Source organism: Staurois parvus, unplaced genomic scaffold (assembly GCF_062004578.1).
Source record: "Staurois parvus isolate SC_StPar_1 unplaced genomic scaffold, SC_StPar_1.0 ptg000133l, whole genome shotgun sequence".
In the NCBI taxonomy this organism is placed as follows: domain Eukaryota; kingdom Metazoa; phylum Chordata; class Amphibia; order Anura; family Ranidae; genus Staurois; species Staurois parvus.
This window is the reverse complement of record NW_028317929.1, coordinates 1,592,684-1,736,862: the sequence shown is the minus strand read 5'-3', so window position 1 is coordinate 1,736,862 and position 144,179 is coordinate 1,592,684. Positions and strand designations below refer to the sequence as shown.

The window sequence follows — 144,179 nt, the reverse complement described above, 5'->3', positions numbered from 1 at the left end:
TCTGTGTCTGTGCGAGTAACAATTCTGTGTCTGTGCAAGTAACAATTTTGTGTCTGTGCGAGTAACAAATCTCTGGCACTCAGTAACAATTCTGTCTGTCCCTGAGTAACAATTCTCTGGCACTCAGTAACAATTCTGTCTGTCCCTGAGTAACAATTCTCTGGCACTCAGTAACAATTCTGTCTGTCCCTGAGTATGAATTCTGTGGCCCTGAGTAACAATTCTGTGTCTGTGCGAGTAACAATTCTGTGTCTGTGCAAGTAACAATTTTGTGTCTGTGCGAGTAACAATTCTCTGGCACTCAGTAACAATTCTGTCTGTCCCTGAGTAACAATTCTCTGGCACTCAGTAACAATTCTGTCTGTCCCTGAGTATGAATTCTGTGGCCCTGAGTAACAATTCTGTGTCTGTGCGAGTAACAATTCTGTGTCTGTGCAAGTAACAATTTTGTGTCTGTGCGAGTAACAATTCTCTGGCACTCAGTAACAATTCTGTCTGTCCCTGAGTAACAATTCTCTGGCACTCAGTAACAATTCTGTCTGTCCCTGAGTAACAATTCTCTGGCACTCAGTAACAATTCTGTCTATCCCTGAGTATGAATTCTGTGGCCCTGAGTAACAATTCTGTGTCTGTGCGAGTAACAATTCTGTGTCTGTGCAAGTAACAATTTTGTGTCTGTGCGAGTAACAATTCTCTGGCACTCAGTAACAATTCTGTCTGTCCCTGAGTAACAATTCTCTGGCACTCAGTAACAATTCTGTCTGTCCCTGAGTAACAATTCTCTGGCACTCAGTAACAATTCTGTCTGTCCCTGAGTATGAATTCTGTGGCCCTGAGTAACAATTCTGTGTCTGTGCGAGTAACAATTCTGTGTCTGTGCAAGTAACAATTTTGTGTCTGTGCGAGTAACAATTCTCTGGCACTCAGTAACAATTCTGTCTGTCCCTGAGTAACAATTCTCTGGCACTCAGTAACAATTCTGTCTGTCCCTGAGTAACAATTCTCTGGCACTCAGTAACAATTCTGTCTGTCCCTGAGTAACAATTCTCTGGCACTCAGTAACAATTCTGTCTGTCCCTGAGTAACAATTCTCTGGCACTCAGTAACAATTCTGTCTGTCCCTGAGTATGAATTCTGTGGCCCTGAGTAACAATTCTGTGTCTGTGCGAGTAACAATTCTGTGTCTGTGCAAGTAACAATTTTGTGTCTGTGCGAGTAACAAATCTCTGGCACTCAGTAACAATTCTGTCTGTCCCTGAGTAACAATTCTCTGGCACTCAGTAACAATTCTGTCTGTCCCTGAGTAACAATTCTCTGGCACTCAGTAACAATTCTGTCTGTCCCTGAGTATGAATTCTGTGGCCCTGAGTAACAATTCTGTGTCTGTGCGAGTAACAATTCTGTGTCTGTGCAAGTAACAATTTTGTGTCTGTGCGAGTAACAATTCTCTGGCACTCAGTAACAATTCTGTCTGTCCCTGAGTAACAATTCTCTGGCACTCAGTAACAATTCTGTCTGTCCCTGAGTAACAATTCTCTGGCACTCAGTAACAATTCTGTCTGTCCCTGAGTAACAATTCTCTGGCACTCAGTAACAATTCTGTCTGTCCCTGAGTAACAATTCTCTGGCACTCAGTAACAATTCTGTCTGTCCCTGAGTATGAATTCTGTGGCCCTGAGTAACAATTCTGTGTCTGTGCGAGTAACAATTCTGTGTCTGTGCAAGTAACAATTTTGTGTCTGTGCGAGTAACAATTCTCTGGCACTCAGTAACAATTCTGTCTGTCCCTGAGTAACAATTCTCTGGCACTCAGTAACAATTCTGTCTGTCCCTGAGTAACAATTCTCTGGCACTCAGTAACAATTCTGTCTGTCCCTGAGTATGAATTCTGTGGCCCTGAGTAACAATTCTGTGTCTGTGCGAGTAACAATTCTGTGTCTGTGCAAGTAACAATTTTGTGTCTGTGCGAGTAACAATTCTCTGGCACTCAGTAACAATTCTGTCTGTCCCTGAGTAACAATTCTCTGGCACTCAGTAACAATTCTGTCTGTCCCTGAGTAACAATTCTCTGGCACTCAGTAACAATTCTGTCTATCCCTGAGTATGAATTCTGTGGCCCTGAGTAACAATTCTGTGTCTGTGCGAGTAACAATTCTGTGTCTGTGCAAGTAACAATTTTGTGTCTGTGCGAGTAACAATTCTCTGGCACTCAGTAACAATTCTGTCTGTCCCTGAGTAACAATTCTCTGGCACTCAGTAACAATTCTGTCTGTCCCTGAGTAACAATTCTCTGGCACTCAGTAACAATTCTGTCTGTCCCTGAGTAACAATTCTCTGGCACTCAGTAACAATTCTGTCTGTCCCTGAGTAACAATTCTCTGGCACTCAGTAACAATTCTGTCTGTCCCTGAGTAACAATTCTGTCTGTCCCTGAGAATGAATTCTGTGGCCCTAAGAATTCTCTGGCACTCAGTAACAATTCTGTCTGTCCCTGAGTAACAATTCTCTGGCACTCAGTAACAATTCTGTCTGTCCCTGAGTAAAAATTCTGTGGCCCTAATAACGTTTCTGTGGCCCTAAGTAACAATTCTCTGGCACTGAGTAACAATTCTGTCTGTCCCTGAGTATGAATTCTGTGGCCCTAGCTAGCGTTTCTTTGTCCCTAAATAACGATTCTGTGGCCCTCATTAACAAGTCTGTGTCCCTGAGTAATGGTTCTCTGTCCCTAAGTAACTTCTCTCTGTCCCCAATTCTCGTTTCTGTGGCCCTAACTCTGTCCCTGTCCCTAGTACAGAGCGGTCTGCCTCTGTTCAATGACTGCAGGCAAATGAAGATTTCCAAAATGGCCGCTATATATACCTCGACCATTACACAGTGCTGGCTGGCTGGCTGCTGATTGGCTGATGCGATCACATGTCGTTGAGGAATGCATTATGGGGCAGCGCGCCTTGTCTGCGCGCCTTCCCCGACATCCCCGCTCCGTCGCCGCACATGTCAGCCGCCATTTTCGGAAAAATTTCGATTCGCGCGTCCGAATTAGGCTGTTTTTCGGATTCGGCACGAATCGAAATTTTTCCGATATTCGACTCGAATTCCACTTCGGATGCTTCGATTCGCTCATCTCTAGTTATTATGTTCTTATATTTTCATCTCGATGTTAGTGATTACGACAATTGCCTAGGGAAACTGCATTAGCCGCAAAATATACTGAAAATTTATGGCTAAAAGCGCAGCACTGTCGTCATGGTTTGTACACAATAAGAAACCCTGGCTTTAAGACTGTCTCACGTAACATTTATTTTTAACTGAAATATATGACTACCTTTGACAGCACACTTGCTCATGTTTGACTACACTCTCTTAACAAATGTATTCTTCATAACAAAATATATTATTTGAAAGGAATTAAAGTGAACTCAAAATTTATTTTTCAGTATGTTTGGCATCACATCTCACTGTACACAGTAATCAGTAAATAGTTTTTTGTGAATCTATTTAGTTTTCTACCTGGAAATCCTGCCAGTAACAGCGCTTCCTCTCCTGTTGCAGGCAGACAACATTTAGCTGGCCATACATTGACTGAACAAGAGAATTTATTTATTCCCCATCAATGTTAAACAGCGTGGATGGAAGAATCTCCATTGCCAGCTACTGTATTCTGGCAGCCAGCACCAGCAGTTGTCAGAATACCAAAACAGTGGCTGCGTCTGATTGGATGCAGCAGCTGTTCATCTGACAATTTTCCTCCTAACATCTTTGATTTTCAGATCAAATGCCTGACAGGGCCACCCATGGCTCGCATTTCATTCATTCATTTCATTTATGGCTAGTTTAGGAAATTGTCATAACATTAGAAGCATTGTCAGTCTGTTAGGTATCAGACAGCTCGGCTAAAAGAATATACATGGCAGTGAGTAAAAATTATGATTCAGAGAATCCATTTTACTTTTGTTATATATGTAGGGTTCTCCCTTAAAAATTTCTTTGTTTCAGCTACTCCCTCATGGGGAAAATTCAGATAATATTCAGAACTTCTAGGTGCACAGCCAGCTCTAACCTTGGTTGCTAGACATACACTTGTATTTAGTCTTAGCCAATTGAAACATAATCTAACCTTATCTCTTAACACCACAAAAGCCTTTGTAAGATACTGAAGAGAACTCTCTCACAAATCATTTGGTCTGTGTGTTTTCCTTTTCCTGTATACGCAGTATGGGCTTTTTATATTTTTTTTAAACAGTCTTACTATAACAGCAGGCTGTTCCTAACTGAAGGCAGTGTCTTAGTGTTGTCTGCCAGCAACAGAAGTACTGTTACTGGCAGGGTCACCAAGTAAAAAAACATCTTTAATGTTATGTTGTTAAAGAGCATGACATATACAATACAAGGTGGTTTACCTAAAAGATATTTAAAGGATAAATTCACCTTCGGGAACATGTTACATGTTCCACCAGTGGTGTATTAAGGTTTTGTGCTACCCTAGGCAACACAAATATCGTCTGCCCCCACGGGCACCGACCAACACAACCCCCTTTTCCCCTCCCATGGAGAGAGAATGACATTGACCAACAACACCCCTGCCGCCCCACCAAGGAGAGCCTTCCACTATCCCCCCAGCAATAGAGAGACACTCATTTTCACAGCTCCGTACATCCCTGGGAGCAAGAGCCAAGCTCTACATACACCATCAAGCAGCCTACAATCTCTCTCAGATCCCACCTGGTTCCCATGGTGCACATGTCCCTTCTTTCATCCCTTAATCTGGGGGGGAGGTGCTGCCCCCCCCTGAAAAATGCCACCTTAGGCAAGTGCCTTGTTTTCCTTGTGGTAAATACGCCCCTGTGTTCCACACGTTTTCAGGTATGTGACAGCAGGATGGGGAGAAGTTCCTTGTACCAGCTGTCACTTTTTCAAAAGAATGTAGCCGTGCAGGACTCCACCCACATGGCCACATAATTCATTCACAGACTTTGCGGATGTCGACTTGTACCTCTCAATGAACTACCATGGTGCTGTTGAGTGATCTGGTAATTCATTGATTCTTCCTGTCAGTGTGAAACTGCCTACCCGTACAATGTATGGGCAGACAGCTTACACTGGCGGTCTACAGGAGTCCTCCATGGCACCAGCTGATTGCTGATTACTTGTGCAATGCTTTCAGGCTCCTAAAAGAAAAAGTAAATGCATATTTTTTCTCTTGCAAATAAAAGTGCATTTGTTGTTTTTCCTTTTAACGGTGAACATATCCTTTAAAGTGCTTGTAAACTTTTGACATTAAATATGAACAAAAGCATATCCTTCTATAGTGTGTATTTGTCTCAATCCAGCGCACTGGCATTTCTATTTACTGCCTAATTCCTCCTGCTATCTGCATCTTAGTCACTTTTGAGAAGTGTTGCAGACACTGAGAGGTAAAAATGTGAGGGGGGCTTCATTGGGTTTATGGAAGGGTTTGCAATCATTTTAAATATTTAGAGCCTGACTCACAAAAAGCTTTAAATACGGTTCAAATGTTTCTTTGTCCCATTTCAGAGTTTTATTATTTTTCCCAAGAAGATAAAAAAACAAAAGCACAGTTATGACATGTCACTTGAATATTAGGGAGTCATCCATAGTTTAGTTCATTTTCCTGTCTTCATTAATGCGTTGCTCCAATTGAGTCTTCCAGGATCTGAAGCAGTGGGAAGGGTGGCAGGAAGTGTTTAAAGATTAAAATTGTTGGCGGCACAGTGAATACAAAAATGTGACACAGACATATTCTCTCAGACGTTTTCACTCTTTGGGTCCCAACTCCTTACCTTGGAATGAGCAGTGGGTTTAGTCATTTATTCTCTGCAGCAACCATCCCCGAGCACTATCCCAGGCCAGGATTCAAGATACTTACTATTTCTGTCATTATCTTAAATGTTATTTACAGATCAAAGACCATTACTTGTCTAATATGGCAGCGATTCTCTGATGTAACAATTTATTAAAGGAGTCTATGACAATACTGTGGTCCGCTGAACTCCAAATTAGGCAAAGAAATGAGGGAATAATGAGCACAGGGACATCCTTATTTTCTCCAAACTGTACAATACAATCAGATTTCATTATATTATTGTAGTGGCCATGCAGAGAATATTGAATATAGCCCCCACTACATCAATTGGCTTAAACAGCTCCAGTTGAATAAATATTACTTAACAGGGCTTGCAACGTCTCATAATACGTAAAAATTATTTATATATTATTAAATATATTAGGGGGCCATAAACCCCTATTACGCTAGGGCCTGCTAAGCAGATAGTTAGGGGCCTAAACATTTCAGTCTGGTGTTTGTGTAGTTACCAAAACCCAAATCTACACAAAGGACCAATATTATTTTTTCCCCAGATGACTTTGAAGCTTTCACAAAGACCCTTGGCATCACCAAGATCAAACAGAAGCCTTGAACAAACCCTCCTAAACCAGCACTAATCAAGCTCATGTTTCTGGAACAATGGTAAGATGGTCCCCTCCACATGGAAACCATTTACAGAGCCTGCCTCCCTTCCCCAACTGCCATAGTCTCCTTGATCTCATGACAGGTTACAACCAGTTCCCCACCAGATGAGTAGCTGTTCTGTTCTCACAACATGTTGCCATGTAGCTTGACACACAGCTAAAGCCTCCTATCTTTCAATAAACCACACTACGTGCAATCCTTGGAGCTGTATTGAAAGAACAGGCAGGGGGGAAACTAAGAACAAAATAGAAATACAAACATTTAAAAAACCTAACTTTTAAACAATATACAGTGCTTTTTAATTGCTAAAATATGTATCAGGTGCTTTCCATAAATTAAAGACTATATACTCACCAGTGATGCTACTACAGGAGTTCTTCAGACTGAAGTGCTCAAGATGGTGCTTGGCTTCTTCTGCCTGATGCCTTCTCCTCATATTGAAGATTTACGGAATGCAGGGAGACAAAGTAGGGCCAAAAAAGTACTAAAACAAGTTGATGAACTAATATGCAATTTGGCCTCTGGGTGAAACCCAACACAAGTTTCAACAGCAACAAAACACATTATGAAGTCTTTTGCTGTACCTGATACATCAACTGTGTACCACATGTTCCTACCTGCCAAATCAATCAGAACTCCATTATGTCTGTGATATGCTGCTCCCTCACTAACTTTTCAATAGATATCTCGCTGTACTACAAACCCTTCTCAGACTTGTTATTTTAACAATCACATGCCCACGGACATTAGCTCCAACATTTCCAACTCTGAGACTACTACCAGACTCTGAGAGTCCCAACAATTTGAAACACTATATATGCATTTTTCTGTGCCTGCGCCTTTTAGTTCTCTTACTGTACTGGATCCTTCTTTAGGCACAGACTTCACTCGTTCACACTTTATTGGCAACCAGGAGTGAGATCTCAATCTAATGTTCAGACCTCCTTCATGCTAAAACCTAAAATATTTATAGCCAGCTCAGTACAATCCTGACTCAATGATACAGATGTCCAAGCTTCCCACATGGAAGAAAAATATATTTGAAATATATATTAAAAATATTCTTCCCAAATATATTGCCAAATATTTGAAATGCTACAATTTTGGCGATATTCAATATATTTCAAAATATATTTTTAGATAGATAGATATACTGCATGTTGAAATGTGTTTTTATTACAAAATATATTAAAAAAAAAAAAAATTTCCAAATATACTGTATGTCTTTAAAAATACAAATCTACATTTTTAGAATGCATTTACAAATATGTGTAAAAATATATGTTAAAACTACTTTTTTATATGCAAAAAAAATCTGAAGAATATATTTAAAAAAAAAACATATTTTTACATACATTTGTAAAAGCGTTCCAAAAATGTAGATTTGTATTTTTAAAGACATACATAATATTTGAAATGTATTTTTAAAAATATTTTTCATACATTTTGTAATAAAAACGCTTTTCAACATGCAGTATATATATATATATATATATATATATATATATATATATACACACATACACATACATATACACATACACACACAGTTGTGTTCAAAATAATAGCAGTGTGTTGAAAAAAAGTGAATAAAGCTCAAAATCCTTCTAATAGCTTTTATTTCCATACACACAAATGCATTGGGAACAATACACATTCTATTCCAAATCAAAATATGAAGAGAAATATATCAAACTTGTGTTGTTCCTCTAAAAAAATTGAAGAAAAGTGAATATTAGACTGTTCAAAAAAATAGCAGTGTTTGTATTCTTCTTTACAAACTCAAACATTCACTATATAAACTGAAAAATGTTTGAAGATTTTGCTTTCCTTTGAATCACTTAATTAATATTTAGTTGTATAAGCACTGTTTCTGAGAACTGCTGTACATCTGTGTTGCATGGAGTCAACCAACTTCTGGCACCTGTGAACAGGTATTCCAGCCCAGGATGATTGGACTACATTCCACAGTTCTTCTCTATTTCTTGGTTTTGCCTCAGAAACTGCATTTTTGATGTCACCCCACAAGTTTTCTATTGGATTAAGATCCGGGGATTGGGCTGGCCACTCCATAACGTCAATCTTGTTGGTCTGGAACCAAGATGTTGCACATTTACTGATGTGTTTGGGGTCGTTGTCTTGTTGGAACACCCATTTCAAGGGCATTTCCTCTTCAGCATAAGGCAGCATGACCTCTTCAAGTATTCTGATGTATTCAAACTGATCCATGATCCCTGGTATGCGATAAATAGGCCCAACACCGTAGTATGAGAAACATCCCCATATCATGATGCTTGCACCACCATGCTTCACTGTCTTCACAGTGTACTGTGGCTTGAATTCAGTGTTTGGGGGTCGTCTGACAAACTGTCTCCGGCCACTAGACCCAAAAAGAACAATCTTACTTTCATCAGTCCACAAAATGTTGCGGCATTTCTCTTTAGGCCAGTCAATGTGCTCTTTGGCAAATTGTAACCTCTTCAGCACATGTCTTTTTTTTAACAGTGGGACTTCGCGGGGGCTTCTTGCAGATAGCTTGGCTTCACATAGGGGTCTTCTAATTGTAACAGTACTCACAGGGAACTTTAGACCTTCTTTGATCTTCCTGGAGCTGATTGTTGGCTGAGTCCTTGCCATTTTGGCTATTCTTCTATCCATTCGAATGGTAATTTTTCGCTTTCTTCCACGTCTTTCAGGTTTTGGTTGCCATTTTAAAGCATTTGCGATCATTTTAGCTGAGCAGCCTATCATTCTTTGCACCTCTTTATATGTTTTCCCCTCTCCAATCAATTTTTTAATCAAGGTACGCTGTTCTTCTGAACAATGTCTGGAACGAACCCTTTTCCTCAGAATTTCAGAGAGAAATGCACTGTAACCAGCATGTACAACATTTGCTGCCTTCCTTCCTTAAATAAGGGCAATAATTGTCACCTGTTATTCAAAGAATGAATGACTTCAATAATAGAACTCCACACTGCTATTATTTTGAACATGCCCCTTTCAATTAGTGATTCAATTACACAGAATCAGCAGCATGCATGTCATGACTGTTGGATTTCTATTACTCTACTACACCTGCTAGTAAATTATTTGCCATGTAGAAATATCATTTCTACCAAAAACAGTGATTGATCAGGTTAGTAATGTCTGACTGCTATTATTTTGAACACAACTGTATATATACAGTGGGGATCGAAAGTTTGGGCACCCCTGCTAAAAATTTGTATTAATGTGCATAAAGAAGCCAAGGAAAGTTGGAAAAATCTCCAAAAGGCATCAAATTACAGATTAGACATTCTTATAATATGTCAACAAAAGTTAGATTTTATTTCCATCATTTACACTTTCAAAATAACAGAAAACAAAAAAATGGCGTCTGCAAAAGTTTGGGCACCCTGCAGAGTTAATATCTTGTACTGCCCCCTTTGGCAAGTATCACAGCTTGTAAACGCTTTTTGTAGCCAGCCAAGAGTCTTTCAATTCTTGTTTGAGGTATCTTTGCCCATTCTTCCTTACAAAAGTCTTCCAGTTCTTTGAGATTTCTGGGCTGTCTGTCACGCACTGCTCTTTTAAGGTCTATCCATAGATTTTCAATTATGTTGAGGTCAGGAGATTGTGAAGGCCATGGCAAAACCTTCAGTTTACGCCTCTTGATGTAATCCCCCGTGGATTTCGAGGTGTGTTTAGGATCATTATCCATTTTAGAAGCCATCCTCTCTTTAACTTCAGCTTTTTCACAGATCAAGGCATCAAGTTACCATCCAAAATTTGCTGAAATTTTATTGAATCCATTTTTCCTTCTACTCGTGAGATGTTCCCTGTGCCACTGGCTGCAACACAACCCCAAAGCATGATTGATCCAACCCCATGCTTAACAGTTGGACAGAGGTTCTTTTCATTAAATTCTGTGCCCCTTCTTCTCCAAACGTACCTTTGCTCATTCCGGCCAAAAAGTTCAATTTTATCCTCATCGGTCCACAGAACTTGTTTCCAAAATGCATCAGGCTTGTCTATATGTTCATTTGCAAAGTTCAAACGATGATTTTTGTGGTGAGGACATAGAAGAGGTTTTCTTCTGATGACTCTTCCATGAAGACCATATTTGTACAAGTATCTCTTTATAGTGGAATAGTGTACCACAACTCCAGTGTCTGCCAGATCTTTCTGGAGGGATCGTGCAGTCAAACGTGGGTTTTGAATTGTTTTTCTCACAATCCTGCGAGCTGTTCTGTCTGATATTTTGCTTGGTCTTCCAGATCTTTCTTTAACTTCCACTGTTCCTGATGACTGCCATTTCTTAATTACATTCTGAACAGAGGATATTGACATCTGAAAACGCTTTGCCATCTTCTTATAGCCTTCTCCAGCTTTGTGAGCATCAACTATTTTCAGTTTCAGTTTTCTAGACAACTGCTTAGAAGAACCCATGGTGCTGATTGTTGGGGCAAGGTCAGATGAGTCTGGGCATTTAAAACCTTTGAGATTGACATCACCTGGTCTTCCCAGACGATGATTGAGAACAATCCATGACACTGGCAGGTCTCAGCTTGGCATAGGGGGCAGTGCATGCTATAAATTCTGCAGGGTGCCCAAACTTTTGCAGACGCCATTTTTTTGTTTTCTGTTATTTTGAAAGTGTAAATGATGGAAATAAAATCTAACTTTTGTTGACATATTATAAGAATGTCTAATCTGTAATTTGATGCCTTTTGGAGATTTTTCCATCTTTCCTTGGCTTCTTTATGCACATTAATACAAATTTGTAGCTGGGGTGCCCAAACTTTCGATCCCCACTGTATACTGTATATTGAAATATATTGAATAGGGCCAAAATTGTAGTATTTCAAATATATGGCAATATATTTGGGAAGAATATTTTTAAAATATATTTCAAATGTATTTTTCTTCCATGTGGGTTACTTCATAGAATAGAACACCAACATGCTGGAACTGCGTTAACATTAAGTCTATGCATCACATTTGGTGGACAGATAAGGAGAACAGGAGGGCATGATCTGAGTGAAGTAGATTACATATGTAGTGGGTAAAAGACAATTGGCAGCTCACATGTGACAGCTAATAAAAACACCGGCTCTTCAACATAGTAGGCGTTCTGGGGGATAACCTCAGCACAGCAGGGTAGCACAGTTCAAACAGAAATACAATGGGTTGGTCAGCTGGATAAACCTAAAGGCCAGAGAAGACACCAAAGGGCACAAAACTAAGTGCAATAGTAGACAGTAATAATAAGTTCTATAATAACTTAGAAATACTGACAGCTCATGTTCAAGATTTGTAGCTGTAGACGACATGGATCATGATAATTTTTGCAGCCTGTAAGCCACAAACCCATGTGCAGCTGGATTTGACTTGCCTTTTAGTTTTGGCTGACCTATTTACCGCTCTGTGGCCACCTCGGGGATTGCTACATGATGCATCCCACCCAGTTTCTCACCCCCACCTTTTCTGTTCCTTTTCTTCTATTTCTGCCTCTCAAGCTACTTTTTTTTTCTCCTATCCTCTCAGATGCTTTACATTGAACCGTCTCTGATATCTGCATCCTAATGCAAGAACTCATTAATCCTGGTAAGGACCTAACCAAGCTATTCGGGTCACAACACCAACACCTCACACCTTTTTCGGCTAGGATCAGATATGTGCGGGTGGTGCCGCTGCAGATCCGCATGAAAATCCTGCAGCTGCAACAGCCGCACAGAGGAATGTGGATCCGTGAGTGGGTGCCATAAGTTCTAATGGCATGCCGCCCGCACTGGAAAACGCAACCGTACTGGGAACCGAGGTTCCCGTGCGGGCTGCGTTTTCAGAAGTGCAGGGACTTCTTCCCTGCGTGTCACGGGGCACGGGAGTCCATTCAAATGAATAGGCTTTCGTGCCCGTGCAAACGCGGGCCACAAGGCCGCATATATGTGAACCAGGGTGTAAGAACCCCTGTGCTTTCTCCCTCTGATACCACTTAATTATTCCACCTACAGTACCTCAGAGTACTACATTGTTCAGTATGCTTGTTGGCCTGAATTTTACCTGATCATTACTTCAGTAACTATGTATTTATGTCAATTATGGCAGCCTCCATATATTTTCATGATAGGTTACCTTTTAAATGTGGTTACCTTTTACATGTGATAGTACTAAGACTCTCACGACTGGGTTTTGCTTTTCAATAATAGATTTGGCAGATTTACTACCAGGGATAAACACCCAAGTTTTGTTCGAAATAACAAAAAAAATATTTCTACATCCACAAATGTTAAAGTGGTTGTAAACCTCAGACATAAAATATGAACAAAGCCTATACCTCTAGAGTGTGTACTTGTTTCAGTTAAGAGCACTACGTGTAATTTTGCTTTGCTGATTTGTTCCTTTGCTATCAGCATGCATCACTTCTGACAAGTTTTCCTGACACCAAGAGAAAAAAGGTGACAGGGGAAGGATCGCCCGCAGATTGACAGCCTTAGCTCTGTTCCTGTGTGCTGTATGGAAGGGGGTGTGTCTCTTCCCTCCAATCAACTCTAAGAGCTCTCTTCACTGAGCGCTGCAATGTGTAACTTCAGCTCTATGGTGGAACATATGTGATAATTATGGTGGAGCATGCTGTGATATTTATGCTGGAGTATACTGTGATATTTATGGCGGAGTATACTGTGATATTTATGGTGGAGCATCTGTGATATTTATGGTGGAACATACTGTGATATTTATGGTGGAACATACTGTGATATTTATGGTGGAACATACTGTGATATTTATGGTGGAACATACTGTGATATTTATGGTGGAGCATCTGTGATATTTATGGTGGAGCATACTGTACTCTGACCATCCCTTGTGCCATGTTTGCAGTCTGACCATCTTCTGTACTACTGTAGTCTCTGACACTCCCCTGTACTAACGGCAGTAACCAATCAGTGAGAGGTAATGTACTGTAACCTCTAGCAATCAATCGCTGAGTGTGGACCAGTTCTTTATGTTTATATTATTAAAGTTTTTAGGTTTTTTTTAGAAAAGTCTATGTGTGTGTTTATTTGTTTTTTGGGATGTTGGGGTGGAAAGCAAATTGTATGGGGGAGCCCAAGAAAATCTCAGACTCTATTTAAGCACTCCCCCTTTAAGCCACTCCCAACATTTAGAGTAATTTAAGCCACACCCACTTTTTGGCACACCACTTTATGGCACGCCACCATAGTTTTTATGTCCAAGCCACACCCACAATTGATGCCCCACACCTAATTTACATATCACACCACCTATGCTGGCTTTCTGGACATACAATAAAAACTATTTTTTGGGAATAAGGCAACTATGCACATGATCCACACACTAGGGAGGCAATGCATGAGCTTTGTGTGGGACAGACATGTCCCTATGAATGGAAACCGGTAACAGTGGAGGAGTTCAAGATCTTTTTGGACCACACGTTAAATATGGGACTGACAGAAAAAAATGAAGTCTACTCCTATTGGTCAACCCACCCCCTCCACCACATGCCTATTTACTCATAAGGTATGCGAAGAACACGATACCTGATGATTATGCGGTTCCTTAATGTTAGTGGTAACACCCAGTGCCCACCACAAAATGACCCTGCATATGATAAGCTGTATAAAATTTGGCTCCTTCTCAATTTTTTTGCTGAAAAATTTGCCCAAATAAATATATCCCAGACAAAAACATCGGTGTGGATGAATCACTTTTTCACTATACTGGCAGGCTGAGCTTCAAGCAGTTCATCCCCAGCAAAAGGGCCCAATATGGGTTGAAACTGCAAGTTGTATGAGAGAGCCACGGGGTACGTGTATTCATTCCATGTGTATGAAGGAAAGGACACCCAGCTGCATCCCCCTTAATGCCCAGATTATACTGGAACCAGTGGGAAAATCGTTTGGAAACGTGAATTCCCCCTCTTCAATAAAGGTTACCATCTGTATGTGGATAACTATTATACCAGCTTGCCCCTTTTCTGCAACCTCTACTGGAATCAAACACTAGCTTGTGGCACCATGAGAGCTAGTAGGAAGGGCTTTCCACAAAGGCTGGTGAATACAAGATTGCAAAGAGGGGAGTCAGTGTGTTTGTGGAGTGAGGAAGTATTGGCTATGAAGTGGAGGGACAAACGTGATGTATAGTTACTTTCCTCAATTCACAATACCACCTTTGTGCAAATTGACAGAAGGAATGGTCCAGTCCAGAAGCCCAAATGCGTACATGAGTACAATATGTTCATGGGGGGAGTTGATCTTAACGACCAGATGATCCAGCACTACCTTGCAACAAGAAAAACCCACCATTGGTACAAAAAAGTCTCAATTTATCTTTTAAATGTGGCTGTTTATAATTCTTATGTTTTTTACCGTAAGTCCACTGAAACACCTGAAACCTTTCTGAAATACCAAGAGGATATTCTCACTGCCCTTTTGTACCCAGAATGCCCACCAGAAAGCATTCACTCAGATGCAGTAGCAGACTCCATGAGCGCCATTTTCCCGATAAATTCCCTTCGAGACAAACATGCCAAAAACATCAAAAAAGATGTCAGGTGTGCTCCAGAGCAGGAGTTAGACGAGACACCATTTATTATTGTCCTCAGTGTCCTTCCCAACCAGGCTTCTGCATAGGAGAATGTTTCTGACGTTACCATACTTGTCTGCAATATTAGAAAATTCCTGCCTTTTCCCATCTGACCATTTGCCTTCACACTCATCATGCCACTGCCTGCTCCTGAACTAACACTGGCCTGTTATTTGACCACGCCTCTGCCTGCCACCCAAACTGACCATACATCTGCCTGCTTTGGAAATGACCCTAGCCTGTTATTTGACCATGCCTCTGCCTGCTGCCTAAACTGACCATACATCTACCTGCTTTGTAACTGACCTTGGCCTGTTTATTGACGATGTCTCTGCTTGCCGCCTGAACTATCAACCATGATTCTGCCTTCCACCTGAACTGGCCTGTAATTGACCACTCTTTTGCCTGCCACTTGGACTGATCTTTTGCCCTGCTACTGTAGTAGTGGGATTCAAGATAATACAGGGGTCTCACATATGTGAGCAGAGAAAACTACGTTTTTGGTTTTCTCCGGGTTATGTAATTCTTGGATTAGGGTCTGCAGACCAGAGGCTTTGAAGGGATTTGGGTAAGAAGAAGCCTCTACCCCTGTGCCCAGGTCTTACCTTACCAGGGCCTTAAGCCTCATATTTCTGCCAGCTGTAAACTAACCCTGGCCTGCTAATTGATCATGCCTCTGCTTGAACTGACCACACTTCTGCCTGCTACCTGTACTGACTATGGACCATGTTCCTGCCTACTACCAGTACCAATACTTTGGGTGTACTGACTATTTCTCTGGATGCTGCCTGGACAATTTGTTTGGCTGTTTATGACCACACATCTGCCTTCTGACTGGACCAATGCTTTGACTGTACTGTCAATATCTCCACCTGCTGTCTGTACTGACTATGGAAAGTATTCCTGCCTGCTGCCTGGACAACTGCACTAAAACACAGTTAACCTTTTGTTTACCCTTTGCTCAGCTGAATGTGGTCATTTTGTGGGTTCTGGTGCTCCACGGCCTTCAAAAATGTGATAGGCAGTCAGGAAATTAGATGTGTATTTTCTGTCCCTTTTATGCACCTAGAATGCCCGATGGTGCTACTTGGATGCTGGGCCCCTCTATGTGGCCAGGCTGTAGAAAAGTCTCACACATGTGGTATCACCATACTCAGGAGGAGTAGCAGAATGTATTTTGGGATGTAATCCTTGGTAAGAAAATCCTGTGTGTTAGAAATATCTTATAAATTGACAACTTTGTGTGGAAAAAAAAAATATGTTTTCATTTTCTTTCCACATTTTCCATAAACTTTTGAAAAAAAAATGTTCAAATTACTTATTATGCCTCCTAGAATATATATTGGGGTGTTTGCTTTCTAAAATGTGGTCGTTTTGTGGCAATTATAATGTTCTGGTGCTTCAGGCCCTCAAAAATGTGATAGGTAGTCAGGAAATTAGATGTGTAATTTATGCCCATTTATATGTCCCTAGAACACCTGATGGTGCTACGTGGATGTTGGGCCCCTCTATGTGGCCAGGATGTGGAAAAGTCTCTGACATGTGGTATCGCCATACTCAGAAGGAGTAGCAGAATGTATTATGGGGTGCAATTGCAAGTATGCCTATGCCATGAGTTAGAAATAACTTGTTATTATGAAAATTGTGTGTAAAAAAAAAAATTTCTTCATTTTCCAAAGAATTGTGGGAAAAAATTACAACTTAAAAAAACTCATCATATCTCATACTAAATACCTTGGACTGCCTAATTTCCAAAAATGCATAATTTGGGGAGTATTTGTAATTTCCTGGAATGTTAACCACAGAAATACGTAGAAATAAGAACCAGTAGAAATATGTTGGCAGGCGGCACGGCTGGGCAAAACCACGTTTTAAACCGTGTGTTTTCAAAACAGGTGGGGGTGCGCAAGGTGCGCCACCACCCTGCCTGTCCTGCTGATCACGGCTGCGGATGTCAGTCGCTGGGTCACAGCCGGTCGTTACAGGCTGTGTCCCGGCGATTAGCGGCAATCACTGACAGAGAGCAGGGCTGCAGTAGCTCTGCTCTCTGTCAGTTCCCTGACAGCTCCTGACAGGCTGATCGGGAGAGAAGAGTTTATCTCTCCCGATCAGCATTTCCCTGTGCAGTATACACCCCCGCCCCCTAGTAAAACACTCCCCTCACACAGTTAACCCTTTTACTGAATAATAAAGTTAACCCCTTCCTCCCCAGTGCCATTAGTACAGTGTCTTTTTTTTTGCACTGATCACTGTATTGGTGTCACTGGGGATGTCAGTGACCCCAAGTCATTCCCAGAATGTCCGCCGCAGTCCCGCAGTCCCGCCATCAGTCACTGATCGCCGCCATAAGTCACTGATCGCTGCCATAAGTCGCTGATTGCCGCCATTATTAGTATAAAAAAAAATTAAAAATCCCAGTATCTTTCCCGCCATTTGTAAACCAATTCATTTACACGTATTGGGGTTTTTGTTTAGCAAGGATGTGGCAGAATGCATTTTGGCAGAAATTTATGACTAAATTTGATTTTTACATTTTTTTTTACTGGACATGTTTTATAGCAAAAAGTCCAAAATATTGTTTTTTTTTCTCAAAATTGTCAGACTTTTTTTATAGCGCAAAAAATAAAAAAACGCACAGGCGATCAAATACCACCGAAAGAAAGCTCAATTTGTGGGAAAAAAAGGATGTACATTTCATTTATGTACCGTATTGCATGACCGCGCAATTGTCCGTTAAACTAGCGCAACGCTGTATAGCAAAAAAATGGTGTAAATTGCAGTATCTATACCATAGTTTGTAGACGCTATAACTTTCACACAAAGCAATCAATATACACTTATTGGGATTATTTTTACCAAAAACATGTAGCAGAATACATTTTGGCCTAAATTTATAACTACCGTATTTTTCGCCGTATAAGACGCACCTGACCATAAGACGCACCTAGGTTTTAGAGGCAGAAAACAGGGGAAAAAAAATTCTGAACTAATGGACTGCAGACACAGTACAGGAGATGACCAGAGACTACGGACAGCACAGGGATGACCAGAGACTGCGGACAGCACAGGGATGACCAGAGACTGCGGACAGCACAGGGATGACCAGAGACTGCGGACAGCACAGGGATGACCAGAGACTGCGGACAGCACAGGGATGACCAGAGACTGCGGACAGTACAGATGACTGCTGACCTTTGAGGAGGTGGGGAGCGGGTACCTGAATTTTACAGGTACCCGCTCTTACTTCCGCAGAGTTTTTGTTTGATCTTACCTGTTCCTCGATCCAGCCACGCGCTGTCTTCCTGGCTTCTGTAATGGCGCTCGGCATGACAGCCGGGTGCCCAGTGCGCATGAGCGAGAAGCACTTGCGCTTTGTGATTGGTCCGGCGGCTTCTGGGATCTGTCATGTGTCCCAGGTACCGCCTTACCATTCACAAAAAGCACCGCTTCTTGCGCATGCGCACTTGGCACCCGGCTGTCATGCCCAGTGCCCACACTACAGAAGCCGGGAAGACAGCACGCCGCTGGATAGAGGAACAGGTAAGGTCCCGCTGCAGAGCTGAGCGACCGGCCCGGTATTCTGACACGGCCGCGGTGGAAATACTGGACCGGCCGCTCCATATTCGCTCCATAAGACGCACTGACATTTCCCCCCCAGTTTTGGGGAAGAAAAAGTGCGTCTTATACGGCGAAAAATACGGTAACTTTGAGTTTACTATATATTTTTTATAGCTGAAAGTAAAAAATATCGTTTTTCTTCCAAATTTTTGGTCTTTTTTTGTTTATAGCGTGAAAAATAAAAAGCGCACAGGTGATCAAATACCACCAAAAGAAAGCTCTATTTGTGTGAAAAAAAGGACGTAAATTTCGTTTGGGTGCAGCATTGCATGACCGCGCAATTATCAGTTGAATTAGTGCAGCGCCGAGTAGCAAAAAGAGGTCTGGTCATTAAGGGGGGTAAATCCTCAGGAAAACAAGTGGCTAAGGGCTCGTTCACAATTGGCTGTTTTACCAACGCTTGCCAAACGCCCCTATAGCGTTTGGCAAGCGTTGGTCCGGCGTTTGCGGAGCGTTTTTAAACGCTCAGCAAACGCTCCGCAAACGCCGCATGCGCGGTTTAGCGGCGGTTGCTAGGCGTTTGCCGAGCGTTAATAACGCCCCACAAATGCCTATAATGCAGTTTGAGTGGTGTTTCCGCAAACGCCCCGCAAACGCGTCGCAACCGCACCGCAAACGCCAGCCGGGCATTTGCGGAGCGGCACCATAGACGAGAATAGGAGGCTTCAAAGCCTCCTGACTCGACCAGAGGCGTCCGTTTTGCCGCGACGCAACGCGACGCGACGCAAACGCTCTCGTTAGAACAGGACCATGTGCTGTAATGTGCAGAATTGGCAGAGGCATTTGGGAAGCGGTAAAAACGCTTCCCAAACGCCTCTCTGCCGCCTGCACACAATGCTAGTGTGAACGTAGCCTAAGGCCTCACAAAAAAAGACTGTCAGTACATCAGGTGTGATCAATTTTCATTGATTAGTACCACAGCTTGTAGACTCTATAACTTTCACTGCAATGCACTGATTTGGGTTATTTTTATCAAAGAAATGTACCAGTATAAATTTTAACCTAAATTTATGTAGAAAAAGTAATTATTTGCAAAATGTAAAAATGGAAACGATGAAAAATGCATTTTTTTAAAAATGTCGGTAATTTTTTAATTATATCTAAAAAAAATAAAAAAAACCCAGTGGTAAATAAATACCACCAAAAGAAAGATCTATTTGTGTGAAAGAAAACTGATAAAAATTTTGTTTGGGTACAGTTGGCATGACTGAGTAATTGTCATTTAAAGTGCGAGAGCACTGAAAGCTGAAAATTGTCCTGAACAGGAAGAGGGTGTAAGTGCCCTGTATTGAAGTGGTTAATCAGCTAGTGGAACTGAAAGGCAGAACCACTGGCAATACACTTGATTTGGTCTATAAATCTACTTGGTAAATCATTATGAAATAGGTTCCTAGTTTTTTCCTCAATCCTCCCCGATTATTTGGATTTGGGACTGGCATGCAGAATGTGATGACACATATGTATGCGTAATATGTACGCACATACTGGGATCAGTGAAGACAAGAGCCAGTTAGCCTGCCAGAATGTCTTAAGAGTGTGGGAGGAGTAGATTCAGAGTAGTGTAGAGATCAGGTGGTAGATGGGTGGTGTTCGTGTAACAATATTTCACCTTTAACAGAAAAGCTGAATTTTTCTTTTAGTGTTAGGTCAGGTCACTAGGGATCATGGATTTACCTGGTCAGAAATCTATAATGGGCTATATGGGCACTGTTAGTTATGAAATGTTGGACTGACAGCCTCAGTAACACCTGCCTTAACATCAACCAGAAGCATGTTGGAGAAAGGAGACAATCACTTTTGACAGCAGCAACCATCAATAAAGTCTTTGCCTTTGATCAACAGCTGAACTGTTAGTGCAAGTTCCACCTGTTCTCATGATGGTCAATTACCTGAATTGTTCCATTTGCTATCATGGTCAAGTACCTGAACTGTTCTATCTGTCATGATGGTCAAGCCAAAAGTTCCATCTAACATGGTGGTCAACTGTCTGCATGTCTATGACTTGTGAACTGTCCAGAGGATAAAATGAACTTTGTGTTTTATAGTTCTTGGAGTTCTACAATTGCAATTGCTGTGATGCAGCTGCGATCTAAACATCAGATGTCTGCTGTCCAGATATGGAGAACTTTGACGAGCTTTGACACTTCTAAACTCTGGGAAGGGAAAGTCTGATGTTCATACCTGCTCCTGTGCTTTCGAATTCTTGAAAGGGAAAGTGTGGTGTTCTTTTGTCAGCTCAACATGTAGATTTTTTTTATGTTTTTTGAATTTTGTATATTTTTAAATTTTTCAGCCCTAACATAGCCAAATTAGATTTTCTGTGTAGGTAAATCAGATAGGAAAAGTAAGTAGCCACACTCTAGATAGGTACACTTTAGAACCCCAATTTTTCATGTAAGGTAAATTTAGCCAAGGGGTTGAAGAACAGTTATTCCATTGTTTACAATAATTAGGTGCTCTCTCTCCACTGTTGACATGTTGCCTTTATGTACAGTTGGAGGCATTACTGTATGATATTTGTGAGACAGGGAATGGACTGATGGGTATGAAAAAAGTTCTGGAACCTTTTTTGGGCATCACGTGTCCTGTGATTTTGTTTTCTTGATCGCAGCGCATTTGCTGCTGTTTTGTTACTGTTTTATAAAATAGTTCATATTCCTTATTAATGTTGGCCTCACAGATATCTAGTGAAGCCTCTAATATCCTGGTTATTCTAGTTACCTTAGTTGACTATAGGAATTTCATTGTAAGCTGACTATTTGGACAAGCCAAGCTAGACCACCACTCTCCTTTCAGGAATGTGTTATCTTTCTTAGAAGGTCATTGTGTTGTTTATATGGGGGTGGGTTGTTGATTACTTACACACAAGTCCAGTATATGGCACAGTTAGAGTGTAAATATTTGTCTCGTCCCAGAGCTTTCGTTAAGCATGCGTCTGTTCTGCTCACCGGCCACGCCATATAATGGAGGGACCCGTGGCGAAACAGCATCTTTAGTTAAGTATTCTTGGTATATTTTCTTTAGCTTTATCTGTATCTGTCATTACTTGTAAATGTTTTACTTATAAGTCTTTGCACATATCGAATACAACCCCAAAACAGTGGCAAAACAGCAGCAAACATGCCGCGATCACACAAACAAAATCACAGGACGTGACGCTCAAAAAAGGTTCTGGAACTTTTTTTTAGGGGTGGCACATCACACGATTGTGTTTGCTCGCCCGCAATTTGAAAGAACCTGGTGTGAATGGAGCCTCAAGGATGATGGCTACAGTTACTTTCCCCAGGTGGGAGCTTTAAATGGGTCAAGCTAGTCAAGTCTGATATTTCATTTTTTTTAGATGCTTATACATTGAATCACATATTTCCTTTTTTTATGCCTCAGGCATCCTGGAAGCAAATTTTCTATAACAGTTTTCTCATATCAGATCTTTCAAATGATTATATATTATCAAAATTCTGCTAGAGAAATTAGACTACATGGTGGGAACTTGGCTGATTATTCTTACTGCTAAAGCCAATTAGTAACCTAAGAAGCCATTGGGTAATTAAAGTAGACATAAACCCAATCACTGTAATCTCATACAGTATAAGCTGGAGTATGTTAATGTTAGATCCCTACTCATGTGGATGGGCATTCTTGCCAAATACAGACTGTTCTATTTGAATGCAGTGCTGCTTAAAGCAGTATTCTCAAAGCCAAAAATATAATATATTAACAATCATTAGATGTGGTGGGTGCCTTAGTTTTCTTTTTCTAGGCTTTTTCCCCCTCTGTTTTCCCCTGGTGATCTGGCCAGTAACACACCTCCTGTATTAGAGTGCCCCCCCCGGATGAAGGCACAGCAGAGCCACCATTGGACAGCAGCATTGTCAGTCTGGGGGAGGGGAGTGTTAGATGTACTAGCAGATTAAGATACACAAACAAATTGAAGCTGAACTCCAGCTAACACGTTATAAGCAGTTACAACAATAGTTTTATTCCTTTTTGGATAAAGGTTTTACATAGATAAATAAAAGCTGATAATTGTAAGCACCCCTGTAAGTGTTACATGGTTTGCCTCAACCCTCTAACTACTAAATCTGAAGGACAGCTTGTTTTGCTGAAAAAAAAAGGAAAGAAAGTCTAATAAAGGAAACTAATGTAGTCACCACATCGAAAAATTGGTAAGCTGCAATATAATAAATGTTTAACCTCTTCCACTCCGCCCTATAGCAGAAATGGGCACGGGTGTGCAGAATCACATATATAAGTGATTTTGCAGTTCCAGGTAGGGGGTTGCGTGCGCCCTACCCATGCCGCCATTCATTCCGTGCTGGCAAGGAATCACTGGCCGTGTCAATCACCGGGTCCCGGCCAGTGATTCCTCGCCAGCACTCGGTGATCGCCGAGTATTCCTCATCAGCACCTAGTGATCGCCGAGTATTACCTATGAGGGTGAGACCTGTGTCCCCTCTCAGCTCCTGCACACTGCTTAGCAGAGCCATACAAAGCAGTGTGCTTACAGTGTAAAGCACACACACAGTTAACCCTTTGATCGCCCCACATGTTAACCCATTCCTGACCAATGCCATTAGTATAGTGTCAGTGCTTTTTATTAGCACTAATCACTGTATTGGTCAGCTACCCCCAGTGTCATAATGCCCACCGCAGCCCCTCTATAAGTCACTGATCACAGCCATTGCTGGTAAAAAAAAAGAACAAATTCCAGTATATATATCGCCATTTCTAAACGCTATAACTTTCATGTACACCAATTAATTTACATGTATTGGGATTTTTTTTAGCAAAGACATGTAGTAGAATACATTTTGGCGTAAATTTATGATGAATTTAGATTTTTTAAATTTTTTTACTATATTTAATAGCAAAATGTCAAAAATATAGTTTTTTTCTCAAAATTGTCGGTCTTTTTTTGTTTATAGCGCAAAAAAACAAAAACGCAGAGGTGATCAAATACGACCAAAAGAAAACTCTATTTGTGGAAAAAAAGGACATTATTATTATTATACAGGATTTATATAGCGCCAACAGTTTGCTCAGCGCTTTACAATATAACAGGAGACAATACAGCAACAATACAGTTCAATACAAGAGAGACTGGAGGGCCCTGCTCCTTGGAGCTTACACTCTAGGAGGGAAGGCCTAGTGGTACAAAAGGTAGTAACTGTGGGGGATGGACTGGTAGGAAGAGTAGAAGATTTGATTATAATAATTATTAGCTGAGGGCAGGATAGGCTTCCCTGAAGAGAGTTTTCAGAGATCACCTAAAAGTGAGCAGAGTAGGCGATAGTCTGATAAATTGGGGTAGAGAGTTCCAGAGGATGGGGGAAGCTCTGGAGAAGTCCTGGAGATGAGCATGAGAGGAGAAGACAAGGGAGCTAGAGAGCAGGACGTCATGCGAGGAGCGGAGAGTACAGTTTGGGTGATATTTGGAGACAAGATTAGTGATGTAATTTGGGACAGAGTTATAAATGGCTTTATATGTTATTGTTAATGTTTTGAATTTTATCCATTGGGCAACGGGAAGCCAGTAGAGGGATTGGCAGAGAGGCATGGCTGATACAGAACGGTTAGTGAGGTGGATGAGTCTGGCAGCAACACTCATGATAGACTGAAGAGGGGATAGCCTGCGATGAGGTAGGCCAATGAGGAGGGAGTTACAATAGTAAAGGCGAGAGATAACAAGGGAGTGAATAAGTTGCTTAGTAGTTTCTAAGGTTAAGAACAGGTGTATCTTGGAGATGTTGCAGAGGTGAAGTCTACAAGATTTGGACAGCGATTAAATTTGGGGCTGAAAGGACAGATGGGAGTCCAGGATTACACCTAGTACTCTGGCATTAGGGGATGGACTGATGGTTGTATTATTGATCTTGATGGAGAAGTCAGGGAAGAGGGCACGGGCTTGAGGGAATACTAAGAGCTCAGTTTTGGAAAGATTGAGTTTGAGGAAGTGGACTGACATCCATGCCGATATGTCGCTTAGTAGGTTAGTAATGCGAGTGGAGACTGAAGGGGTGAGGTGAGGGGTAGAAAGATAGATTTGTGTGTCATCAGCATAGAGATGGTACTTAAAGCCATGGGAGTTTATCAAGTGACCAAGGGAGGAGGTGTAGATGGAGAAGAGTAGGGGTCCAAGGATGGAACCTTGAGGGACCCCTACAGAAAGAGGGAGTGAAGAGGAAGAGCCAGTGTTATAGGTAACGCTAAAGGAGTGCTGCGATAGGTAGGAGGAGAACCAGGAGAGAGCAGAGTCTTGGAGGCCAAGAGAGTGGAGTTTTTTGAGGAGGAGGGGGTGGTCAACCGTATCAAAAGCCGCAGAGTGGTCAAGTAGTAAGAGTATAGAGTAGTGGCCATTGGTTTTAGCAGTTAATAGATCATTTGTGAGTTTTAGTAGGGCAGTTTCAGTGGAGTGTAGTGAGCAAAAGGCAGACTGTAAAGGGTCAAGAAGGTTGTTGTCTGCGAGGTAGGAACTCAGTCGATTGTAGACTAAGCGTTCCAAGAGTTTAGAGGTAAACAGGATCAGGGAGATGGGTCTTAAATTTCATTTGGGTGCTGTAAGGGAATTCCCGTGAGACGGCTGGTGAACAGATGTACACAGAAATGCACGATCACGCACACGCACGTGCACACGCACGGTGAAGATTGGCGCCAGACGGACTATTTAAAAGGTGCCTCTGCCTGTGCTGACTAGTCTTCAGCTGTTCCCCGTTTCCTGCTCGTTCCTGTTGTCACGGTGTAAGGTCAGGTTCAGAGACCAGTTGCTATAGCAGTAAAAGGCTTACCTGGAACCAGCAGGATAGGTACACCAGCGGATCCCCCTGGGAATGACGCAGGCTCACCTGAGGTGCGGGGTCTAAGTATTAACCGGTATTCACCAGAGCTCCTAATGGTGGAGATGGATTGGGCTGCGTGTTAATACCAGGTCGCAGATCTCAGGATCACCCCACCAGGGAATGAGCAGACTGGGAACCAATAGCGGATCAACAGGTTAGGGATCAGACGAAAGCAGAGTCGGTCACAAGCCAAGGGTCGGTCACAAATGGTAGCAGATCAATCGTGGTCAGGAACAAGCCAAAGGTCAGTAGCGGAGGTGTAGACAGCAGCAGGAACAGTAGCAGGAATACTGGCTGGAAAGGCACAATAATCTGGCAAGGAGGAAGTCCAAGGACATGGCTTATATAGGAAGTTCATGGGAGGAGCAAGGAGTTCAAGGTTCAAGAGCAAACAAGGCACAAGGCAGGATTATCCAATAGATGAGGCAAAGTGTTGTCCAGCATCCCAGGTAGCTCAGTGAGTAGAGTTACTGCCTGACACAGTAGAAGTCCCAGGTTCAAGTCCAGGCCCTGACACCTGTGTGATTTCCTTGTTGCTGACCCGGCTTGTTCCTGACCTGACCCTGATTACTCTCCAGCTTGATACTGGTTCCTGACTTCGGCTCTGCTCCTGACTTTGGCTTGCTTATGATTTGGTACCTCGCTGTCCGCCCGTTGATGACCTTGGCTATTCCTTTGACACTGCTTCTGTCTCCCATCCCTGCTTCCTGCCTTGTTCTGGTGCACACTTGGCGACCTACCATACCAGCTCTGCATATTACTACTGATCCTGAATCGGAAGTTCATCAGTCTTCCAAAGTCTCCAACTGCAAGAGCTGCAAACAACATCTGCTGGCGTTCTTGTCCCCCTGGTCCCTAGACACCCTCTGTTCCACTTCCAGTGGGGTCAGGGCTAGTGACACAAGTGAGGCCAACCTTGTCATTTCATTCTCCAATCAGGTACGTGACAGGTGCAGAATTGCATGAATGCGCAATTGTTAGTTAAAGTAACGCAGCGTCGTATCACAAAGAAAGGCCTGGTCAGGAATGGGGTAAATCCTCTGGAGGGTAAGTGGTTAAAAGCATGCATTCAAAACAAAAAGCTGAATTTTGGCAAGAAAAGGCCTTCTTTGACCTTATTTACCTGTAATCCAAATGCACCTCAGCAGGACATGCTGCATCCAAAGAAATACAACACAAAGCTGGTCATATGCAGATTCTGAATTGTCATCTACACTATGCTATTGCAGTCAGTGGGAAAGACCTGCATTTCACATGTTTTTTGACTGTACATCAATTAAAGGCAAACAATGCCTGTATAAATAAGCCTTCAATCTGCAGCTTTTATTCAAAGGACATCTGGTGATTAAGCCATAATGGTCGAAATGCAGGCATTTCCTATTATCTATTGACAGCACATTGGCCATGTCTTCCAACAGTTCTCCTGCATTGTCACCCAGTTACACGTACATCTGGAGCAGTATGGTCTGGAGTATGGTGGAGTATGAGCGGCCATGGTGATACTCCTTATACAAGCATGGCCCAGCATTGTCACTATAAGGAAATTCATCTAGACCAGGGTTTCTCAACCAGGGTTTCATAAAACCCTAGGGTTCCGCCAGAGGATTCTATGGGTTCCTTAAATGATGAGCTATTTCTGACTCTCAGATATGTTTCCACTAACACCATTGATCTTTTTTAGCTATCTGTAAGAGGGTAATTCTTCCCAATAACCCAAAATGTAAGGAGCATTCTTTCCACTGACCACCACACTAATGTATCACGAGTTGTAGATATAGTCATTTTTAGCAGGGGTTCCAAGAGATTGGGAAGTTATTTCAAGAGTTCCTCTGTGTTGAAAAGTTTGAGAAAAGTTAATTTAAAGCAATGACTGGCCACTGCTGGAGTGAGTGAATATAAGCATAAAAAGGCTAAAACAGATGTCAGTAGATCAGTAGCTCAATTAATCAAAAACAAGCAGCAAAGCAGGCAAAGAAATGTGAAAATATTATTTTCTACAATAAGAAAATCATAGCAGTTTTATTCTCTAATGGTAGAGAGTGCTTTCGAAAACTGTCACCAGTTTAGGGTTTATATCTACAATAAGGCTGCATCCCTAATCATTGAAATATAAGTACTAGATGGGCCAACATGGTATGCATGTCCTCGCTAAGGTAATCTCTCTGTAGGCATTTCTGTCTAAAGAAGAAAAGTGAGAATCCAGATCTACTGTATATACCAAAGTTATGTTGCACATATGTATGTATACTACTACCAGCCGTAACCTCCGCAACCTTAACCCTGCCTCCCTCCACTCTGCAGCTGATCAACTCCACGACCGCATCCTCCCCCTGTCCTGCCCCGACTTGGCTTTGACCGCCTACAACAATGCGCTCTCAACAGCCCTTGACTCACTAGCGCCTTTAACCACACGCAACATCAGACCCCGACCGCTCCAGCCCTGGCAGACTGATCACACCAAAACCCTCAAACGACAAAGTCGTGCCCTGGAGCGACTATGGCGCAAAACCAAATCCCAACAAGCCTTCACCCGCTATAAATCTGCCTTCCGCACCTACACCTCCTCCCTCCATGCTGCCAAACAGGCCTACTTCTTGACCCTCATCAAGGCCCTCTCCTCCAATCCTCGCCGACTCTTCTCTGCCTTCAACTCTCTACTCTCTCCACCCCCACCTCCACCCAGCACCTCACTCACTGCCCTTGAGATTGCCAATCACTTCAAAAACAAAATTGACACAATTCGCAAGGACATTGCCGCAACTCACACACCCTCTCAACCCGTCCCCTCTCACACAGCTACCCCCTTATCCCCCCTCCCCCTCGACATAACCCGCAGGGACTTCGTCGCTGCTCAAACTCTCTCCAACCCCCTTCACCCTCACTCAGCTACCCCCTCATCACCCCTCTCCCACAGCCCCACCACTGCTCTGACCTCCTCTTCCACCCCACCCTACATTCCTCATACTGAAGCTCCCCCCACACTCTGCACCTTTGACCTTACTACCATCGAGGAAGTCTCCAAGATCCTCTCTGATGCCCACCTCACCACCTGCCCCCTCGACCCTATCCCCTCACAACTCCTACGACCTTCCTCCTCCTCCATCCTACGCTCCCTCACCCACATCTTCAATCTCTCCCTCTCCTCAGGCACTGTCCCCTCCCCTCTGAAACATGCACACATCACCCCCATACTTAAAAAGCCCTCCCTGGACCCCAATGACCCGAACAACCTCAGACCCATCTCCCTGCTCCCATTTACATCTAAACTCCTCGAGCGCCTAGTCTACACCCGCCTATGCTCTCACCTCAACGACAACAACCTCCTCGATCCCCTACAGTCCGGCTTCCGTCCCCTACACTCCACCGAAACTGCCTTACTCAAACTCTCCAACGACCTGCTAACCGCCAAAGCTAATGGCCACTATTCAGTGCTCCTACTCCTTGACCTCTCTGCGGCCTTCGACACAGTCGACCACCCCCTCCTCCTCAAAAAACTACACTCCCTCGGCCTCAGAGATTCTGCTCTCTCCTGGCTCTCATCCTACCTGTCACAACGCTCCTTCAGCGTTACCTATAATGCTACCACCTCCCCCTCACTCCCCCTCTCTGTTGGGGTCCCTCAAGGCTCTGTCCTCGGGCCCCTTCTCTTCTCCATCTATACCTCTTCCCTTGGCCAACTCATACACTCTCACGGCTTCAACTACCACCTCTATGCCGACGACACACAAATCTATCTCTCAACCCCCCACCTCACCCCCTTGGTCTCAGCCCGAATCACACACCTACTGAGCGACATATCAGACTGGATGTCGCTCCACTTCCTTAAATTGAACCTCTCCAAAACTGAGTTTCTTGTCTTCCCCCCAGCCCGGACACCACCCCCCATTGATTTCTCCGTCACATCCAACAACGCTACCATCAAACCCGCCCTGCAGGCCAGAGTACTGGGTGTCATTCTGGACTCCAACCTATCCTTCCAGCCCCAAGTCCAATCTTTAACAAACTCGTGCAGACTCCACCTCCGCAACATCGCCAAAATCCGCACGTTCCTAACCCCAGAAACCACTAAACAGCTCATCCACTCCCTCATCATATCACGACTCGACTACTGCAACTCCCTCCTCCCTGGCCTGCCTCGCCGCTGGCTATCCCCGCTTCAGTCGATCCTGAATACGGCTGCCAGACTCATTCACCTTTCCAACCGCTCTGTCTCCGCCACACCCCTCTGCCAATCCCTCCACTGGCTTCCAATTGCGCAACGGATCAAATTCAAAATCCTAACGCTGACGTACAAAGCTGTCCACCATACTGCCCCGTACTACATCTCTGACCTAATATCCAAGTACCGCCCAGCACGCACACTCCGCTCCTCACAAGACCTCCTTCTCTCTAGTTCCCTGGTCTCCTCCTCCCATGCCCGCCTCCAGGACTTCTCCAGGGTGTCACCCATCCTCTGGAACTCCCTGCCCCAACCCATCAGATTATCACCTACTCTCCTCTCCTTTAGGCGCACCCTGAAAACCCATCTCTTCAGGGAAGCCTAGCCCACCCCCTGCTAACTTGCCGACCTCCTCCACTCTTCCTACCACTCCATCCCCCACAGCTATCTCCTCCTGTGCCACCACCCCCTCCCTCCTAGATTGTAAGCTCGAAAGAGCAGGGCCCTTGATCCCCTCATGTTTTGCATTGTATTGGTATTGTTCTGTCACATGTTCTGTCCCCCTTTGTAATGTACAGCGCTGAGCAAACTATTGGCGCTTTATAAATACTGTATAATAATAATAATAATACGCTAAGTTGGGGCTATATAAAGACTCTCTATAGAGACTTTCTCTATATGCCTTTGTGAAGGAGAACAAAGGGTACAAATAATGTTATGCCTAACTCTCCCAAAACACCAAATTAAGCAAACTGTTTTTCTCAGTCCATAAATCAATACATTACATAGTATATATATGGAAAGTTTTTTTATAAAATGGGTTGCCCAGTGGTACAGTAATTTTCAATTGAACTGTATTGTAAATTAGTATTGTTTATTTATTTCTCATGAAACCAGAAAAAAGCTTACAATAAAGTAATTTAGGTAAGGATATTCAAAAGTTGTAATGAAAAGGAGTATATTGACTGTAATTGTTCATATCTGGTGGCTAGGAAATGGGGTATTGTATTCCATTTCTATGCTGAATGAGGACTGTTGTTAAAAGGAGTGATGGACAGTTGTATACTATTTCCTTGGAAAATAGCACAAATTGTCACAATCTCACCCAGTTCTGTTGCTCTTGTTAATCTCAGTCAATCCTATTTTTCCTCTGCCAATTTCCTCTGCACTAATTTTCCACCTTGCCTTTTTTTTATCGTTTTCCTTTTTCTCCCCTTGACCTCTCAACATTGTTTCTTTTGTGGTTATCCCTCCATAGGTCGCTTGCATGGGGTCATGTGTTTGCTTCGGAGACTTCCACATTGTATATCTTTTTTCACCATTTTATCTTTCCCACACTGAGATCTCTCACTTTTAGAGTCTTTTTTTTCCGCAGCCCCCCCATATCACAGCTTCCCCCTTTCACAGCCCTCCCACATCACAGCTCACCTACATCACAGCCCCCCATATCACACTTCCCCCTCTCACAGCCCCCACATATCACAGATCCCCCTCTGACATCACAACCCCCCATATTCTTCCCCCTACTTTTACTCAGCATTGTGGAGGGCGGGAGGAATGGCAGTGTGGACTCCTGTTCTGCATGTACTCACAGGCTCCGCCATCGTCGCCACTGCTTTTTAAGTCACAGCAGGGAAAAGGACGGGAGCAATGGAAGGAAGAACTTCTCTTCTGAATGTACCGACTTGCCACTGAACTCAGAGCAGTGAGGAGGGCAGGAGGCACAGAAGGTCTCCACTGAGTGCATGAGGTGCCCAACTCTTCTTGTTAAAACGGGAGTGACCCGCTTGTTAATATGAAAGGTTGGCTCCGCTCCCCCTGTAGACCTGCAGTGCCCGTTGGAGAACTTAATTCTATCAGTGGCTGCAATGCTGATCAGAGTATAATGACAGCAGAAAGTTATTGCTGTCAGAATACAATACCACGGCAGGAAAGTTTTTTTTGTTTCCAATAGCCCTCTGACAAGAAGTATAGTGGGTATGGGTTATATTCAGTTTTTTTTATGCATGGTGAGAATTGGTTCATATTCTGGCAAAGAAGATTAGATACTGTGTATTTAGTATTCTGGCAGTTTCTGCAGACCCAGAGAAAAAGTTGATTAGGTGTTTTGTCATTTCAAATAGATATTCTCCTGAAATAATTTAGGCTCATGGGATATCTGATGAATGGATAAATGCTAAACGCATACTTCGAAAAATACAAACAAGGTGGTCTATACACCTAGACTGGCAATACATGGGACATTAATGTTTAATAAAAGGCTGACAAATATTATTAACCAAAATGTAAGTAATATGTACATTTGGCTGTTATATATGTAAATTAATAAATACTTCAAATTTTGTAAGTGTTTGATGTGGTTCACACAATTTTAGGTAGCTGCTTCTGATCTTTCATGCACCCTCAATATCATCACTTGTTCCTAACTTTCCACCAAGGAAAAATTAACTAATGTCTGCTGGGACCTTAAATGTTGAACCCTAAAATGTTTTGATAGGAAAAATTAAAATTCTTGTTTTTTTTCTGTCTTTCCTTCCAGTCCCGTGACACCTGTGCAAGGAATGTCAGTGGGAAACAGGAAGGTACAGACAGCAATACAATAGTGTGTTTTGGTTTTGTCTGTTTCCCCAATAAAAAGACTTCCTATTATATGCTGTCCTTGCATGTAGGATTGGAAATCTCCCTAAATGGGACACAGCAAGAAATAATTAGCAGAGATCAGCCTGCTAATAGATTTATTGGCTGTTTTTACTTGTGTTTATATTTTGTGGACCGGTTCTGCTCCATTTTCTTTGCAAGTTTTTTTTTTTTTAAACTTTCTTCACTATGGAAGTATTTTTTGATCCAGCAGTGTCGTGTGTATGGATGCCAATGTGAGTGCCTGGATCCCTGGTGGAACCATTGTTTGATATTGGTAGCAAGCATACGCTGACCATTTATAATTTAATGGTCCAGCACATCTGGTAAATCTGGTAAAAGGTGTCTGTCTAACTGTTGCACTGGATAGTGGGGTTTCTTATAGTTGACCACATTGCAACTTATGTGGAACCTGTGGTTGGTAACTTACATTGAAGGACTGGATTTTCTTGGATATACCCAGTTTCATTTAGCTGGACCAGAATATATTTAGATTTATTTGGTTTCAATCTGAAATACAACGTTATAATGGACTCACATGGTATTTAAATATGTGTGAACACCCTTCATACACATCTATATATGTTGTTTTTTTATTTTCACGTTTGGTGATTTATTACTGGTATTTATTTTTGGTATTTATTCAAATTTATAATATCGAATGTATTGAATTTTTTTTTAGCGCTGCTGTTTTCTATTCATCTGTTTCCTCAACTAGTATCATAGTTGTCCAGTGGACGCTTAGTTATTTATGACTTAGCGCAGATATTATTTGTTTTTACTATAATAAAAAATTGGTTCAGCCTGTCCCCCGAAGAAGTAATTTCAGACAAAATGCATAGGCAGTGGCCTGGGAGTGATGTCATCATGAGTGCCAGTCAGAGCTGGTGTTTGCTGTAAGCTATTGCTACTGTTTGGAGCAGGAACTGTACACCGCAAGGCTATATGGTGTATTTGCGCTATACTATTGCAAACTTTTGGATTTAAATAAAAGGTACAAATTTTAAACGTACATGGGAGTGCATTCTTCTCTTTGGTGCTAATACATGAAAGTGGGGGTGCAGTGTTTGGTCTTATGGTGGGACCCACTGGAGGATTATACAACCAAAGCATGTTTGATCATTTATAACTTTATGGTCCATCATATCTGGTAAGAGGCTTCTGTCAATGGTGTTACACGATGATGGGATCCTTTTCAAGATTGGTGTATGGACATTTAAAGTAGCTAACAGATGCACTGTGGCCTTCTATAAGCATGCATTTGTGAACTACAACAGTGTTTGTATTTGCACATCCACATTGGAATAAGCTTTTTGGAATAGAAGATTTGCTCACATATGGATTGTTATGAATCATCATTTATGATTTCATGTTTGTTAATTTTTTTAAAATGTAGCCCTGCTTTTCTATTATTCTATGATCTGCAATTGGTATCACAATTGCACAGTAGCTTCTTTATTTTATTTTATTTTTTGGTGACCTAGCACAGATATATTTTGGTTTTGATTGGCAATAAAAATTAACAACGGATTTAACCCCTCCCTGCTCTATCTACAGTAAAAGTTATGGTTCAGGTTGAGTCTTGTCCCAGTCCTATGAACTTGTTCCTTTGTGGTGCTATTTGACTTTTTACGATGAAGAATAAGAAATGAAGAGACAATTTATCACGGTTCAGACACGTTCAGCTTTATTTTCTCCTGTCAGAAAAAAGAGTGCAAGGATTACATCAAAATACTCCAATCTCCGCTAGCTACTCACAAGAAACACGCCACCAAATTATGAAGTAATGAATGGCTTCTATACATAGTGACAATGTATTTACAGGTGAAGAAGAGGAGCAGCAGAAATAAGTCCAGTAGTTAATTTGGCACTATAGTCTTGGTACAGCACACATTACGTCTGCAGCTGAGGTTTATGGGTACATATGGCAGCACAGCACAGTTCATAAAGCTATGCACACTTCTCACTACAGAGGAAATCAACTGGAAATGAGAAGACTGCTTTAGGAAACCAGATTAACAAACAACAGCGTATACATTAAGATGTTTCATTTCAAATAACATAATTCCTGTAGTGCTAACCTAACAACAATAAAATATTTCCCTATAGTCCTCAACTGAGCACAATTTGATTAAGTCTTGTGTGGCCTGGAACCAAAGATCCATTACAGAATGTAATCATGGCTTAAGGGAATGTAAGGTAGTAATTCCATCAAAGCAGAAGGATGTTTCCTCTTGGGTAATGTGCATCATTTTAACGTGGCGCACTATTTTATAATAGAAGCCCAAGCAAGTATAGCTAAAAACTTCATTGCTGCAAAAATAAGTCTATTTTTATATCCTACACAAACAATGCCAATAAAACTAAGGAGATATACAGGAAAGCTTCCCCACCAGGTTAAGCCTATCAATCAGTTTAAATCGAATATACTGTATATATAGCTGGCTTTACAGCAGCTTTACAGTAGTGCGTTCGATGGAACAAAGAATGGCCTCTAGTAAGGATTAGAATATTCTTTTCTTATACCCTTCTGGCATGCTTGGATTTGTAGTTAGTTTTTAAATGTTTATATGTGTTTCACTTACACTGCATATTAATATTTATAAACATGCTGTAAGTCGTGAAAGTTTTAAGTCTAGTTCACGCTATGAGAAAATCATATGACCAAATGTCCGATTTTCCACCAAAGTGGGTATCATAATGTGATTGTATTGGTATTGCCGACAAAGGCAAATGTAGCTACGTAGTAGCGGTGTAGAAGAGGAAGTGTAGGGTCATTCTATGCTTCTGATCATGGGTGGTTTTTTCTATTTGATTATTTCCATATAATTACTGTATATATTAAATGAAAATTGGACATTGTGTTCACTTACGATAAACATTTTCTAGCTTGCACCCTTGTTTTTTGTCATGTGAAAAGTCAGAAGTGGCTGCCTAAAGCATTATACTAATGATCAGATAATCAGCCGATAGTTCCTCATATGGAAATTTTCATACGAGTTTCTTACGGGCTTTCTTCACATGGGCGATTGCATGCATGCAAAATGGTGACAGGCTGAGAGAAGTCATCGCAGTTTGCATGTATCTGCACAACCAGCAGTTACCTGCATGTCCAAGCCTGGATGCATCTGTCTTGAGTCCAGGGTCACTCATTCGTTCCTAACAACAAGTAACAGCTAGTTGTACAGATACCAACAATGGCTCCTCTCAGCCTGTCATTACTTTGTAGAGGCTGAGCAGCCTTTGCTGTTTGCATACACCTATCATCCCAGCCATAATAATTCACCGCTGTAATCTCATGCATGCATGTAATCATCCATGTGAGTGAGGACTTATAATGCTTGTTATCATGTATACTAGGCTAATTGTTTTGAATTAACCCATACCTGTAAAAGATGAGTGTACGTACTCATCATTCCTGCTGCCTATGCCAGCAAATTAAGGGAAAACAACATTTCCACATAACTCTCACTCGATCATCTTGCTGTCCTCCATGCATTAGAAGATAACGGAGGTCAGCAGGTGGAACCAATGAGATCTGCTGAACCCAGGAACATAAACAGGTCTATTTATCATCCAAGGCTGTGCTTTTTCACCCAACATTCACCCAAGATTAATAAATATTTATAAGCGAAAAAAAATTGTGTAAATCTTGTGTGAAAACATTAATAAATAGACACACCTAATTGTAATGATTTTAGATCATCCAATTTAATATTAAATCCATTACCTATTCCTATAAGCCTTATGTGCCAACAAAACACTGCTCCCTCAAAGTAACCTTAATAATTTCATTGTAAACCCATATCAATGCTTCCTAAACTTGGTTCAGTCATGTACCACTGTCACAGTCTCTACAGTGTCAAATGTACTATTAAGAATGACATTTGTCCTTCTCACCTACAATGGAAGGTTCTAATTTGGACATTTCCACATACAAACCCCTACAAAAATGTTATATCATGTGCCTTCTGCCAATGGCACCTGAGGCAACAGTAGGAGGGTCCTGCAATGAGGGAAAGTTCCATTATGAGAATGATAAAAGGCAATGGTTACACTTGCCAGCATGTCCAGATAATAACAAGCTTTAAAAAAGGAAATATTTGGATGGATTAGGAAATAAACTGGGATTGCTGACAAACAGGGGCGGACAACTCATGGGGCCCCCGGGCAATAGGGGATTATGGGGCCCCTGTGTCCTTGCCCAAACTCAAAAAAGCCTATGAAAACGTTACCAGGGGCATCTCATGGGGCCCCCTATTGACCCCGGGCCCTCAGGCAGTGGCCGAGTTTCCAAATGGTCAGTCCGCCCCTGCTGACAAACAAGCATATATCATACAAAAAAGTAGGAGTATACAGTGATATTGATGTTTTCCTCATGGTGCATACACACGTGTGATCTCAAATCCTAAGAGAGTATTTGGCTGTGAAAGGTAGCAGCTCAATTATCACTTTACTTGCATCAACACCAAACGCCTGATATTTACAACCCATCCAGAAGACTTTTCCTTTGTCTAAAAGTCATTTTATCTATCCTATTAGTATGCCATTAGGCTGCCTATACCTTCATATACCAATAAATAGGTAGGCATCAAAAGTCTACAGATACATTTTTATTCCCGAGAACGATATTTCTATTCTACATCAAAAAGTAATTCTCTTAGTTTGGCCCATCATATTCAGCTTTGACCTGCCTTTTTCCATCACAATATTCTTGAAAATGTTCGATCAATGAAAAATATTTTTTTTCTAGTGGGTAAAGCTTTCCCTAACACACAATACATGTCTGTTCACGAAGAACAATGACAAACTATTATAAATGAGCACAAAGCAAAACATTCACCTGCATATATCCGCATCATCTATCGACAGTGAAATCCATTAACTTAATTTGGCAAATATTTAAAAAAATTAAGAGTTCCATTTGTATTTTTTTTTTTTTACTATTTTTACATTGCGAGGTAACAATAAACATTGAACATGCCTTTGTACAAGGTTGTGACTTGGTTACAAATTAACAATAACAATGCACAGAAAAAGATTTTTTTTTTGTTCTCTGTTAATAAACCCTGCAAGTTTGTTTTTAATTTTGCATGTTATCTGAGCTGTTCTTCGGACTCAAGAAGCAGGGAAGTCCCTTGTCCACTTGATCTTCTAGTGACCTTCGGGTTTACTAGACTTGGCTTCATGGTTAACGGATCCCGAAGAAAGCCATGGGGATACGGATCTTGAACTTGTTTGCTTAGCCATGCTGTAGTGGCTGATTACAGTGTAAAACCTTCCCCGTGAGTTGGAATCTTGTGCAGAGTAGTAGGCATCCAAGGAAGATGGTATGCATCTCTTATGCTGAAAATACAAAGAAAAAGTAATATTTGTTGGCACCCATTAAATTTAAAAAAATGTAGTCATACATTAATAAAGTTATTCTAGTTTAATGATTTGTTCATTAGCAATACATAATAATTAGGTCCTTGAGCTGAATACAGCCACTGGACATCAACTTTTAGTCCAGTCTACCTCTGGTATAGCATGCCCTTTTCATAAAGCTTAACTCCAGCCTTACCTTCAGTCTTGCACAGTTGTACAGGCTCCTCACCAGTACTGCAATTGTTTATTATGTGGGCGTTACCTAGGGAAGTCTGCATGCAACAGCAGGCCTACCTAGGAGCATCCATTCCTCCAAGCTTGCCATCTACCCATCAAGGTATTTTGATATTTGCATAACTCCTTCCACGAGCCATCCCACTTCAAGTGTTAAAGCTGAGCACACTTGAGAAAAGTCCTGAGGAAGGGTGTTGTAAGGTTTACATGAAGCTATGCACAAAACCCTGCTGGCCTCTCCCACCTACCATCATTTGTCTACTTAGAGAAGCACATACAGTATAATGTAAACTGCAAACCCAAATATTTCTGCGCTTGGGGATGGACTCAACATAGGCTATAACCACATCTCAGATGTCCTGGAATGTGCACTCTTTGCTGCCCTCAAAGGACCGGGGAAGTCCAAATGCACTGATATAAAGAAAACAAACAGAAGGCGCACCGGCCTAGTGCATTACCATAAAAAACATTTATTAAAAGGAATAAAGATAGGTATTGTACTCATAAATAACAATAACGTCAAACACACATCATAGAGCACTGTCCAATCCATACTACGTGACTGTCCACAATGTGAACCCTGGACTTTCAACAGGCTAATGCGTTTTGAGGACTTGCCTGTTCCTCAGAGCCTCTCTAGTGTTCTAGCTAGTGTGGATTGGACAGTGCTGTTCTTTTATGATGTGCCTTTGGGATTATTGTCATTTGTGAGTACAATACCTATCTTTATTCCTTTAATAAATTTTTTTTAAGGTAATGCACTAGGCTGGTGCGCCCTCTGTTTTCTTCATATACAATATAATGTCACTGGGTTTAATATAAGATGAAGACCAAGCATTTTCTGGCACATTGTTTATAAGTTTAAATCAGTATTTTTTGTTACTATTTGTATTACTTAGAACCCCCAAACACACACACACACACACACATATATATATAAATATATATATATATATATATATATATATATTTATATATATATGTGTGTGTGTGTGTGTGTTTGGGGGTTCTAAGTAATACAAATAGTAACAAAAAATACTGATTTAAACTTATAAACAATAAATACAATGGTGGCTGAGGTGGTGTATAAATAGTCTGAATTGTAGAACAGCCTTATCTTCCTGCCAAGGGATTCCACCTGTTCGGGGGGGAGGGGGGGTACTATCCTTCACCTCAAGCTGCTGTTCATCAAGGTCCCAGCTATAGTTTGCAGGTGAGGGACTTCTTCTTTGGAGTTACTTTGTTCTCTGCTCAAGAATCCTGTCACAGAAGTTGCTGTGGAATGTTAAGCTGAGTGTTAACCTCTTACTGGAACATGTTCTGCTGGTATTGGAATTAGGCACCCTAGTTTGTGAAAGACTTTGCTAAGCCTGAGCTAAGTAGTTTTTCTCCTGAGAAATTCATACTGCAAGCCTCTTCAGTGTTATCATGGGAGAATTGTCCTTTAGCCTAGAAGCCAAGTAGTTTTTCTCTTGAGAGGTACTGAGATTGTAGGAATATTACCCACTGGGCACTCTGCACAATACCCCGGGAGATATCAGGACTGTTACCCCCTGAGCACTCTGCATGATACTCCGTGAGATATTGGGACTATTACCCGCTGGGCACTCTGCATAATATTCTGAGAGACTCAGGATTATTACCCGCTGAACACTCTGCTAATACTCAGGGCTCAGGAGGGATACCCGCTGCTACACTGCTGGATAGGGAATGCACAGCACAATGTACAGAATAATGTAACGTGGGATAGGGAATGTACAGCACAATGTACAGAATAATGCAACGTGGGATAGAGAATGTACAGCACAATGTACAGAATAATGCAACGTGGAATAGGGAATGTACAGCACAATGTACAGAATAATGCAACGTGGTATAGGGAATGTACAGCACAATGTACAGAATAATGCAACGTGGAATAGGGAATGTACAGCACAATGTACAGAATAATGCAACGTGGCATAGGGAATGTACAGCACAATGTACAGAATAATGCAATGTGGGATAGGGAATGTACAGCACAATGTACAGAATAATGCAATGTGGAATAGGGAATGTACAGCACAATCTACAGAATAATGCAATGTGGAATAGGGAATGTACAGCACAATGTACAGAATAATGCAATGTGGAATAGGGAATGTACAGCACAATGTACAGAATAATGCAACGTGGCATATGGAATGTACAGCACAATGTACAGAATAATGCAATGTGGGATAGGGAATGTACAGCACAATGTACAGAATAATGCAATGTGGGATAGGGAATGTACAGCACAATGTACAGCATAATGCAATGTGGAATAGGGAATGTACAGCACAATGTACAGAATAATGCAATGTGGAATAGGGAATGTACAGCACAAGTTATCACAACACACAGTAACACGCTGAATGTGTGTTGCAGTTCTTTCTGAATTTCATCCCAAGGCACATTTGCAGTGCACTTGTGCTACAGTACGCCACAATACACAGATGCTAATGCTCTGTACTTTGCAGTTCACTTTTAAAAATATTGCAAGACCTATTTTTTTGTGTATTGAGATGCATTGACAACCTCTTCAAAATTAATGAGCTGCTTTGAGTAACACCACAGAACACGTGAAAAGATATTAGGCTGAGTTCACACATATTTGATCCTGTGCAGCGTGTTAATACATGTTACAAATGTTCAGGAGGTCTGTTCATTATAAATGGGAAGACAACACATCACCATGGATCATTAGACATTCATGACCCTTAATAATAGCATGTCTGTGTGTTACGGTGATTTTCCTTCTACTGTACAATTTGCTGGGGTGCTATTAACAATGAATCCTACCATAGCCCATTGCACATAGAGCAGGTGCATTGATGTGCACTACTAAATGGGTCTTTAAGCACACAGTATGAATGAGCCCTTACAGATGGAACAATCTTTACCGCATACATATTACATCAAATTAATATCAGTGTATATACTAGCATGTATAGTTTGCAAGCCACATTCACTTTTCTCAGATGAAAATGAACTACGTTGCTTACCACTTCGGATCACTGATCTGCTCCCTCTTCATGCAGGTACAGCCCTAATGAATGCAAGTGCCACAATATTCAGGAATTCACTTCCTGAATCAGCAATTATGACTTTCGCAGCTAGTGCTTCCATCAAGTCAGCTGTCCGCCCCTTGCTGGATTCCTACAACTGATGTTCCTGAGGTCTGACAGGAGTCAATTATCAGCAGGGCTTGTGGCAGGGAGGCAGTTGTTATGGGATGCTTTTTTTTTCTCTCTATTGGGGATAAGTAGTTTCAACTGTTCTTTTCCACCTCCCCTTTCTGGGGTGATATCACTCAGAAATAGCTTACAGAACTCTTTTAGTGCTTTCTGTAATAAAACGTATTTATTAAAAAAATAAAATCATATATGCTCACAGGTAATAATGCACTACAACCCTAAGTACACAGAAAAAAGCACCTTCTTGTCCATATAAAATGCTCCAGATATCAGTACTCATCCTGCCACTACTCTATTTAAAAATAGCCTGTCATATACCACACCTCTGTCTGTAATGCTCCAATCTCTTCCTGTTAGGAAGTGATGATGTAATCTGGCTCCGCCCTACTAGTTTTGTCATAGAGCATGACTTCCTAAGAGGCTCTCTCTCATCACATGCCATGACGAAACTAGTAGGGTGGAGTCAGGTGACATCATCACTTCCTAAAAGGAAGAGATTTGAGCTTTATAGACAGAGGAGTGGTATATGACAGTGTTAATTATTGTAAGACTATTTTTAAATGGAGTAATGTCAGGATGAGAGTGTACACTCATACCTGGTGATTTTTATGTGGAAAAGAAAGCGCTTTACTACTGTATACTAAGGGTTGTAGTGCACTATTACATGTGAGTATATGAGATTTTATGTTCAGTAATAAATAGGTTCTATATTATGGAAAGCACTATGACCCTAGGTTCACACTTATGTGGACTTCAGTGCATTTTCCACTTTGCAGAAACCCACTACAGTCCATTTAACATAATTTTATGGATCTAGTTTATATCTATGCGTTTTGAACCAGTACATTTTTTTTTGAAAGGGTCAGGGACTTTGTTTCCCACAGCAGATTGCTTTTTGCATGTTATAGACTTTAATGGAACCACACAAAAATTGCAAGTGCTGCGTTTTTGATACAATTTGCATTTTTTTTAGTCCAATAGTTTTCAATGGAACCACAAAAAAAAGTGCTCCATTTTTTATGCATTTTTTTGGCTAATAGCAAACTATGACAGTTCTGTTCATAGTGCGACTTTCATGGAATTTGATGTGACTTTACACTCTCTAGCACTCACGCAGCATCACAGCCCAACAAAGTAGTGCACGAACCTTTATTTGTCCGAAATTGCATGTTAGGGTTAGGCTTAAGGGCTAGGGTTAGGGTTAAATGTTAGGGTTAAGGACTAGGTTTAAGATTAAAGACTTGAGATAGGGTTAAGAGCTACCCTTTTTACCTTTTAACTCAACTGTTAACCCCAACCCTAAACCTTAACCCTAACATTTAACCCTTAATCCTAACCCTAGCCCTTACCCTAACCCTAAACTGTAACCCTAGCCCTTGATCCTAACACTAATATTTAACCCTAACCCTAGCCCTTAATCCTAGCCCTTACCCTAACATTTAACCCTAGCCCTTAATCCTAACACTAACATTTAACCCTAACCCTAGCCCTTAATCCTAACCCTAGATCTTAACCCTAACATTTCCCCCTAACCCTAGTCCTCAACCCTGACCCTAACATTTAGCCATAACCCTAGCCCTTAATCCCAACCCTAGCTCTTAACAATAACCTTAACATTTCACCCTAACCCTTAACCCTAACTGTAACATTTAACACTAGCCGTAGCCCTTATCCCTAACCCTAACATTTAACCTTAACCCTAACCCTAGCACTTAGGTCTAGCTCTTAACCCTGACATTTAACCCTAACTCTAACATTTAACCCTAATCCTAGCCCTTTAAGCCTAGCCCTTAACGCTAACATTTAACCCTAACCCTAGCCCTTAATCCTAACCCTAGCCCTTGACCCTAACATTTAACCCTAACCCTATCCCTCGCTAAACGCACCAGTAAATGCATCAATCGCAACTTGCATAGATGTGAACTTAGCCACAAAGTTCTGTATGCTTTTTTTCTGTTGATATCACCCCAGGAGAAGGAGTCAAAAAGTACAGTTGGTACTATTTATCCTCAGTGGAGGGAAAAGGCGTTTTATGACCTTTATAATATACAGGTCATTTAAAGAAGTCGAAATCACACTTTGGTTGAACGTGAGCAACGATGGATTTCTATTTAACAGAGTGGATTGATGACTGATTTACAGCACAAAGGGACGTTTTTTGCAACATAGATCCAGACTTTGTGTTTTTTAAAAATTTTTCACGTTTGATTTTTTTAAAGGACACTAGAGCACATAATTGTTTTATGATTCCCTTTTATGCACAAAAGTTAAATATTTTTATGTTTATTATTTACAGCACTGCCCTATATTATGTGTATAATTCTTATGCAGCAAGCAGCTCAGGAGTATTTTATATAATACTACCTCCCATGGGATACTGTGGTTGTGTTGGCCATCACATTCTGTCCTTGGCACCATACTGGCAAAGTTGCTTTAAAATAATGTTGGGTGGTGGTGACATTGAGGCCCTGGGCACCCAGCAAAAGATGCTGGTACATGTTCCAAGAGCCCAGTGCTAGTAACGTCCATGTCCATATTCCTTCCACCGATAATTTTAGGTAGTTCTAAGATGTGTTGTCCAAGAATGACAAGTGTTAATCCACTTTCATGGACAAAATATACCATAAAAATATATACTGTGTATATATACATATATATATTTATAAAAGATATGCATAGATGTATTTATCATATACAATTGCTAGAAAAGCCATTTGTAATATAATGTTTTTAAAAATTACCTTTCCTTTTGAGTCTGCAGCACAGCAATGTTCTGTAAAATTCAATGTAATATGACATGTCATCCTGTAGGCATTCTGTACACAGTTGGTGTACAGAAGGCCTCTAAATATGTATTTTCCTGCTTGTGTGATTGGCTCATTGACTTTCCTAGAAGTTTGCACTAAGATACAAGGCACTCCCTGTAATATAAATGTAAGTTTTAGTGGGCTATGCCCCAATGGTTTTAAAGGGATGCAGGCACTGCAGCTTTCTTCATTAGATCATAGAAAGTGTATCGGCTAATTTTAATAAATCAGTCAACCCCATTCAGATTAAAGTGGTTCTAATTCCCTAAGGGTTTTTACCTTAATACATTCTGTGCATCAAGGTAAATAAATGTCTGTTGCAAAGGATCCCCCCCCAGCCTCCCTTATAATTACCAGAGCCCAATCTTGACCCAGAGATGTGGACCAGAGCAGTGGCTTTCCTGATTCTGTCCCTCCTCACTGGGCAGATTGATAGCTGCAGGAGCCATTGGGCTGAGCCCCGCTGTCGTCTGTGTCACCAGACACAGACAGCGGGCCTTGGGAGCGAGCCTGCACATGTGCCACCAGAGGAAGTGGCTTCCTATGGTGGCACACGGAGAAGAGAAGAAGCCGAGAGCACGTTGGGGACCCAAAAGAGGAAGGATGGGGCTGCTCTGTGCAAAACCATTGCAGAGAACAGGTAAGTATAACAAGTTTTTTATTTTAATTTGTTTAAAAATTTGAAACTTTAATATCACTTTAAGCATGCAATCAAATATTACAGCACAACATCTCTTTGTTTCATTAGTCTGTTAAAATTCCTGCAATGTACATTGGTCTCCCAGTGGGGATGGTTTTTTCCCCAAAAGTGAAGTTACTTTTTCGGCTCCTGGTGCCGAAAATCATATTATATTGACTCTACTGGAGAATAAATTAACACCTGTTCCACTTGCAGTATGTAACTTACTATTTCATCTGTGTTGAATCCTGCATTGCCTTGTTGTGGCATCTGGAACACAAAGGAGCATTATACCTGTCAACAAAAACTGCTGCTCATACCACATGTTTCAGGTAAACCTGTGGCCAGACTATAGACATTTAACTATATACATATTCTTCATAAGCAGTTGTTGCCATTAAAACAAGCAATTATTGATTCCTGTTACCACAGCCACTGTGGATCAGTTAATTTTCAAAGGTCACAGTAAAAGTACTAATGTTATTCTCTCAGTAGCTCAGGTGACCCAGCAACCCACCTCCCAGAAGTCATCTGGCAGCCTTCAAATCTTCTAATCTCTAATAATAACACTATTGAAGTGTTCTGGGAGGAGAGAGCAGATGGAGCTAAGCTGAAGAGGGAAGGACCCAAATGACTTGTGGTGTAAAATTTCAGAATAAATTGCTCCACAGTGGCTTCAGCTACAAAGGTCAGTGAGAGCTTGTTTTTAAAGTAACCTGATGTTTATTAAGTATATGTAAATGCTTGAAATCTCATAGCCTAGCTACAGGTTCGTTTTGTGGGGATATGGGCTTACATTAACATAGCAGAGAGTACACTTTTCAAATGACTATTTTCTGTGTGGATACCAACCTAATGTGGCAGGCTGGTGTCAGTGGAGAGAGGAATACAATTTTTGGGGGTTTTTTAGGAGGGTAGTCAAAAAAAGAATAAAAACTATGAGATCAAGCATGGATTGGCCAAGCATTTGTGGCCATGAACTGGTCAATATGGATTGAATTTTCAACTCAGGAAATAATTTCACTAATTTGTGGTTACTGTTTAACATACAAAACTTTTATTACATTTTGAGAACAATTCTATATAATGTTTACAGGGGTTTTGAGTTAGTTCACATGCCCTCATTACATTTCATATCTAGAAACAAATGATTAATAAAAAATGTTTCAATAGTATTTTGTGCATACCTTGTAGACAAATCCATCTGGGCAGCTGTGATCATATGTGAAGGCTTTGTACACCACAAGGAACACTATGCAGGCGAGGAACGCAAGTGCCAGACTTATCAGAATTGTGACCTAGAGAGAATAGAACAAAAAAAAAGTAATATATTACGTTCTTTATGCCATGTGCAAAAAATCACCTGTACAAAAAAAAAAAAAAAGATCTGTGCTGTCACATCCTAGATATAATTATTGGGTCATATTGATGTATTTATTTGGTGAATACTTCTATGGAAAAGATGTTTTCAAGTGGATGTTTTGCCCCTGGGATGAAAAACAGGGACATTGCAGTACTGAAAAGATTACAATCAATAGGAGGAAATTGACAGCTTCCCTCTCGCATAGCCAAAGAATGAAGACAAGTAAGCATCATTAGGGCTTGAGTGTTCTTTCTGATCTTCCTGGAACCTGACATCACGTCTTTCTTTGCATGGCCTTTTGATAATGCACCATGAATTAAATTACACAGAGCATCTCAAGGTTTTCAAAGGATAGAAAGCTTTTCAAGAGGTTTGTGCTTTCAGCACATCTGCTCATGAGCAGAAATAGTTCTTTGAGTTTGTCGATTAAGAGATCATATAAAACCAAAAAATCCACCCACCAGCACAAAAATATATATCACATTTCTGCCCTAACAGGCCATTAATGGAAACCCCACATTTAACCCCTCCTACACTTTCTAAACTTGCTTTAGATTCCTGCCTACTTGTCTTATTTTTTGTTTTTCAGGGCACTCTACCTCTGTCTTTGAGAATTGTTCAAACCTAACATAATGTACCACAATGCATTGCTTTACTAACTGTCAAATGCACCGTCTTTGTGAAAGGCAGGGGAAAAGTTGTGCTACTCTAAAGGTGGATAGAAAGATTGAGGGAATATGGTTGCATAGCACATTAAGTGTATGTCTGACAAAAAACATACTCAGCACATTTCTCCAAAATATGCATATTTGCCCAGGTTATATCCGTTCTTGTGCAAGTACAAAAAAGTACCTGTTGATTGACCAAAAATCGAGTATGCTCCCAACTTCTTGTAGTGAACCAACAACACTGCCTCTGCTGCATTGAAATCCTGAATAGTATTGTCAGTCCTGTCAGTTCTCCTTTGCTGGGCTACTAAATACCTACCCACTTATATTATAGATATGGAGAAAGAAGGGAGAGGTGTTCTGTACATGGGAGGAGAACTCAAACAGATAACACAAATTTTGGCTAGAGTAGGGGATGGTTTAAACTCTTGTTTTGTTTTTTTTGGGGGGGAGGGGGAGTTTGATGTCTGTGTTACTTTTTCTTTTGTATCCCCTGTGTTTGAACACAACAGAAAGTAAGAGTAGATTTCTTCAAAGGAAGAAATGTTTCCTCTTAGACAGTTGTCATTAGAAAAAGTATTCCCATTGGAAGACTTCCCCTCTATTTCTGTTCTCGTAATACATTTAAATTTTGAATTTTTTCTTATGTTAAAGCTTTACTCAACTACCCCACCACCCCATATTTTTTCCACTTACCTGCAGATATACTTTAAGCTTTTTTAGTAGCTACATAGAACCTACTTTACTACAACTTAACAAATAAGTAGTGGGGTATTGTTAGTACAATGGCTACTTTGGAAAAATTTAATGGAACATGATTATTTCTACATATATTGTCTTATTTAATAAGACAATACAAACTAGCTATGTGCAGTAGCAGGGACACAAATTTAATCAACCCAAGCATTGCGACGAAAACCACAGTGAAAATATTTATGCACTCCAGGAGAATAATATCACAAATCGTTTTCAAAAACTTTTGCTTTTTCTGGATTTAATGGTCTGTAGAAAATTGAGGAAATAACAATGAACACATAAGTCATTTGTTCAACCAATTTGATCCTGACCCAGTTGCTCAATCACATGTGAAGGTTGAAAAGAAGAGGTGAAGATCAAGTGATGCTCATCACTATCTTTTAGCCAACATATCTTTCTCCAGTTTCATCTAAATTCTTTGTCTAAAACAGTAATTAGAACTATTTCATCTCTCATTTTAGCCAGAAGCTACTTCTTCATCTTTTTAAAACAAAACTTTATTTCTTAGCAAACTTAAATGACCTTTCTTTATATATTCATATATATAAATACTCTATAATAAATATATATATATATATATATATATATATATATATATATATATATATATATATATATATATATACACATACATACACTATACTGCCAAAAGTATTGGGACGCCGCCTGCACATGAACTTTAATGGCACCCCAGTCTTAGTCAGTAGGGTTCATTATTGAGGTGGCCCACTTTTTTCAGCTACAACAGCTACAACTCTTCTGGGAAGGCTGTCCACAAGGTTTAGGAGTGTGTCTATGGGAATGTTTGACCAGTCTTCCAGAAGCGCATTTGTGAAGTTAGGCACTGATGTCAGACAAGAAGGTCCGGCTCACAGTCTTCCCTCTAATTCACCTCAAATGTGTTCTATCGGGTTGAGGCCAGAACGTGATTTGTCACTCCATGGAACACATCTCCACTGCTCTAGAGTCTAGTGGCAGCATGTTTTACACCACTGCATCCGGCCCAATGCAGTCAGGCACGTACTGTTCTCCTGGCAACCACCAAACCCAGACACGTCCATCTGATTGCCAGACAGAGAAGTGTGATTCGTCACTCCAGAGAACACGTCTCCACTGCTCTAGAGTCCAGTGGCGGTGTGCTTTACATCACTGCATCCGAAGCTTTGCATTGCACTTAGTGATGTAAGACTTAGATACAGCACTCGGCTATGGAAACCCATTCCATGAAGCTCTCTACGCACTGTTGTTGTGCTAATCTGAAGGGCACACCAAGTTTGAAGGTCTTTAGCTATTGACTCTGCAGACAGTTGGCGACTGTTGTGCTCCTAAGCATGCACTGACCCCGCTCTGTCATTTTATGTTGCTTACCACTTCATGGCTAAGTTGTTGTTGTTCCCAGTTGCTTCCACTTTGTTATAATACCACTAGCAGTTGACCGTGGATTATTTAGTAGCAAGGAAATTTCACGGATAGACTTATTACACAGCTGGAAACCTAGAGCTACTGAGAGTGACTCATTCTTTCACAAATGTTTGGCTGGCCATACATTATACAATTTTCGAGAATTTTGCTTTAGATTTACCAAAATCATATAATATGAAACAGCACTTTCAATTGTGTCCAATTAGAAATTTGGTAGGGTCATTGGTTTGAACCCTAACCATGGCACTACCTGCCTGGAGTTTGCATGTTGTGCCTGTGTGGGTTTCCTCCGGGTACTCTGGCTTCCTCCTACACTCGAAAGACATGCTGGTAATTTAATTGGATCCTGTCTAAATTGGCCCTAGTATGTCTATGTATGAATGTAAGTTAGGAACTTTAGATTGTATTCCCCTTGAGGGCAGGGACTGATGTGAATGTACAATATATATATATATATATATATATATATATATATACACAGTGAGAACCAGAAGTATTTGAACACCCTGCGATTTTGCAAGTTCTCCCACTTAGAAATCATGGAGGGGTCTGAAATTCACATTGTAGACGCATTCCCACTCTGAGAGACAGAATTTAAAAAAAAAATTCAGGAAATCACATTGTATGATTTTTAAAGAATTTATTTGTCTTGCACTGCTGAACATAAGTATTTGAACACCTAAGAAACAGCAAGAATTCTGGCTCTCAAACAGCTTTTACTGTGCCTTTAAAAAGTCCACCTCTACTCCACTCATTAATCTAACTTAGTAGCACCTGCCTGAGACACCTGTCCACCCCACAGTCAGTCAGACGCCAACTACTACCATGGGCAAAACCAAAGAGCTGTCAAAAGACACCAGAGACAAAATTGTGGACCTCCACAAGGCTGGAAAGGGCTATGGGGCAATTGCCAAGCAGCTTGGTGAAAATATTTTAACTGTTGGAGCAATTGTTAGAAAATGGAAGAGGCTAAAGATGACTGTCAGCCTCCCTCGGACTGGGGCTCCATGCAAGATCTCACCTCGTGGGGTATCACTGATGATAAGAAAGGTGAGGAATCAGCCCAGAACTACTAGGGAGGAGCTGGCCAATGACATGAAGAGAGCTGGGACCACAGTTTCAAAGGTCACTGTCGGTAGAACACTACGCCGTCATGGTTTCAAATCATGCATTGCACGGAAGGTTCCCCTGCTCAAGTCATCACATGTCCAGGCCCGTCTGAAGTTTGCCGATAACCATCTGGATGCTCCAGAGGAGGCATGGGAGAAAGTCATGTGGTCAGATGAGACCAAAGTAGAACTTTTTGGTCTAAACTTCACTCGTCGTGTTTGGAGGAAAAAGAAGGATGAGTTGCATCCCAAGAACACCATCCCTACTGTGAAGCATGGGGGTGGTAACATCATGCTTTGGGGGTGCTTTTCTGTGAAGGGGACAGGACGACTGCACTGTATTAAGGAGAGGATGAATTGGGACATTTATTGTGAGATTTTGAGGAACAACCTCTTTCCCTCAGTCAGAGCATTGAAGATGGGTCGTGGCTGGGTCTTCCAACATGACAACGACCCAAAGCACACAGCCAGGATAACCAAGGAGTGGCTCCGTAAGAAGCATATCAAGGTTCTGGAGTGGCCTAGCCAGTCTCCAGACCTAAATCCAATAGAACATCTTTGGAGGGAGCTAAAACTCAGTGTTGCTCAGCGACAGCCCTGAAACCTGACAGATCTAGAGGAGATCTGTGTGGAGAAGTGGGCCAAAATCCTTGTTGCAGTGTGTGCAAACCTGGTCAAGAACTGAACTACAGGAAACGTTTGACTTCTTTAATTGCAAACAAAGGCTTCTGTACCAAATATTAACACTGATTTTCTCAGGTGTTCAGATACTTATGTTCAGCAGTGCAAGACAAATAAATTCTTTAAAAATCATACAATGTGATTTCCTGAATTTTTTTTTAATTCCATCTCTCAGAGTGGGAATGCACCTACAATGTGAATTTCAGACCTCTCCATGATTTCTAAGTGGGAGAACTTGCAAAATCGCAGGGTGTTCAAATACTTATGTTCCTCACTGTATATATATATATATATATATATATATATATATATATATATATAAAGCACTGTGTAAATTGATGGTGCTATATAGGTACCTGTAATAAATAAATGTCTGAAATCTGTACAAGTGAATAAAATGATAGAGACTTTTCCTCACTGTCTCTAGGCAGTTTGGTTTCTTTGCAAAACGCAAACAGACCACAGTAGTGAAAATTAACCCAGAGTGTTTGGTTGCTCAGAAAAAATAGACTAATAAGTTCTCCAAGTATTCTCTAAACAACCAGAGCAAAATGTATACTTTTCCTAAATCTATCCCTGCCTTATGCCTCTGTTCTCCTATCCTGCTAGGTGGCTTGCCTGAGTACCACACTAAAAAGATTGGACATCATAGCTACACAATGCATGACAAGGCTAGGGGCCAAATAGGATATATAAGACCGGATCCCCACTCAGACCACCTAGAACTAAAAGGGCAAACTGTCATCCTATTCTGCTAGCAGTCTGGCTTTTAGGCTGGCCATACATTATACTATTTTCATGGGAATTTTGCTTTAGATTTACCATAAACCATATAATATGAGGTCAAACCTAAACAACACTTTTAATTGTATCCAATTAGGCAGTCCCTTGCACTACATAGATGAAGGTTAATCTAAAGGAAATTGGGTAGAAATTGGACAGAAAATTGTATAGTGTAGGGCCAGCCCATGGTTATGAACTCAGAGGTATGGTGTGTGTGGCTATTCATAAGAAGTTCATGTGAACCATGGCCTCTTTAAGCTATATAGAAATCAGGCCTTGAGAATGTTTAAAATCCAGGCATAAAAACTGATCACCCCTTCTAGCAGCATGAATCAGATAACTTGGGATTTCCCTATACCAGTGGACCAAGGTAAGTATGCACTGCTCTGAGAAATATATACCATAAAAATATGATTACCATAAAATCCTTTTCTTGAAGTACATTACAGAACACAGGATGACTGGAGAGTGCAAAATCTGGTGCAGCTCTGGATTACAGCCAATCAGCTTCTAACTTCAGCTTGTCCAATTAAGCTTTGCCAAAAAACCTGGAAGCTGATTGCTTTCTGTGCAGAACTGCACCAGATTTTGCACTTGCCAGTTTTAGTAAATCAACCCCATGCACAGAGGCATAGCTTGAAGCTTGTGGGCCCCGATGCAAAAGTTGACCTGGCATACCCACACACACACACACACTTCCACCCGCCACTTCCACTGCAAGCCAAGAAACTCCTAGTGGCTAAAGCGTTTTTTTAGATAGTTTTTAAATATTGAGAGGGTAATTCAAACCCAAAGCACCATTGGGCTGCCTTCAGAACTGCTCTTGCGCAGTTGCAAAGCAGGCCTGTGGCCATATGGGTTTTTTTTGTGGTTTTACAGGCAGTGGTTGCCATTCCCAGACATTTATGGACAGAGCAAAAACTGGCAGATTTTTACAAAATTGTAAATGTATGGGTGATTGGCAACTCTCCCTCCCCCCTCATGGTATTGACACCCCCCCAGTTGTAACAAATACAATTGCTCCTCCCACCAAGGTAATAACAGATGTTTCCCCCCCCCCGTTGAAACACATGACCTCCCCCTCCAAGTAATGACAGATGTCCCCCACCTCCAGATAATGATAGGTGCTTTCCTCCTCGAAATTATACATGACATGTCCCACCCTACTCATGACAAGCCCCCCACCATCCTACTAATGACAAGGTCCCCCCCCCCCGCCCCCCACCATCCTGGTAATGACATGGCACCCTCCCCCTACCATCCTGGTAATGACATGCCCCCCCCTCCTTCCACCATCCTGGCAATGGCATGGTCCCCCACCATCTTGGCAATGACATGGTCCCCCTCCCCCCACCATCCTGGCAATGACATGGCCCCCCAACCTGGATTTTGTTTCCAGGATTTTGTGAAGGAAAAATGCAGCATGTAAGATGACAGCAGGGAGCCGAGGCCCCCCTGAGCTAAACATGGGTTGCAATTGTAACCCTTGCGACCCCTAACGCTACACTCATGCCCATAGGGTTATGCTGCTGCATTCAGGAGGTTGGACACTGGTAAAACAAAGCTGTAAGGACAGCCCAATATAACCCCTTCCATTCCCAGTTTGACTCAGTTTTGTTAGCGAGCAATAGTAGGGTTGGATCGAGGCTGGAGGCACATGTGCCCTATAATGTACTCCAAGAAAAAGATTTTACAGTAGATCAAAGTTCCTATTTATTTATTATATATTATGGGACACAACATAAAGTTATTTGGGTACATAATGTCCAAAACCAATGCACCTGAGGAGTGGGCAACAGAGCAAAGAAAGGCTAACAGGCCCACCAAAACCAATGGGTTAACAGAAGTGGCTCAACAAAGCATACAGGGCCACCTGAGAGACCATACAACTGAAACCAACTTGAGCTGAGGACTGAATATCCACCTGGTAAAACTTAACAAACATGTGAAGAGAAGACCAGATGCCATCCTTGTAAATCTGAAAAACAGATGTCTGATTTTAAAAAGCATATGAAGAACTAACTGATCTAGTAGAGTGTGCTTTGACCCTAATCCTAACCCTAACCCTTGCACTTGTAAACATAAGATTAAATGATGAGCTGTCAAATCTGCCTAGCGATAGTGGAATGAGAAGCAGGCTGTCTCCTACAAGCACATTGAGGAATGACAACAGAATCAGACTGTAGAAAAAGAGATGTAGCTGAGAGATAAACTCAAACAACATAAAAAATATCCAGACAAAGGAAGGAATTCTCCTTAAAATGTTTAGGAACAAGAAAGGAGGAATGGTAGAACATTGTCCTGGCTAAGGTGAAAGGAAGAAACCACCTTGGGAAAAAAGAGACCCTGGGCCAAAACCACCTTGTGTTTGTGTAGCACATAGCCATGTAGCCATCCCCCTTTCTTGAAAGTAGGGACATCCTCTCATTGTGAGAAGAACTTGCTTGAGGATGCAGAACTCATAAGGGAACTGGGTTTTATGCTTTGGCTTGGACCTAGGGGCCTGAGAAAAAAGGAACTCATTTTAGCCTATGGATTAGAGGGTTTGCCAGATAGTGATTTTGCCTTCTTTTCCAAGAGCAAAAGGGCATCCTTTCCCCTAGTAACTTCCCGAATTATGCTGTCCAAGAATTCACCAAAAGGCTGTTCCCCATCAAAGGGCAGATGAAAGATTTTTTTTCACTGATGTTCTGCAGACCAACATTTCAGCCAAAGGGTCCTCTTTATCTCTATAGAAACAGATGCCCATTCTGGATATTTGGCAAACAATATTCTCTAGTCTGTCAACACAATAGTGCAGAGTCACAGGCATGAGCTTCAGCTGCTAGAGCACAAAAGGATCCATTATGATAGATCCAGGATCACAGGACATAACCTTAGAGCAGACAGCTAATAGCTGACAGATGTATACAGTTGCAATGGCAGGTTGCAGGCAGGACCTGCAAGAGAAAATAGGGCTTTACATTGGGTTTCTAGTCTTTTTATCCAATCTTTAAACAATGGGATGTCTTCAATAGAGTCTTGTTAAGACAAGAAGTGGATGAGTCCAAAAATTGGGTAAAGACCACTTCTGTAAAAACCTATGCTCCATAGGGTTTTTTTTAGGCAAAATGGTTAGACCTTTTCTGGTTTGGACCACTCGCTTTACAGTACCTGAAGCAATAGCCAATGCACAGGAAAGGTCTTAACACGTTAAAAGAGAAGTATTGTTTTTTTCCCCATTATACTTACCTAGGTGGATGCAGCATCGGTGTGATGCTGCATCTGTCCCCCGCCGGCACCAGCCGCTCTGAGCAGAGAGCGGGACAGTCAGTCACCGCTCTCTGCTCAGCCCCCCAGTGCTCACTGGAGTGCTGGGCTGTGGAGGGGGAGGGAGTGGCTGGCTCAGGCCATCAGCAGCTGAAAAGCTGAACCAGGAGCCACTCAAGACCCTGGGGTGTATCCCGAATTTGAAGTCGGGATCTTTCCCCAGCCTGGACCAGCTGAGTGACGTCAGCTGACAGTGGGCTTCAGCTCGCTGTCAGCTGAAAACGGGCCACAAGAGTGCAGAACAAAAAGAGCTTTGGCTGTACTTCTCCTTTAAGGGCTCTTCAGATAACCCAGGATACTTATTTTAGGTGTAGCCAAAGCAGGAAGCTCCAAATCTAGACGTGCATATAATAAAGACTTATTACATACTGATATCTCTAGGTTTTAGCATAATGTCTGCAGAATGCAACTTCCAGTGTACCTTCCAGTCCTCAAATAAGGATAGGGTATAATATTCTTCTCATCCTCAGCTGACTGCAGAAACACACATAGCTTCAGAGAATTCAGAGATGGGCTCTGAAAGAGAGGGGGTGAAAGCAGGAATTTGGCCCCTGCATTCTGACTCAGCTATTATATGTGCAGCTTTGACCATATACTCAGACACAATAGCTGAGAATTCCCCCTAGGCAATACCAAAGAAAAGCTAACCCCAAAATGGGGAGACTCAGAAAACTGCTATAACATAGCAACTCAGGTAGGAGACAGTGATCCAGGCTATCAGTGTCTGATCCCCTTAAGAGAAATACTAGTATATTCTCCAGCACTGATAGTCGATTGCAAGGTGACTATCTGAAGTCTGTGACTCTGTCACTGGAGCCAGCAGGGAATCCAATGCTTCCAGAGAGTTGTCAAAGTCGTGCAGAGGCAGAAGGAAAAGTGGAGAGTTCAGCGATCTGTGGGTGGCCAAGTAAAATGGTTCAGGTATGTGCCATTAAGCAGCTTATACAGGAGATTGATGCATGCACAGTAATGCCTAGGGACTTGCACAGGCTCAGTAGAGATCCGCAGCAGTATCTCTTAAAAAAATGGTGCTGTTTCTACAAACCGCAGTTGGCCATGCAACTAAATAGGTTGCAGCCAGTGCTTCCAGTATGAACCTCTCAGGGGAACCTGTCAAGAGTAAAAGCACCACTAAGGCTCCTTCACAAAGGGCAAAACCCTGACTCTCATAACTGAAGATCAGAAACTATCCTGCATTACAACACAGAAATGACAGGACAGGAGAATAGGATCTAGAGGATATGCCCCATCCTGACAGTCTTCGCCTCCAGTGGGCACACTTCCTATGGAAACTTCAGTAAAAAGGTCCTGCCAGATAGATATATCGCAGTGCTGAACCAGTTGGGCACTACACGGTGGTCACCTAATGCAAAGTCCAATGCCCTCGAGACACGTTACAGGCCGGACCTGCTTCTTTTTTTCCAGGAAGGGAGTGGTTTTTGTATGGTTTCCGTGGCAATGTTGAAGATAGTTAATCTGGAAAGTTGCACAATGATCCCCTTTCTTTCTCAAAAGCAGTTGAAAACGTGCTAGAAAAAAATGAAATATTGATTAAAAGAAAATGGTTTTCAGCCTGTCTCCTGTAATGTACAATTAAGAAATGTATTATAGAAGTGGAAATATATAAGGCATTAGCAATCAGTTTACACAGGAAGGGAAATTTGCTCCACCTCCGAGTCTAATCAGGTTTCATGAAAACCCAATGCACAATCAGTCTTCTATGCTTTTACATAAAATTTCAATTAAAGTGCCACAAAGCAGTAAGTCTTGTATATGGGTGACTCGCTGCTGTGTGTCGGTTTATTTGAAACAATTAGCAAGCAATTCCAAACCACAGTAGAAATACTGCAATTATAATAGGTGAAGAAGAAAGAAGAGCTGGTTGACCGGTAGAACAAGCTTTTCTTTCCACTTTTTATTTTCTAATGAAAAGGGCATAATGGGGGTATATAACAATTTCTTAAAAGGAGCCAAAGTCAAATTTAAATTCCGCTTTTTCCCAGCTTGACTGCTGTCTTCTATGTAAAGAAATAAGACTTCTCTGGCACTTACATAGCAGCATCAAGTCTCCTTCTATTTTTGGCTCAGCCAATAAGTGGCTCAGAAGTTGGAGAGAGGCTACTGTGTCTCATAGTTCATAGAGGAGCCATCTCAGATACGTTCTTTGGATGACAGCAGTATAAAAAAGGGGTATAAAACTGATTTTACTTCAACTTTGAGCCTAGTCCTTTTGGAGGTTTAAAAATAAGTCCTCTCTGATTTTTAAAGGGACACTTTGAAAGGTGGTCATATGGGGGCCTTCCTCCTGCACTGCTTTGCTGTCTAAAGCCAACCATAGACGGATTGAATTTCAGTCCATCTATGGGCAGGCTGGTTGTATCAATCAACTTCAGTACAACCAGCCTGTCGTGTTTTTCGTTCAATCATTGTCAGTGACTAAAGCTGTCATCAGTGATCATTGTATCCTGATGGCTGGGAAACCTCCCACTGTCACAATACAATACGCAGAGGAAGGGATTCCCCCATCAACACTTACTGTGTTGATGGGGGAATTTAGCTATTCTTTTTCCTTCAACCGGTGCTTGAAGGAAAAAAATTGCATAATGTATGGCCTGCTTAACTACTTAGGTACATATATCACAGGGATTCACCCCCTAATATTACTATAGTAAACTGTGATCCACTTGGCTTCTAAGGATTCAAGCTTCTTGAGCATCACTCTTTAGCCTGCTTTTACTAATTAAGCCAGACTGGGCATTTTTTAAATAGCTTGTACTTTAACATATGTAGTTAGAAAAAGAAAAGAAACAAATGTGCCAGTAGTTGCTGCTTTTACAGTTGCAATTTTGCCCTTGTATTCTATCATTGCTTTGGGACATGTATGTGTAGCACCCTAGCACCCTCTGCTTAGGTAGGGGGGGGTTTTGTTAGTTAGAGGTTGTTTAGTTAGTTATTTAGCTAGAAGCCTGGGTATGAGTCAGCGAGGTCACTTTAGGTTAGGCTGGGAGGCTCTACAGGTCAGGGCTTCAGGAGCCCTCACACCCTTCTAGAAACTACTGGTACTTTCTAGAAGAGGGGAGGAGGGGGGAAGGAGGCCTGGATTTGCTGATGTCTGAGGAAACCTGGTCAACCCCAGGCAGGAGGCCTGGCATGGTGGCTAGGACAACCCTTAAATATCAAACAGCCTGATCAGCAGGGGAGTTGGAGTCAGGTGGAAAATTGAGTGAGGAAGGAGCTGCTGGCGTGGAGCCTGGGAGGGGTCCCCAGAGGCAGGGGGGCCTGCACACAGGCTGAAGCTGGACAAAAGGACCTCCACTGTCCCACAGTCTACTTAGGAGAGGCAGTCTGTCAGCAGGGAAAGAGCCAGCCCAGCATAAAACCAGAAAGCACCTGCAGCCCATTAAGCTACAGGAACAGGACAGTGTGAGAACTTCTACACCCCCTGAGCCAAAGAATTGAGAGGGCAGTCAGGTGCAATACCCAACTAGTTCCCCCTGGGACTACTACATCTGTAGATCTCAAAATTCCTTGCTCAGAGACACTCTCAAGACAGCCAGGTGGAGGAGGAGATTTCATCTGGGGTCTGAGGTGGTTCACTAAGGGGACCAAGTGCTCCTTGCAAAGACGTTGTGTTTATCCATTAAAGTTGTACAGTTCCATTGCACATCCCATATACCCCTAGACCCCATCCACATTGTTTCCCCCTAAAAAAGACTTCAAATAACAAGCTTAAGGACTGTTTTACTGACTTTGGATGAAAATATGGAAAATGCGTATTGCCTGGCTATGAAGGTCTTAGGGGGGACCCAAAAACTCAGCGGCCCTTAAGAGGGTAGCACTACATAAGGATGAGGATCAGGTTCACTGCTGCCATGGGTTCAAGGCAGATCCAGCATGTTTGAAAATCACAATCCTGGCCAATTAAAGCTGATAAACTGGCCACCTCACTATAAAAGGGCAATGTCATGGCAGCATTATTACCAAAGTGCTGCTGACAAACTGCATACATAGTGATTATGTGAAGGGCCTGTAGGCAGATTTGATAAATTACTGTATATGTAAACTCTTAGGCCCCTTTCACATGAGCGGTTGATGGGGTCTGCTTGCTTGTTTTTCAGGCAGAGCCGATCGGTCCATCCATAGATTTCTATGAACCGGCAGGTGTCAACGGACAACTGTCCACTGACACCCACCAGCATCCGATTCAATCTTGTACGCCAAAAACAGATGGATGGGGATCCGTTCCCCATCCATCCAGTGGATCAGATGGCAATTGGATGGAAACAGACAGGCGGTCCATTTCCATCCGACTGTCCCATTGAAATTAGCGGGCAGTGCCTGTGTTCACTCTGTAGCAGTAGAGCAGACAGAGACCTGTCATCTGCCTGCTCATAATCATTTCATAAGCATAGTGGGTCTGATCTATCCCAACAGTCTCAGACAGATTAGGTGCAAGGGATTGCTTTCAGTCTCTGGTAATAGTAACGCAAGCCATAGATGGGTCGAAAATCGGCTGATTTTTCGGCCGAAAATAAAATCGGTTTTCGGATCATTAGTGGGTTAATAGGTCGCCCATTTTTCGGTATTTTGGCTGATTTTTTTATCGGTAAAGTTGGAAAAAAGATCGGTCGATTTTCGCGGCAATTATGGGCAAATCGGCCGATCTTTTTACCGATAAAAAAGCTGCGCATGAGCAGTGACCTGCAAGAGGAAGACAAAAAGAGAAAGAAGAAGAAGAGGATGAAAAAAAAGGAAGAAGAAGAAGAAGAGGATGAAGAAGAGGAAGAAGAAGAAGAAGAGGATGAAAAAGAGGAAGAAGAAGAAGAAGAAGAGGATGAAAAAGAGGAAGAAGAAGAAGGAGGATGAAGAAGAAGGAGGATGAAGAAGAAGAAGAGGATGAAGAAGAGGATGAAGAGGATGAAGAAGAGGATGAAGAGGAAGAAGAGGAGGAAGAAGAGGATGAAGAGGAGGAGGATGAAGAGGATGAAGAAGAAGAAGAGGAGGAAGAAGAAGAGGATGAAGAAGATGAAGAGGATGAAGAAGAAGAAGAGGATGAAGAAGAGGAAGAGGAGGAAGAAGAGGAAGAAGAGGATGAAAAAGAAAAGGATGAAGAAGAAGAAGAAGAGGATGAAGAAGAAGATGAAGAAGAGGATGAAGATGAAGAAGATGAAGAAGATGAAGAAGAAGAGGATAAGGAAGAATTCTTTGACAGTTCCTTGACATTTATAGCTGCTGCAACAATGTATCAATTTGTTTCCAAATAAAAATATCTGTATCCGAAATGGATACAAATAGATACAATGTTGCAGCCGCTATAAATGTCAAAGAACTGTCAAAGAAATAGTGGAGCTCTCTGCAGAGACACTTTTTGCCGGCTGTAGACGGGATGAAAATCGGCCGATTTTTTTTACCGTTCCTGGTAACGTTGGCCGATTGAACGACCGATTTTTCGTTTTTTTAAAGAAAAATCGGCCGGTTTTCTCCCCATCTATGGCCTGCATAAGTCTCGCCACCAGGAAGCCATGGGCAACACAAACAAAAGGCTAGGGAAAAGTTATCCATTTTCAAATTCAAAATAGCTAGGGATGGTTTTGGAGATGTGAATATTCCAGTGATCCCTGAGATGAGCTTGAAACTATCTCTGCAAAAACTAGAAAGACTTTTACACGACCAGATAATGTGGATTTTTAAATATAAAAGCTCATAGCCATGTTGGGGCAAGATATGTCTCCCACCTCAAAAGAGATGCTGTTTTTACAAACTTTAATTTGTGTTGCAGTTTGCTATATAAAAGGGAAATGCCCCTAGATTTTGATTTGGAAGAGGTATAAAATTGTCATGCTAATGTATGGATAGAATGGTCTCTGCCAGGGTAACAAGATAAATAGTGTGTTCATGATCAACCAAATTCACTTCTTCATTCCTCAAAGCTTTTGAGAGTGCGGTCTATATACAGATTAGTTAACATAGCGTTTAAATACCTTTCTTGCCACAAATTAATAGGCATATGGGGAATAAGAGTTTTAAGTATGGTGAGAGGTATGGGAACAGAAGACAGTTGTGAAGACTCTTTAGATAAAGAGCTTTCAATGTTAATACAGATGCTTGGATATGAGATGCAAGATTCTTTAGGGAAAGAGGTTACCAAGCATCTGCTAATACATATAAGTGCAGGTCATGTGTAGAAATGAATGCTCTTTCAATTTCAGTCCATAGAACATCTGAAGATGGATGAAACCAATGCTTGAGTTGATCTAAATGCACTGCAGTGTAGTAGGCTTTAATATCCATATAACCCATCCCCCCTTCATTTCTATATTTAATTAACTGTGAATGGGAACATCTAGCCTCCCCACTGCACCATATAAATCTTTTAATAAAAGCGTTGAGTCCTAAAGTGGATGAGATTAACAGGAACAATCAGTGTCCTAAAGAAATAGCAGATTAGGTTCAGATGCAGCATCTTAAAACAGGCCAAGGTGACCTGACCAAAAGAGCTCAAATTTATCCAGGTGTGAAATTTCCTAAGTCAGTCTATGGGTAATCTGAAATAAAATAGGAGGGGAGGGGTCATAAAAAATAAAAGGGGCTGCAGAGGTGCCCAAAAAAAGAAAAAGAGAGGCCTGGGTCAAGGTATACAATGTCAGGTACACAATCAGTACAAACATTAGAAAAGCCTCACACATGTGGTATCCCCATACTCAGGAGGAGTAGCAAAATGTGTTTTGGGGTGAAATCCTAAGTATTCCTATGCTGTGTGAGAGAAATATCTTATAAACCCGACATCTTTGTGTAAAAAAATAATTTAAATTTTCTTTCTGTGTTTTCCAAAAAGTGTGTTGTTTCTACTGTCCAGGTGCTGCAGGGCCTCCAAAAATATGATAGTTAGTCAGGAAATTATATGAGCATTTGGGCCCCTAGAAAGCCTGACGTTGCTCCTTGAATTTTGGGCCTCTGTGGTTAGGCTGTGAAAAAATCTCACACATGTGGTAGTGCCATACTCGGGTGGAGTAGTAGAATGTGCTTTGGGGTGTAATTGTAGGTATGCATATAGAGTGTGTTAGAAATAACTTATTAATTGACAATTTAGTGCACAAAAAAAATAATTTGCATGGCAAAAAAATGACATCTTCAAAAGATTCATTACGCCTCTTAGAAAATACCTTGGGGTGTTTGCTTTAAAAAATGTGATCATGGAGTGGGTGTTTTCACTGTCCTTGTGCTCCAGAGCCTGCAAAAATGTGATAGACAGTCAGGAAATTAGATGTGCCATTTGTGACCCTAGAAAGCCTGAAGGTGCTCCTTGGATTTTGGGTCTCTCTATGTGGTTAGGCTGTGAAAAAGTCTCACAAAATATCATATTTCCATACTTAGGTGGAGTAGCAGAATGTTTTTTGGGGTATAATTGTATAGTATGCCTATGCTGTGTGTGCGAAATAACTTGTTAAATTACAACTGTGAATAAAAATCATATTAATTTCTTCATTTTCCCAAAAAGTGTGACAAAAAAATTACATCTTCAAAAAATTCACTATGCCTCTTACCAACTACCTTGGGCTGTCTGCTTTCCAAAAAGGGGCCAGTTGGGGGTATTTGTACTATCCTGACATTTTAGAGCCCCAAGAAATGATATGGCAGTCAAACAATCAGGATTGATCAATTTTTAAATATATACACCAAAGTTTGTAGATTCTATCACTTTCACACAGACTAAATAACATACACTGAGTTGGGTAATTTTTATCAAAGAGATGTAGCAGAATACATTTTGGCCTAAATTTATGAAAAAATATTATTTATTTGTAAAATTTTATAACAGAAACTAAGAAATGCTTTGTTTTTCAAAATGTTTGATTTTTTCTTTTAGATAGCAAAAATAAAAACCTAGTGATGATTGAATACCACCAAAAGTTATATCTGTCTGAAAAAAATGATAAAAATTTCATTTGAGTACAGTGTGGTATGATTAGGTAATTGACATTTAAAGTATGACAGTGCTTAAAAGTGAAAATTGGCCTGGGCAGGAAGGGAGTGAAAGTGTCTGTCCCACAATATAATTGTCTGAGACTGTATGGAGAACATATGGCACATTTACATTCCCTATTTTTATATGAGTAGTATGTTTGGTTTATACAGTATGTATCTTTTCATGGAGGAGAGACATTGGTGAATGTATGTTGAACAGACAGTGACCTGCAGGATAACAAGTACCAACTTTGCCCTATAAACGCAGAAAAAGCACTCACTGGTTTTATGCATTTCTACAAATATATAGAAAGGACTGGAGAGTTAAATAGTGAAAGCATTATAAATAAGCCCTTAAAAGTGTATACAAGATGGCATGACCTGTAAACTAACCCCAGTCAATAAAATTAGTCTTTAACTATTTACCTAATTAACCTATTTCTTTGGCAAGCCCAATCTTCCTTCTAAAATGTAACCTAACCATAAAACTGCCCTTTAAACTTTGACTGGAACCCTAACAATTAAGTGTAACTCAAATTGTCAACTGGAAAGTATATTTTGGGGAGGTCCATATAAGAATTTTTGACAGTATTAGAAAATGCATGAAATAAGTTATTTAAATTTGCAATGTTTCTGACTGTTTGCTGGTAGTAAAGTCTCCTTTTTATGTTTTACTTACAGGTAAGCCTTTAATAAGGCTTACCTGTAGGTACTGTAAATAGGAAATATTTACTTTAGCAGCGCCGGTGATGTCACCCTCTCATGCAAACTGTACTCTCAATGGATGGCTCGCCAGATATTGTAGCAAATAGTGATGTGAAAGTCATTGGGGTTGATTTACTAAAACTGGAGAATGCAAAATCTGGTGCAGCGCCGCATAAAAAACCAATCAACTTCCTGTTTTTTTGTCAAAGCTTAATTGAACAAGCTGAAGTTAGAAGATGATTGGCTACCATGCATGGCCGAATCTAGAGGGGTGCCCAGATTTCTCCTGCGCCCCCCAAAGCCAACCACCATCCCCTTTCACCCTGTGCCTGGCCACTGAACCATGCAAACTGCAGCACTTTCCCTGTCCTTGCAACTCTGGTAACCGAGCAAATATACTGCCAGGCTAAGTTGATAATCGGGTCAGAGACCCAGAAGTGTGGGGGGAAGCTGTCTGTAACACTCTCCTGCCATCTAACTAGGTGAGGTTGTCCCCCGGGATCTGCAATATCTCCAAAGGCAGCGGGAGGTGGTGGGCAGGGTCAGGGGTATGGATGCCACCTCCATTCCTCCCACAGACCCCTGCACTCAGGCTGATCCCACATCTGAAGAAAGAGGAGGAGCTGACACAGCAGCCTGGGAGTCTTCATCTCCAGCCATGGGGCATGTGACTGAGCACACTGTCACTACACAATACCCTAGCCTGCCACTATACTGCTCTAACCCACCACTATACTGTCCTAGTGTCAGAAATGGACTTGCCAATAATGGTGGGACTCACCTGCCTTGTGGGCTGCAGTACCAGGGCTGGCCAGCGGGTGCTCTCAGCAATCAGAGACTCACGCCTGCAATCAGCCAAACACCTGAAGCTGATTGCAGGGGTTGTATTTAAGGAATGGCCAGACTCACAGTCAGAGCCTTGGTGTGTGTTTTTCCATGGGCCCCTGTACCTTGTATCCTGTATTCCTGTTCCTGTCTCACTTGTTGCCGACCCTGCCTGAGCCTGACCTCTGCTGACTTCTCCTGATTGATCCGTGGCTTGTTACCCTGACCATTCTCTGCCCGACCCTCTGTACCGCGCTGGCCGTGAGTTACTGAACCCAGCTTGTGACCCCTACCACTCTCCCGCCTGTTCCTGGTACTCCGTTTGCCCATTTGCTACTGACCTGGCCTGCCTGACTACTCTTTGTATTGTATGTATTGTTATCGGTGGGTGGTTTGGTTTGTTTGCACTGTGTTTATGTTTAGTTTTGCACTGCGTTTTGTATTGTTAGTCTTAATAAATTATATTGTTTATACCATATCTGAAGCCTGCGTTTCCCTGTGTTAGTCCACAAACCTCTGGTCATACCTGGAGCCCTGACACCTAGCCTGCCACTATACTGCACTAACCCACCACAATACTGCACTAAGCCACCACTATACTGCACTAACCCACCACAATACTCCCTAACCCACCACTATACTGCACTAATTTACCACTATACTGCCCTAACTCACCACTATACTGCTCTAATTTGCCACAAAACTGTCCTAACCAGCCACTATACTGCCGTAACGTGTCAATATACAGCCCTAGCCTGCCACTATATTTCTCTAACCTGCCACTGTACTGCTCTAACCTGCCACTATACTGTCTGTAAATGTTTTTAAAAGCAGTGACCCCTGTCTTCTGCCCTGCCAGGAGTGACCCCTGTCCTCTACTCTGCTAGCAGTGACCCTTGTCTTCTGCTCTGCTAGCAGTGACCCTTGTCTTCTGCCCTGCTAGCAGTGACCCTTGTCTTCTGCCCTGCTAGCAGTGACCCCTGTCTTCTGCCCTGCTAGCAGTGACCCCTGTCTTCTGATCTGCTAGCAGTGACCCCTGTCTTCTGCCCTGCCAGCAGTGACTCCTGTCCTCTGCCCTGCCAGCATTGACCCCTGTCTTCTGCCCTGCCAACAGTGACCCCTGTCCTCTGCACTGCCAGAAGTGACTCCGGTTGTTTGCCTTGCCAGCATTCATCCTTGTCCTCTACCCTGAAAGCAATTACCCCTATCCTCTGCCCTACCAGAAGTGACTTCTGTCCTTTGCCTTGCCAGCAGTGACTCCTGTCCACCTGCCTGCTAAACCCTTCTCTCCACTCTGCTGAAACCTATTCTCAACTCCGCTGATCCTTATCCTCAGCTCTGCTGACTCCTGTACACTGCTCTGCTGACCCCTGTCTTCCACCCTGTGGACTCCTGTACACAGCCCTACAAAGTAATGGCCCCTGCACAATGCCTTGCAAACTGCTTAGCCCATTCTCTGACATGTTGACCACCCATGCACTACCCTGTTGACCTCCCATCCTCTGCCCCTGACTTTGTTTACTACAACCCCCACATCAGACAGGCTAGATCCGATCCTGCCACCATGCACAGCTGTACCAGATTTTGCACTCCCCAGTTTATTTCAATCAGCCCTATTATGTCTATAAGTAAATAATTCTTGCACACCCAAAATTATTGTCAATGCATACTATGCCTGTCATACCTTTTAACATTTTAGCTTACCCAGTTGTATATTTTTTTCAGGACATATAGAGCTTTAACCACTTGACTGCCACTGACATATGTGTTACATCATCAGAAATTGTATAGGCCGACTAGTGACTATTTTGTGGAAGTGATGTGGGCAACTGTAAAGCGTGTTGGATAATGTCATCTGTTATATTTTATCCAAAACTGTTAGTGGGAGCTAAAATTTATTTGTGGATCAAAAATAGGGGGTTTGATAAACAGTTGTTCTATATACACACACACACATGTACTTTTTTCTTTCATGGGGGGGATCTGGATCTGGTAAGTTGAAACCAAATCCAGACCCCCCCCATGCAGCTCTGCAGCAACCAGGGGCGGACTGACCATTTTAAAATTCGGGCACTGCCTGAGGGCCCGGGGCCAGTAGGGGCCCCATGAGATGCCCCTGGTACCTTTTTCATAGGCTTTTTTGAGTTTGGGCAAGGACACAGGGGCCCCATAATCCCCTATTGCCTGGGGGCCCCATGAGTTGTCAGTCCACCCCTGGCAGCAACAGATCACTTCTAATAGTGATCTTTTATTTGAAATCAGCCATTAATAGATCACTGTACCAGTGATCTACTGCTAAAGGGAGAGCTCTGCCTGAGCTTCTGCACTAACAGAAAGTGCCATGATATAACTTGTGTCATCTATACTCTCCCGATATAAGCACAATACGGAATACAGAAGCATTGTGTTTACATTCTCTTTTACAGTGCGCTCCTATGGGGGATCTGTAGAAGGATCATTTCAACTCCTAGGTTTCTTGCTGGGTTTCAGCTGTTACTGGCAGGTGGCTGTTCAAGTACTGGTGCTGGCTGAGGCTCTCAGGATCTGCTGAGATCATGTGCTTTTTTAGGGCTGGTTCACATCAGAATGCGTGTGTTTTGTATGTTCCCACACAGTGCATGTTTGACAACCTATTCATTTTAACAGGCTGCCAAATGTGTGGGAGCATGCAAAAAAGTATGTCAGGCACAACTTATAAAATCATGCTGAACCAAACTGCATCGGACTGCGGTCCCATGCAGTTTGGTGGCCTCAACACGCACATTTCCTAGATGCATTTGGAGTGCTATTAGCAATTAATGGCTACCACACGTATCTAACAAGGGCAGTACAGGAAACATGTACAGAAACATGTATTTCCTGCACCGAATTTGGTGTGAACGGGTCCTTAAGATGGTGCTGGGCCAATTAGCCACTGTTCCTGTGTAATTTGAAACAGCCCCCAGCACTCATGTAGTCATTCTTATTAATGGCATGAGGTCTACATACTGCATAATGTAACAGTCTGTAAATATGAGCATAACTTATTTACAGCTATTCTCTTCAGAGCAGCTGTACATCTGTTAAAACACATAGACATATGGGGTTGTAGAAAATCACAACAGTATACTGTATATTGCTCACAGCATAGTGTGAGCACCTGCATTCATACACATATACACACAAACATACATATGTCAATATGAAATATAGGATTCAAGTATAAATGTGTGTATATTCTATGTGTGGGTGTGTGTGTAGCCAATGGTGGACAGGATTGTGGACAATGTGTATGTGTTTCTCACCTACACATAAAGAGGGGCTCCAGGGTTTTTGTCTGATGTGGCGAAAACAAACTTTTTGTTTTCTAAGAATTCCAATAAGCTCTGTTATGGGTCCTGAAGTCCTGAATCTATGTAGAGCTTTGGGTGATATAAATCCTCCATTCCTAGGTCCATATCTTGCTTGGTAGCCATACCCTATTATTAGACCTTATTCACACAGGATATTTTAATTAATAGCTTTTGCAGGGCTATGTTTTACTGGCATGAGGATGCACAGGTGTTGCATGCATCCCTGTGTCGGCAGTCCCAATGCTATCTGTTGGGAAGCAGTGGCATGGACCTGCACAGGGCATTGACTAAAACACTCTATGTGAATAAAGCCATAGTCTCAGCTGTCCAGGAGCCTTTATATATGTAAATGAAGTGATTCTCAAAGCTCTGTCTCTCCCTTGTTCTTTCTCTACTGTGGGAAAGGACTGCTGAGTGGAAAGGCTGAATGCTGACAGAACACTAAAAAGGCACAAGTATTGTCTGTTTGTTTTGGGGAGCTCATTATGGGGCACCCTGTTAGTCAGGAAGTTTTAGTTGTTGACTGGGACAAGCAGATGCTTTGTTTGTTTTATGATACACACTTGCTGTACAAAACCCTCCTTCATTATAAACTGTGTTTGTTGCCTTGCTGAAAAGAAATGCAAGACAAATTTGCTTGGACTGTTCTTGTCTTATGAACAGCTTGCCAATGTTTCTCTTACAGGATAGATAGATAGATAGATAGATAGATAGATAGATAGATAGATAGGATAAAATATAACTGATCATGCCAAAAAACTGTATTTTATTTAAGGATATTGATTACATAGTTGTATGGCCTTTTTAAATCATAATGACAAAAAAAATCACCCAAATGGGCCTAATTAAAAGTATACATACCCTGGAACGTTTGACCTGAGATGAAAAACTCAGGTTCAAATGGCAATTGATTTTCCACATCTGTGGCTTTTTAAATTGCAATTAGCGTCTGTGTATAAATTGTCCATGAGTTTGTTATCTCTCATGTGGATGCATTGAGCAGGCTATATACTGAGCCATGGGGAGCAGAACAGAACTGTCAAAAGATCTGTGTAACAAGGTAATGGAACTTTATAAAGATGCAAAAGGATATAAAAAGATATCCAAACCTTAAATATGTCAACCATTACCGTTCAATCACTTATTAAGTCAAGGTCAGGTAGACCAAGTAAAATTACAGCCACAACAGCCAGAATTGTTCATGATGCAAAGAAAAACCCACAGGTAACCTCAAGAGACATACAGTCTGATCTGGGAAAAAATGGTGTAGTTGTTTCAAGGAACATAATGTGACAATACTTGAACAAAAATGAGCTGAATGGTCAAGTTGCTAGAAAGAAGCCTTTACTGTGCCAATGCCATGAAAAAGCCTGGTTATAATATGCCCGACAACACCTTGACATGCCATACTGGGCTTTTTTGATACACTTTAAAGCTGAACTCTGGGCTAAACAAATATTGTCTAAATACAAGTGCCATGTGTATTTTTACTTGAGTCTTGGTGTCCTTTCTGTATATTCTGTAGATCTGTGCAATAATCCTGCACAAGTTAATCCTTTCCCTGTCACTGTATACCAGTAAGAAAAAAAACATATATACTAGTCCATGGAGTACACCATTGTCTTGCTTGTAAGGAACTTTCTCCCAACACTGCTCCTCTCTGGCGCTGCCATCTTGAATTGAAATCCAGCGCTGACACATTGTAGGGATCTTTGCCAAATATTTTCCAGGTTTCTGACAGATCTCATGGCATTTCTGCACACGTGTAAGACCCTGCAAGCTGCCTCCTGGATGTGTTATGTAGGAATTCCAGGAGGCAATTTGCGGGAACATATGTATGCGCAGAAATACTGCAAGGGATCCTGGAGTGGCTCATGGCATTCCTGCGCATTAAAGTATACACTATATTGCCAAAAGTATTGGGACACCCCTCCAAATCATTGGATTCATGTGTTCCAATCACTTCCATGGCCACAGGTGTATAAAATCAAGCACCTAGGCATGCAGACTGCTTCTACAAACATTTGTGAAAGAATGGAGCTCTCAGGAGCTCATGCTCATGAATGCAAGCGTGGTACCGTGATAGGTTGCCACCTGTGCAATAAGTCCATCCTTGTCATTTCTTTGCTAATAAATATTGCAGGGTCAATTGTTAGTGGTATTATAACAAAGTGGAAGCAACTGGGATCAACAGCAACTCAGCCACAAAGTGGTAGGCCACGAAAAATAACAGAGCGGGGTCAGCTCATGCTGAAGCGCACAGTGTGCAGAAGTCAATAGCAGAAGTGTCTACAGAGTCAATAGCTAAAGACCTCTAAACTTCATGTGGCCTTCAGATCAGCACAACAACAGTGCATAGAGAGCTTCATGGAATGGGTTTCCATGGCCGAGCAACTGCATCCAAACCTTACAACACCAAGTGCAATGCAAAGCGTCATATGCAGTGGTGTAAAGCATGCCACCACTGGACTCTAGAGCAGTGGAGATGTGTTCTCTAAAATGATGAATCATGCTTCTCTGGCAATCCAATAGATATGTCTGGGTTTGGCGGAGAACGGTACTTGCCTGACTGCATTGGGCCAAGTGTAAAGTTTGGAACTAAAGGGCCAAGCCCAATCCCTGCAGAACAACCCCACACCATAATCCCCCCCCCCCGATTATGGTGTGGGGTTGTTCTTCAGGGATTGGGCTTGGCCCCTTCGTTCCAGTGAAGGGAACTCTTAAGGCGTCAGAATACCAAGACATTCTGGACAATTTCAGGCTCCCAACTTTGTGGGAACATTTTGGGGATGGCCCCTTCCTGTTGCAACAAGACTGAGCACCAGTTCACAAAGCAAGGTCCATAAAGACATGGATGAATGAGTTTGGGCTGGAGGAACTTGATTGGCCTGCACAGAGTCCTGACCTCAACCCGATAGAACACCTTTGAGATTAATTAGAGCGGAGACTGCAAGCCAGGCCTTCTCATCCAAAATCAGTGCCTGACCTCACAAATGCGTTTCTGGAAGAATGCTCAAACACTCCCATAGACACACTCCTAAACCTTGTGGACAGCCTTCCCAAAAGAGTTGAAGCTGTTATAGCTGCAAATGGTGGACCAACTCAATATTAAACTCTACGGACTAAGACTGGGATACCATCACAGTTCATGTGCGTGTAAAGGCAGGCATCCCAATACTTTTAGCAATATAGTGTAGGTGAACCCTTATTTTGTACAACAATCCATTCAGTTTAGTTTATTTGATTTGGGTTCCACAGTGCGTATACCAAGCATGCTTTACTATATATACAGACTGATTTTACTGTTGTATGTTTAGTAACACTTTAAACCCCCAGAACATTATTTATTTTCTGAAAGCAGAGTCCCTGTAAAATAAAAAGATGATACTTGCAATTTTTTATGTCACATGATATTTGCGCAACTGTTTAACATAAATTTTCAGGAAAAAATATAATAAAACAAATTTTAGTGCAAAACACACACAATATAATACATAATTTTTTGGTAAAATATAAAAGATGAAGTTGTGTTGAGTAAATGGATACCAAACATGCCAAGACTGTGGTGCACATATCTGTTAACACCTTCAGCATGCATTTGAGCATGTGTGTGATGCAATGGGGGTTACAGCTATTTTTTTTATACATTTTCTTGTAATTTTATTGCATTAAAACGTTTTTCTTTTATTTATATATTTATTTTTACTTTTTTTGCTATCACAAAGGGTTAATAAACCACATGTGATAGCAATGAGCAGGTGACAGGTATTCTTTATGGAGTCATTAGGGATCTAATAGACTCCAATTAGATCACACCATCACACCTCCAAACCATCTAACCAAACACAGATCGGCTTGGTTAGATGTGCTCCCTGGCTGTACCGGCCAGAAAATGGTGGATTCAAAATTGGAAGTTAGTAAAATATTGTCGCTTCTGGTTTCTTTATTTGCATGCACGATTAAGGCATGGATATGCCTTGGTCTCTTCCCACTCTCCATCCTGCAAACAGCGGTTGTAGTCCCGGGCTCCCGGTAAGAGCGGGAGAGCCTAGGAACCATACCATCAGCTTGTGATTAATGGTTCACTCTTTTAATTTGTATAGTATGTCCAAAGAACCAAACTAATTATAATACAAATGAAAGGCAAAATATATGTGTGTAGATATAAAAAAAATAGGAATACCTTTCTTTCTCTTATTCCCTAACTGATCACATGATCTGTTCTCAGCTGCATAAGGGGCTTAGAGCAGTGAGGGTGGAGACTGCAGGGGAGCATGTCAGCAGAAGGCAACAAGAAAGCAGTATACTGATCTTCCCAGTGAAGGACTGTTTTGCAATTGTGTTATGGAGAGGGAGGAGGAGGAAGCAGAGAGGAGCATTAGAAAAGGGATGAAGGTCCACTTTAAGCTAAAGTGTCAGACTCAAAAAAGTAAGTGAAGTTAAAAAAAATTGATAATACAAACCTTTTACATGTCTGCCTAGTAACTAAAGATTGGATTTTCAGATTCCTGAAAAATGTAAATCATGACTTGTTACCTTTAAGAAACACTATTCAGATATTACACTATCCAAAAAGCACATCAGAAAAAAGATTTTCATTTTAACACATTTCCTTCTGAATTTGGTATTTTGCCTGGCTTTGTCAAAAACGTAAGACTCTGAGAAGTGTGTACTCAGCAGGCAGGAATTTCAGAACTCTCTACATGACTGTTTGATTCAGATGGTGAGAAACACAGGTAATTGAATCAATGCAGTACATTTCTCATGTACCAGCTGGAGTGCTGCTGGATTTCTGGCCTCGTTTCATTCTCCTTTGTTCTTGCCGGAGCCTTTATCAGGTCGGGCCTGCATGAAGCTTGATGATCACACTGCATCTCACACACCACTCTTCTGCACCCAGATCCATCATCAAGGAAACAATCAGGCATCACCAGTTAATTGCACAGAATCAATTCATCATTTGTTTTCTAGCTTTCATCTGCCAACTTGAAACAAAATGAGGATGAAAGCTAAAAGCTGAAAACTGTGCCCAATTTTTCCACAGGCATCCAAACACCTAAAGAAAGTCATCTACACATTTATTTTGCAGTTCAGAGGCTGAGGTTGTTATCTTAGTAACATAGCAATAGACTGAAAGATGATGCAGATAAAATTATTCCTGAAATAAATTGCTGCCCAATTATACTAAATATCCAGCGAATGTTATCATTTAAAGCAGAAAAGCATCCGCCTTTTCTGGTACTAAGTGTGTCATTTAAAGGTTTATTTATTGAGGAGAATATTCTTGGACACAGATGCTCTGCTCGGTTTGTGTCTCATTGATATGCGCGATCTCTCTCTGCATACTTAATAAGCACAAAATGTCAGGAATGTGAAGAAGATATTGTGCTGAGTTAAACACACATGCCACATACACATATGGTAGTACATTGAATATGCTAATGATGAGATACGGGCTATACTCTTTAAAGCACACCTGTATTTAGCAGTGAATACTATGCTAATAATGAGAAGTGTGGTGATTAAAATACTGTGCTTCTGTTTTTCCAATCATAGAGTTTTCTTGGTATTTTGGAAGTGTCGTATCTATTCTAGTGTGCCTTCATAGTGTTTGCTGGCATGCTGTTTGCAGGAAAGTTTGGTTTAACAAGGCCACCTGTTATTCTACAAACATTACTGAGGCACTAAGCAGTTTTGTACTGTGTTAAAAATGCATTATGTTGCCCATTAACTTATTGAAAATAAGGAGCTGCTAACACACCATAAAGTCCCGAAAATCAGACAGGTCACAAAACTTGCAACACAACACATGTGCATGTAACGTGCATTGCCATTCGCGAACAACTCACGCATTACCAAACTGCAATAGTCTAGGCCCTTAATGATCAACATTAAGATGTAGCACCCTTCTAGATAGGTTGCTAGAAAGCTTAGGTAAATGTAGTCTTTTTGGCTCCCTGGTAATCAGTGGGGTAGTTTGTAATTGCGTTGGGCTGTTCTAGGCTTCACTGGCTGCAGGTCCGATTGCTTGACCCTGCCTTCTAGAATGTAGTAGGCTGGAAGAGGCAAAACCACAGTCTGAATATTTATGTGGTCTCAGACAATACCTGGGGAAAGGTGCCCAGTAGGTGGTTGGACAAATAGTCTGGGGCCTGAGACAGCCCTGTTCTTGTTCAGAAGTACCCAGCTTGAAGGGCTGCTACCCTTCTGGGCAGACCAGCTGTAGTTCTGCATGTGCTCATAGAGGTCCTAGCTATTCTAAAGCTGGGGGAGGGGGGCTGTTTGCTGAAACTTTCTGAAACTGGTTAAAGGATTTCACTGAGGATTTGGTCTGGAGAGTTCACAAGAGAAGTGTCTGTCTGGTATTGGAAGGAGGCATCCAAGAATCCAGGAACATTTTGAGTACAGACCTCAGTGTAGAATCCTAGTGATTGTTGCTTTTACTATCCCTTATGTATCAGTGACAGAGCTTTCTCCTACTGGGATATTTCCTACGGTGTCTCAGTGTTGCTCATTCCCTTAGTTGCTACTGGAAGGACTGAACTAAGAAGCTTTGACAAAGTGATGAGTGTCCACATATTGTTTTCCAGTGTTGCTGGAGTATCCTGCAGCCTCCCAGTACTATCTAAGTTAATTTAGCAATAAAGCCTCCAATCCCCCCCCCCCAAGGCTGTTCATTGAGCTGGAAAGAGTGACTGTTGCTGTGTTCCCAGCTGCCCCTGCACTTATTTGGTAGAGGAACCTAAGGCAAAACAGTGGGCGCTTTTGGGCGCTACAGTACATATAATAAACAATAAAGACTGTTTTCACCATTGTTTCTTCCTTAGTTTTACCTCAGTGTACCTGGTCTCCTGCAACCTCTTTGCAACTGCTTTGTGCCTTCTTGCATTCCAGCAATGGCTACACAGAATTTCTTAGGGCAAGTTTATAATGGTGACAACACTGGACTATGCCTACATAATCTGTGTTAAAATAGCCACATTTTACTTATTTCAATATAATAAACACACCCATACCATTAAGAACCTGTCGCAAGGTCATTATCCCCTAGAATTACTTTAGAAGACTTCCTTTCCCAATGGTCCAGATCTCAGCAACCTGTATGATCCTGGATGGAACAAAGACCAGCTGAAAGGCTGGCTCACAAACCTCCCTATCTTGACCAGCTTAGAAGACTGCAGTGTGATCTCTTGCACATACCATCGCAGTGTGTAAATTTCACAGTCTGATTCTCACTTCATTTTCACCCCATGATTCTTGGTTGTACCCTTAGTGTTATAAACAACTTCTAAGATATGTCTCTCTATTAACCCTTTATGCAATTCACCAATTCTTTACCAGGTCCCACATTCACATCCTAAAGCTCCATATGACCAAATCCCAGAATTCACTAGATAGGGGAAGACTATTATAATATTTTTGCAATGCCCATCTCTTTATCTGCACCCTAACCTTTCCTTTTGGACCTGGAGAATCAAAGTTCCATGACACAAGAGCTCTTTCTTCCCAGTTTTCATCCACAAGCATTTGTACACATTTGCCAGTTTAGGGATTACTTTAGCCCTCAGGAAATCGTCTCTTACAGGCTCAGTTATTTCACATGTTGGCACTAACCAGTTGTCCTGCCATTTCGGTGTCACATCATAAGACTGCTATTCATAGTTCTTTTTTTTATCAAGCCCTGTGTAAAGGTAAATGCTCAGGGGTGACACCCCACCCCCACCCAGTGCTATAAATGAATTCAATATGTATCATTGATTGTTTTACGTTTAGGGTCTTCTACACCAGGAGTATTGAACAATTCTCTCAAAAACCAAAATGCAACTCTTAACAAGTGAAGATATGTGTCAATGCAGTAAAAATATCATCCCTCCAAACCAGATACAATTTATGACACTGAAAATGGATTTCTAGTATAAGCCATGGGATGTTATTTACAATGGGAAAAAAGTTTTGTTTTTTTTTTTTAAAAAACATATGTTTGTTTGTTTGTTTTTTTACACAAATGCTACAAAAAAAATACAAAATAAGTTATTTAGGCATAACTCATACGCCTATGGTCCAGGGTGAATACCTGAATCGCTGCTACAGGGAACCACCACTTACTTTTCACATCCCCATAATGTGAAAATTACCAACCCCCTGAACAAAGCCTGTCAAAAATGTAATTGGCTTGATAATATTTTCTGAAAAGATAAATGCAACCCAAACACAGCCCATGCCACCATTTTAAAAGCAACCATTGATTGATAATTTTTACTCTTCTGGTCTGCATCATTCTTTGGAAATTTAAATCTATATTCCTACTTGGTGTCAACATTACAATTTAAGAAGCAGTTACTGTTATTTGATTTTTGTCTTGCCTCATAATTCTGGTGGTATTTACTATAAATATATCCGCTGACATGTACCTCTGATTATATTTTTTTTGCAAAGTACTCTGTCTGTTAATTCATCTCTACAGTGCCTTGAAAAAGTATTCCTACTCCTTCAAATTTTCCACATTTTGTCATGTTACAAACAAAAACATACATGTATTTTATTGGGATTTTATATGAAAGACCAACACAAAGTGGCATATAATTGTGAAGTGGAAGGAAAATGATAAATGGTTTTCAAACTTTTTTACAAATAAATATCTGAAAAGTGTGACGTGCATTTGCATTCAGCCCTGTTTATTCTGGTACCCGTAACTAAAATCTAGTGGAACCAATTGCCTTCAGAAGTCACCTAATTAGTAAATAGAGTTAATCTCAGTATAAATACAGCTGTTCTGAGAAGCCCTCAGATGTTTGTTAGAGAACATTAGTGAACAAACAGAATTGTAAAGGCCAAGGAACACACCAGACAGGTCATGGATAAAGTTGTGAAGAAGTTTACTGCAGGGTTAGGTTATAAAAAAATATCCCAAGCTTTGAACATCTCACGGAGCACTGTTCAATCCATCATCCAAAAATGGAAAGAGTATGGTGCAACTGCAAACCTACCAAGACATAGCCATCCACCTAGACCAGGGATAGGCAACCTGTGGCTCTCCAGCTGTTGCTGGACTACAAGTTCCATCATGCCTCTGCAAGTCATAGCTGTAACTGTCAGTTTTGTAATGCTGCAATGCCTCATGGGAAATGTAGTTCCACAACAGCTAGAGAGCCGCAGGTTGCCTACGCCTGACCTAGACTGACAGGCTGGGCAAGGAGAGCATTAATCAGAGAAGCAGTCAAGTGGCCCATGGTAACTCTTGAGGAGTTGCAGAGATCCACAGCTCAGTAGGGAGAATCTGTCCACAGGACAACTATTAGTTGTGCACTCCACAAATCTGGCCTTTATGGAAGAGTGGCAAGAAGAACGCCATTGTTGAAAGAAAGCCATAAGTCCCATTTACAGTTTGTCAGAAGCCATGTGGGGGACACAGCAACATGTGGAAGAAAGTGCTCTGGTCAGATGAGACCATAATTGAACTTTTTGGCCTAAAAGCAAAAGCGCTATGTGTGGCAGAAAACTAACACTGCACATCACCATGAATACACCATCCCAACCGTGAAACATGGTGGTGGCAGCATCATGTTGTGGGGATGCTTTTCTTCAGCAGGGACAGGGAAGCTGGTCAGAGTTGATGGGAAGATGGATGGAGCCAAATACAGGGCAATCTTAGAAGAAAACCTGTTAAAGTCTGCAAAAGACTTGAGACTGGGGTGGAGGTTCACCTTCCAGCAGGACAACAACCCTAAACATACAGCCAGAGCTACAATGGAATGGTTTAGATCAAAGCATATTCATGTATTAGAATGGCCCAGTCAAAGTCCAGACCTAAATCCAATTGAGAATCTGTGGCAAGACTTGAAAATTGCTGTTCACAGACGTTCTCCATACAATCTGACAGAGCTTGAGCTATTTTGCAAAGAAGAATGAGCAAAAATTTCACTCTCTCGATGTGCAAAGCTGGTAGAGACATCCCCAAAGACTTGCAGCTGTAATTGCAGCAAAAGGTGGTTCTACAAAGTATTGACTCAGGAGGCTGAATACAAATGCAAACCACACTTTCAGATATTTATTTGTAAAAATGTTTGAAAACCATTTATCATTTTCCCTCCACTTCACAATTATGTGCCACTTTGTGTTGGTCTATCACATAAAATCCCAATAAAAAACATTTACGTTTTTGGTTGTGACATAACAAAATATGGAAAATTTCAAGGGGTATGAATACTTTTTCAAGGCACTGAATATGGAACCTTCACTATACCTGAAAATGAGAATTCCTTTCAGTTTCTGTTTTGGCTCTGAGACTGGCATTTAAGGAAACCTCCACGATGGGACACAATTTTACCATTCCAGCTTTAAAGTAAACAAAAATGCACTAAATATATTCTTTAGGCACATGTATATTATTGTTAAACATCTTTTAGGGGAATATAGGAAATGTCCAAAGAGAGTAACATCTAGATTTGCTGATGATGTCACTGCTCATAGCACTCATGTTAAATCAGTTTCACCATTTAATAGTAACATGGTCCACATTTCTCTTTTGGTTAACTAACTGAACTTCAGTAAGTGAAATTTAGAACAAAAACTAAATGCCTATATTTACTTCCAGCACATAATGGAGGTAATTTAAAAGGAGTGGTGAAAGCATAGAGCCTGCATCACTCCTCTAAACCTAGAAAACGGAGAAAACACTGCTCCTAACTGAAAAAGGGGGTGCAAGCCCCTTTTTTCCTTAAAAGTGTTTTACTCTATTCTTTATGCTATGTCTGTACAAGACATGGTATAAACAACAAAATAGCTGCTACGCTGAAAATTAGAGGGAGGAGGAAGGCTGTTAACTGGGCATACAGGCAGGAGGAGGGAGCTTTCCCTGCCTATATTCAGGGTGTAATTATGTAGTTTGTTCACTGGACAGACAGAGGGAGGCATGTGAGTTGTCTGCCATGTTACCAGCAGAGAGTTCACATCTCATGCGCCAGGTTAAATATGGTGGGATTCTGCAATTAAAACAACCATGACCCCTTGTTAAATAGGCACAGACCTGAAACAGGTCTATCTGCTATATTAATGGGGCCCATACCACTCATGCCATTTAAAACAGGAGGCTTTACTATTCCCCCTATTATCTGCCCAAGATGGCACAAGTTTGTTTTTTGTTTTTTTGGGGGGTCCGATGATCCAACATATTTTTTATTATTTTGTTCCTTCTGTTATCATTTGGATCTGTTGGTGTCAAAGTACTAATTATGATAATCCATGAATGTTAACAAGCATGAATTGCTTTATATTGCATAGCATGAGCAGCTTTTAAAACATTGCTGCTCCTCTGTAAAATGACACTTGCAGAAAGTTGTCAAGTGTCATTGAATAATATAGTGTAACAATGCATTGTCACAGTATAGCTACTATTTCATACATATGTAGATCAAACGATCAAAGCTGTTACCTTTGATTTGCATATGACATCAATTAAAGAAACATTACAAGTAATCAAAAATGTTAAATAAATTGTATTCCTATTCCTGCTTAGATAGCTAATCAACCCTAAAAAAAACCTTCCTCCCCTTTGCTATTATAATTTTTTTTTTTCCTTTCTTTTTTACCATAAATATTTACACTTGTTAAAAAACTAATAATATATTTTATTTCTTTCAGTGCCACATAAAAATGTGCAAAATTTAGGAAAAATGCAAACATCTTTTTTTGGTGTAATTTTAAATTAGACAAATTATAGAATGAAATATTGTTTTTACAGCAAAACTACTTTTAAAAAAACCTAACAGGTCAAATAATTTTTTCCCCTTTTTTCCAGGAATATATATACAGTCATGGCCGAAATTGTTGGCACCCTTGATATTTTTCCTGAAAATCAAGTATTTCACACAAAAAAGGTATTGCATTAACACATGTTTTGCTATACACATGTTTATTCCCTTTGTATGTATTGGAACAAATATAAAACAGAGGCAGAAAAGCAAATATGACATAATGTCACACAAAACCCCAAAAATGGGCTGGACAAAAGTATTGGCACCCTTAACTTAATATTTGGTTGCACACCCTTTGGAAAACATAACTGAAATCAGTCGCTTCCTATAACCATCAATAAGCTTCTGACACCTCTCACCCGGAATTTTGGACCACTCTTCCTTTGCAAACAGCTCCAGGTCTCTCTTATTGGAAGGACACCTTTTCCCAACAGCAATTTTAAGATCTCTCCACAGGTGTTCAATGGGATTTAGATCTGGGCTCATTGCTGGCCACTTCAGAACTCTCCAGCGCTTCTTTGCCATCCATTTCTGAGTGCTTTTTGACGTATGTTTGGGGTCATTGTCCTGCTGGAAGACCCAGGATCTTGGACGCAAACCCAGCTTTCTGACACTGGGCCCTACAGTGCGACCCAAAATCCTTTGGTAATCCTCAGATTTCATGATGCCTTGCACACAGTCAAGGCACCCAGTGCCAGAGGCAGCAAAACAACCCCAAAACATCATTGAACCTCCACCATATTTTACCGTAGGTACTGTGTTTTGTTCTTTGTAGGCCTCATTCCGTTTTCGGTAAACAGTAGAATGATGTGCTTTACCGAAAAGCTCTATCTTGGTCTCATCTGTCCACAAGACGTTTTCCCAGAAGGCTTTTGGCTTACTCAAGTACATTTTGGCAAACTGTAGTCTTGCTTTTTTATGTCTCTGTGTCAGCAGTGGGGTCCTCCTGGGTCTCCTGCCATAGCGTTTCATTTCATTTAAATGTCGACGGATAGTTCGCGCTGACACTGATGCTCCCTGAGCCTGCAGGACAGCTTGAATGTCTTTGGAACATGTTTGGGGCTGCTTATCCACCATCCGGACTATTCTGCGTTGCAATCTTTCATCAATTTTCCTCATCCGTCCACGACCAGGGAGATTAGCTACAGTGCCATGGGTTGCAAACTTCTTGATAATGTTGCGCACTGTGGACAAAGGCAAATCTAGTTCTCTGGAGATGGACTTGTAACCTTGAGATTGTTGATATTTTGCCACAATTTTGGTTCTCAGGTCCTCAGACAGTTCTCGTCTCCTCTTTCTGTTGTCCATGCTTAGTGTGGCACAGACAGACACACAATGCAAAGGTTAAGTGAACGTCTCTCCTTTTTATCTGCTTTCAGGTGTGATTTCTATATTGCCCACACCTGTTACTTGCCCCAGGTGAGTTTACAGGAGCATCACATGCTTGTAACATTCTTATTTATCCGCAGTTGTGAAAGGGTGCCAATACTTTTGTCCAGCCCATTTTTGGAGGTTTGTGTGACATTATGTCGAATTTGCTTTCTTTCCTCCCTTTTTTTGTTTTGTCCCAATACACACAAAGGGAATAAACATGTGTATAGCAAAACATGTGTTAATGCAATACGTTTCGTGAGAAATACATGATTTCCTGGAGAAATATCAAGGGTGCCAACAATTTCGGCCATGACTGTATATATATATATATATATATATATATATAAAGTTTGGTCCATATATATTTGGACACATGCACAATTTTAGATTTTTCAGGTATTTACCAAAATATATTCAAGCTATAGTTATATAATGGATATGGGCTGCAGTTCACTGCCGTTAGCTAAAGAAGTAGAAAGCTAAACTGGGGTGATTGTTTCCCGTGATACAATACGGCGTACACTGCAGAGGAATGGCATGCATGGGTGTTGTCCACGGAGGAAGCCTCTCCTAATGCCCATGCACAAAAAAGCACACCTAAAATATGCCATGGCCCATGCTGAAAAAGAAGTATACTACTGGGACTCTGTACTCTGAAGTGATGAGACCAAGATAAAATGTTTTTGTAACTGATGTCTTCAAAACTGTATAGCGTCGCAAAGGTGAGGAGTACAAAGAAAAATGCATGGTGCCTACAGTGAAACATGGTGGTGTCCTTCTGTAGGACTGCATGAGTGCTGCTGGTGTCGGGGAGCTGAATTTCATTGATGGTGTCATGAATTCAGAGATGTACTGCTCTATATTGAGAGAAGATGCTACCATCACTCCATGCCCTTAGTCGTCCTGCACTTCCAACATGACAATGATCCAAAACACACATCTAACGCCAGTGTTGCATTTCTGAGGAAGCACAGGGTGAAAGTGATTCAGTATCTAAGTATGTCTGCTGGTCTGAACCCAATTGAACACCTATGGGGAATTGTGAAGAGACAAGTTGAGCATCACTCTCCATCCAGCATCCAGGCTCTAAACGAGGTCATCCTTGAAGAATGGAAAAAGATTGATGTTTCAATATGTCACCAATTTGTTAATTCCATGCCTAGAAGACTTGGTTACAAATCATGGAGGTCATACAAAAGTATTCACTTTTGCATCAACTATTGTGAGTAAAACTAAAGATTTTGTAATCTAAGTTATATTATTAACATTACTTTCATGTATTGAGCTAAACAAATGTTTTATAAAACTCAGTTTTCTGAGTTTTGTAATTTGTTTTTTGTTCACTGAGGTATTGAATAAAATCATACTTTTCAAAAAGGGTGGGCACCCTTTTTGAAATGGGCACTCTAGTTGAACAGAAGTCGATCTACTGATCAACTTCTGTGCCACTCCCGTCAGCTGTTAGCACCTCAAGCCTATAGCCTGCAGTTCTGATGCGTGTATTCTGATGGTGGGGAAGTCTCCCCATTATCAGAATACAATAGCTCAGTGGGGAGAACTCCCTCATCCACCTCAAATGTGTTAATGGGGAATCAGGTCAACTTTTTTGTTCAATCCACAGCACGGAGTAGTTTCCCATCTTGGTCTGAATGTAGGCTCGCCATCCATGGATATAAATTTGGCCGGTTCAGCAGAGACAGGTGGAACTTTGATCTTATATAGGCACTTTGGTTGAACAGAAGTTGATCTCCTAGATTGTAAGCTCGAAAGAGCAGGGCCCTCGAACCCCTCGTGTACTGTATTGTACTGTTTTGTCTCATGTTCTGTCCCCCCCGCTATTGTACAGCGCTGAGCAAACCCTTTGGCACTATATAAATACTGTATAATAATAATAATCTACAGATTGACTGCTGTACAACTGCCCAGTTGGTTTTTGACTGTTTGATTAGCACTGATGGCTATGTGTGAATGGGGATTCAGGTCAGCTTTTTCGTTCAACCAGCTAATTGAATGAAAAAACTGACTCATCTATAGGTAGCTTAAAGCTGTCCATATATGGGAAAGAATTTCAAATGAAAATTCTTTGGAAATGTTTTAGAAAAATTTTCTGAGAACATTCATTATTTATTCAAAAGGTTTTGGCTGCTTTTAACATTTGATTTTGGAATGAATGGACTTTACCAAATAAATCCACAAACACTATTCGAAATTTGTTGATTTGGAAAAAAATTTCCATCCTGTTCCTTTGAATACACTTGTCACTGTGGTCAAAAATGAACATTGATTTGAGCCACTATTGATTAGGAAAACAAACTTTCTTAGAAGCTTCTTTTCCCAAGAATTTTCATCCGAAATGCTATCCATCTCTGGCCAGCTTAACTCAGTGGCACAATTTACACTAGCATTTCAGATGCTGTGATGCAGAAATGTTGTGGATACTCACTAGTGTAACAACATTATGCTTGGAGCACTGATGTCATTATAGTCAGGGAGATGAGGTCATTAGATTTACTGCACTTACGATATGACAGAAATAAATTGACTCTTCCCATAAGCCCTGCTATCACAGTGTGCTTTTCAGTAAAGGAGCAATGTTCACACAAAACTCCCCTCCAATTCTAAAGTCACACTATAGCTGTATGAGAAAGGTTAAATGTTTAATACGAGAAGTAAAGAAGATGAAAAAAAACATTTACCGGCATTTGTCTTCCAAACGTAACTTAGATTTATATTCCCCGTTCTGCCACACAATGGCTACAAAAAGCAGCAGGTTTTTTCTCCTAAAATAAATTGTCTGCATCTGGCCAGATCTCCCTGGAGATTATTGGCAAATTAAAAGAGCAATTCTTCCAAGCATGAAGTTTAGTCAGTCCTCCCCCTCCCTTCTTCTCATGCATATTATCAAATAACTGCTGTTGTTCTTCTTGGAATATTTGTGAGCACTGCATGCAAATGTTCCCTTAATATTGCTTAGCTTTATTTATTTTTCAGTCAGCGATGCTGCTCTGTGCTACACTACGAAGGGAAAAAAAATAGCAGCCGGCTAAGCACTCATATTTTCTTTTTCTTTGAGGAACGCACAACAGGTTCAACAGGTTTAAAATGGTTGTAAAGGCTCTAGGTCTTTAGAATTCATGCATTCTATGTATAAAAGGTAAAAAACCTAATACTTACCCCCCTATTACTTACCTGAGCATCACTGCAATCCAGCAATGTGCACGAGAGCCTCAGCTCTCCAGGTAATCTCCCTCCTCATTGGCTGAGACAGCAAGGGGAGCCATTGGCAAGTTGAGGAGAGAGAGGGGCGGAGCATAGCCATCGCTCTGTGTGTGAATAGACACGCAGAGCAGTGGCTTGGGAGTCAGCCTGTGTGGGTGACCCATAGTAAGCTGCTTGCCCTGGAGGCACTTGGCAGGAGGGAGGGTCCAGGAGCGCTGGTGAAGGACCCAAGAAGCGGAGGATCTGGGCTTCTCTGTGCAAAACCACTGCACAGAGCAGGTAAGTATGACATGTTTGTTTGTTTGTTTGTTTTTTAATTGCCTTTAATATCATTTTAAAGTAACACTCTCACCGAAAGGTCACTTCTAAACTAACCGTAGCCTGCAAAAGAGGAGCATATATACTGTTTTTGAGAATTGTTGTGGAAGTGCATTACAAGCCTTTTAGAAGCATAGCGTTTTACAGCTTCAGGCATTTTCATTTAGCCAATAGAAAGCACTAGGGGGAGGAGAGGGAGATGAAATTAGGGGTGGAGAGCTGCTGTTTGAGCAGAAAACGCGCAACAAAACGCTCATAACACTCTCAATGCTTCAGGCATTTCTATTAAAGTCTATGGGACCAAAAACACTTGTAATCTGCCAAAAAGAAGCTTATGTACTTTTCTAAGCAAAAGGCATTTTGTTTCAGGTGACAGAACGCTCATATGTGAACAGGGGCCTTTGAAATGAATGGGATTTGGCTTGTTGAGCATATTAGAGCTACAAGCAGAAAATAGCTCAGGTGTGAATGGGGCCAAGAAAGTGAGAAGACTTCTATGCACAGTAAAACACATTTGTACACATTACACACACATCTGTCTAGTTATCTGCCTGTATATTTGTAGGCTAAGCCCTCATAAACTTCTATTGGCCAGCAGCTAATTCTTTACTAGTTGCTGAGTGGATTGCTATGAGCAGAACTTTACATGCATGTTGTTCATAATTACACAAACCTCATTCTAGTCTATTTACTGTAGGGTTGATTTACTAAAGGCAAAACAGGCTGTTCACTTTGCAAGGGAATTTGCTCCAGAGCTTAGTGAATATAGCAAAGTTTCAAGGAATACCCTATCAGTTCCAAGGAAGATACAAATTGGCATTTTCGCTTGCATGTGATTTAATAATTTGAGTCAGCAGAGCTTCTCATTCACTAAGCACTGAAGGAAATTCCCTGTGCAAGTTCACCTTCCTTTCCCTTTAGTAAATCAACACGTTGCCTACATTAGCGTTCTTCATTATAGGCCCTTTTTACATTTTTATAGGGCTCTAAATGTGACTCTCAAGAGAAAGCACCCAGCAAAGTCTAGAATTGGTACAATTTCAATATAATATAATTCTACAATCAAATAATGACATATGTGTCTAGCACCATCCCATGTAAGTGGAAAAATAAAAGTTTATTTTTTTTTAAATTGCAGTGCATGAAAGAGTGCATATAAGTAAAAAATAAATATTTAGCCAAGATGGGGGGAAAGAGTTCTTGCTGTTAAACATATTTGAATTTGTCCAGCCAGTGATTAAGTTTGGATGAAATCAGTTCCACGTATCTAATGTTTTCCATTTGTTTTAGCAACTCTGAGTGGGTGAAGCCTGTTGTTTCCAATTTCTTCTATTAAACATCTACTTGGTAGTCAATATACAGCTATATAACTATAACTAATGTGCATTTACTATTTTTTGTTCTTGGAGCCTGGAAAACATTGTGCCAGCGATCAGCAGATCGCTGGTGCCATGCAGGTCTCCTGCAAATTGTCAGTGTAATCTGTTTGCTCATACATCGTACGGGCAAGCAGTTTTACACTGACAGGAAGAATCGATGAACTACAACAGCACTGAACAGCGTCGTTGTAGTTCACTGAGAACTATAAGCCGACAGAGGCTTGTCCTTGTAGTTCATTGATTCACAGACAACTGTGAACCAATGATTGGCCGTGTGGGATGGAGCAACCAGTATATTTTTTCCTGTTAAGAAAGTATGTGCGTAATTCTACATGTATGTATTACCTCTTGCTAAGATCACCGTATTCTTCTTGACATTGTCCTCATTTTGTTGTCTTTCAGAAAGACAGCTTCATCATTGTTCAAACATCATTCAGGGCGAGTACCTACTTCCTGCACTGAGATGCTGGCACAGAGATGACACAAACATCTAGCAATAGTAATATTCAGGGCTTTTTTTCCTCAGAGAATTGGTGCAGGTACTCCCACCTTCCAAGTCACTCCTTGTTTCCTCCCCCTACCCACCTCCGAGCACTGTCCCTTGGTCCCATCCCCTACCCACCCTTCAGAGAATACAGAATCAGGTACAATTTTTTACAAATTTGTATGGAATTTCATAATAACATAAAAAGCAGTATAATAGATCCTCTGAAGCCAGGAACAGTAGATTCAAACCAGCAGCAATATACCCCCCCCCCCCACCCCCCAGCAACAATCAACCCTCTGCAACAAAATAAAGCCCAGCAACAATAGATCTATAGGGTCTTTGGGAAGAGAATTTAAAGTGGAAGGCAAGTCACAGTTTAAATCTACTCCCACCCCCATTCTAAGCCTATTCTATCTACCCTTTAAAAGGAAACCTGACAGTACTTACCTATTCTGTAGTCACTTCAGCCTGGTCACATGATCGAGTCCCAGCTCCGGCTTCAGTGTAGAGGAGGGAAGGACAACGGATGCCCCCTAGCAAGCCTATGTGTGACATTATTGCACAGACTTTTCAGCTGTTGTCAGCGATCTCTCCTCTTCCCTGAAGCCAGCCACTGGGGAGATCATGTGACTGGACCAGAGCAACTTCATAATAGGTAAATATAGGCATCTTTCCTTTTATAGGTTAGATAGAATAGGCTTAGAATGGCAGTGGGAGTAGATCTGAGCTAAGTTAGGTTTTGACTTACCTTCCACTTTAAGTCTATCTGTTTTTGTGCATTTTTGGCATTGATGTCTAATTTGAACATATAAATACTTAACTAGGTGACTGTAGTTTTTTTCTGTAAAACTAGAGTGGTTACTAAATAGAAGAAAGAGATCTACTCCTACGTATAATGATGTCTTCTACCAAGGAGGGCCCAAATCAGCCATTCCTAACCACGGTTCTGTGGAACTCTAAGGTTCCTTCAGGGGTGGCTATGGGTTCCTTGAGTTGTGGTTAACTGACCTCCCATCTGATGGTACCTGTATAATTCCAGGTCCAATGTTACTTGGCAGAGCCAGCTCTGACCACCACTGTAGGGGGGACATTCTTCCCAATTACTGCCACAAATATAAGAGGCATTTTCTCAATTAACCCTGATAGAATAATCTTCACAAGTGTAGCACTACCCCTTTAGGGGTTGCTGTTGAATTGGGTCCCCCTATTGTCCTGCACAGCCAGTCATTTAGCATTTCTTCACACAATCTCTCCCCCGTAGACAGAAATCAGTCTTTGAGCATTTGTTTTGTAATTTTATTGAGAGGATTAGAACTTGGATGGAGTAAGGAGTGTATAGGATGCCCAAGAGAACCAAAATCTAAGGACAACTTCCTGAACTATTCAGATCTTCTCTTCTCTGTCACAGTCTCTCTTGGTGTGCTAGCCAGCAGCTCCAATTGTACCACCCCAGATCCTAGATGAACTCTTCACCCAGCAATCTGGAGACTTTTCCTAAGCAGAAGATCTGGCTCCTGTCCCTTTAACTGAGGTGAACCATCACTGGTAGGGGCTAATCTTGTTTCCCAACACAGAGTGCTGCTTCCCCTATCTGCCTAGGGGATGCAGGTGTACTCAGGCAGATCCTCTTCTGTACTGCTTGCGGGATGGCTGCTGCTACCAGGCCTATCAGCTGGGCTGCTCCTTCCCTGCCATACAGGTGGTCCTCGCTTAGGGAGCCAGTGAGTCCAGAGTTTTCCTCCTTACCAGATTCAGGCTTGCAGGCAGGCCCCATCCCACTAGAACTCCTGGCAGCCTTTCTCCTTCAGCCTCACATCTTTCTGCTCCACACTCCTCTCCCATCCCAACACTCCTGCTACTGAGCAGGCTCTTCCACTTTTAAGGGAGTCCGAGCCCCTTGCCAAGCCTCCTGTTGGGGATTGGCTGAGGTCCCTCAAGAGCGCAGCCAGCCACTCATCAGATCCACCCACGGCCTCCAAAGCCCTCCTCCAAAAACCTCAGTTCTGTCAGAGTCTGTCAGCCCTGACCACAATTGGACTGCACTGGCTATTACACCTGAACTGCTAACAGCTCCTGTCTAACCATTAGGATATAGCTCCCCTAGCTGCACAATTTCATTTATGTACAGTGTTGCATGACCACACAATTGTCAACAGTGCCGTATCGCAAAAAATGGCCTGGCCAGGAAGGGGAGTAAATCTTCCAGAGGGTAAGTGGCTAAAATCCTTAGTGATGAATGAGGATGTAAGGGGCCATCAAGAGGTTTTTTTTTTCATTTTGATTTCTGTCCATTTATTTCATACATCAATAAAATGAGCACCTAAGTTGTATTATGTGACACCTGGGATATGCTTGCCAATAACACATTTACCAGAAATCCTATATCATTTATTGAGTTAAATAGTGAACAATTTATGTTTATAACCTTTTCAACTCTTTCAGTGGAATTTTATTTTAAAGGGCATGCTTTCACACGAACTTCACATCTTTGTTAGGACACTCATTCTGAGTAAGACAAAATACAGCCAAACCAGGAATCAAGAGGTTTTGCCAGGAATGCAGTAACCTCATGTCTTTAAAAGTGGGGTTAAGTTTAGCTGATTCTATTATCAATAGATGAAATCTGCACTCTCAAGTATCTAAGCAGTTGGCTTTTCCAGAAATATGAAAATCTCTTTTTAACCCTTTCGCTGCCAGGTCTGTACGCCGTATGGACCTGACAGCAGGGGTTTTATACACACTCCGTGTACACCGGAATGAGAGCAACAATTCTAGCACCAGACCTCCGTAATGCTAAACTGATGACTTATGAAGCGTTGTCTATAGAAAATATAGGGTTGTGAAGTTTGTGGCATATTGGGTGTCTATTTACTCGGCACAACTTCAATTTTTATATTTTACAAAAAATTTGGGTAATTTATTGCATTTTGTTTGCTCTGAATTTAGTTTGATTTCTACTGAAATTATGTGTTTCGTAGACCTGTGCAATAATATTGTGTGATATAAAAAATTGAAACTACCACTATTTTATTCTCTAGGGAGTCTCCTTTCAGAAAATATATAATGTTTTCTGTTATTGTGTAATCTTCAGGACTAAAATGAATTTGTAAACATGCGTGCAAAAAATGCACAAACAGCTCTGCCAGCAAAAGGATTAAAGATCTGAAATGTGGGAGAGCTGAGTTTCTGACTCTTAAATAGTGGGGAGAAAACTTGTGAGAGAAAATAGAAGATTTAGCTCAGGCAATGAACCAGGCTTCACCTTTCATTTTATGCACAAATTAAAGAAGAGTTCCAGTTGTTTTGGGTTTTTTTTTTAAAAGTCAGCAGCTACAAAAACTGCAGCTGGTAGGTGGATATTTGACCCTCTTTATATCCTCTGCAATTACACAGACACTTGGACCAGAATGATGCTAAGTTAGGTACATTGGTGTACCTAAATATCTTTGGGAGTATGATCTTGACAGTAATTCACACATTGTTCTAAACAGTTAAAAATGCATTGTGTATAATAATGATTAATATTTGTTGGAATTTTGTTTGATTTATACTTTTGATATAATTGCAGACTGTACTGCGGATAAGTCATCCCTTCCGCTGAAGAAGCCCAGGTTGGGCGAAACATGTAGGGAAGCTACATTCTTCCTCAATAAACAGCGAAGTCTATCTTGATTATCTAGAACCATTGTACCTATTTACAATTTTAATATTGGTTTGTAATACAATTGAGATAAATCCTTTTTAACAATACTATATTTGTTTGTTTTCCCAGCACCTTTAAAGTCCCATGATTTCCACATTTTCAGATTCTACCTATCAGTGCAGTCTCATCAGCACACATCAGTGAAGGAAAAAAATTACTTTTTTACAAAATGTTACAACAGAAACTAAGATTTTTTTTTCAAAATAGTTAAATACCACCAAAAGGAAGCTCTATACGTCTCAAAAAAATTTTAAAAATTGAATTTGGGTACAGTGTTACATGAGCGCGAAATTGTCATTCAAAGTGTGACAGCAATGAAAGCTGAAAATTGGCCTGGGCAGGAATGGGGTGAAAGTGCCGGTAGACAAATGGAAAATCAGTGTGAAAGCAGACTAATAATGGTAACCTTTTTATAGCCAATATGCCCATTGCAAAAGAACAGTGTAAGTGTTGTTTAATATGCTGATCTTTTCCTCTTCCAGCTTCTGCTGGCATCGATCTCCAGGCTGCTAGAAAGGTTCTAGGTACTTCGTATCATTCCAGCAGGATCAGGAGCCAGCGCTACAGAGGAAGCATTGGCTTATGCTGCTCCTGTTTTCTCTGCAGCTACCTGCTTCCTCCACTGCCGGCTCCAGCTCGATGCTCTGTGATGCTCTGGGATGGTGGGTTGGCAAGCCCAAATTGCTCATACTGGGTGCATCCCTGGTTTGAGTTAGAGGGCCACATCAGAGGGCTCTGAGGACCACATCAGAGGGCTCTGAGGGCCACAGGTTGAGCACCCATGGTGTATGCTATGCAGCTGTCAGCTCTATCCCAGCATTAGCAGTCACTGAGTCACTTACCTGAATAGGTAAAATATAAAAGCCCTATCCTGGCCTCCTGGTCTGCATATTTTTTACAGGTCACTTTGTCACTAGGCGAAGAAGCCAGGATCAGCATAAAAGCCAATGATTCTGGGGCTCTAAAACTAGATCAGGCGTGGTAGCTCCCATATTTTTATTCCTACAGATTCCCTTTAAAGTGAATATTTCAGAATTAACTAATGGTTTGTTAGCTATTTGTAGACCATTAGTGAATTTTCATATTTTTTGGACCATTAATGAAATTTCACAAACCAAGCAAGCACAGGTAAATTTCAGGAAAAACGAAAATTACTCCTTTAGTACATCAACCCTGATGCGCCTATAAAGACTGACATTTGCAAGTGTCTTCAACCATGTGAAACCTTGGTTGCTATGGTAACCTTTTTCCCTCCTGAACAAGTGAGTGAAATAATTGAAGAAAGTGCGTATAAACTGCTTCTGCATAAGTTATGAGCACCCTAGAGAAAGAAAGTAATTAGAATTACGTTAGAAATTAAAAATATATGTCCCTACATAATCAGAAATGTTATTAAAATCAACCATTTATAATACACTGTAAAAGAGTTTGCACTTTATTTATCTGTCCTTTCTGTTGAGCCAAAAAAAGGCACGAAATTAATTACATTATCCAACACTACTAGTATGAAGTTAATTCCATAGCAATTAGGAAATAACTCAATCCAGGACACTGGACATAATTCATATGTGGGCGATTTTATAAAACAAGTGTACCACTTTCCCATCTTTGTACATTATTTTAGCAGAATCAGAAAACACATTAATCACTACAGTCATTTATTCACGATGGGCAATAAAATTAAGCTGGAAGGATGATGTTGAAAGTAGACAATTATATTAAGATGCCTGACTCAGAGAATGATCTATGCTCTAGTGCACAGGCTGTACTACACAATCTTGTTATATATATTATCAAAGTTTACCTTGTCCATCCTGCTACGACTCTATTCAACATGGGGCTCTGTGTGCAGGAAAACAAGTTTACTACTGCCACATACAGTATATCCAGACCTACAGCTAACCGTCTTAGCTACATACTATCCATGAACATCTCTGCAGATTATCAAAGCTCTCCCTAGTAGGTGCAGCTCTCTATATTTCCTCCCATGACATCTACTGCCACTTTACTGACATGCATGCACTCTCTAATTTCCCTAATCCAGTTACATTACTTCTAACAGAATTTTATTATATCAAATTTCCTAATGGGGATTCATTGACGCAGTTTAACCCTTTCCCTGCCAGAGCTGTTTGTGCGGGGGGAATGGGGGGGGGGGGGGGTTGTACACATATTTAACCACTTCAAGTCCGGACACTTTCACCCCCTCCCTGTCCAGGCCAATTTTAATCTTTCAGGGCTATCACACTTTGAATGACAATTGCGCGGTCATTCAACACTTTATTCATATGAATTTTTTAGCATTTTTTTTGAGACAGATAAAACTTTATTTTGGTGGTATTTATTCACCACTGGGATTTTTATTTTTTTGCTATAAAAAATGAAAAAGTCCAAACATTTTGAAAAAAAAGTGTTTTTCTTATCAAATAATCTTTCTTCATAAATCTTGGCCAAAATGTATTCAGCTATCTTTTTGATTAAACAAAATAACCCAAATTAGTAATTTAACCAAAAATTATAATTTTTCTAAAACATTTTTTCCATTTTTATTTTTTTATATTATTATATATTTTTTTTAACATACTGTCACCCTAGCACCATAGTGACACTGTGCTTCCTGTGGGGGGTGATGATGATTTTTTTCTTTTTATCACTGATTGCTTTTACAAACATAAAGGCTGTAAAAGCAATAATTTCTCCTTCTCTCTGGCTCCATTCTTGCAACCATTGAGAAACAATGTGAGAGCTGTGATTGGTCACAGCTTGTCACGTGGCACAAGGCTGTTGTGAATAGCCCTGTACCATGTGACCTCTGCGATCATTCACAAATTTCACATGTAGTAAGCAAAGATGTCAGAAGTTATATCTTGCTTACTACTGTGCATGTGATCACTGATTGGCCAAATGATTGGGACCTCACGACGATTGGTGTTCCACTGTGTCTGGAGGACACAGCGGGCACCGGACCGTGGTGCTGCGTGCTCCCAGGGAGCGCGCACAAGCCGGGGGCGGGGAGGCCATTCATTCACAGATTTCACAAGTAGTAAGCAATGATGTCAGCAAGTGACATCTTGCTTACTACTATTCATGTGATCACTGATTGGCCAATCAGTGATCATATGATCAGGACCACACACAGAGGTTCTGTACAGCGATCAGTGTTCCACTGTGCCCGGATCACGGTTCCGTGTGCTCCCAGGGAGCTTGCACAGGCAGAAAATGCGGAGGTCGTTTATATATGGCCACCCGCTCCTGCACTGCCCCCGTTCGGCCGTTTATGTACATGGGCCAGACGGGAAGTGGTTAAACAATCATTTTAGGCCTGAAGATTGCAAACCCTCAAAACATTATATATTTTCTGAAAGCAGACACCCTACAGAAAAAAAATAGTGGTAATTCCAATTTTTATATCACATAATATTACCACAAAAGTCTAGGGCAGCCTTTTTCAAATAGGGGTGCCTTCAGGTTTCTTCAGGGGTGCCTTTTGCAAAATGCCTTAAAATTGCCATAAAACTGTGCAAAGGTCAGCAGGTAGCTCAAACCTGCTTTTTAGTTACACAAAGCCACTGGTTTTCATTGTGCTCTGTTACAACTTTCTAGCTGTCGGCATCCTAACAACCAATGACGTCAACAGTTGATAAGGAGGACAGCATGCACGCACACATCAAATTAAATTAAACAAAAATGGAGGTATATCACTCTGACCAATAAGAGTTTTCCTGATGTGCTGTCAGTCTAACACTGTGACCTTGTTGGGGAGAGTACAAAGATGACCACATCAGAGTGTTGCTACATGGTCCAGTGAGTCCTCATGCACACCGGACATTTTCATAACGTTGGTAACGTTAGCTGTGTAAAGTCACGTTAAAAATGTGAGTTTTTCAGCTTTTTTTAGCATTTTTGCATTAGTGGAGTTTGACGTGTTTTCCCACATTTTTCCGCGTTTGCGGTTTTTCCCATCTTTTTGGGTCAAAAAAAGTCCAAAAACGCCAGTTTGTGGCGTTTTACCGCATTTTACCTCGTTTTGCCGCGTTTTTCAGTTTTAGAGCGTTTTTACAGCTAAAAAAACTCCTCTTGAAACTCACTAGTCCTGGATTTTTTTTCCAGCCACAAAGCATCCCAGCAAAACACATTGATTACAATCTGTGTGGGCATGGACACATAGGATAACATGCTGGAGGGTTTACTAGCTGTCGGAAAAAAACGTCAAAAGCCAAAAACAGAAGCTGTAAAAACGTCAAATGTGCATGAGGACTGATACGTATCTGTAACATAGTCTCCAGGAAGGTCCAGGAGCTAGCTGTGCTGACTGAAAGCAGAGTCTAGATCACAAGACTGGCTGAACAGATTAACAACCCTTTTTAAATGTAAGGAAGTTCAAATATTTGCATTTTAGTGGTGAATATAGCGGTTTCCCTGCAGTTCCACCTTAAAATCTTAGCTGCATATGCTACATATAATCATATATTCTGATGAAATAACTGATACTCTATATTTAAATTCTCAATGAGGTGAATACACCTAAAAAGAACATTTAATGAGGAAATGGGCAATAAAGTCAATTGAAACAGATTGAATACTACAGAAGAAAATGAGTTTTTTCAGAATGTCATTGTTCTGTCTAGGAATACAATTTCCTGCTTTAACAGCTTAGATCTTTATCCTGTGTCCCACTGTTCAGTCATCATTTTCTTACTGGAATATAGGTTATCTGCAGTCATATCTACATATAATAAAATCTGAAAGGCGATTCATTAAATATTTACATCAGTGCGCAATCAGCAAAACCCAGCACTAAAAGAAGACAAAGACATTTTAACTGCCAAAGATTTATTGAAAAGATTATATAGTTTTAAAGTACTGTATAACTAAGATTTCCCCGGGGATCTTTTTTCACAAAAATATAACCATTTACCAAAAACATGTCTTTTCTAAATGTACTCCTTAGAAGGTAGCATATTTAGCTGTACTTTATACACATTTCTGAATATGAGTGTCCTAAGATGTTATGGGAGCTTACACTGGTGACTTATTCCTTTGAAAATGCTAGCTGTCTTCCCCCCACTATGAACTGTGAACCCCAGACAGGTACTGTATAAAATACACATACAGTAATAACGTAACTCAGTATTCATAAATAAATGAATACATTTTTTATAAATGTAGCCAGTGTGAGCACTTGAATTTGACTTGGTATTAGTCTCTCTCAATGCTGTATCCAACAGCACTCAGATTGGGAAAGGGAAGGCCAGGACTGGGAGCCAAGTAGGTGTGCTGCATGCACATGTGCTCACAAGTAGATGATGATAGGAGGAGAGAGAAGAGTGAGTGAGCATCAGTCTATAGCTGGACGTTTTGGAGACACACACCCCTATAGGTTCATTATTAACCACTTCCCGTCCAGCCATTGTATATAAGCGGCCGGACGGTCACAGTGCAGGGTCGGATGGCCGTTTATAAACGGCCTCCCCGCCCCCTGCTTGTGCGCGCAGCACCACGATCCAGTGCCTGCTGTGTCCTCCGCACACAGTGGAACACCAATCGCCATACTGGACCTGTGTGTGAGGTCCCGATCATGTGATCACTGATTGGCCAATCAGTGATCACATGCAGAGTAGTAAGCAAGATGTCACTTCTGACATCTTTACTTACTACGTGTGAAATCTGTGAATGATCACAGAGGTCACATGGTACAAGGCTATTCACAACAGCCTTGTAACATGTGACAAGCTGTGACCAATCATAGCTCACACAGTATTTCTCAATGGCTGCAAGAATGCTGCCAGAGAGAAGCAGAAATAATTGCTTTTACAGCCTTTATGAGTGTAAAAGCAATCAGTGTAAAAAAAAAAAAAATCTTCATCACCTCCCACAAGTACTTGACACTGTACTGATAGGGTGACAGTATGTAGAAAAAAAAACAACATAAATAATATAAAAAAATAAAATAAAAATGTAAAACAATTTTTAAAAAATTATAATTTTTGATTATAAACTAATTTGTTTTTTTTTCTACTAAAAAGATAACTAAATAAATTTTGCTCAAGACTTTTGATAAAATATTATTTATTTGCAAAATTTTATAAGAAAAACACTTTTTTTCAAAATTTTTGGACTTTTTCATTTATACAGCAAAAAAATTAAAAATCCCAGTGGTGAATAAATACCACCAAAATAAAGCTTTATCTGTCTAAAAAAAAAAAGCTAAAATATTCATATGGGTACAGTGTTGCATGACCGCGCAATTGTCATTCAAAGTGTGATAGCACTGAAAGCTGAAAATTAGCCTGGACAGGAAAGGGTAAAAGTGTCCGGACTTGAAGTGGTTAAAGGAGAAGTACAGATAAAACTCTCTTGACTGTACTTCTCCTGTGGATTACAGGAGTGCAGTGCAATCTGCACTCCTGTGACCAGTTTTCAGCGGACAGTAGGCTGAAGCCTGCTCTCGGCTGATGTCACTCAGCTGGTCCAGGCTGGAGAAAGATCCCTACTTTAAAGTCAGGATCCACCCCAGAGTCTGGAGCGGCACCTAGCTCAGCAGACAGCAGTGACTGACAGCTGTGAGAACTCATGTGATCGCTGACAGATGCAGCATCGAACCAGTGCTGCATCCACCAAGGTAAGTATGATTTTTTTTTAAAGAAATGCCATGCTTCTCTTTTAAATAAAAACGACAGTTACTTTAAAGTGGAACTAAAGTTCCACTTTCAGAAACTGTGAGCAGGCAGTCTCTTTATAGCAGAAGAAGCATGCAATGTCTATGTGCTGGAATGACTGCACTCCAATGAAGACTGAGCTCTGCAGTCACTTTTGTAGCAGTTCTCCTCTTATTCGGGGTTACAATTCTTTTTGTCTCTTTCGGTCACTTGACCATGACAACCATGCTGATGCTTATCAGACAACGTTTTCCCAGAAACTGTATATGCCATCATAACTTTTGATACTGTTCCTTGTGACATAGCAAATAAATCGGCTACTTCATTCACAGAGGCTCCAGCTAAGCGGGCACCATGTAGTGTTTCCATTTATTTTTCTAACCCCTGTATTTCATTTATATGGGGGCTAAAAAGTAAAAATTTTAAAAATGGAGTTCTAATTTAAATAATTTTTCATATTATGCATCGTGGTTGACATTGCTGACTCTGTGTCTAGTTCCATCTAAGTTGAATAGGGATGTTTGAAGAATTCCTGCAGCATTTACATAACATATTACATTTCCTGCAATAAGCAATTTTTTTAAGGTTTTGGCATTTTGGAACCCCTTCCCAAACAAGGATTTCAAATATGTGAGCACTTTGTCTATTGTTCTTACTACTCTATTCACTTTTGTAGCTGTTCTGTGACCCATTTCAGCTTTACTGCTGCTCTGTAGTTAATAAGGTGGCTTTATCTGCAGTTTCCACTGCTACTGCAATTTCTATTGCCTGCTTGAAATGTTATCTTCTATCAGCAGCCTTTGTAGCTTTCACTGCATAATCTACTATAAAATCTGCCTCTCAAGAAATCAAGTCCATCTTTAAATCACCTTTACTGCAGCTGCAAAACCCAAAACAATCTCACCCTCTATCCAGCCTGTTTAGTGAAATCCTAATCTTTCTGTCAGGGGCTTTCCTAATATTTACTCTTGCGCTTTGATGCTGACCACATACATAACACTTTAAAGGCAATTTCAGCTGCTCAGAAATGGCCACATGGATGACTTCAAACAGAGGCCATCACTTTTATCGGCTCCATAAAAATATACTACTGGGCCGACAATGGGTTGTCTTGATCTGTTTGGTTATTTTAGCAATTTAAATCTGGCTGAAAGTAATTGAAAGATCCTGGAAACTTCAAAAAGGTGGACCTTCACATTACAATCTGATTGAACAATCTGCTTTAGATTTATAACCAATTAGAGTGAGGGTCTACCTGGTTGTATATTAATTTTAGTTATTATTAAGGCAGTGCCTAGCACTACATAGCTAGTGGTAACACTAAAGGCATTTTTACAGAGATTACACATTAGTAACAGGCATGTTCAGCTTAAAGTGGTATTAAAGTTTCTATCCAGGCCCCCTCAGTAAGCCGGCTGCTGAGGTAGCATCTGTGCAGTCATGCTCTCAAGCTGGGCTGCGAGCTTCCATAGATACACACAGCTCCCTCCTCACAGGATTTGATTGACAACAGTGGGAGCCTATGGCTCCCACTGCTCTCAGAGTCTCTTGTGAGACATAGAAGAGAGAGCTGCAGCTGGATTGAGAGAAGACTCAGGTAAATGTTTAGGTATTGGGTAGAATGGGTAGTATTGGGAGGTTTTTATCTTAATGCAGAGAATGCATTAAGGCAAAAAACCTTTTGAGGTTGGAAGCATTTTAAAGCTGAGTTAATGATGGAGAAGGTCTGGGTGTTCTGGTTTTAATACTACAGGGATGGGTCTCACCAGTCTTCTGACAAGATTCCAGGGAATGTCAAATTACTACAAGCTAATGCTCCATCACAATGCAGAAGGCTCTTCCCTGGAGATATGAGCTACTCCACATCTTGAACCACAGACAGAAGTAGGGTAAAGGTAAGTATACCAACTAGCTTTTTTTTTCCACCCACAGATTTGTTTTTTTTATGTTGTGCAGTGCTTTCACATAGGGGAGGGGACTGTCAGTGAATTAGCAGCCCTATATATCTTAATGAAATGTCTGCTTTATTAAATACATGTAATATCAGCGGCAGTCTCTAGAGCACACGTTAGTTATAGACATACATTGTAGATTTGTTTTTTTTTTTCGTTCAGCCTGCATGCTGAATGAAAAAAAAAATCTAACAGATTCCTTCATCTATGCTAAACAATGTGAATGAATCTCCTGATGTGGCTACTGTACTCTTACAGCCAGCAATGCCAGCTGTCACAGTACCCAGACAGTGTCTGTATGTAATTGAATGCAGGCACAATTCAATTGACAATTTTCATCCAGCTCCTTTGATTTTTCAGTCAAAGGATGTCAGGTAGGAGGTTTCCAACAGGACCACCTAAAGAAAGAAATTCTAGTTGATCATCAAGACCACACAAAATTCTCTCCCTGCATAGTCAGCCTAATTATGTAACCAAATTAAACACGGTGATATCAACATGGCACAATATATTCTTGCATTAGGATCCAGGAAAACAAAGGTTTGATGGTTTATATAATAAATATAACACTTGTATATGTATAAAAATAAAACATAAAAAATGTAAATATGTGTTATATCTAATACCCATCATCAATGCTGCCACCTTAAAATAAGATCTAAAAAATCTACAACTCCAACCTCGAAGTAGTGGCGTGACTTATTATTACCACATTAATGAAAATAAAGTGCATAAAATATAAAGTTCATATGAAAAGTCCATACAAAATCCAAAAACTGTGCAAGAAAGCTTCACAAATCATCACTTGCATGTGAGATCCCTCTTCCTTCAGGTAAGTTTCTTCACATGCCCAAATGGTGATTTCTGAAAACGTCAGTTTTGCACAGTTTATGGACTTTGTATATGAATGTTAGCTGCCTGTAACTGTGTCGGGAGCACGCAAGGTGTGTGCTTTTGGCACAGTTCTGGATTTTTTCGATACAGATCTAAGAGGTCCCTCTGCGTTAAGGCTCACCTGCCAAGAGGCCGCATATATATGTGTGTGGACGGCGGGAAGGAGTTAAGCTATGTAAACGTAAAAAGTTTCAATCCATGTTCAGTAACATGCTTTTTTTCTTTTTTCATGTTGTTCCAGAAGTGAAGAATGGATTTGTAGTTAACACCCAGAGAAAGAATATTAGCATTTTTGCTTTAGTCCTTTTTTTCATAAAAATAAAAAAAAAAAGATTGGGAACATTGCTTTTTAGGATTATAAAGAATGTCGTGACAGTGAGAACAAAGTGGGAAGATTATGGATATTGTATACTTACAAAAAGTAATAATTATACAGTATATTGCCCTATTAACAGCTTCAGTGACTGACAGTATATCTCTTGTATCCACAACTGGATTATCTTGAGTAATTGATGAAAACATCATAGAGGTGAATAAACCACACAGCACACAGCTGCCAATTGTGTTTGCTGTGTGACTATTTTTATATGAAGGTGAACATGACTGTTCAGAGAATGATTATCATTCTTTTTAACAGAAAAATAGAATCACGATCCTTCACATTGTAGACCATGTTGTGTGGGCATCCATCTGTGCCCAAGCTGCTCAGCCAAGCATCATCTGATATAAGAAAAAGGAAATTATTTGTGGCAAGTAGTTTTGCATGTGTACTTACATCAGCAATGGCTGAATGCACACAGAAGTCCTGCTTTGCCCATTGCTGATGAACTGTGCCTCATTGTGGTTCAGTGGGAATTGCTGAAAGTAAGCAGCATATGAAATAAGTTCAGACTAACCCATAGTCTTGGCTACAGAGGCAAAAGTACACATGTAAAACTACATGTAAAAATATATACAGGAATTTAATCATAAGCATGACCATAGTTCAGCAGTGTGATTTACTATAATGTATATTTATTATTAAGCAATAACCTGATCATAAGTTATCAGTCACTATATCAGTTCCTTCACTTACCATACAATTTTGATTCAAAAGATTTAGCTATCCCAAAGAACTTCACCATCTGCAGTTTGTCTTCTTGCAGAATACATTGCCACAGATGAATTATAACAGAACACACAACATACAGGAGGATCCTTAAAAGTGGTGTCTATTATCCATTCAAAAGGAAAGCAACCACTTATTGGGCTGGATCATACTTCAGAGAACTCAGGCTCAGCTCACCCAGAAATAGTGCCATGACCACTCTGTTCTATGGGTAGGTGTAAACATACTCCACTGTCTGTTAACACCCAACTACCCTCCAATCCAATCCACCTAAATGGAAGAGGACTGGTTTCCTTCTGTTTTGTTTTGGAGCGGACCAGATTGGATGTGGAGGTAGGTGGGTGTAAACGGACAAACGTCAGTAAGGATGAATGGACCATCTGATCAGGTCTGCCTGAAAAGCTGACAGGTGGACCTGATTGGATCTCCCATGTAATTATGCAGTGCAAAAACTGTATATGGTTGGCAGGTTAATTTAAAGAGCAATAGTTATATTTAAATCTTTAGAGGATTACATACACTAGGAATATCTAAAAACTGGAGCAAAGCAAACAAGAGTTAATGCCCTTGTTCCATTGTGAGATTAAAGCAAATTTTGCTGCTATGGGTAGGAATAACACTTTTTTCACAATGAATTAGCAAAAAACAAATCACACTGCATCACAGAAGATTTGAGTCTGCATTTCCAAGGTGGATCTAACACCTGGGTAGCCTTTGCAGGTGTACAGGGACCTTTGAATTCCTGGGGACTATCAGCATCTCCTCTAAAGCTCCTGAGTGAGGTAAGTAGCTACTGACCAACAATGTAACAGGTCCTTTCCCATACTACTGGCCACTAATGTAATAGTGGGCCTTCTCCCACTGACCACCATTGTAACAGGGGCCATTCTCCCACTGACCATCAATTTCAGAAAGATGGTCAGGGAAAGATTAGAACAACCTGTCAGGTGTTTACCATTTTCTGTGTCTATACTAGTAGATTCACCCTCTCTATTTCTCCTTGGACCTTTGTCATTGATATTGAGAGTGATGGGAAATCCAAAATTTCACAGTTGTAACCAGAAAGAGAGGTGAGGGTTTATCATTCAATATGGACACATTTCTGTGACAATAGTCTAAAAGGGAATATATATCCAGCCCAGTTTAACTTGGGGGCAAATCTAGGCTTGTTTCCTGCCTTGACGACTTCCAAATGAAAAAGAGGGGAGATCACACACAATGGAGGTCTATTCAGCAATATTTTCACCTAAAATACACACAACTTTCACACAATATCAAGTTAATATGGGGGGAATCCTGGGCGAAAGTTGTGTGTATTTTAAGTGAAAACATTGCTGAATAGGACCCTGTCACAAACTGCCAGTGCCTCTCCCATCCCCCGCCATATCCCTTAACCCCTCCCTTCCTCCTTGTACATTAGAAGGTCTGTGGGGCTTCCATGGACAGGGCTGGGCCAGCCGTTGCCGAGGCAACCTAGCCGCGTCCCACATGATCTTCAAGAGACCCACACAGGAAGCAGCCTTCCCTTTTTGTTCCTGGCCATGTGGGTAGAATCATCCTGCTCCCAGAAAGATGTTGGGAGGCTCGGGTGAGGGGGACCAAGCCTCCCCAGCCATCCCCCCTGCGCACTCTTCAGACCCCCAAAAGGTCAGGACTCTAGCCCTCTACAATACCCCAGGGTTGGGAGTCTCCACAGCTCTGCATGAGCCTTCTCCTCAAAGATCAGACCCCACAGCTGAGACCGTGCCAGTCTGTAAGCTTGTCTACTGAGCACCCTTGCACCCTGCCTGCTGCTGAGTGCCCTGGGAGCTGTGTCTGAGGGACCCTGCACACTATCCATGGCTGCGTGTCCCTGGAGGCTGTCTGCTGCTGAGTGCCCTGGGAGCTGTGGCTGAGGGACCCTGTACACTATCCATGGCTGCGTGTCCCTGGAGGCTGTCTGCTGCTGAGTGCCCTGGGAGCTGTGTCTGAGGGACCCTGCACACTATCCATGGCTGCGTGTCCCTGGAGGCTGTCTGCTGCTGAGTGCCCTGGGAGCTGTGGTTGAGGGACCCTGCACACTATCCATGGCTACGTGTTCCTGAAGGCTGTCTGCTGCTGAGTGCCCTGGGAGCTGCTGCTGTCTGCTGATCGCTGGTTGTCCCTGGAACACTGACCGCTGGTCGTCCCTGTCTGGAGCCGCCTGCCGCTGAGGGTCTGCAAGCTGCTTACCGTGAGTGTCCTGAACTGTCCCCGCTGTGTGCACTGACCACCCGTGTCCTGATCTGTTCCTGCTGTGTGCACTGACCACCCGTGTCCTGAACTGTTCCTGTTGTGCGCACTGACCACCCGTGTCCTGAACTGTTCCTGTTGTGTGCACCGACCACCCATGTTCTGAACTGTCCCCGATGTGTGCACCGACCACCCGTGTTCCGAACCGCCCCGCTGTGTGTGCACTGACCACCCGTGTCCTGATGGCATGCCCAGAGTATAGCTACCTGTGGTGCCCCTGAGTGCTTGAGCCATCGCTACCTGTTGAGTCCCTGTGAACCCAATGACCCTAGAAAGCTGGGTGGGAGCTGTGCTGTGGCCAGTCTCCACAGCTAGAGTCCCGTTGAGTCCCCGAGGCCCCTGCCCAGTGGTAGGTTGCCGCCTGTTGCCCGAAGCCCCTGCCCAGTGGTAGGTTGCCGCATGTTGCCCGAGGCCCCTGCCCAGTGGTAGGTTGCCGCCTGTTGCCCAAAGCCCCTGCCCAGTGGTAGGTTGCCGTCTGTTGCCTGAGTCTCCTGCCCAGTGGTAGGTTGACGTCTGTTGCCCGAGTCCCCTGCCCAGTGGTAGGTTTCCGTCTGTTGCCCGAGGCCCCTGCCCAGTGGTAGGTTGCCGTATGTTGCCCGAGGCTCCTGCCCAGTGGTAGGTTGCCGCCTGTTGCCCGAAGCCCCTGCCCAGTGGTAGGTTGCCATCTGTTGCCCGAGGCCCCTGCCCAGTGGTAGGTTGCCGTCTGTTGCCGAGGCCCCTGTCCAGTGGTAGGTTGCCGCCTGTTGCCCAAGGCCCCTGCCCAGTGGTAGGTTGCCACCTGTTGCCCGAGTCTCCAATCCGCTGTCCAGTCACGGAGGGAGCTTGGCTGAGGCCCCAAGTCGAGGGGGGGAGATTGCCTGCCTGTCGCTGAAGATCCCCCCCCCCCCCCGTGCCTGGAATAGTCCCTGGTTTGCGCACACATCACGCTCCCTGCCATTTCCCTATTGAGTGTCTGTCAATTTGTTGCTTCAATAAAGTTTGTGTGTTCCCCATCTTCTCCGTGTGCTCTGTTCTGCCTACGCTTCCGTTACAAACCCTATGTCCTGTAATAATGTTAATCCTTTATTTCAGTTTAGCACATGATCTAAGATGATACTCCATGGTGTTTCTAATTGTATTCAGCACTGTCAAAAAGCACATGATGTGCATCCTTAGTTCCAGTGAAGGGAACTCTTAAGGCATCAGCATACCAAGGCATTTTGGGCAATTTCATGCTTCCAACTTTGTGGGAACAGTTTGGGGATGGCCCCTTCCTGTTCCAACATGACTGTGCACCAGTGCACAAAGCAAGGTCCATAAAGACATGGATAAGTTTGGGATGGAAGAACTTGACTGGCCTGCACAGAGTCCTGACCTCATCCCAATAGAAAAACTCTGGGATGAATAAGAGTGGAGACTGCAAGCCAAGCCTTCTTGTCCGACATCAGTGCCTGACCTCACAAATGCGCTTCTGGAAGAATGGTCAAATATTCTCATAGACACACTCCTAAACCTTGTGAACAGCCTTCCCAGAAGAGTTGAAGTTGTTATAACTGCAAAGGGTGGGACAGTTCAATAGTGAACCCTATGGATTAAAACCGGGATGCCATTAAAGTTCATGTGCGTGTAAAGGCATGCATCCCAATACTTTTGGCAATATAGTGTATCTAACCAATTTGCATCAAACCAGGCAGAAACTTATACTAAGTCTAAATAAGGTTGTATAGTCGCACTGTAATGTCTGTGGTGAACTTTAGAGGTGACTTCCCACAACTTTCTAGAGACTTCTCCCTTCTTTTTGAAGACAGTAAGAAAAATGATATCCTCCACTGGGAAACAGACAAAAAAAAAGAAAAAAAGCAGACAATAGCTTCAACCCTTCCCATACAGTATCCAAAACTAAAAAAGTAATGCATGTTTTATTTGCTACAATGTACAAAAAAAATCAGCCATATGACTGTTATTTTTAGTTTCTGACGGTCCTAATTTCTTGTTTTTATGGCAAATAATAAATGTTATAGTACAATAAACACAGCTACAGTTTGAGTGAAGATTCACGACTCCTTTAGTAATTCAACTCCAATGACAGACAGAGGTAAACTATGAGTGCACATCCATTGTGGAGACACAATGAAAAATAGATTCTGTGAGTCTGCACCTTCCTTGTTTGGTAACATAATGATAGATACAGTGTAAATGACTAGGGGCAGAGTTCAGCAAAAAAAATAAAATACGGTTTTGCAGATATGGACAGGATTTGGAACAATTGTTTGGAAGTATGAACTGTTTTCTCAGAGTTCCATTGTATCTAAATCCTGAAATTGTTAAACTGCGCCATTATTAAATACAACATTTAAACAAAGACATTCTTATTAGACAAAATGTGGAAGCCAATTCATCTGTAAAATATCACACTAAACAAACATAATATCAGGGTATTCTCTGTAATCTAAGAAATGAAAAAAGAGATACAGTACCTTTAACCTTTCGGTCACCCCATCTGTAAAGCTGACAGTGAACTCAGCAATTTTCGGCACTCGTATCTTCTTGTTCTTTTGTTCAGACTGATACTCTGTCCTTGTCTTCACAACCACCTAAAACACAACAAAAGTGTTAGCCTGGAACATGGGAGGATAACTGAGATCTAAAGTGTTCGCAATTAAGGAAAAGGTTCAGGTCGCCGCTACAGTGGGTTCAAGGTGAATCCTGTGTTCACGGTTTACGGACCTATCAAAATAATGCAGGAATTCACCATAGTAAACAACAATATGGTACCAATATACCAAATTTCCTGCAAAGGCAATTTAAAAATAAAGCTTTTGCTAAAAAAAAGACAGGTGACACTACTGCACCCTACTACTGCCTTCAGGAATAGCTGGGTACTTGAAATCCCATGTGAATAAGCTGCAGCAATGGGCTGGAATGCATTCTCACGTGATTTCAAGCACCCATATATAGCAGGAGGCAGCTGTGCCTCTTGAAAGCATCAGAAACAGGAGCTAAGCTTTTTTGTTTTAGCAACAGCTTTATTTTTAAATCACCTTCTCAAGTGATTTGACTTTGAATGTGGGGCTTTCATTCATATGAGCCTTCTATTTTCATGGAAGTCCTCTTTAAATGGTGATAAAAGTGAAATATGCCTGGCCAATGCATGTGCATGTAAGTGCAGAAGTTTACAGTTGCGTTTGAGAGAACTTGTGACAGAGTTATTGTAATTGTGGGACACAGAGCATTGTCACTCCATAACAGCTGATGTTTTCTATATAGCATGCAGATGGCATTGCACACTGTACTTAACTCCAATGTAAGATGAATGAAAAACTGGGTTCAGCTCAGATCCCAGCCCATCGGTCATACCCCATGACATGTTTCACCCACATCGGGCTTAAAGCGGTAGTAAATCGCAAAAAAAAAATTCCCTGCAAAATAATGTGATAATGTGCTAGTATGCATCACATATTAGCACATTGTGAAAGACTTACCTTAGAACAAAGCCCTCCAGCAGTGCACTGTCACCACTGACAGGGCTTCCATCTTCACCCAGTCTTCCTTCCAGGTTTGCCGGCTCTGGCAGCTTGATTGGCTGAGCTGCAATGACATCACTCCCGTGCATGCTTGCAGGAGTCTCGGCTGTGGCACAGAGCTCTGAAGGAACGGCACGGGTATACAGTTCCTTTAGAGCACATGCACTGGTGACGTCATTGGCTACAGGCACACTGAATATCTCCTAAACAGTGCATGTTTAGGAGATATTCCTTGTAGCTACACATAAGCTTTATTACAGGGGACTCCAAACTGCGCCCAAGGGCAGGATGTGGCCTTTTGCTAGCCTTTATCTGGCCCTTGGGCCACTATTCCACCCACTGACACCAACAAAGGGACACTATTTTTTACACTGAGGCCAATGATGGGGCATTATTCCTCCCATTAATACCAATGATGGGTATTAATGGTAGGAATAGTACCCCATGTTTATTTTCACTGATGCTGGGCCCGGGACATTCTCTACCGGTCATTCTCTACTGGTCACAATCCGGCCCTCCTAAAGTTTGAAGGACACTAAACCAGCCCTTTGTTTGAAAAGTTTGGAGACCCCTGCTTTATTATAAGCTTACCTGTAGGTACAAGTGTCCAGTTGGCGTTTACTTCCACTTTAATAGTTATTAATTGCTCGAGCTAAAGCTGATGGTTACTGCCACCTGAAGCTACACTGTTCAACCACAGTACAATATTTGTGGCTACCATCTCTCAAAACATACACTCTAATTTCTATTTGAAGATAAAACCTGTCACAACTCCCTGTTATTGAAGCCTAATAAAACTGCTTACATACTGTCCAGCCATTTCAAAATGATTTTCTCCTTCTTTTATAGTAATACCCTGTTAGTTTTAAACAGCGCATAAGAAATAAATCTGTCACTTTATTGTGCATATGCTATTTAGGAGAATATTAAAATGTTAGTCCACCTAAACAATCATTTCAGTTTTTGGTAGATACTGAAGAGTCAAACCACCTGTCACTTCCTTAGAAACCATATGGCCAAATATTTGTGGACACCTAGCTATCACACCTGCATCTGTTTCTTGGACATGCCATCCCATCCCAAAACCATGGACAGTAATATAAAGTTGACATACCCCTTGTGGCTGTTACTGCCTCTACTTTTCTACCAATGCTTTCAACAAGGCTTTGGAGTGTGTCTGTGGGAATTTGTGCTCATTCAGCCAAAAGAGCACTTATGAGGTCATCTACCCTTTATTGGAAACATTTGAACTCAATACTTTGGAGGAGAGGGTGCCCACATACTTTGGTCCATATAAATAGGTTATGCTGTGGCCATTTAAAAGGGGATTATACTATCATTGTTGGAATATTTATTTGATTATAATTTTAAGTGGCACCAATATGCACAAAAATGATGGTATACCACTAAATATATGTTTTAATCTTTGATAGATGCAATCTGTCTTATATTATTATACTAACAAGATCTGAAAGTGTCTTTAGTTATACTCTCATCTTTGGGAGAAAAAATTGTCAAAAATTATTATTGTGTTTGTTCAGTTTTTTGATACTACATAATCTTGAGATACAACAGAACTGATGAAATGATTGTTTGATATTCTTACTTTACAATCTTTTTGGCTGTATCCATCACACTTTGGCTTTTGTACAATTTCTTTGTACTATTTACAATAAAAGTTTGTAAACAAAAATGGTGCATGTACCATTTCTACCATTTTTAGTACTACACCACAACACATGTCAGTGTGTTGTTGCACTAACAGTGGCAAGAAAAAGTATATGAACCCCTTGCAATTAATTGGTTTTCTGCAGGAATTTGCCATAAAATGTGGTCTGATCCTCATCTAAGTCACAACAAACACAAACAATTCTAATTTCCCATGTCTTTACTGAATACACCCATTAAACATACAGAGTGCTGGAGGAAAAAGTAAGTGAACCCATAGACTAATTACTTCAACGAAAGCTTGTCAGTAGTTTACAAACCTGGAGTTCGATTACCGAAATGAGTTTGGAGGTGTGGTTTAGAGCTACTTTGATTGATAAAAGACACACATTTTCAGATTGTTGTTCTTAAGAAGCATCAGCTGATTTGAACCATGCCTCGCAAAAAAGGAGCTCTCTGAAGACATACAATCAAAAGCAGTTGATCTGCATAAGGCTGGAAATAGATATAAGGCAATCCTAAAGTGTTTAGGCATCCTGCAGTCAACAGACAAACTGTCTATAAATTGAGACAGTTTATTACTGTGGCTATTCTTCCTAGAAGTGGGCACCCAGCCAAAATGACTCTCAAGGCACAATGCAGAATACTCAGTGAGGTAAAGAAGAACCCATGAGTAACAGGCAAAGGTTTGAAGACATCACTGGAACTGGCAAACATCCCTGTTCATGAGTCTACTATATATACGTTTTTGAATAGATGAGGTGTCAATGAACCCTCCAGAACACCCCAGAGGAAGCCAGCGATCTCCAAAAAAGAAAAAACCGCTGTTGCGCACTTAAGTTTGCCAAAGAGCACCATGGCAAACCACAACGCTATTGGGAAAATGTTTTTTGAACTGAAGAAAAAAGTTAAATTCTTCAGAAAGTATACTCAGCACTATGTATGGCACAAAAGGGCACACTTTACCACCATCAAAACATCATCCCAGTGGTGAAGTATGGTGGAAGGAACATCATGATTTGGGCTTGCTACGCTGCCTCAGGGCCTGGACCACTTGCCATCATCAACGGGAAAATGAATTTCCAAGTTTACCAAAATATCCTATAGGATAATGTCAGGGTGGCTGTCCGCCAGCTGTGGCTTAGCAGAAGTTGCGTGATGCAGCAGGACAATGACCCTTCTTCAGAAAGAAAAAATGTGCCTTTTGGAATGGCCCAGGCAGATCCCAAAATGTAACGCCATAGAATAAATTCAAGAGAGCCATTCACACCCAACATACTACATAATTTGCCTGAGCTGAAGCAGTTTTGTAAAGAGGAATGTTCAAAATTTCTCCTGAATGTTGTGCAGGTCTGATCCAGAGCTACCGAAAGTGCCTGCTTGATGTCAATACTGCCAAAGGAGGTTCAACCAGCTATTGCCTGCAGCTTTAACATTAGCCTTATTTACACTGTTGAATGGCTGTGGGGGATTGGGGTGTAATATGCCTTAAACCAGTGCACTTTGTCCCCTCCTCCTTTAACCCCATCGTGAAGCATACAGTGATGGAGGCCACAGTTTGTCATTGATGCAGTCTCATTGGATGCTGGAACTGGGCAGAGGGCCAGAAGCTCAGCATAGATCTAAAGTGCAATAGGTGAAATCCAGTGGTATAGTATGGGGGGATTTACTAAAACTGGAGTGCGCAAAATCTGGTGCAGCTCTGCATAGAAACCAATCAGTTTCCAAGTTTTATTATCAAATCTTAACTGAATAAGCTGAAGTTAGAAGCTGATTGGCTACCATGCACAGCTGTTCCAATTTTGGTAAATCTCCACCTATGTGTCCAAGTTCAGAAATATCCAAGGCCACATAGAAGTGGATTTACCATTTTAAAGGTAACTGTAGTACCTGAACTATATTTGTTATATTAGATGGAAGCTTTAGCTGTAAGGTTACCATTTGTCCCTGTTTCCTGGCCACAGTCCCCAATATGAGGGGTTTTCCCTGGCAAATGAACATTCCCAGAATTGTCTGCAGAACTGACAATGTTTCAATATTTACATTGCACAGGCATTAATTGGCTCCCAGGTCTGCTTTCCTTTTCCAGATGCCTAAAGAAGTTAAAAAGCTTGCACCAAATCAGTGCATGCCTATCGCCAGCCATCTATATGATTCTGCAGCAGAGGCAGCATGATGGCTGCAGGAGGGCAAAAATAGAGAAGAGTGCCTGGCTGTCACAGTGTGGTGAGGCTATAATTGCTGCTGCACACACTGAACACAGGAGAGGAGGAACCACTCCAATGTGCTGCCTCTGTGTCCACAGTCCCAGGGGACCATAGCTGATCCTGGCTCTCATGTTTGTCCCCTGATCTCACCCAATAGGAACCTGCAGACCTGGCAGTGTGAGGGAGTTTTATCAGCCTGTACATCTGTGTTCTGAAGTGTCCAGCTCATTTCACTGTATATTGCTGTATACTAGAAAATACTTATAATTGTAGGACCCTCTTGTGTATATAATTAAAGTGTAGTAAGACGATTTCTAGACGCCTGGGTGTGAGTCAGAGGGTTTACTCCAGGTCAGGTTGGAGGGTTCTACAGGTCAGGCCTCTGGTACCTCCCCCTGGTTTTAGAAGCTTGCAGGAGTTTCTAGAAGCTAGTTGGTGGAGGCCAGATGGTTCTGATCTGCATATTCATGAGAGCCTGACCAATCTCAGGCAGGAGGCCTAACAGTGTGGCAGACAGGCCCATAAATATGAGGGAACTTGGCCAGCAAGGAGAGTCAGGTGGAAGATGGAGTGCTGAGGTGTGGTGCTGTGTAGCCTGGGAGGCAACCCCAGAAGAGGGGGGTTCTGCCTCCAGGCTGGAGGCAGGAAGAATGAGAGAAGGAAGCTGACAGAGGGAGCTCCACTGCCCTGAAGTCCACTGAGGAAGAACAGCCTGCTAGCCTGGAAGGAAACTAGCCCAGGAAAAAGCCTGAGAGCATTTTATTTAAAGCTACAGGATACAAGGACAGTGTGTAGTACCTCTACACCCCCAGGGCCTAAAAGAGAGAGGGCTGTTAAGTGCTATACCCAACCAGTTCTCCCTAGGACAGTGCTAAAAGTCTGTTCTAGAATCTTTTGCTCTGGGATACTCTTTAAAGACAGCTAAGTGGATGGGCAGTTTCTAGCTGGGGTCTCCAGAGATTCACTTAGAGGGGACCAAGTGCTCCTTACAGAGACTGTGTTTATGGATCTGTCAAGAAACTGATGCCACTCTGGAGGGAGTAGAAAGTGCAGGATCCTTCCTTTTTGTACAGAATTTAGGAAGTTTGTCTTCAGAGTTATTGCTGCATGTCCAGTTGGGCATCCCATATACCCATAGACCCTATCAAAATTGTTTACCCCTAAATAAAACAACAAAGACAAGCCCATGAACTGGTTACTGACTCTGACACTGTTGCCTGGCTGTGCAGGAAATAAGGGGGACCCAAAACCAGCGGATCTCAAGGGGGTAGCGCTACATGATATATTACAGTATATAATGCACTGTATGGGCTTGGTGTGTAACCTGTTGCTGAATAGCCCAGCTTGGTTCCTCAATAAGTTTTTTAAGCATACCAAGCTGATTGTGACCTTCACTCTTTTGAAGTCTGGTGCAACATATTCGTGTCAAAAGTTGCACTTCTGCACTCCACAATAAATGGTGGGTATGGTCAGCAGGGTTGTCCTCCTGTTAAGATTGGATTTCATTTTGAAAATCTAGTAACCTTACTATAAAGATTAACAGTCTTCTAATAACTACTGTATACAAATTTTTTAAAAATGTATTTATAATGCTTTTATTTATGTTTTTCTTTACATTTACATGCAGACCAAGCTGTCCATGAAAAGTGACAATGACAGGGGTTGAGACAAACTATAGCACTACCAAGGTTGCTTGAGATATGACTTTTGCTGGACAGCTTGGTCACCATGTAACTGTGGAGAAAAACAAGAATGAACATACTGGGTTTTATTATCACATGTATTTACCATATACAGTGCAGTTTTCAGTATGCAATATTTTGTCAATAGTTATCTTTTAAAGCAAACCAAAATCCTCCTTTCCTTTACATCCAAGGAAGCTGCCATCTTAGCTTTATGATCAATTATGACACCAGCCATTTGATAGTTTAACAGTTCGGTTGAGAGCACAAGCAAATGTAACAATTATCATTCACTGCATATCTTGTATGTGACTGTTTTGGAAACCTTTAGATTAATGGGTTTAGTTCTGCTTTAAAGCCACACACAGGCATCAGTAACGGTAGCTTAGCGTGTGTAACTGACAATTGGTTAGCACTTCCAGGCCTTAGGGCAGCAATAGTATTTTTAGCTGAATGACTCAATACAAACCAGTGCTCACTGAAATGATGGTTTTGCTTCATGCATTTTCAAAATGAATGCAAAATGCCCCGAAACCTCACATGTGAACCAGCCCTAAGGGCTTATTCCTGCAAGTATGTGAATGATGGTTTGTTCATGTGGCTGGAGCTGCCTGTTACTCTATGGGGATCACAGCTGCACACTGTCTGTGTTCAGGGCTGTACACCTGTAACCACATGCCTGTCAAATTAGGACCAATAGCTGCCCACTTGGAAGCAAAATATATTTGAAATATATTTTTCAAATATTGACATATATTTGAAATACTAAAATTTTGGTCATATTCAATATATTTAAATAAATATATATATATATATACACACACACACACACACACACACACACACATAGGTGAAACTGAAAAATTAGAATATCGTGCAAAAGTTCATTTATTTCAGTAATGCAACTTCAAGCCGTGATTTGTCATAATTGTGATGATTATGGCTTACAGCTCATGAAAACCCCAAATCCACAATCTCAGAAAATTAGAATATTGTGAAAAGGTGCAATATTCTAGGCTCAAAGTGTCCCACTCTAATCAGCTAATTAAGCCATAACACCTGCAAAGGGTTCCTGAGCCTTTAAATGGTCTTTCAGTTTGGTTCTTACCTGGGCTAAAGAAAAACAGACCTGGTCTGTTGCTCAGTGGTCCAAAGTCCTCTTTTCTGATGAGAGCAACTTTTGCATCTCATTTGGAAACCAAGGACCCAGAGTATGGAAGAAGAATGGAGAGGCACTGTAACGGACCGCCTGACAGTACCTCTATCAGTCCCCTGATAGAGCCTCCCCAGAGTGCGGAGTCTAAGTATCGGAGCACTTGTTCACCAGGGCCCTGATGGTGGGGATGGACTTGGAGCGCTCCGGGACCAGGTCGCAGCTGCTAGGTATCTCTACCAGAGGTAGAGGAGTCTACCAAGGGCTCCAGCGGGTTAAGAGTCTGATGTGAGGGAGCCCAGGGATCCCTGAGGAATGGATGGACGGATGAGCAAAGTCAGAGTCAAACAAGCCGGGTCGGTAACTAGCGGGTCGGTGAGGTACAAGACGATAGGCAAAGGATAGTCGGGTCACATGCAGGGTCAATACCAAAAGATCAGATCTATAAGGGAACATCCAGGAGCAGAGTCAGGCAAGCCAAGGGGTCAGGACAGGAGAAGGCAACAAGGTCAGACAATCCAGATCAGAGTACTCACAACACAGGCAACAGGATACAAAAGACCATTCGGCAACAAGCGTCTGTGCAGGGCTAGTTTAAGTAGCCCGCCCTGCACCTGACAGGCGCCGCCTAGGTCCTAGTGCCTGCCTAGTACTGTCAAGACGACGGGTGCGCCTGGGTCCTAGTGCCCTGCTACCTGCACATCTTGACAGACGCCTACGCATGTGTAGACCCATGCGTCGCGATGGTCCCTGACAGGCACACACTGCAAGATGCTTGAAGTCCAGTGTGAAGTTTCCACAGTCTGTGATGATTTGGGGAGCCATGTCATCTGCTGGTGTTGGTCCACTGTGCTTCATTAAGTCCAGGGTCAACGCAGCTGTCTACCAGGAGATTTTAGAGCACTTCATGCTTCCTTCCAGACAAGCTTTATGGGGATGCTGACTTCATTTTCCAGCAGGACTTGGCACCTGCCCACACTGCCAAAAGCACCAAAACCTGGTTCAATGACCATGGGATTACTGTGCTTGATTGGCCAGCAAACTCGCCTGACCTGAACCCCATAGAGAATCTATGGAGCATTGCCAAGAGAAAGATGGGAGACATGAGACCAAACAATGTAGAAGAGCTGAAGGCCGCTATTGAAGCATCCTGGTCTTCCCTAACACCTCAGCAGTGCCACAGGCTGATAGCTTCCATGCCACGCCACATTGAGGCAATAATTGCTGCAAAAGGGGCCCAAACCAAGTACTGAGTACATATGCATGCTTATACTTTTCAGAGATCCGATATTATTCTATGTACAATTATTGTTTTATTGATTGCATGTAATATTCAAATTTTCTGAGATTGCGGATTTGCGGTTTTCATGAGCTGTAAGCCATAATCATCACAATTATGACAAATACCGGCTTGAACTATCTTGCTTTGCATGTAATGAGTCTATCTCATATATTAGTTTCACCTTTTAAGTTGCATTACTGAAATAAATGAATTTTTGTACGATATTCTAATTTTTCGAGTTTCACCTGTGTATGTATGTATATATATATATATATATATATATATATATACACACACACACACACATACATATACATATATATATATATATATATATATATATATACACACACACATACACACACACACATACATACACACTGCATGTTGAAATGTGTTTTTATTACAAAATATATGAAAAATATTTTTAAAAATACATTTTCAAATATACTGTATGTCTTTTAAAATACAAATCTACATTCTTGGAATGTATTTACAAATATATGTAAAAATATGTTAAAATTACTTTTTTTAATGTTAATAGAAAACTGAAGAATATATTTTAAAAAATATTTTTCATATATTTTGTAATCTATAAAAAACGCATTTCAACATGCTATGTGTATATATATATATATATATATATATATATATATATATATATATATACACACTGCATATTGAAATGTGTTTTTTATAGATTACAAAATATATGAAAAATATTATTAAATATATTGATTATGGCCAAAATTGTTGTATTCCCAATATATGTCAATATATTTGGGAAGAATATTCTTAAAATATATTTCAAATATAATTTTCTTCCATATGGAGCTGCATCCCCATAGCATAACATTGGCTGCTTGCATGCAGTTCCAGGCAGCTTTAGCCACAAAAACAAAACACTGATTTACACTGTACAAGCCACAGCACCCATGTGAATGAGCCCCAAGACCTCATTCACACACAAAGCTTTATTTATTATCTCAATATAGGTTTTTTTTTCTTTTCGAGTTAGCAGAAATTTATGTTGTGTTGGTGTCCGCTAATAATGACTTTAGTGTATTTTTAGTGTGACTTTAGACTGTCGTTAGGTTGTACAGGGCCCTGTGAGTTCTAACATCAGACCTGCTTGTATCAAACAAAGTGTGTGTAACCCTAGGGATTGTTTTTTCTATGTGTGTGTTCACATGTGTGTATTTTTTAAATCATAGCCTCTATAACTTTCATACATGCCTTCCACCTGAAGAGTAGCTGGTTGACCCTGCCAGTCACCATTCTTCCTTGCTCTAAATTGACCACACAAAGCACAAAAAGTGATCTGTGTTAGCGTGCTCAGTTTCCATCCTTTCGCTGGCCGTTCAAAAGTACAGGGTACTGTGCAAACACACAGCATGCCTACTGTATATTGGATACTTTGTTCAATCACCATGCCTCCAACCAATCACAGCCTGCCACTGGCACACACCCTCTCCCAATCACAGACTGCCTCTTGAACACACTCCTTGCTCAAGCACAAATTGTATCTTGCCTCAGGCAGAACAGACTATAGAATACAGTCAAACTGTGTGCCTGCACAGTGTCCTGTAACCCCACCCCCACTATCAGGAAGAGATGTACAGTCATATGATGGGACTTTTAAACTTTGTTAAAAAAAGGTATGAAAAATCAAGGTAAGAAAAATGAAAACTAAGCAAAAGCAGTTATGGTACCTGCATAGTTAGAACTGTTGGTGGGAGTAGCAGGGTGATGTACTGTATATGAGTACATGAGTAAAATCAAAATTTTTAACATATATTATGAATAGAAGCCAATCATGTTTACACTAATGACTTTGAGATGTTTATGATTTGTACTGTAGAAACAGCCATTTCTCCATGCAGTAAAAGTGTGCCACAGTAAATAATGTGAATATTCCCTTCAATTATCCAAACGTGAAGGTTGGATAAGTAGGCAGGGATTTGCTTTTCACATGATTGGATAATTGAAGTGAATATTCACACATTTTTTAATGTAAAGATGCTCACCACCTTTAGTAAATCAGACTCAATGCATCTATTTCTTGCTATGAAAAAATTAATAGAGGGCATGAAGTAGATTCCACTTTACTAAGGTTATATATACCGTTATAGTCTATCTGCAACTGCAGATAGATAGATACATAGATAGATAGATAGATAGATAGATAGATAGAGAGAGAGAGAGAGAGATACATTTTTTGTTTTACAAACAAATATTTAGTACATGCCAAAGGATTACCAAAGCATAGTGGGTTAGTTAAAGAGACTGCAAATCAAACCTAATTAAACAGATACGGTATATGATCATGGATAAACCAATTCTGTGAAGACTCATTGAGTATTGTACAATGGGCATCATTTAAATACTACATAACTGAAGAAAACAAAAATAGTTTCAAAAGAAAGGAAATGATATATATATATATATATATATATATATATATATATATATATATATATATATAAATAAAACATATACAAAAACACTATACAATTCCTTTAACTGGTACTAGATACTTCAAACTGCATATTCTCTTCAGGTGTGTTATGGGTTGCATTGCATCTGCCATAAATTAGAGACTTGTTATAGGCCTCATTCACACCACGTGCAGAGAGAAGTGCATTTTTCTTCACCCATCTCTTCAAGGCCACATAAAAAACAATTGTTTTCTTTGTGTCCTTGTAGATACGTATGTTAAAAAATTACGTCTCTGCATATGGTGTGAACAAGCCAAAAATATTCCGTGCAAGCCAAATCTGATTTTTTTTTCCATCAGTCTTTATGCATGTATGGTGTGAAAGAGTACTTAAAGCTGAACTCTGTGTCTGCATTGTACATAAGGACATGGGAGGCCCATCTATATTTTGAAATTGGCTGCCAGGAGAGCAAAGAGTTAGGTATGTATTTCTCTCTGTTATATCCTTCTAAGCCAAACAAGAATTAGACCCTTAATACACACGGGGGAACCAAAAAGGCTGATGGACTGATATGTAAGTACCGCACAGCACGTATGTACAAATACAAGAAAATACACTACACAAACACAGTCCAAACAGCCTTAAGCCATTACAAAGGTAGCCCATCTAAAAAGCAGTGCTTGGCTTGTCATGTCTGAGCTATAGCTGAGATATCAGACAGCATCAAATACCTTATGTAGGATTAAAAGTAATCAAAAGATGGTGTGTGCCACTACTGACTTATCCTTTTTAAAATGTAGGTTGCCTGGCTATTATATTGATATGTTCAATTTAATAATTACGTGACCTGGAATAAGTATAATGATCTAGTGTTTAGATTTCTCTCTGAATTACCTGCTGCGTACTTTTTCCAGGTCTGAATTTCAGAAAATCAATGGTGGACAAGTAATTAACATTTTCCAAAAGGGGCCAGCAACTGCAACTTCCATAGTTTTCTCTGTATGGTTACCTTTAACTATGCCCGACTCCAGCTAAAATTATGTAATGTTGTTTCATTTCATTTTAAGACAGGTATATATGAAAGACACAAATTAATGAAGCTCAGTATTTCAAAATATATCTTTAAAGTTTTTCTCAACCCACAACAGTAAAATCAGTCTGCATTTACAGTAAAGCATGCTTGTTATACTCACTGTGGAACCTAAGGGGTTAATTCTCTGCATTGTGTAAAAAATACTGTTTGATCCTGACTTCTAGGATCCTCCCCTTCTTGTCTCCTGATAAGACATACTGTGTGGAGTCACTCTGCACATACTCAGTTTGCTGTGTATTGCTAGAAAGGTTGTTTTTTTCTTGGGAGAAGGCATGTGATCAGCACAGAGCCAATCAGTACTGTCCAGACAGAGGTTAGAGGCCCTGCATCTTCCTAGAGCAGAATGAAAACTCCTTCTCCTCCAAGCTTTAACATGTGCTCTTCTGGACACTGATAGAAGTCACAAGACTGCTCTCACTACTGAGAAAAGGTATTTAGCAGTTTATATTTACTAAAATATTTGCACTTCTATGTTCTGCATACTGCAGAAGACCAGATATAGTGAATGCAGGGTCTTGTGTTTAGTAACACTTTAAATGTATTTTTAATGCATAAAAGCAGTGTGAGTTTGACATAGTATTGCCCTTTTGCAATCCCCTGTACAGTAAAGCTCACACAGACAGAGGGATGAGCAGCACAATCAGTTCTACTGCAGTGCCCATGCGCTAACAGGGAGCATGCAGAGAGGAGGAGAAAGCAGAGTCACAGTGCAACAAGCTCATCACACAGCTGCTTCTCCTTTCATTGTTCGGTCAAAGACTGGGGGAGGGGCAGAACCCATGTTAAGTTATTGGGTAGAGAAAATAAGGTCTACTCACCTGCCAGACATGTGCTTTGTGGTATAGCTGCTTAAATCTCAAAAATGGATAAACAAAATGACAAATCTTTTAGCAGGTAAAACATAAGAGCTAAAAAGGTCCCACATATGATATCTGTGTATTTAGCTTGCAGATAACAGATATATACATATATGATATCTGTGTATTAAGCCTTCAGCTCTCCAATATTAATTTTATCTATGCATTTAGCTTGAGGTTCAGCTTTAAAGTGAGTTTAAATAAAAAAAAATGTAATAAATTGCAGATGACCAGTACCTAGCTGTAGTAGCTGCATTACTTTATGTTTTTCAGACTTTTTTTTCCCCTAACCACTTCCCACCAGCTGTACGCATATATGAAGCCTCTCGGTGGGTGGGTTTTAATGCCAAGCAGTCACATATATGTATCCCTAGGTAAACACTTTACTACACTGGGAGTGCACTCCCCGCATGCTCCCAGCACAGTAACAAGCAGGTACTGGAAAGCTCCCAATGCGTACTTGCAATTGGGAGCTTTCCACTCATGTAACCGCTGTGACTGCCAATCACAGTGTTCACATTGTTGGAATGCCCACCTCCACCTCCCAGGACCTGCTAAAGGGCCAGGAGAAGGCGGCAGGAAGGGGTTAATTTTTGTAAACCTACCTGTAACACACTTCCTTTGCTAGGGTGACATTTCTCACTTATTGTATTATATACATGGAGCAGCACCTTTGTCACTCTAGGCCACTGATTTGGACTACACACATTTCCCCCTGTCCCCATCTCTATTGCATTGAGGAAGAGGCATTTTATAGTTCAGATAGCTGCTGATAACATGTTTTGAGATTTCAATTCAGTGCAAAGGAAGCAAGTAAAATCTCAAGAGTGGAAAGCCAATGATACTACGCAAAATCTCAAGGGTGGAATACCAACAATACTATCTACAATCCCAAGAGTATAAAGCCAATTACACAACCTACAATCTCAAGAGTGGAAAGCCAACAATACTACAATGATACAAGACTGATGAAGAAGGCGGGGTCTGCTTTCAAAGCGTGTCGCTGATTGGCTCTAGCATCCCTGACAGTTCATTTGACTGCTTCTCTGAAGGGTCCCAGCAGTGGCTCCATGGATCACTGCACCGGCTTCCACCAGTGTCCTGACAGTTAAAAGCAGCTCCCAGGAGGACATTTCACTGCTCTCTAGACCCTGGACACTGTTCAGCTGTTATGTGTATATACTATTTGGACATTTGTGAGTGCAATACAATCTGTTTTTGCTTTTATTTAATAAAGTTACTACTGCACCAATGGCTGCTTGGCGCCTCTCTCTCCCCTTCCCTCTTTCTCAAGCCAACAATACTACCTACAATCGCAAGATTGGAAAGCCAACAATACTACCTAAAATCTCAGGGGGGAAAGCCAACTATACCACCTACATTCTCAAGAGGGAAAAGCCAGATATACTACCTACTAAATCAAAAGAGGAAAGCCAGTGATACAACCTACAATTTCAAGAGTGGAAAGCCAACGATACTACCTACAATCTCAAGAGTGGAAAGCTGATACCACCTACATTCTCAAAAGTGGAAAGCCAGAGATACTACCTACAATCTCAAGAGTGAAAAGCCAACAATACTACCTAAAATCCTAGAGTGGAAAGCCAACAATAATATGTAAAATATCAAGAGTGAAAAGCCAACAATACTAACTAAAATTTCAAGAGTGGGAAGCCAGAGATACTACCTACAATCTCAAGAGTGGAAAAGCCAAAAATACTACCTAAAATCTCAAGAGTGAAAGCCAGAGATACTACCTACAATCTCCAGAGTGGAAAACCAGAGATGCTACCTACTATCTCAAAAGAGGAATGCCAATGCTACTACCTACAATCTCAATAGTGGAAAGCCAACAACACTACCTACAATCTCAAGAGATGCTACCTACAATCTCAAAAGAGGAAAGCCAGTGGTACTACCTACAATCTCATGAGTGGAAAGCTAACAATACTACCTACAATCTCAAGAGTGGAAATCCAGAGATGCTACCTACTATCTTAAAAGAGGAAAGCCAATGGTACTACCTATACTCTCAAGAGTGGAAAGCCAACAATACTACCTAAAATTTCAAGAATGGAAAGCCAGAGATTCTACCTACAATCTCAAGAATGGAAAGCCAGAGACACTACCTACAATCTCAAGAGTGGAACACCAACAATATTATGTAAAATAGCAAGCGTGAAAAGCCGACAATACTAACTAAAATTTCAAGAGTGGAAAGCCAGAGATACTACCTACAATCTCAAGAGTGGAAAGCCAACAATACCGCCTAAAATCTCAAGAGTGGAAAAGCCAAAAATACTACTTAAAATCTCAAGAGTGAAAGCCAGAGACACTACCTACAACAATCTCCAGAGTGGAAAGCCAACAATACTACCTACAATCTCAAAGAGTGGAAAGCCAGAGATGCTACCTACTATCTCAAAAGGGGAAAGCCAGTGGTACTACCTACAATCTCAAGAGTGGAAAGCCAACAACACTACCTACAATCTCAAGAGATGCTACCTACTATCTCAAAAGAGGAAAGCCAATGGTACTACCTATACTCTCAAGAGTGGAAAGCCAACAATACTACCTAAAATCTCAAGAATGGAAAGCTAGAGATACTACCTACAATCTCAAGAATAGAAAGCCAGAGATACTACCTACAATCTCAAGAATGGAAAGCCAGAGATACTACCTACAATCTCAAGAGTGGAAAACCAACAATATTATGTAAATATCAAGCGTGAAAAGCCAACAATACTACCTGAAATTTCAAGAGTGGAAAGCCAGAGATACTACCTACAATCTCAAGAGTGGAAAGCCAACAATACCACCTAAAATCTCAAGGGTGGGAAGCCAGAGATGCTACCTACAATCTCAAGAGTGGAAAGCCAGAGATACTACCTACAGTCTCAAGAGTGAAAAATCAACAATACTACATATAATCTCAAGAGTGGAAAGCGAACAATACTACCTATAATCTTAAGACTGGAAAGCCAACAATACTATGTAAAATATCAAGAGTAGAAAGCCAACAATACTAACTGTGCTAGCTCTACTTACTAGTATGAATAATACCCACTTCTATATGCCCCACCTGAGTCTGACACCAGAAGCAGTCGCCTTTGGCTGCAATATTCCAGCAAACAGCAATAGCTTAGCATCATACGTTACTCATGTTCCTCATCCAACATTGACATGAAGGGGTCTATAATATAAAGCGTAAGGTGAAGTAGGCAGGCTGATGGATTTGACAGCCACAAATAAAGGAGAGCCCTGTAGGTCAGTAGAGGATTTATTCATAATAACATTACCTTCTCTGGAGCAGAAAACTGCAGATGGTTTACATCCAAGGGTGTGATCAAAGGCACCGTCTGAAAGCCATCTTCGGCAGAAGCCTCCTTAGTGTTCTTGTCACTCAGATTGCTCCCCAGCTTCACCATCCTTATTCCTCTCTTCCCACACCTAGAGAGCAGGAAAATGTCCAGGCTCAGTCAAATGCATCCTTTACAAATGGAGGGGATCAGAGCTCATCACAATAGACATTTTTATGCATGAAATCCCTTTGATCTAATACTAACGTAGGACAGTAAAACAAACAAACTATTATACAATGTCTATAGAGGATGCCTATAGATAAGCCCTTTGATTACATGCGCAGGCTTTCTATCAATGAGCAGTCAGGGAGTGTCTGCTATGGATGGTGGCTGATGGAGCTGATAAAAGCGAATACTCACGATGATGAGAAGCTGTCTGTCTCTGTCCAGGCTGCTAGGAGCAGAGCCGAGCGCTCTCCGTGGTGCTGATGCAGACAGCGATCCTAGAACGACGGCTTCTGACAGCTTCTAAGGCGAGCGGGGCGCCTATTGCAGCACAACTCTTCCTGCGGCACTCGCTCTCTAGCCGGCTCTTCCTTTTCGCCTGTACAAGCTCGCCCTCTGCTGCCCAAATTCGAGAAAGCGCATGGTACCTAGAAATCCATTTACTGACCAAGCAGCAGGGAGAACCGAGGGACAACGCTACTTAAATATAGACATTTAGCCTGGCTGTGTTTATTTCTAAAGGCTGCCACTGTAAAGTCTTTGTGGTAATGACAAAGAGGTGAAAGCATAACCATTAAGAGCGTTAAGGCATGCTGCAGTCACTCTTGCTGTTGCTATGAAATGTTACAAGCCATTCTTTTATTTCCTATAAAAATATGAGAAAAGTATTCGTCATGTTTCCTTAGAGACAAGACAATGCAGTGGTTTGATGGATGTCATGACGGAATGGCTGTAGACACGAATATGTAATTATAAATTGTTATTCCGCGCTCTCCCTATTACTGCCACCCACCAGCTGCTCATGGAAAATAACCTGCTCTAGGTATTTAGATTGAGATGTTGGCTATAGGTAAGCGGTTTGTGTGGTTTGGGGGGTTGTCTTGTTATGGGTGGGGTTTTGTTGTTAATTAGAATAGCAGCCTTTTATTTATTAAAGGTTTTTATAGTGCTGACAATTTACACAGCACTTTATCTATTTATTACAGGTATTTATATAGTGCCAATAAATTACACAGCACTTTATATTCACATCAGTCCCTTCCCTAAAGGAGGTTGCAGTCTAAGGTCCCTAGCTCATATCCACACACATACTAAGGCCAATTTAGGCAGGATCTAATTAACCTACCAGCATGTCTTCAGAGTGTCGGAAGAAACCCACACAGGCACAGGGAGAACATGCAAACTCCACTGTGGTTGGGATCCAAACTAACAACCCTAGTGCTGGTAGGCAGAAGAGCTAACCATTTTACCACTGTGCTGCTCTCATACTAGGTGTCCCTTGATGATTGCTTACCTCTGCTTGCAGATGACAGAAAGGGTAAACTTCAATCGATGATAGCTGCAAACAGAGCCAAAATCTCCCTCAGGGAGCTTACAATCAAAGGTCCCTAACTCACATTTAAGTGTACTAGGGCTAGTTAACCTACAAGCATGTCTTTGGAATGTGGGAGGAAACCTACAAAGAGAACATGCAAACTCCAGGCAGGTGGCGCCATGGCTGGGATCCAAAGCAACGACCCTAGTACTGCTAGGCAGATGTGCTAACCATCATGCTGCCCTTGTACTAGTTGTTTCTTGATGACTGCTTTCCTCTGCTTGCAGGTGACAGAAAGGGCAAACTTCAATCCATGATAGCTGCCAATAGAGCCAAAATCTCCCTCACGGAGCTTACAATTGAAGCTCTCTAACTCACATTTATACATACACATACTAGGGTCAATTTAGACAGGAGCCAATTAACCTACCAGCATGTCTTTGGAGTGTGGGAGGAAACCCACGCAAGCACATGAAAATTCTAGGCAGGTGGTGCTGTGGTTGGGATTCAAACTAACAACCCTAGTGTTGCTAGGCAGAAAAACTTAACCATTTAACCACTGTGCTGCCCTCATGTTATGTGTCCCTTGATGACTGCTTTCCTCTACATGCAGATGACAGAAAGAGTACACATCAATCCATGATAGCTGCCAACAGCTCCCTCTGGGAGCTTACAATCAAAGGTCCCTAACTCACATTTATGCATACTAGGGCCAATTAACCTACCAGCATGTCTTTGAAATGTGGGAGGAAACCCACAGAGAGCACATGCAAACTCCAGGCAGGTGGTGCCATGGCTAGGATTCAAACCAACAACCCTGGTGCTGTTAGATAGAAGTGCTAACCATTTAACCACTGTGCTGCCCTTGTACTAGCTGTTCCTTGATGTCTGCTTTTCTGTGCATGCTGTTGACAGAAAGGGCAAACTTCAATCCATGATAGCTGCCAAAATCTCCCTCAAGGAGCTTACAATTGAAGGTCTCTAACTCACATTTATGCATACACATGCTAGGGTCAATTTAGACAGGAGCCAATTAACCTACCAGAATGTCTTTGGAGTGTGGGAGGAAACCCATGCAAGCAGAGGGAGAACATGCAAACTCCAGGCAGGTGGTGCTGTGGTTGGGATTCAAAATAACAACCCTAGTGTTGCTAAGCAGGAGAGCTAACCATTTAACCACTGTGCTGCCCTTGTACTAGTTGTCCCTTGATGACTGCTTTCCTCTACTTGCAGATCACAAAAAGGGTAAACTTCAATTGATGATAGCTGCCAGCAGAGCCACAATCTCCCTCAGGGAGCTTACAATCAAAGGTCCCTAACTCACATTTATGCATACTAGGGCCAATTAACCAACAACATGTCTTTGGAATGTGGGAGGAAACCCACAGAGAGAACATAAAACTCTAGGCAGGTGGTGCTGTGGCTGGGATTCAAACCAATGACCCTGTTGCTGCTAGGCGGAAGTGCTAACCATTTAACCACTGTGCTACCTTTGTACTAGCTGTTCCTTGATGTCTGCTTTCCTGTGCTTGCTGTTGACAGAAAGGGCAAAATTCAGTCCATGATCGCTGCCAACATCTCCCTCAAGGAGCTTACAATTGAAGGTCTCAAACTCACATTTAGGCATAAACATACTAGACAGGAGCCAATTAACCTACCAGCATGTCTTTCAAGTGTGGGAGGAAACCCATGCAAGCACAGGGAGAACATGCAAACTCCAGGCAGGTGGTGCTGTGGTTGGGATGCAAACTAACAGCCCTAGTGCTGCTAGGTAGAAGAGCTAACTATTGTAACTAGAGATGAGCGAATCGAACCAGGCGAAGTGGAATTCATTTCGAATTTCAGGAAAAATTCGATTCGCGGCGAATCCGAATATTAGCATACTTCGGGTGCGCGAATCGGATTTTTCCCGATCGGCAAAAGTGTCCCTGCAGAGAGCTCCGCTATTTCTGACAGTTCTCTGACAGTTCATTTACATGTACAGCGGTTGAAACATTGTATCTATTTGTTTCCATTTAGGATACAGATGTTTTTATTCGGAAACAGATACAATGTTTCAACCGCTGTAAATGTGAAGGAACTGTCAGAGAACTGTCAGAAATAGCGGAGCTCTCTGCAGATACACTTTTTGCTGTACTGGAATACTTCTTCTTTTCATTCTTCTTTTCATTCTTCTCATTCTTCTTTTCATTCTTCTTCTCATTCTTCTTTTCATTCTTCTTCTTCTTTTCATTCTTCTTTTCTTCTTCATGAAAAGAAGAATGAGAAGAAGAATGAAAAGAAGAATGAGAAGAATGAAAAGAAGAATGAAAAGAAGAAGAAGAATGAAAAGAAGAATGAGAAGAAGAATGAAAAGAAGAATGAAAAGAAGAATGAGAAGAATGAAAAGAAGAATGAGAAGAATGAAAAGAAGAAGAAGAAGAATGAAAAGAAGAAGAATGAAAAGAAGAATGAAAAGAAGAAGAATGAAAAGAAGAATGAAAAGAAGAATGAGAAGAATGAAAAGAAGAATGAAAAGAAGAAGAAGAATGAAAAGAAGAATGAGAAGAAGAATGAAAAGAAGAATGAGAAGAAGAATGAGAAGAATGAAAAGAAGAATGAGAAGAATGAAAAGAAGAATGAAAAGAAGAAGAAGAATGAAAAGAAGAAGAATGAAAAGAAGAATGAAAAGAAGAAGAAGAAGAAGAATCTTTTCATTCTTCTCATTCTTCTTTTCATTCTTCTTTTCATTCTTCTTCTTCTTCTTTTCATTCTTCTTCTTCTTTTCATTCTTCTTTTCATTCTTCTTCTTCTTCTTTTCATTCTTCTCATTCTTCTTTTCATTCTTCTTCTTTTCATTCTTCTTCTTCTTCTTTTCATTCTTCTTCTTCTTCTTTTCATTCTTCTTTTCATTCTTCTTCTTCTTCTTTTCATTCTTCTTTTCATTCTTCTCATTCTTCTTTTCATTCTTCTTTTCATTCTTCTTCTCATTCTTCTTTTCATTCTTCTTCTTTTCATTCTTCTTTTCATTCTTCTCATTCTTCTTTTCTTCTTCATGAAAAGAAGAATGAGAAGAAGAATGAAAAGAAGAATGAAAAGAAGAAGAAGAATGAAAAGAAGAATGAGAAGAAGAATGAAAAGAAGAATGAAAAGAAGAATGAGAAGAATGAAAAGAAGAATGAAAAGAAGAAGAAGAATGAAAAGAAGAATGAGAAGAAGAATGAAAAGAAGAATGAGAAGAAGAATGAGAAGAATGAAAAGAAGAATGAGAAGAATGAAAAGAAGAATGAGAAGAATGAAAAGAAGAATGAAAAGAAGAAGAAGAAGAATGAAAAGAAGAAGAAGAATGAAAAGAAGAATGAAAAGAAGAAGAAGAAGAAGAATCTTTTCATTCTTCTCATTCTTCTTTTCATTCTTCTTTTCATTCTTCTTCTTCTTCTTTTAATTCTTCTTCTTCTTTTCATTCTTCTTTTCATTCTTCTTCTTCTTCTTCTTTTCATTCTTCTTCTTCTTTTCATTCTTCTTTTCATTCTTCTTCTTTTCATTCTTCTTCTTCTTCTTTTCATTCTTCTTTTCATTCTTCTTCTTCTTTTCATTCTTCTTCTTCTTCTTCTTTTCATTCTTCTTTTCATTCTTCTCATTCTTCTTTTCATTCTTCTCATTCTTCTTTTCATTCTTCTTTTCATTCTTCTTCTCATTCTTCTTTTCATTCTTCTTCTTCTTCTTTTCATTCTTCTTTTCATTCTTCTCATTCTTCTTTTCTTCTTCATGAAAAGAAGAATGAGAAGAAGAATGAAAAGAAGAATGAAAAGAAGAAGAAGAATGAGAAGAAGAATGAGAAGAAGAATGAAAAGAAGAATGAAAAGAAGAATGAGAAGAATGAAAAGAAGAATGAAAAGAAGAAGAATGAAAAGAAGAATGAGAAGAAGAATGAAAAGAAGAATGAGAAGAAGAATGAGAAGAATGAAAAGAAGAATGAGAAGAATGAAAAGAAGAATGAAAAGAAGAAGAAGAAGAATGAAAAGAAGAAGAAGAATGAAAAGAAGAATGAAAAGAAGAAGAATCTTTTCATTCTTCTCATTCTTCTTTTCATTCTTCTTTTCATTCTTCTTCTTCTTCTTTTCATTCTTCTTCTTCTTTTCATTCTTCTTCTTCTTTTCATTCTTCTTTTCATTCTTCTTCTTTTCATTCTTCTTCTTCTTTTCATTCTTCTTTTCATTCTTCTTCTTTTCATTCTTCTCATTCTTCTTTTCATTCTTCTTCTTCTTCTTTTCATTCTTCTTCTTCTTCTTTTCATTATTCTTTTCATTCTTCTTCTTTTGCTTTTCATTCTTCTTCTTCTTTTCATTCTTCTTCTTCTTTTCATTCTTCTTTTCATTCTTCTTCTTCTTCTTTTCATTCTTCTCATTCTTCTTTTCATTCTTCTTCTTCTTCTTTTCATTCTTCTTCTTCTTCTTTTCATTCTTCTTCTTCTTTTCATTCTTCTTTTCATTCTTCTTCTTTTTCTTTTCATTCTTCTTCTTCTTTTCATTCTTCTTTTCATTCTTCTTCTTCTTCTTTTCATTCTTCTTCTTTTCATTCTTCTTCTTTTCATTCTTCTTCTTCTTCTTTTCATTCTTCTTTTCCTGCTTCTTTTCATTCTTCTCATTCTTCTTTTCATTCTTCTTCTCATTCTTCTTTTCATTCTTCTTCTTCTTTTCATTCTTCTTCTCATTCTTTTCATTCTTCTTTTCATTCTTCTCATTCTTCTTCTCATTCTTCTTGAAGAAGAAGAATGAAAAGAAGAATGAAAAGAAGAATGAGAAGAATGAAAAGAAGAATGAGAAGAATGAAAAGAAGAATGAAAAGAAGAAGAAGAAGAATGAAAAGAAGAAGAAGAATGAAAAGAAGAATGAAAAGAAGAAGAAGCAGAAGAATCTTTTCATTCTTCTCATTCTTCTTTTCATTCTTCTTTTCATTCTTCTTCTTTTAATTCTTCTTCTTCTTTTCATTCTTCTTTTCATTCTTCTTCTTCTTCTTTTCATTCTTCTTCTTCTTTTCATTCTTCTTTTCATTCTTCTTCTTTTCATTCTTCTTCTTCTTCTTTTCATTCTTCTTTTCATTCTTCTTCTTCTTTTCATTCTTCTTCTTCTTCTTCTTTTCATTCTTCTTTTCATTCTTCTTCTCATTCTTCTTTTCATTCTTCTTCTTCTTCTTTTCATTCTTCTTTTCATTCTTCTCATTCTTCTTTTCTTCTTCATGAAAAGAAGAATGAGAAGAAGAATGAAAAGAAGAATGAAAAGAAGAAGAAGAATGAGAAGAAGAATGAAAAGAAGAATGAAAAGAAGAATGAGAAGAATGAAAAGAAGAATGAAAAGAAGAAGAATGAAAAGAAGAATGAGAAGAAGAATGAAAAGAAGAATGAGATGAAGAATGAGAAGAATGAAAAGAAGAATGAGAAGAATGAAAAGAAGAAGAAGAAGAATGAAAAGAAGAAGAAGAATGAAAAGAAGAATGAAAAGAAGAAGAATCTTTTCATTCTTCTCATTCTTCTTTTCATTCTTCTTTTCATTCTTCTTCTTCTTCTTTTCATTCTTCTTCTTCTTTTCATTCTTCTTTTCATTCTTCTTCTTCTTCTTTTCATTCTTCTTCTTCTTTTCATTCTTCTTTTCATTCTTCTTCTTTTTCTTTTCATTCTTCTTCTTCTTTTCATTCTTCTTCTTCTTTTCATTCTTCTTCTTTTCATTCTTCTTCTTCTTCTTTTCATTCTTCTTTTCCTTCTTCTTTTCATTCTTCTCATTCTTCTTTTCATTCTTCTTCTCATTCTTCTTTTCATTCTTCTTCTTCTTTTCATTCTTCTTCTCATTCTTCTCATTCTTCTTTTCTTCTTCATGAAAAGAAGAATGAGAAGAAGAATGAAAAGAAGAATGAGAAGAATGAAAAGAAGAATGAAAAGAAGAAGAAGAATGAAAAGAAGAATGAGAAGAAGAATGAGAAGAATGAAAAGAAGAATGAGAAGAATGAAAAGAAGAATGAAAAGAAGAAGAAGAAGAATGAAAAGAAGAAGAAGAAGAATGAAAAGAAGAATGAGAAGAAGAAGAATGAGAAGAAGAATGAGAAGAAGAATGAGAAGAAGAATGAAAAGAAGAATAAAAAGAAGAATGAGAAGAATGAAAAGAAGAATGAAAAGAAGAAGAAGAATGAAAAGAAGAATGAGAAGAAGAATGAAAAGAAGAATGAGAAGAAGAATGACAAGAAGAATGAGAAGAAGAATGAGAAGAATGAAAAGAAGAATGAAAAGAAGAAGAAGAAGAATGAAAAGAAGAAGAATGAAAAGAAGAAGAAGAAGAAGAATCTTTTCATTCTTCTCATTCTTCTTTTCATTCTTCTTCTTCTTTTCATTCTTCTTCTTCTCTTCATTCTTCTTTTCATTCTTCTTCTTCTTCTTTTCATTCTTCTTCTTCTTCTGAGGATGAGGATGAAGAAGAAGAAGAAGAAGAAGTAGGATGAAAATAAGAAGAATTCCAAGCCGGCAAAAAGTGTATCTGCAGAGCTCCTCTAGAAATAGCGGAGCTCTGCAGATACACTTAGCGGAGCTCTGCAGATACACTTTTTGCCGGCTTGGAATTCTTCTTATTTTCATCCTACTTCTTCTTCTTCATCCTCATCCTCAGAAGAAGAAGAAGAGGATGAGGATGAGGATGAAGAAGAAGAAGTAGGATGAAAATAAGAAGAATTCCAAGCCGGGAAAAAGTGTATCTGTCAGAAATAGAGGAGCTCTGCAGATACACTTTTTGCCGGCTTGGAATTCTTCTTATTTTCATCCTACTTCTTCTTCTTCTTCTTCTTCTTCTTCCTCATCCTCATCCTCTTCTTCTTCTTCTTCTGAGGATGAGGATGAGGATGATGAAGAAGAAGAAGAAGAAGTAGGATGAAAATAAGAAGAATTCCAAGCCGGCAAAAAGTGTATCTGCAGAGCTCCTCTATTTCTGACAGATACACTTTTTCCCGGCTTGGAATTCTTCTTATTTTCATCCTACTTCTTCTTCTTCTTCTTCTTCATCCTCTTCTTCTTCTTCTGAGGATGAAGAAGAAGAAGAAGAAGTAGGATGAAAATAAGAAGAATTCCAAGCCGGCAAAAAGTGTATCTGCAGAGCTCCGCTAAGTGTATCTGCAGAGCTCCGCTATTTCTGACAGTTCTCTGACATTCACATTTTACAGCGGTTGAAACATTGTATCTATTTGTTTCCATTTATGGAAACAAATAGATACAATGTTTCAACCGCTGTAAATGTGAATGTCAGAGAACTGTCAGAAATAGAGGAGCTCTGCAGATACACTTTTTGCCGGCTTGGAATTCTTCTTATTTTCATCCTACTTCTTCTTCTTCTTCTTCTTCTTCATCCTCATCCTCATCCTCTTCTTCTTCTTCTGAGGATGAGGATGAAGAAGAAGAAGAAGAAGAAGTAGGATGAAAATAAGAAGAATTCCAAGCCGGCAAAAAGTGTATCTGCAGAGCTCCGCTAAGTGTATCTGCAGAGCTCCGCTAAGAAATAGCGGAGCTCTGCAGATACACTTTTTGCCGGCTTGGAATTCTCCTTCTTCTCATCCTTCTTGTTCTTCTCATCCTTCTTCTTCTTCTCATCCTTCTCCTTCTTCTCATCCTTCTTCTTCTTCTTCTCATCCTTCTTCTTCTTCTCATCCTTCTCCTTCTTCTCATCCTTCTTCTTCTTCTCATCCTTCTTCTTCTCATCCTTCTTCTTCTTCTCATCCTTCTCCTTCTTCTCATCCTTCTTCTTCTTCTCATCCTTCTTCTTCTCATCCTTCTCCTTCTTCTCATCCTTCTTCTCATCCTTCTCCTTCTTCTCATCCTTCTTCTCATCCTTCTCCTTCTTCTCATCCTTCTCCTTCTTCTCATACTTCTCCTTCTTCTCATCCTTCTCCTTCTCCTTCTTCTCATCCTTCTCCTTCTTCTCATCCTTCTCCTTCTCCTTCTTCTCATCCTACTCCTTCTCCTTCTTCTCATCCTTCTCCTTCTTCTCATCCTTCTCCTTCTCCTTCTCCTTCCTCATCTCCAAGGGCATTTAAATTAAAGGTACAGTGTTCTGCACTAATATAAAGGCTCTCTGAAGCCTAGAAACCCTTTTTATAAGTTAAATTCGCAGCGAATAAATTCGCATCGAATCGAATTTCTCCCGCAAATTCGGCGAATCGGCCGAATCGAATTTTTGAATAATTCGCTCATCTCTAATTGTAACCACTGTGCTGCCTTAATATTAGGTATTCCTTGATGGCTGCTTTCCTCTGCTTGCAGAAGACAGAAAGGGCAAACTTCAATCCATGATAGCTGCCAACAGAGCCAAAATCTCCCTCAGGGAGCTTACGCCTGAAGGTCTCTAACTCTTATGTATGCATACTAGGACCAATTAACCTACCAGCATGTCTTTGGAGTTTGGGAGGAAACCCACAGAGAGAACATGCAAACTTCAGGCATGTGGTGCCTTGGCTGGGATATAAACAACAACCCTAGTGCTGCTAGGCAGAAGTACTAACCATTTAACCACTGTGCTGCTCTTGTTCTAGTTGTTCCTTGATGACTGCTTTCCAATGCTCTGAGGTGACAGATAGGGCTAACTTCAATCCATGATAGCTGCCAGCAAAGCCAAACTTTCCCTCAAGGAGCTTACAATCTAAGGTCCCTAACTCACATGTATGCATACACATACTATTTAGAAAGAAGCCAATTAACCTACCAGCATGTCTTTGGAGTGTGGGAGGAAACCCATGCAGGCACAGGGAGAACATACAAACTCCAGGCAGGTGGTGCCATGGTTGGGATTCAAACAAATGACCCTAGCGCTGCTAGGTAGAAGAGCTAATCATTGTGCTACCCTCATGCTAATTGTTCCTTGATGACTGCTTTCCTCTGCTTGCAGATGACAGAAAGGACAAACTTAAATGCATGATAGCTGCCAACAGAGCCAAAACCTCCCTCAAGGAGCTTGCAATCAATGATCTCTAACTCACATTTATGCATACACATACTCGGGCCAATTAACCTACCAGCATGTCTTTGGAGTGTGGGAGGAAACCCATGCAAGAACAGGGAGAACATCATACCAGGTAGGTAGTGCTGTGGTTGGGACTCAAACCAACATTCCTACTAATAGTAGGCAGAATTGCTAACCACTTAGCCACTGTGCTGCCATTCACATCTGTCACTATCCTCAAGGAGCTTACAATTAGACATACTAGGGTCAGTTTGGACAGGAGCCAATTAACCTACCAGCATGCTTTTGGAGAGTGGCAGGAAACTAAAACACTCGAAGGAAACTCAAACATGCTCCATCCAGATAGTGCCTTGGTCAGGATTCTAACTGAAAACACTAGTGCTGAGAGCAGACATGCCAACCATAATTCATTGGTATTTCTGCCATGAAAGCTTATGTGAATAACCTCATCTCCTCCTGCTCCTGACAAAGACTGGAAGTGGCAAAATGCATAAAATCAATATTAAAGCAAAAATGTAATACAGTGCAGTTTATGAGTCCTTAGATGTGGTGGCTGCATTCGTTTTCTTTTTTTAGGGTTTTTTCCTCCTCTGTTTTCACCTGGTGATCTGTCCAGTAACACAGGCCTCATTCACACCATACATGAAGAAAAACTGATGAAAACTGATGTGCAGATTTCACTTGCAGAGACATCATTTGAAATCAGTTTTCATGCGCACTTCAATGAGTTTTAGGGCTCGTTCACACCATGGTGTGTCAGGTTTATTGCACGTGTTCTGCAGGTGCACAACAAAATCAGTTGTTCTCTATGTGCCCTATTCATACCACAACACTAGTATCACGTGCAGATTTTTTCCTGAGCAGGAATCTGAAACATGTATAAAACTCTTTGGATCACGCATGAAAACTGATGGAAACTGATGTCTCTGCAAGTGAAATCTGTGCATCAGTTTCCATCAGTTTTTATGCACCTATGGTGTGAACGATCCCTTATACATGTTACAGATTCCTGCACAGAAAAAACTGCACGTAATACTAATGTTGTAGTGTGAACAGGGCACATAGAGAACAATTGATTTCATTTTGCCCGTGCAGAAAAACTGACTTCTTTGCACCATGGTGTGAATGAGCTCTTAGAGTGCCTCCACTCTGGATAAAGGAGTAGCAGAGACACCTTTGGATAGCATCATTGTCAGTGTGGAGGGAGAGGAGTGTCATGCACTAGCAGATTTAGATACACTAACAGACTGAAGCCAAAGTCCAGCTAATAATTACAGTTACAAAAATAGTTTTTTATTCCTTTTTGGGATAAAGGTATCTATTTAAACATATAAAAGATGACCACTGTAGGCACCTCTGTCAACGGTAAATGGTTTGTCCCTGTGTTTACAAATGAGCATGGGGGAGCTCATGTCCATAATGGGGATGATATTGACAAAGCTCCAAATGATCCACGATGGCTCAAAATGGATACGCTCCAGAATTTGTAGACAGAATAAAGGTGAATAAAGCACCTGGGCCAGGTGGCATACACCCATGTGTCCTAAAATAATTGAGCTCTGTCATTTTAAAGCCATTGTTTTTATTTTTAGGGACTCTTTAATGACTGGCATAGTACCACTGGATTGGCGTAAGGCCAATGTGGTGCCTATATTTAAAAAGGGGTCAAAGTCTTTACCAAGTAATTATAGACCTGTTAGTTTAACTTCTATAGTAGTGAAGATACTGGAGAGTTTAATAATGACCACATAGATGAGTTTTTGCTGGAAAAAAATATTTTAGGCAAAAGACAGCATGGACTCAGTAATCAAAGCGAATGACACAGTTCCCCACACACAGCTAATGTGTAAGGTAAAGTCTACAGACTTGGAAAAATCTATATGTAAATGGTTAGAAAACTGGCTAAAAGATCGTATTCAGCGCATATTGGTTAATGATTCATACTCTGAATGGTCTAGGGTTGTCAGTGGTGTACCCCAAGGTTCAATGTTGGAAGTCACACCATATCAATCTTTTCCCTGTTTATAGGCTTATTCACAAAGTAAAATGTCAGAGACTGGGCTGTGCCACGATTTTGAGGCTAACTATACACAGTGAACATGGGTCTGGAAATTGCCACAATGCAGAGCCCAGTGCTCAAAAGGTCACATGCAAAGCTATCTTTGCCCCATCCATGGGCTTGCTCATAGAGTGAGTCTTCAGAGGTCACACCAGAGGCTGTGCCGTGGCTCTGGGCACAGAGAGCACCCTGCAGGTAATTAACACAGTACATTACTGACTGGAAAAGTACCAAATAACATTTTGCCCAGTGCCTGAAAGTCACATTCCATCTGTAAGCAGCTTGCCTGAGGTCTTCTTTGACGTTACTGAAGCAAAATATTAATGGTATAAAGCATAACTTGACATGAGAAAAAGCACAAATAATATATAATTAGCATTTTCCACAGCAGAGCTAAGGAAAAGGAGTCCAACCTCCTATGACACTAGCAAAGGCACTAAAGGTATGATGGTTGGAGGATGGGTTATATGGGGGCTGGCTTACCATTTTGTTTTGCCAGTGTCCAAACCTACTGTAGGAGGCAGTGTAACCCACATGTCCAAGACTTACTACAGTAATGTGTCCCTCAAAGAACAATAACAACATTTGCCCATTTCCTGCTTCAATACTGCCCTGAAACAAGTATGCATAAAATTAAGACACGACTCTATGTTGTATTAACTCCAAGTTGTAGTAATAAAATGTAGAAATCACCCCCGAAGGGGCCACTGAGAATGACCCAGGTTTCACTAACCTGTTTTTAGCCTGCCAGGCCCAGTCACCAGTTTCAAGCACACAAACAAACACAGGCTCAGTCTAGAGGATGTCTTTTTTGTAGATTTTTTGCAGTGCTTCAAACAGGAGAAAGGGATGAGGGTGCAGGATTTGCAAAACACAAAAGTGATACAGGAGAGGGGTTAGCCAGCCAATCTGAGACTTTGTATGAGCAGTCCCAGTATTTACAGCAACCTCTGGCATTAGTCCCCAAAGCACATTCACACCTGGAGTCTTAGGTCAAGGTCCTACTCACAATGTCCAGGGACAACTGTCATCCACCGAGCTTCCATGTGGCATTCCATGTGTGAGAAAGAGTCCTTTTCTAGTCCAGCTTCCACAAATGATGCCTTCCTGCAAATATCTTTCAGTCCGAGTCCTTCTAGGCCCTCAGCCAAGTACATGCTTAGGCCAAACAACAGCTCTTTAGTAGACTGGCTGCCTCCTGGGGACAGCAGCCCCAGGAGGATGACACTGCTGAACAGTCCTCCCAAACAATTATCGTCTCGCACACCACCTTGTTGGTGCTCCCTCCCAGGGATTGGCTGAGGTCAGATAAATATATATAACTGAATGGATGAACCTCCTACTCTATTTCTGGAAACGTCTTCCAGGGCCAGGCAGGACCAATCAACCACTAAACTTAGGGAAACCTGTCCAGAAGTAAAAAATAGATTGTTGCTCCATCGAGTACAACAGAGCCAAAAAAAAATTAAAAATGGTATTAAATACATAATTTTCCTTTCCTGATGCCAATCTATGGCAACATACATGTGGTAGTAGCTCCACCTACTTCTGCCCACAGGACCAGTGTAGAGCTTTAAAGTTTTGACACCCATATAACAACCCATTTTCTGTACAATCCTTGTAACAAATGGGGTGCTTTTAGTATGCTGCCATGGATTGGTGTCAGGAAGGGAAAATTATAAGTATTTGATACAATTTTCTGTGTTCCTGGTGCCAACATGGCAGCATAGATGTGGTAGACCAATAACTAGCTACCAGGGTGGGAGACTTAACCACTTCAATACCGGGCACTTTAACCCCTAAATGCTGAGGCCAATTTTCAGCTTTCATTGCTGTCGCACTGTGAATGACAATTGCACGGACATTCAACATTGTACCCAAACAAAATTTTTATCATTTTTTCTCACAAATAGAGCTTTCTTTTGGTGGTATTTAATCACCACTTGTTTTTTTATTTTTTCAAAATAAACAAAAATTTATAAGCAAATAAACCACCAACAATTTTGACAAAAAACAAGTTTTTCTTTGTTTCTGTTACATTTTGCAAATAAATAATTGTTCTTCAAACATTTAGGCCAAATGTGTTCTGCTGCATTTCTTGATGAAAATAACCCAAATCAGTGTTAATTATTTAGTTTATAGGAAAGTTATAGAGTCCACAAACTATCTTATATACAGTATTTGAAAATTGACCAGTCCTGCTGTATTGATGGCCTTTCTCGTTTCATGGGGCCCAGAAATGTCATGGCATGGTGAGTTTTTTGAAGTTGTAATATTTTTGTTATAATTTTTGGAAAATTAAAAATTATTTGACAATATTATTTTTTACATACTGTCACCAGTACAGTACAGCGTCATCATATAACTAGTATGGCGGTGATCATGGACACTGACTGGTGACAATACAAAAATAAATAAACAAAATATTTTTTTTTCAATTTTTTTTTTATTAAATTTTTTTTGAATAGATTTTTTTAAACTCACTGTGACCAGAGTAATATAATGTTACCATAGTACCATTGTACTACTCTGGAGAAGTGATCAGGATTTTTTTTTTTACACATTATGAATGCTTATAACAGTGAATATCACTGCTATAGGCAAGCATTTTACTGAATGAAATCAATACATTCAGTTTGTTTTGTTGCTATAGCTGTGATTGGCCACAGCTAATCACATGGTACAGGTGGGATTTGATTGTCCCTGTCTGTCATCACTGTGACCAATCACAGCTAACAACACAATTGTAAAAATGAATGGAATGATTAAAGCCATTCATTGTTTACAATTGTCATGTGATCTGCTGGTGTGATGTGGGTCACAGCGATCACATGGTACCAGAAGTGGGTTGGTACACTGATCAGTCATCAGCTGTGTCTGGTGGGCACAGCCGGTAACAGATCACGCCTGAAGCGCAGCCGCATGGCCGCGCACAAGGCTCGTTCTGGGAGTACGTCATATAACGTCCACCCAGAATGACAAAAGTCCAGTTAAGCAAATTCTATCTTATGAGAATGTGAGTAAGCTACTGCTTTCTCGCCAAAGTTAGCTACTGTATAGTGAAGACTACTGAGCCAATCAGTAGTGCTGAAGGAATGCACCATAAAATGATCTGTTTGGCCTATGCCTATCATGCCAGTTGACACCTCTGTGATAGGTGCCCACAATGTTCCGATTCTGTTGGACAAATGTGCAGCAAATACTTCCAGTGGCTTCAGCCCGCACATATAAGGGGCTCTTTGAATTATCTTTAGGAATCACAAGGTGGTTGTGTGCTGGCCTCTTCTACCTTTGTCGATTTCTAAGGAATTAGCTAAAGCTGTTTTGCCTACCTAAACAACTGTTGTTTGCAAGTGTGCTATCTTTTATCTGGATGTATTGGGAAGTACTTCACCTAAGGCTAGTCAAAGCAATCCTACTGTGGGATAGGTAAACAAACATCCAAAAAATGTGTTTTCCTTGATATGATTGTGGGTTTCAAGTGATCCCAGAACAGCTGAAAATGTACACATAACAGTTTCAGGGAGATAAACAAATTTCATGTAAGCAGAGTGAGTCAGAGCTGGTCAGTGAGAGATTTAAATTCATTTCCACCAGAATACATTTTTATCTTGGAGTAATTCATTTGGTTTTAAGCTTTTATGTACTTCTGTTTGAAATTTTTGTAGACAGAAACAATTGAGTATGGCTACAATCACCTCAAGCAAATGTTTGCAGAAAACGTAGAAATTTGATGACAATACAATTACACAACAAAATCTGGTTTTTTTTGGTAATCACAATTTCTGTTACGATCTGTGATCTTAGGATTTTAAACAATTAAGGCCAGGTTGGCATGGAAATTCTTCAGTGTCAGGCCTGAAGGGTCATACATGAAGTGAAGGGGGAAACGTCTCACTTCAGATATGCTGGGGCACTCACTAATCAACCCGTGCACGTGTGTGTGTGTGTGTGTGTATATATATATATATATATATACACTATATTGCCAAAAGTATTGGGACACCTGCCTTTACATGCACATGAACTTTAATGGCATCCCAGTCTTAGTCCGTAGGGTTCAATATTGAGTTGGCCCACCCTTTGCAGCTATAACAGCTTCAACTCTTCTGGGAAGGCTGTCCACAAGGTTTAGGAGTGTGTCTATGGGGATGTTTGACCATTCTTCCAGAAGCGCATTTGTGAGGTCAGGCACTTCACAACTTTACCCCTTCTCTTTTCTACTCTGCGACTGACCACCTCTATGACAGAATCTCTCCTTTCCTGCCCTGACCTGGCCAGTTCTGTCTACAACAGTTCACTTTCATCCACACTAGACTCAATTGCTCCTCTAACTACACGAAGTATCAGGCTCCAACCATTACAACCTTGGCAGACTGTTGACACCAGAAATCTTAAGAGACATTGTCATGCACTGGAGCATAAAACCAAATCCCAGCAAGAATTCGCCCTATATAAATCTGCTTTCTTAACCACTTGCCTACCGGGCACTTATACCCCCTTCTTTACCAGGCCAATTTTCAGCTTTCAGCGCTGTCGCACTTTGATTGACAATTGCGCGGTCATGCAAGATTGTACCCATATGAAATTGTTATCATTTTTTTCTCACAAATAGAGCTTTCTTTTGGTGGTATTTAATTGCCACTGGGCACTTTACTTTTTGCGCTATTAACAAAAAAATTGCAAACAATTAAAAAAAAAAGTTTCTTTGTTTTTATTATAAAATTTTTCAAACAGGTAATTTTTCTCCTTCACTGATGTGCGTTGATGAGGCAGCACTGATGGGCACTGATAGGCAGCACTGAAGGGCACTGATAGGCAGCACTAATGAGGTGGCACAGATAGGCGGCACTGATAGGCAGCACTAATGAGGTGTCACGGATAGGCGGCACTGATAGGCGGCACTGATAGGTGGCACTGATAGGCAACACTGATGATGGGTACTGATAGCACTGATAGTTGGCACTGGCTGGCATCACTGCTGGGCACTGACTGGCAGCACTGCTGGGCACTGACTGGCACAACCTCTGGGCACTGACTGGTGGCACTGACTGGCAACACTGCTGGGCTGCACTGATGGGCACAGGTGGGAGGCACTGGTGGGCACAGGTGGGTGGGCACAGGTGGGTGGCACTGCTGGACACAGGTAGGTGGCATTTCTGGGCACAGGTGTGTGACACTGCTGGGTGGCACAGGTGGGTGCACTGCTGGGCACAGGTGGGTGCACTGCTGGGCACAGGTGGGCGGAGCTAGTGGGCACACTGCTGGGCACAGGTGGGCGGAACTTGTGGGTGGCACTGCTGGGCACTGATCATCAGGGCACTGATCATCAGTGCCCTGATGATCGGTGCCGATCCCTGCTCTAACAACTGCCGGTTCTCGGCAGTACTTTCCTCACGATCTGACAGCGTGAGGAAAGTGCAGCCGAGAACCAGCAATTGCATTTCCCGATGATCAGCGTGTCATTGGACATGGCTGATCACATGGTAAAAGGCCGCTGTGATTGGCCTTTTACCACATCACGTGATCAGCTGTGTCCGCAGGAGAGCGCGTTCTGGGAGGATGTCATATGACGCCCACCCAGAACTGGCCGGCCGCAGTGTAGCCGTCATTCGGCTATCTGCGGTCGGCAAGTAGTTAAAATACAATTCCTTCCTCCATGCTGCCAAACAAGCCTACTTTGTCACTCTTATTAATACCTTGTTATTCTGTCCTCATTGACTCTTCTCTACTTTTGCTTTTACTTTCTGCATCTCCACCTCCACCCAGTAACTCAATCACTGCTTATGAGATTGGCAATCATATAGAAAACAAGATTGATGCAATTTGTAGGGGCATTTCCACTACACAGACATCTATCCCACTTAGCATACCTTATACTAAAGCTCCCTCAACACTTTCCTCTTTTGACCTTGCTACTACTGAAGAGGTCACTATAGTTTTCTCAGAAGCCCATCTCACCACCTGCCCCCTGGATCCTGTTCCCTCACATCTACTACAGTCACCCTCTTCTTCTATCCTTTGCTCCCTCACTCACATCTTCAATCTCTCCCTCTCTAACTGTGCCTTCCCCTCCCCTCTAAAGCATGCGCACGTCACTCCTATACTTAAAAAGTTCTCACTAGACCCCACCAACCTGAACAACTTAAGACCCATCTCCCTGCTCCCATTTACCTCTAAACTCCTAGAACAATTAGTCTACAATCACTTGAGCTCCTACCTCACTGACAACAACTTTCTTGACCTTTTACAGTCTGGCTTTCGCTCGCTACACTCCTCTGAAACTGCCCTACTAAAACTCACTAATGATTTACTAACTGCTAAAACCAATGGCCACTACTCCGTACTCTTACTACTTGACCTCTCTGTGGCTTTTGATACTGTTGACCAACCCCTCCTCCTCAAAAAACTCCACTCTCTTGGCCTCTGAGACTCTGCTCTCTCCTGGTTCTCCTCCTACCTATTGCAGCGCTCCTTGAGTGTTACCTATAACTCCCCTAAAGATTCTGTCTTTGGACACCTTCTCTTCTCCATCTACACCTCCTTCTTTGGTCACTTGATAAACTCCCATGGCTTCAAGTACCATCTCTATGCTGAAGACACACAAACCTATCTTTCTACTCCTCACCTCACCCCTTCAGTCTCCTCGTGCATGAACGTTAGTACTAAGTGACATATCAGCATGGATGTCACTCCACTTCCTCAAACTAAATCTTTCTAAAATGGAGCTCATACTATTCCCTCCAGCCCGTGCCCCCTTCTCTAACTTATCAAGATCAATAATACAACCATCAGTCCCTCCCATCATGCCAGGGTACTAGGTGTAATCCTGGACTCCCATCTGTTCTTTCAGCCCCAAAACCAATCACTGTCCAAATCTTGTAGACTTTACCAAGTCTCCAAGCTACACCCATTAAAAACCACTGAAACCACTAAGCAACTTATTCACTCCCTTGTTATCTCTCACCTTGACTATTGTAATCCCCTCCTCATTGGTTTACCTAATCACAGGCTATCCCCTCTTCAGTCTATCATTAATGATGCTGCCAGACTCATCCACCTTACTAACCGTTCCATATCTGCCATCCTTCTCTGCCAATCCTTCCAATGGCTTCCATTTGCCCAACGAATAAAATTCAAAACATTAACAATAACATATAAAGCCATTTATCTGCCCCAAATTACATCACCAATCTTGTCTCCAAATATCACCTAAATTGTCCTCTCCGTTCCTTCCATGACCTCCTACTCTCTAGCTCTCTTATCTCCTCCTCCCATGCTCATCTTCAGGACTTTTCCACAGCCTCCCCTATCCTCTGGAACTCTCTTCCCCAATCTATCTAACTATCGTCTGCTTTGCCCACTTTTAGGTGATCTTTAAAAACCTATCTCTTCGGGGAAGCCTATTGTGCCATCAGCTAATAGGCAAATCTTCTACTTCTCCTATCAGTTCGTACCCCACAGTTATTTCCTTTTGTACCACCAGCCCTCCCTTTTAGATTGTAAGCTCCAAGGAGAAGGCCCTCCAAAAACTCTTGAATTGAACTGTATCGTTGCTGTATTGGCTCCCTTTATATTGTAAAGCGCTGAGCAAACTGTTAGCGCTATACAAATCCTGTATAATAATAATAATATCGGACAAGAAGGCCTCACTCATAGTCTCTGCTTTAACTCATCCCAAAGGTGTTCTATCAGGTTGAGGGAAGGCTGTCCGCAAGGTTTAGGAGTGTGTCTATGGGAATGTTTGACTATTCTTCCAGAAGCACATTTGTGAGGTCAGGCTCTGATGCTGGATGAGAAGGCCTGCCTTGCAGTCTCCACTCTAATTCATCCCTACAGTGTTCTGTCAGGTTGAGGTCAGGACTCTGTGCAGGCCAGTCAAGTTCCTCTACCCTAAATTCGCTCATCCATGTCTTTATAAACCTTACTTTGTGCACTGGTGCGCAGTGACGTTGGAACAGGAAGGGGCCATCCACAAACTCTTCCCACTAAGTTGGGAGCATGAAATTGTCCAAAATGTCTTGGTATGCTGACGCCTTAAGAGTGCCCTTCACTGGAACTAAGGGGCCAATCCCAACCCCTGAAAAACAGCCCCACACCATAATCCCCCCTCCACCATACTTTACACTTGGTATGATGCAGTCAGGCATGTATCGTTCTCGCCAAACCCAGACACATCCATCAGATTGCCAGACAGAGAAGTGTGATTCGTCATGAGAACACGTCTCCACTGCTATAGATTCCAGTGGTGGCATGCTTTACACCATTGCATCCGTCGCTTTGCATTGTACTTGGTGATGTAAGGCTTAGATGCAGCTGCTCGACTATGGAAACCCATTCCATGAAGCGCTCTATGCTTCATGGAATGCCTCTGTTGTGCTAATCTGAAGGCCACATGAAGTTTGAAGGTCTTTAGCTATCGACTATGCAGACAGTTGGCAACTTCTGTGCACTGTATGTTTCAGCATGCACTGGCCCTACTCTGTCATTTTATGTGGCCTACCACTTCGTGGCTGAGTTGCTGTTTTTCCCAGTTGATTCGACTTTATTATAATACCACTAACAGTTGACCATGTAATATTTAGTGAAAAGTGCAATGCTAAAAATGCATCAAATGAAACTAAAATTATGCAGAATAGCAAATTGCAACACATAAAAGTGCAAATCTATCAGCAAAAAAAGAAAAAAACTCTAGAAATCGAACAAGTTATAAAGTGCATCATAAACTGTCTGAATTGGGCAGAACAATAAAGTGGAATGGAACAGTAAAGTGCATCATAGACAAAATATTAATACAATAATGTCAGTGACAATACGTGATGTAAAGTGCACTGAAAATACAAGATTAAGATAAAATAAACGGATAAAATGATATATTAATGTCCATGATTAAACGTGCCAATGGTATAATTATGTATCCATAAAAGCCAGGCAAACGTCTGTAAAACCAAGTGCGGCAAAAATAAGGTGCAGGGTGAAACAGGCAATCAAGCATAACACATCTGGGGATGGAAGGCAGCCAAGGGGTTAAAAACGGACCGTTTCACCTTGGGCACTGGTTGCGGAATCAGTCCTTGTCCTAAGGGAATAGCTCACCACAGGAGCCAGAAGACTGCATATAGTGTAGTAGTTATTTAAAAATATTAAAAGTATCCACGTGGAAACAAATAGAATTGCATGTGTAAAAATAATACTAAGATGGCCGACGCTCAGTCCTTCGACAGCGGCAGCAAAACGTCAGCAAATGCGGCTCCACCCTTGAGAGAGGGACAGAATATCAACCAAAAATCCAGAAAAAATACGCTACAAATGTTATCAACTGAGTTACAGTTCAGAGAGCAAAATAAGTATTTGATCCCCAAGCAAAACATGACTATTAGTACTTGGTGGAAAAACCCTTGTTGGCAAGCGCAGAGACATTTCTTGTAGTCATCAGTTTTGCACACATCTCAGGAGGGATTTTGGTCCACTCTTCTTTACAGATCTTCTCTAAATCCTTAAGGTTTCTTGACTGTTGGCTCAAAACTTGAAGTTTCCATAAATGTTCTATAGGATTAAGGTTTGGAGATTGTCTAGACCACTCCATGACCTTAATGTGCTTCTTCTTGAGCCACTCCTTTGTTGTCTTGGCGGTATGTTTTGGGTCACTGTCATGCTGTAAGACCCATCCATGACCCATTTTCAGTGTTCTAGCTGACGGAAGAAGGTTCTCATTCAAGATTTTACAATACATGGTCCCATCCATTGGCCCCTCAATGAGGCA

The 144,179-nt window shown here is 41.1% G+C and overlaps 1 protein-coding gene across 1 annotated transcript; it reads right to left on the bottom strand.

Annotated features, from left to right (window-relative positions):
- Positions 1 to 33,983: 33,983 nt before the first annotated feature.
- NSG2 (neuronal vesicle trafficking associated 2) lies at positions 33,984 to 122,437 on the bottom strand. Its single transcript, XM_089672997.1, has 5 exons — positions 122,269 to 122,437; positions 121,846 to 121,996; positions 105,120 to 105,236; positions 45,816 to 45,926; positions 33,984 to 37,669 (listed from the first exon to the last, which is right to left on the bottom strand). Exons 2-5 carry the CDS (start codon positions 121,972 to 121,974, stop codon positions 37,478 to 37,480), a joined length of 549 nt encoding a protein of 182 aa, XP_089529123.1. The 5' UTR covers positions 121,975 to 121,996; positions 122,269 to 122,437; the 3' UTR covers positions 33,984 to 37,477.
- Positions 122,438 to 144,179: the final 21,742 nt, after the last annotated feature.

Bases quoted from the DNA above. Each gene is read 5' to 3' on its own strand.
- NSG2 (XM_089672997.1), bottom strand. From the start codon at position 121,974: ATGGTGAAGCTGGGGAGCAATCTGAGTGACAAGAACACTAAGGAGGCT. The intron at 105,237-121,845 runs GTAATGTTATTA...GTTGTGTTTTAG, and splicing joins AGTTTTCTGCTCCAGAGAAG to GTGGTTGTGAAGACAAGGAC. The intron at 45,927-105,119 runs GTACTGTATCTC...TATTCTCTCTAG, and splicing joins GGGTGACCGAAAGGTTAAAG to GTCACAATTCTGATAAGTCT.